This window comes from Hydra vulgaris, chromosome 09 (assembly GCF_038396675.1).
Source record: "Hydra vulgaris chromosome 09, alternate assembly HydraT2T_AEP".
In the NCBI taxonomy this organism is placed as follows: Eukaryota; Metazoa; Cnidaria; class Hydrozoa; order Anthoathecata; family Hydridae; genus Hydra; species Hydra vulgaris.
In genome coordinates this window covers 30,314,244-30,458,422 of record NC_088928.1, presented here as the reverse complement: position 1 = coordinate 30,458,422, position 144,179 = coordinate 30,314,244, and the positions used below count along the sequence as shown (strand labels likewise).

Genomic DNA, 144,179 nt, shown 5'->3' with positions numbered 1-144,179 from the left:
ACAAATAAAATAATAAATTTTAGTTTAATGCTTTACTATGATAATTTGACTGGGCCATAAGAATCATTATTAGGACGGTACCAAAATAGTATTCAAACGCCTTGATTAACCAGCCTCTAGTGTGAAAGTTTTAAGTTATATGTTATTTCTATATTTTTTTTCATCTTGTTTTAGCTGACTAGCTTTATATACACTGAAATATTAGCGCATTAATATTAGCAAACTAGAAATTTAATCAAGTAATTTTAGTTAGACTAAAAAGTTAGTCAACTAATTTTAGTTAGACTAAAACTGACTTTAACTCCCATCCCTAATTATTTTTAAATTGTATAAACATTTATTTTTACCAAAGTATTGCACAAAAAGTTTTTTTTCTTAAAAAAAAAATAACTAGTTAAATATAAATAATAGTTATTTAAAATAATAATAATAGTAACTATTACATTTATAAAAGTTACTATTATTATCTATTATATATATATATATATATATATATATATATATATATATATATATATAATATATATATATATATATATATATATATATATATATATATATATATATATATATATATATATATATATATATATATATATATATATAAGATAATAATAGTAACTTTTAACTATTTCATGCTTGGATTAGTAAGTCAAATTAAAAAAAAAAAAGGTTTTAAACAAGTCTTTGTAAAAATAAAATCAAAAAAAATTAAGCAATTAAATCATTCCATTGCAATTGGAAGATTTAATTTAACTTATAACTTAAAGTAACTTAAAAGAACAATCATTTAAAAGATTTTTAGAAAGACATGAAAAAATAGTTTACAACATTTAAATTTATCATTAAAAATACATGCCCACATAAAATAAATTTAAATATAAAATTTTTTGTTAATTTACACAAAATGCGTATTTTTAAAATAATCATTGTAAATTATTTTTTATTTTATTCAAAGCCTTAATAAAAATATAATAAAAACTTTAGAAAAGATCAGTGAATAAAAGTTATTTATAGCATAACAATTTATTGCATTTAAATTAGAACATCAAAACAGTTGTGGTCAAATTATTAAAAGTAATATTATAAATGTGGTCAGTTACAGTGTGCCATCATACGCCGTTCCTGTCCAAGTCTGATATGTATATATATATATATATATATATATATATATATATATATATATATATATATATATATATATATATATATATACATATATATATATATATATATATATATATATATATATATATATATATATATATATATATATATATATATATATATATATTATATATATATATATATATATATATATATATATATATATATATATATATATCAGGGCTCAAATTAAGTGATCACAAATTGGATATCTAGAAATACTTCCGCCTTTAAATTTTTAGCTTTTTAAAAACCATAAAACTGTTTTGATCACTAAACTCAATAACTGTAATTCAATAAAAAATATTTATGTTTATCTTGAATTATTTTTATTATCATTAAAGATTATGATTTAAACTTTAATATTTTATTTCATTTTATAAAATATCAATTAAAACTAGAAAAATAAAGCACAATTAAGTACAATATAATTATTAAAAACAACCGCTTATCAAAACAGTGTTTCCCAACATGGGGCGTAGGAAATTTCAGGGGGCAATTCGATTGTTCGGGGGCAATGGAAAAAAAAAAGGACTTTTTGAGTCTAAATTTAACCACATAGTCGAATCTCTAGAAAACATCCAATATGAAGTGCATCATGCAAAATTTTTTCGCTGGAATGCATTCGGAAAACTTAGATTTGCTTTGGCAAACTAGGATTTGGAAATCTAATTCGGAAAACTAGGATTTGATTTGGAAAACTAGGATTTGATTCGGAAAACTAGGATTTGATTCAGAAAACTAGAATTATCAGATGCTTGTATTGTTTTGTCAATGTGTGTTATAGTTAATTTGAAATAAAAGTAGTGCTGTGCTTATAAAAGCAGTGCTGTGCTTACTAGAAATAAAAGCAGTTGTTCGAATTTATCGTTGTTTTCAAATTTTGAATACATTTTACAAATAAAAAAGCAATATATAAATATAATTGGAAAGTAAATATAATTGTAAATATATTTAATTAATTATTTAGAATTTAGATACCTCATAGAAAAATAAAGAAATATGTAATGATTGTAACGAAAACAATTCCCTCTGAACAATCATTTCAAATGTTAGCTTAGAATAACGATTAGCAATTGAGGAATAAGCGATTCCCTTTGGAGAATTGCACGAAAACGTATTGCGAAAGTATTCCCTTGAGAGACTAATTCCGCACGAGGAATTCTCACTTAAAAGCCATAGCGCTAAACAGTTGGAATAACAAAAGCAAAAATATTTGGTTTTATTACGTCTACTGAACTATTTGAAAAAGACGTTTACCAAAAACAATTTGAAAAGTTTCATTGGCTTCAAAAATGTGAAGTAACTGATACCACTATACTTAATATTGTCAAGCATCTAAAAAACTTATCAGCTGATTTAAAAGGAAGATTTTCCGATTTGAAAGAAATTAATTTTCCAACTTGGTTGATGCAGCCATTGTTAGTTTATTTATCTCATATTTCAAATATGCTGTACCAAAAAGAATCAGCAGAAATGCAGAATTACAAGTCAGTTAAAACTTTATATAATATAAAAGGATCGATGGCATGGTTTTTTGACGAGACCAAAATTAAATATTCAAGCACAACAGAATGTGCAAGAAAACTATTATTACGGTTTCCTTCTTCATATTTAGCTGAATGCGGATTTAGTACCATAATTATTTGTTACTTAAAAAAGAAATTGTTTGGAAATAACACAATGGGGAGATTTATGCTACTTATGAAAAATTTATAATATTAAAAATTATTCATATGTAACATGGGGCACATTTTAAGTTTTTATGAGCTTTGGTGGGGCATGGCATTAAAAAGGTTGAGAAACACTGGTCTAAAGGAATTCAGCGGTGATCAAATATTTTAAATAAAAGAAATCTTTAAATAAGATATAATTACTTTTATGTCTTATTTAAATCTTAATTAATATTTTCTTATAACTTAAATGCTCGTAACTTTTTTGCAGAAATGTATAAAAAACAAACACAGAGAAGTTTAAAAATATATAAAAACTAATTTAAACTTTTTATAGTTATTTTAAAACAAAACAAAAAAACTAACCTTTTTTTTTTTTTTTTAAAAAACATCTTCGCTTCCATCAAGGTTGCAAGCAACCACTAATTAAAGTTGAAAGTTACTGGAAGAGAAAAGATGAAGATTGCAGAGCAAGATAACGATTGACAGACATCTTAAAGGATTGCAAATTATATGAATCAGGAAAGCAAGATGAAGGAAGCAAATTCCAAAGAACTGATGTTCGAAGAAAAAATCTAGACAAATAAAAGTTTTTGGAGCACTTAGGAACAGTCACAGAAAAAGGATGAGACTTAATTGAATGACGAGTAACACAAGAATGAATTTTATTAGATGGCAAAAGAGACACTAGCTCTTAAAAGCAGTGCTCATTATAGTATTTGTAGAAAAGAGAAAAAGAAGCAACATTATGACGATGTAATAATGGTTGGAGGTTGGCTGCAAGAGCAGATCCAACTATGTTTACAATGCGCTTTTGTACCTTGTCTAAAAAAGGAAAAGGGCATCATTAGAAGATTCGCCCCAGATATGGCAACAGTGTTCCATACAAGGCTAGATTTGAGATTTATAGAGATAGACAATAGAATCCAAAGTAAGAAAGTGTCGAGCTTAATAAAGAGATGCAACCTTAGCAGATGCTAATTTTGCAACAGATTTGATATATGGTTTCCAAGAAAGATCAGAAGTAAGAATTAATCCTAGAAGATGAAGGGTGAATGACTCATCGAGTACATTACCATTCATTAATATAGGAAGATCTAAATTATTGCAATAACGATTGGCTGAATAAAATTGAATTTTATCTGTATTGAAGTTCACCAGCCACTGTGAGCCTCATGCTGTAGCAGAGGTGAGATCCTTTTCAAGCTCAAATGCCCCGTCCAAGCAATCAGAGAGTGTTGGCTTCTTATCATGACAAGAATAAATGGTAGTATCATCAACAAACAATGCCACCTTAGATGTGAGAATATCTGGAAGATCGTTAATGTAAATTAAAAAGACTAAAGGGCCAAGGATAGAACCTTGAGGAACCCCTGAAGTTACAGAATAAGAAGAAGAGTATAAAAGTATAAAAGTCGTCCATCAAGGTAGTATAAAAGTTCATCAAAGTAGTTGATAAGTTGTCCATTAAAATATTATAAAAGTTGTCCATCAAAGTAGTATAAAAGTTGTCCATCAAGGACAACTTTTATACTACGATTGGAAAGGAAGGACTTGATAATCTTAAAGATGTTGCCAGATCGAAACTCATATTGATGGTCAGAAAGTAAATTATTAGATTCAAGATGAGAAACTAAGTGTTAGTTAATTAAAGACTCAAAAACCTTGCTTTTTATAGGAAGAAGACTAATGGGACGGTAGTTAGACAAATCAGATCGCTCTCCAGAATTTTTGAAGATAGGGATAATAGATACCACTTTCCAGCAGGCTGGAAAACAAGACTCTGATAAGCACTTGTTTTCTGATAAGCAATAGTTTTGAAAGTATAGACGACAGCTCCGGAGAATACTTCTGCAAGACAATAACAGGTATGTTGTCCGGGCCACAAGCTGTTGAAGTGTCAAAACAGAAATCACTTTAGATACAGAAGCTGGAGTGATACGAATGTCAAGCAATGATCAACCTGTTTGTTGGCAATATCAGGTAGAACGCAACTAGTGGAATCTAGAGATGATATTGATGAAAAGTTTTTAGCAAACAATTCAGCTTTATCTTTAGGTGAGGTGACAAAGACTGAACCATACAAGAGAGGTGGAATTAAAGATTTTCCCTTATTATTAATACTATTAAAGATTCTCCAGAAGTCACGAGAGCCTAATTTTTGTAATGAGATACAAGATTTCATGACCTGAGAATAGCGGGCTTTGGTGTTAGACAAAACCTTTTTACAATTGTTTCTAGCAGTAATAAACAGACATCTGTTTTCTGGAGAATTGTTTTACTGATAAATGTGGAAGTAACGGTTTTGATTGGCAATCGCAGCAGCACAATGTGAGGAAAACCATGGAGAAGAGTGAGGCTTGACCTGGAATCAGTGAGAAAGAAAAAAAGATTCCATGCTAGCCTGAATCCACGAGGTTATGTAAGAAGCACATTTGTCGACAGGAAGACAAAAGATTTTTACCCAAGGGCCATCACAAAGAAAATCACACAAAAGACTTTTTAAAATACATTTTAAAATAAGTCAGCATTGTAAAATACATTTTTTTTTATTATTATTTTTATTTTTAAATAATTAATTTCTAATTGAAGATATTTAAACTTTTAAATGAATAATTCCTTAACTTTCCTTTGTTAACTTTTTGTGTGTTAACCAACTCCCTTGGAAAGCTATTCCATAGATTGGCTGATCCATTAAATAAAAAGTTTTATACAATATGCTTGCTTAATGATTTCTTTGACATATTTAGAGCAGTGTTTGAGTTTGTTGAAAACTAATTTTTTTGATTGATTTGATTAAAACTATTAAAGAATTTAAAAAGCTGAATTATGTCTTCTTTTTGTCAAGGCAGTCAAGTCGAGAGCTTTTAACTATTGAAGTATTTAAAAAGCTGAATTATGTCTTCTTTTTGTCAAGGCAGTCAAGTCGAGAGCTTTTAGACAATTCTCAAAGTTGATTTTCCTGAGTGATGGTATTAATCGATGTTGAAAATTTAAAAAATGATAACTATAGCATATAAAAATAAATATGTAAAGGCTTAACAGCATAAAAAATAAAGTTTATTAACTAAAAATGAAAAAAAGTGCATTTTTATTAATTTTTTAAGTTTGTTTTTTTTCAATTCAAATTCATTTTTTTCAAAAGTTTTTTATAATATAATTATCATTTCCCTTCATTATGGACCCACATGAATAGACTTTTAGAGAACTTTTTTTTAATAATATTAGGAAATTGCTTGTTATATGTTCAAGGGTCTTGAAAGACCCTTTAAAATATTTTTCAACCCAGTTTTTTACCATACAGAACACATTAAGGGGTTGGCAGCATATATTTTTCAAATATATTGTTTTTTAGTACAACCTAATATATATACATATTCATGTGTGTGTGTGCACTATATAAATAATTCCTACACTATGTAAATAATATGTATTTATTCCTGATAGTCTGCTAAATGTCACTGATTATATCATACTAAAACAACTATAGAGGATTCAGTATTTAGGCATGCTGAAAAGATTTAAAATCATTTTTAAACCTTGACTTGTGGATCAATAAATTTTATTAATTGGTTTGTGATTTTTTAATTAGTAATCATTTAAAGTAAGTATTTTTAATTTTTGATAAATCAATATTTTATTAATATAATAACAAGAGAAAATAATTTTTGCTTCAATAAATGGATTTATCAATGCCCAAACTAATAATTAACGTAATAAACCCGCCTCAAAGATCTATTTTAGTATGAGATCATAAATGACTGTATACATTTGGAGACGAATGCATGATTGTGTTGAGAGAGTAAATGATGGAATCAGGAAGGAGGTAGAAGTAGGAATCAGGAAATAGTAAACATTATAAAGAAAGACAACCTTAATAAAAGCTAACTTTGCAATTGATAATATATATTTGGTTACTTTTAGCGGAAAATAATCTGAGAAGATGCAAAGTAGAGAACTCAGTAAGAGTCATCAAAATAGAAAATTCAACAATATTGTGATAATTGTTAGCAGTAAATAACTCATTTTGCCCCAACCACTGCAAGTGGCTTAAGTTGAAATTTACAAGCTTCGATCTGTCACAGAAGAGAGACCATATATATAAGACCAGCTCTTGTTCTATGTGATCAAAAATTGATGACACTTTTGTCAAGACTGGAGTTAAACTTGAATCATCAGCAAATAAGTGTATTATCAGCAAAAATATATATTCATATATATATATATATATATATATATATATATATATATATATATATATATATATATATATATATATATATATAATGTGTATATATATATATATATATATATATATATATATATATATATAATGTGTATGTATATATATATATATATATATATATATATATATATATATATATATATATATATATATATATATATATATATATATACACATACATATGTTTATAAGTTATTAAAATAACTTACCTCCAGTTCCAAGAACTTTAAGAAGCTCGAAATCTTCTATTGAAACTTTTCCATGACTTGCATCTAACATGGCTTTAGTAAATAAATAAAGACATATGCTTTAAAGTAAAATTTTATTTTTCATTATTGTTATTATTACATATTATTGAGTAATTTTTTGTCGGTTTTCAAAATTAAAAAAAAACACATATTAGATATATAACTAAAATTATACCATTTTTGATTTGATAACGTTGATCTCTTCGCAACATTTCAATTTAATAATAAATAAACTTTAATAATAAACATATGGTTGCAAATGATGAGCTATAAAAGCTATAAAAATAATAGTCTTCATTTACAAACTTTCCGAAAAACTGCAGAGACTTAATCCCGGCAGTATTTACTTCTCAATTTAGATATTTTCATGGAATTTAATTTATCAAAAAAAAAAAATTATTTTTGTCTTTTCAAAAACGCATGCGTTTGCGTTTTTTTTTTAAGATAATAAAACTTGTACCAACTATTTAAACGAAGGTCCACGACAATAAGGGTTATAGGTTTATGTATGATTTAAAAGCGGGGGAAAGACCTATAAAAAAGGTGCACAAAATATTCGAAGTGGATGGTGTAAAGGCTGAGTGGATTAAACTTTCAACTTTCGGTTTTTATTACTATTGTGTTTCTGCATTAATAAGACTATGATTTATTTATAACCAAATGGATGAACCCATCAACAACATAGATTATTGTTAAAACTTATTTATTTCATAATTTTTTTCATTAAATTTCATTTATATTTAATTAAAAAAGCCGTCTTCTGAACAATTTCGATTATTACGGTTAGTCCACTTCGCCTTAACACTATCCAAGTATTCATTGATACTTAACAAAATATGCTTTCACACCATTTCAAATGGATAGTGTGTTTTTACAATATATATATATATATATATATATATATATATATATATATATATATATATATATATATATATATATATATATATATATATATATATATATATATATATATATATATATATATATATATATATATATATATATATATATATATATATATATATATATATATATATATATATATATATATATATATATATATATATATATATATATATATATATATATATATATATATATTGCTGTTGTATGGTTTAGTAATAAAAATACTAAACTCTTGATTGTTGTAAAGTGCTCAATATTTAAGAAAATATATATTTTTTCAAAAACAGAGCGTTTCATAATTAAATATTAGAAAAAACAACTTTTAATGGAACTTAAAGTTTCATGCCAATCGGCAATCATCATCGGCGGTACTTCATGGCTGATGATTGCCGATAGGCATGAAACTTTAAGTTCCATTAAAAGTTGTTTTTTCTAATATTTTATTATATATATATATATATATATATATATATATATATATATATATATATATATATATATATATATATATATATATATATATATATATATATATATAATATATATATATATATACAGCACTGTGAATAAGTTATAAACCACTTACATTTTTTCAAAATATCCCGGAGAATTTTTCTCTAATATTTAAGTTTGTAGTTCTAAACTATAAACTTAATAAAACACATGTATTTTACACAAAATATGGAACAATTACAAACTTTTTAATGTCATGAAAAACTCCTAATATCTACTATGTCCTCCTTTTGCCTCAATCCCAGCCAATTTTCGCCGTGGAATAGATTCATACAAGTTAGTTATAATATCCTGGGGTATGTTGTGCCATTCTCTTTGAAGTACTTCAAAACATTCTTCAGCATTTCGAGGAGCATGTTTGACCTTCTTTCTGTTCAGGTAATCCCAAATATATAATGCTCAATTATATTTAAAACTGGACTCTGGGGAGGCCAGGTCATCAATTCCAGTACTCCTTCCTTTGCCTTTTCATTTAAATAATTTTGTACAGAACCCGATTAAACATTTCCTGAGCCCAATCTTTGTGTTGTTTTGCATATTTAAGTCGTTTTTCTTTATTGCCACACCGTAATAATGGTTTTCGAATTGCAACACACCCTCTTAATCCCGATTTAAGTAAGTGCCATCGAATAAAAGAAGAGCTGACATTTTTCCTAGTTGCTGCGTTAATGTCTTTTGCCAGCTCGGTTGATGCTTTTTTTGTATTTCTTAAAGGTAGGGTTTTTAAATATTTATTGTCATCTTTTTTTAGCTTAGGAGGTCTACCACTTTTCTTTCTATCTTCAAGGGAGCCAGTTTCTCTGATTTCTGTAACAACATTCTTCGAATATCCTGTTTTGGATGTAGTTGTTATAACACATCGTTTTAATAAATAAACAAACGAATCCCTCATGTTTCCTTATCAATTTTGTTTATTTATTCAAAATAATATGTTCTCTCAACTTTTCTTATATATTATTAAACTTAAGTACGCTTTAAAAAAATTACATAGGAAAAAAATTGTAAATACGTCTAATTATACAAGTGGTCTAAAACTTATTTGCAGTACTGTATATATATATATATATATATATATATATATATATATATATATATATATATATATATATATATATATATATATATATATATATATATATACATATATATATATATATATATATATATATATATATATATATATATATATATATATATATATATATATATATATATATATATATATATATATATATATATATATATATATACACTGATGGGCATAGTTAACTAATTTTTTAGTTAACTTTTAGTTAAACTACTTTTTTTTAGTTAAATGCAATAGTTAAACTAAATTTTTTTATTTAAGTTAAACTTTTAGTTTAACTAACTTTTTTCCTAGTTTAGTTGAAAAAGTTTAACTAAATTTTTATTAACTCAATTTTTTATATATCGCCAAATAAATCGTTCTATTTCTATGCACCACTCACCTGACCAAGGACTCCAAGGATTCTGTAATTACTATTTTAATTGTCTGTGTTCTAATCTCTCATTATCTTCCCGATAATGAGAGATTAGAACACAGACAATTATTGGTTTCGTATGTGTTGCCGTTCAACAGCAGTATCGCAACGTCTGGTTCAATGTCAGCTGCATCAAGATCAAGTGCTGATGAAACAACATCAGGGAATGATGATGATGATCTGTATGGCTTTATTAGAAACATACATTCAACATCTGAAGGTTTTGCTCATGATCAAGTTACTCGTTACCTGTCGTCGAAGTCAGATGAAGTTGGCAGTCTGCTAGCATTTCCAATAGTTGCTGAAGCATTCAAAAAAAGCAATTTCACATTACCTAGCTCAGCCTCAGTTGAGCGCTTATTCAGTGCTGCGGCGCAAGTGCTGACATCTCGCAGATGCAAATAGGCTGATGAAACCTTGGACCACTTACTGTTTCTAAGATCGCGTTTGATCAGTAGTGACTGATCAAACGCGATCAGTCACTACTGATCAAACGCTTTTTTTAATTTTTGAAATAAATTGGTTCGTGCGCAAAAAAGTTGAATTTTAGTTAACTATTTCTAATTAGTTTAAGTTAACTACTTTTTATAAAAAGTTTGTAACTAAAAGTTTAACTACTTTTTTTTAGTTCTAGTTAGTAGTTTAGTTAAACTATAATATAAAAGTTTGTGCCCATCACTGTATATATATATATATATATATATATATATATATATATATATATATATATATATATATATATATATATATATATATATATATATATATATATATATATATATATATACAGGTTTGTTCAGTGTCTCTCCTGAACAACATGAGACCCAGGTGCCACCTAAATTTGAGGCCTTGTAATAATGTTACATTGTCAGACTTTTTTTTGTTAGAGGCTTTTATGATGAATTATAATGATCTCATTATCAGAATCTTTACCAAGTTTAAAATCAAAATGTGTAAGAAAATATAAAATTACAATAAATCGTATTATAAAACTGAAAAAAAACATATAAAATTAAATTTCAAAAAATTTAAAAAGATGAGAACAAAGTTTTAAATAATATCAACTAAAAATGTTATAGCAAGAACGAAACTTCTTAATTTATTTTTTAAAACAGGAAAACGAACAGAAGGATCAAAATTGGGCAACAACTATTTTATTTTGAAAGTAAGGTGCGCAATAGATATAAAATTGATTAAATTTGTTCTACTGATGAACGATGATGAAAAAATTTAGACAAATAAAAGAGTATAAAAGAAAGTGCTGAAACGAGAATAAGATCGTTACAATGATGGGGCAGTGGCTCAAGCATGGCGGATAGAATAAGTCCAACTACATTTTGGACTTTGTCAAGAAGAAAAGGAGCATCATTAAAAGCCCAAATATGACGATAGTGTTCCATACAGGGAGGAGTAAGAGATTTGCAAAGGTAAAGAATGGAATAAGGTGTAATAGCAAGCATTCTTTTTAATCGTGGAACGTATTCCGTTCCACGATAAAAAAGAACCATTATTTATTTAACGGTTTACTAGTTAGTGTAAATAAATTAAATATTTCATAATTAATATATATTTTATAATGAATTAAAAGTAAGTCAATTAACTTTATGTAAACGGTTAAAAAAGATCTTCAAATATAGTATTAATACACAATCGGTATTATTTTTTGATCGCCATCAGATCTAGCATGATAAAGAGAATCTTAGCAGATGCTAACATTGCAATCAATTATTCATATGGTTCCCATGGTTCCATGGTTCCCATGTAAGATCAGTAGTAAGAATACCAACATTCCAAAATTTTGAAATGTCAAGAGGCAAAGTCTTTGCCTCACTGCCTCCTCTATTGCACGGTAGAAGCTTTTATTTACAGCAATTAGTAATTAAGCTTTTGAACAAAAAGATCAAAACTGTGTTGATTGTCAGAGGAAAGTTATTTGACTCAAAATAAGATGTTAAAAATTTGATGATTAAAGACTCAAAGACCTTGTTAGTAATAGGGAGAAGACTGGTCTGACGATAGTTTAAGGAGTCAAAGTATTCTCCAGAGTTTATAAAAATTGAAACCACGGATACCATTTTCCAGTAGGCAGGAAAACAATATTGATTAAAGCACTTTTGAAATAGTTTAGATAGAATTAAAGTGAGTTCTGGAGACCGGTTTTGTAAGACTATGACAGGAGTTTAGGAATATACTAAGAAGAACAAAAAGAAACTGAACACAAGCTAGTGTCAGACAAATCAAAGAGTAATTTTAGTGATTAAAATTGTCAGAAGAATGATTAAAAGAATATTTGTAAAAGATAGATTGAAATATGGCTTTTAATGTTTAATATTTTTGGATACTTTGGTCATGTTTTAAGTTGAAAAACTTGATTCAATCAAACATTGAGCATGGCACTCCAAGCAAAGATCAATGCAGTTGCTTCATTCCTGCTAATAAACCCAAAAAACGAAGGGCTTTTTATGTAGCCTTGAAAATGCACACCAAAAGCACTAACAGGGATACTATCCATTTGCAACATAGCGCTGTTAATACTCTGATGTTTTACAGCTGTCGATGGAATCAGCTTCTCTAATAATTTCCTCAGAGTTTTAAAAAGCCGGCTTCAGATCCATTAAACTAAGTTTTAGAATTGTACCCTCATTAAAAGAAAACATGAAGAGTTACAGTGTCACTATTAAGGAGGCACAATCAAAAATCTACAAGTAGACTTAGGAAGATATAGCATTTTATTATTCTTGGCAGGAAACAATGTAACATTTACACCAGTTTAATAGATGAAGGAGGAGTGTAAGGTCAACAGACTTTTTCTGCTTACCCCTAAAATCTTTGACTAGGAGACATCCTACAGACAGGCCTCCTATACCTGCCTTGTTCTCATAAGAAGGTAGAAGGTGGAGTTCTACAAGATGGGTATTTTTATGGAGACACTATCTCTAGTCTACTCACTCAAGAGCCCCAAAGCAGGAGTATTTTAAGTCAGCGTTTATTTCTCCTGATCTTTTCCTAGAAAAGCAAGTCCTACAAGACAACAGGATTTGGAGCAGGTAGTATTAAATTACATTTTAGTGTCATCTTTAAACATTATACTCATCAGGTTAGATGCTCTGTTCAGGTTATTTAATAAGTTAGAAATTAAACAGCTATCAAACCATGTTACAACTTTACTGTTTATACCGTGGTGTTAATTTTTTTGTATTAAAATATTAAGATCAACCGTATCAAATGTTTTTGAAAGGTCAGTAGAAATAATTAATTTGTTTTGAGATTTATCAAACGATTAAGAGATTTTAATTTAAAATTAAATTGAACAACATGCTCAGTTGAATTATCTTTTTTGAAACCGAATTTATTGTAATTAAGATAATTATAAACTTTTTTTTTCTATTTATAATGTAAATATTTTACAAGCGTTACAGTTATAAGCAGTTATAGTCTATAAATAGCTGTATACTTTTAAAATATACACAGTTGTAAAATATACAAACAGAATGTATCAGACTTAGCTAATAATTCTACTTGAGCGGAATTGAAAGCATTTAATTTTTAAAGCAATTCTACTAAAAGTTTTTGGCATTTAAATTAAGAAAGCACTGTAGTTATTTCTTCCTCAACTTGATAAGCTTTGACCGTTACGCAGGTGTTCCAGTGGTTAGAGTTTCGGCTCAGAACCGAAAGGTCCGAGATTTAATGTCGGGTCTTGTCAAATAAGAAACATTGGCAAGGAAGGCGAGGAGTGAACTTCCGAGTTAAATACTCTTCCATAGTGCTCTGTAATAAGCCCGTTTGGACTTCTTGGAGCACCTTAAATACCTCCCGATAAAAAAAGTGTCCACTCCATTTACTAAAAATTAAATACTCAATATTGAATAAAACTTGATGCATGCATTTTCTTGGTTGTGTTATTTTCAGCATCGTTTAATTTGGTATGCATAACTTCAATGGAAATGTTAATTGTTAAGTTAATAAGGTACTTGAAAAAAGTAATTATACCAAAATATATATGATAAAGTGCAGTCATTATTGCACTGCTACTATTCACAAATCGGCTCAAACCGATTTTGTCGTTGCCGGACAGTCATTTTAATCCACTATACCAGCAATTTTGTTCAAAAAAGTTAATCTTTTGTTATACTTTGTAGATATTACAATTTTATCATCATCCTGGTAACAAGCGTTTGCATATGAATCTTTTTCAGTTCAAAAAATTAGTATTGAGTCAGAAAATTAGAATTGAATAATAAATATTGCAACATACGATATTATTACTTCGGATGACCGGAAATTGATTGCTGTTAATGAATCAGATTTGAAGAAAGATTAACGAACAACAAATACATACGTGTAAATAAAAAAAAAGGTGCCAGAGGGTTTTTTTTTAACCCTCCCCATCCCACCTCATAGAAGTAGGAGTAAAAACTTAAATGTTGACTTTTTCTGTCAATAAAATATAAAATATTTCTGTAAAAAAAAAAAGCATATATATGAATATATATATATATGAATATATATATATATATATATATATGAATATATATATATATATGAATATATATATATATATGAATATATATATGTATATGAATATATATATATATACATATATATATATATATATATATATATATATATATATAAATATATATGAATATATTTATATATATTAATATGCATATATATATATATATATATATATATATATATATATATATATATATATATATATATATATATATATATATTTGCTAATCATAAGCACCCTTTAAAAATAAAAAGTGTTCAAAAGACACTAAGTTGTCCGATAAGTTCTTGCCGTTTTTTTAAATTAAAAAATTTGCGATCGAAATGAAATGTTTTAGTAATATTTTGTGTTATTCGAAAGAGAATTTTTCGCTCTACAAGAAAGTCTATTTGGTTTTTTTGTTTTGATTCATTTTTGTTAATTTTCAGAGCATTTAAGTGGAGTGTCAAGTCAACAAAACGAGCATTTTCGACACCACCTTCTTTTTGCGTTTAACCGAGGTGCCAAAGCCACGGAAGATGTTAGAGAGATTTGTGCCGTATCCGGAAAGGGTGCCATAGCTGAAAGAACTGCTCGATATTGGTTTGCAAAGTTTAAAAGTGGCAATTTCGACCTCAAGGATGCATCTCGTTCTGGGCGACCAAGTGAGTTTGATGAAGAGCGTTTGAATCAACTTCTGCACGAAGACGCGCTTCAAACAACCAGAGAATTGGCAGACCGTATACAATCCAATAAATCAACAGTAGCAGAACATCTCCACTCAATGGGAAAGATTCAAAAACTCGGAGCTTGGGTGCCGCATGTATTGAGCAAAATTAATAAAAATCAAGAAATCAAAAATCAAAAAAACGGCAAGAACTTATCGGACAACCCAATAGGAATTGAAAGGTTTCTTATTTGAAATGAAAATTCTTTAAATTTATTAGCTGAATATTTTTAATATCTTTTTATGTACAAATGTAAAACTAACGCATCTTCATTTCATTATCTATATACCTTAAAGGATAAAAGTAAATGCAACTTAAGAAATGATATTTAATTCAACAACCTTTTTTTCAAGCTAATTTTGGAAAGTCAAGTATTTTATTTCGAAGAGCTATTATTTGGAAGAGAATAGTTTTGAAAAACATTGATTTTTCCTTCGATTGGAATTACCCTTTATTCAAAAAAAAAACTAAAAGAAATCATTATATCTATCGAAAACACATTTTTATATTTTTAACGGTTTTTTGTCAAATGAATACTTAATACATACATTATATAACATTTAATCGTATATCGGAATCTCATCTTATGTTTATATGAAAATTGTATTTTAGAAAGTATTTTTAGGTAAACTTAACAAGTTTTATTTAATATATACTTACGAGATTTTGTTCTTGGTATTTGTCTGCTATTTTGTTATTCTCTAAATATTTGGTTATTTCTTGATATTTTTCTTTAATATTTGTTCTAGATATTTTCAATATTTTTTCTTTGCACATTTTCTTATTTTGTTTTTAAAACTTATGTCATGCTAAACAGTTCTTGTTATTATAATATGATTATTTATTAACTTATATTAAAGTTGTAAAACGAAAAATAATATGGAAAAAAAAAAAAATAATAACATTATAAAAATAAATTTAAAACAATATATATATATATATATAATAAATAAAAAAAAAATAACTACGTGAGTGTGGAGATTTATATATATTTATGTATATGTTTGTATGTATACATTTATTTATATATATATACGTATATATCAATGTGTACTTGCATATGTATGTACATGTGTTTTTGTGTACATGTACGTGTACATGTAGTGTACTTGTATCTTTGTATTTATGTATGTGTAGACATGTAAATGTGTGTATTTATGTATGTGTAGACATGTAAATGTGTGTGTATGTTTAGATATGTATATGTGTAGATATCAAAATATCATTAAATTTTCTTAGCACTTCAAAAGCGTTTAAGTATGAACCTATTGATTTACTGCAAAATATATCATTAACGATAGACGATGTTTAACAGAATAATAATCCATCTATTACTACAAATGGCATATCACGTTGTCCGATAACAATTATTATTATCATTATTATTTTTTTGTTCTTTATTATAATGTTTAAGATACAAATACAAATATACAAGAGAGAAAATTACAAGTGAAGTTATCGTAACAATAAATAAATAAAAATAAAGAAAGAAAGCGGATACTCAAAGAAGACCATTAGGTCTTATCACAGAGAACCGCTGATGAAGAACTTGAAACTTAAAATTTATACAAAGTATAAAAGTCGTTATACACGTTTAATTAATTAAATCGTTAAGATTAAAAAATCCTTTTACAACTAGAAATTATAAATAAACAAAAAATGTACAAGTATTTGATTTAATAAATAAAAAGAAAGCGGACACTCGCAGAAGACCATCAAGTCTTCATCGAGAACCGCTCGTAAATTTAAAAATCTCATAAAAATCAAACCCAAACATACATGGTCAAGTGTATAAAGCCCAAGAAAAATTTAAGTGCGTTCATATAAATATTAAGTTACATAACTGCATAAAAAATAAAAAAGTAAATTATTCAATAAAAAAATGATTTCCTGAAGCTTTTTTTTGAATGAGAGATAACTCCATTCCAAAGAAAAATCAAAATGTTTTAAAACTATTTTATTCCAAAAAGAAGCTCCACGAAATGAAATGCTTGATTTTCCAAAAGTAGTTTGAAAAAATGGTTGACGAATTAAATTATCATTTCTTAAGTCGTATTTATTTTTATCTTTTAAGGTATATAAATTATGGAAAGAAACTGGGTTGGAGTTAGTTTTACATTTGTACATAAAACAAAAAATATTAAAAACATTTAGTTGATATATATCAATTTTCATTTCAAATAAGAGAAGCTTGGCATGAGTAAATTTATCTTTAAAATTAATAAGACGAGCAACATTGATTTGGAAACTACAATTATATATTTAAACACAAATTTTTCATTCAATACTAGGTACAGAAACATTTTTCTTATTTATATATATCCAGAAGTAATGCATCCACCTCAAGGTCGGGTAGAACCATTTAGCAGCATTACTTATAAAAACCTGCAACTGTCCGTCCCATGAGTTTTAATTTAAAAAATACAACTACTTAATCTATACTTACTGTTTCATTTTTTAAATACATTAAAGTGTCCTTATTTGTTGTTTATTCCCTGTTTTAGTTTCATTTTTATAATTTTAATCTTACAAATATTGTTATGGTTATAGAAAGAAAACTTTTTGTTTGTTTTTTGAGCTTTGAGGTTTTGTTCTAACGTTTTTCGCTTTAACGACACCGAACCCAATAAAATCACTTATTCACCTGCTTTTGAGCAATTCCATGACCGTCACAGCGCGACAACCGTCTTTTTTTTTGTCTTAAGCCTTTAATATTTTAATATTAAAATAGATATTAAAATAATTTTTTTTGCTATTTAGTTACCTCATGATAGGTGCTGCAAAAAACAAGAAAAAAAATTTGGGTGGATATATTAGCCTCTCATTCATGAAAGAAAATATAAACGTCACAGCGTGACCAAAATTTTCTCATTATATTTTAGTTTTTAGATCAACACCGCAATTCAACTAACATAGATGAACTGAATTATTAACTTGGCATTAGACAAAAAGTTTTGACATTACTCTTACAAGTTTTATAGCTAAATTACATTTTTTAAGTTAAATTTCAAATTCAAACAAGCGCACCTTTTATTAACTAGTGGTCAGTGTCACAGCGTGATCAGACACATTTGGGTAATTATAAACCAGGTTAATGGGCTGTTTTCAATAAACTTAAGACTTAATAGATAGGTATTAGACAAATATATAATTACATCTTTATAAAAATAGTTCTTACATAGTAATTTTCAGAACATGCCCATACTATACAGTGTCAAATCGCGTCCATATTATATTGCTGTCATATATACAACGTTTTAAAGTTTTTCGGTGATTTTATCTGAAGACGTAAGTTGTTTCACTAAATACTTGGCACTTGAATAAGGTCGCATTTCTATTTTCCAATTATTGTTTTGAATTAGGTCCGCTGCAAATACTCCTGGTTTTGCTGGTGCTTTTGTAAATAACTTATCAATTTTAAATTTTTTCATTTCATTTATAGTATCTTCCATAGAAACAAAACAGACTTTGAAATTAGTCTCCTTTTTAAACGCTTACTGAAAAGATATGGCATCAGTTATTATAAATTTTCTCTAGATTATTTTTTGCGTTGCTATTCTTCTAACGGTCCCACCAATAGCATCTACCGCTCCTTTCCCATGTGAAGCAGAAAAAAAGTTCCAGATTAATTTTAATTCATGCTGTTCTTCCAACCAGGGTATTGCTGATGCAATAAAATAATTTAAAATTGATGACTCGGCTCGTCTGTCTAAATCTGTAGTATTTTAATACCTTATTCAATATGGTTAGATAATAAATTATGAACAAATACAAGAATAGATTCTTCGGAATGGCTTAAATCATCTGAAACTATAACAGCTGATGAGCATGAATTTCGGTACCAAAATACAGCAGTAAACACAGTAAATTACTTCTTGTGCCAATGTGCTGACTGCGCTTCATCTTGCCACAAAGTTGGAAAACTTTCAGTAAAATCCATTTGAAGAACGGCTGTATCTGGATTACTTTGAAGTTGGACCTTATGATCACGATATGTCTTTGATTGTTTCTGTGTAATAAAATAATGCCAAAGAAATGAAGTTAAAGACTTTGAAAAGGTGCTGTAAAGATCATTAACTCTTCCCTTTTTTTCAATTTTTTTAATATATTCTTTTCCATTATTATCTGCAACTTTTTCCGATTGGTACCATGTAATGCATTTATTTTTGTCAATTTCATATAGATTATGAAACTTTGTAGCATCTTTGCATGTTGTACACACATTATTATAACAAATATCTTTTTCACTATCACATACAATTATTTCAATATCACATACTTAGAGGAAATTCATGTGAATACAATCAAAAATTTGAATCAATCTTGTGCCGGGTTTCTAGGATAAGGATTATATTTTGATGTCGTTGACAACAACAAATATTTCTTAACATTGAACTAGACAAAAGCACATGTAGTGGGCGTAAACTAGCAAACTTTGAATTTTCAACTGATTCTTTAGGATAATCACATTTAAAAACAGCATAAGCTTCATTAACATTCATATACAAATGACGTTTTTGTACAGTTGCTTTCTTGTTCTTTAATCTCACCACAATGGTGTCTCTTTTACCAGGTGCTTGACGGGTTATATCATCACGCTGGTAAAAATCAAGAACCAATTTTACAGTTATAGCATCTAATGCATTTTCACTAAGTATTTTTTCTGGGCTAGGGATTTCATTCGTTTTTATTAAAAGTTTTTGTACAACTTTAGCCCTCTTTCTGGGTGATTTTGGTAGTGCTGACTCGGCTCTCTTAACAGCTTTTCCAAGAGTGCTCGCAGATTTGTAGGGAGGTAATGTAGCAGCTACAGATTTTGATTCTGCTATTTTTTGTCTGCTCTTTCTCTTTCATTGCCTTTCTTTTTCACGCTTAGCCTCCAATGGCAAGTCTTCTTTCTTTTCTCCTTTTTGATTCTTTTTCTTTAACTACTTTTTCGCCAAAGTTTTCTAACTGCCTTTCACAATATTTCTTTTAACGTTCAGCATGAGTGGCATGTTAAACCCTTGAAAGATAAAAAAAAAAAGCAACACAGTAGTTGTAAGATGCACGTATTACATCTAAGGCTCAATGGATTTATAACTATCCCTTAGAGAGGCTCTATGACCCAAAAGAGAGCCTCAAGGATAGCTGAGCATTCATCCTCCAAAAGTCTTTGTTGAAAATGTCAAATTAAGTTGACCACACAATAATCTCGGTCATTGAAGTTGATAAAAACTCAATTGTGGTTTCAGTTTAGCAGTTTTAAATTTTGTTAAAAAATTGTAACGCCGTGGCGGATTTTTTTTCCGTTCACCATTGGCAGTATCATTTTAACCGTTTGCGATACGCGTAAAATGCAGATAGAAAAGCGGTTGCCGTAGGTTTTGATGAAGACATAAGCGCTGATTGTGCACGAGGCTAAAAATAAAAACAACATTGAACAGTTAATATCAAGAATCCTATCATATGTGATATAACTTTTTGTTTTCTAAATGTTAAAAACTCTTATTTCTTAATTAGCTTTGAAACAGTTGCAACATGAAATGTCTTCCAATGTTGGTAAAATCTTATTAAGAAGTGTTGATTATGGCATATATTTTATTTATGTTTCATACAACAAGAAACATAAATAAGATTGTTTTCAATTTACATTAACAGTTAAATAGCTTTAAACGGGAACTGCTTTCTTAGGATAAATATTTAACGAGGTTTCCAAAGCAATAACCTATAAATCAATCATTGATGATTGTTTGCTTCTTTAACTATTGCTACTTTTTCAAATCTGATGAGATTCGTTGATTTATCAATAGTGTAGATATGTTTGAAAGATAAACAGTTTAGTCTAAACTGTTTAGAATAATGATAGAACTTTACCGTGCATTTACAACTTTATCACCACAATTTTATAAAATTCAGGAGAGGATAAAGAAAATAAACAATGTTTAAACGCGGTTACAGAAAATATAAACACAAAACAAAAAAAAGAACCAGCAACTTGTATATAAAACAAAGAAGATTCTGCTTTCCTAGAAACATTTAAATTTCACACACATATATACATATATACATATATATATATATATATATATATATATATATATATATATATATATATATATATATATATATATATATTTATATATATATAGGTACGTGGAAAGTTATGACGTTTTTAGTAGCATATTTTAGATATATGGATTTGTTGAAGAAACTGATGCCAAATTATTATTTTTTTTCACTGAAATTTTTATAACTTTGTCAAATCTTATTCAATTGTCTATAACTTGGTACCAAAAGATAGATGTAAGAGTAGGCTACAAGTTTTTATTAGTCTATAGATATAAGGCGTCTCTAGGGGGCCCGGGGATACCTAAAAACCATCATAACCCTGAAAAAATACAAGTTTTCAACATGAAAAAGTGTTTTTCTGATGAAATTAGTTATATTTATACACAAAAATTTGTTACAATTTGCTTCCATTCCATTTATTCCAAATATTAGAGTTGTATCTTCGATTAACGGTTGGGTGTCTTCGTTATGGTCTAACACCCTCACAGTGTAATGTTACATTCTAATAAATATTTAAACTAGAGAACACCCAGATTATATTGTGTGTTAATACGTATAAACTACATTTTCTTACTTTACAGCCTACATGAGTGGTATACAAAAACCAATATGGGTGGGGCAAGTGCCACGCCCAACGCCCTAACTCTTCTCCAACCTAAAAAGAATATATAAAAAAAAACAGATAGGAAAAACGATTTTAAATTGTGTAAATAAAAGAGAAAATTATAATACAAAATTTTTTTACCACATAAGGTAGGGTGGGGCGTGTGCCACGCCCACCACCCTTCTCTAACTAAAAAAATTTTTTCTTCAAGAAAATTGAAGAACGGTTTTAAATTGTGTTTCTTTTAAAAGAGAGAAATTAGTTGAATTTTTTTTTTACCACATTTGTTAGGAGAGGGGCGTGTACCACGATTAACAACCCCCACCCCCTTCTCCAAACCTGAAAAAAACCTAAAAATTGAAAAATGGTGTCAATTTGCTTTTTTTTAAAAAGAATTAGTTTAAAAAATTATTTTACTTTTTTATTTTACATTTATTAATTATTTTACAAAAAACAATTACCCCCCCCCCCCCTAAAAAAAAAAATGCAAAAGGTAAAAGGAACTGTAAACATAAGCCAAACTAGTTTAAGATCAAATAACTGTTATTGAAGTCAAACAAACAGTTATTAGTAAACTAAAATAGAAATAGTAAATAAGTATGCCAATTCTCTTAACATTTGAAAATTAATAATATATTTAACACTGTATTTAATAAGGGACATGAAATGCGCAAAAAAAATCTACTTTGAATACCTATAATATGTATAAATATATATACCAATTTACTAATTTTTATACTACGACTTTTATTCACATTGAAAGTACAAAATATTTAATTGGAACTATTACACTTCAATGCTTTGTTTTTAAATTATTTATTAAATTGAAACAAAATGGAAAACAAACTTGATGTTATTACATATATATTTAAAAAAAAAAGAAGGAATGGTGGCGCCTAATTATTGTGAATTTCACCATTGACCACAAAGCTGCCACCATTCCGTCTTCGCCCACGACCTCCTCTTCTGCTAGAGCTTCCAGCACCCCTCTTAGGAGGATGATAGGCCCAATTAAATTGCACCCTATCTTTTCCTCCTAACTGGACCCATCGCAAATACGCGCGATTTCCAGTTGGTCCAGGGTGCTGGAATCTATATCTTCTAAACTCACCATATGTAAGCTTTAAATGACAATAACTTGTGAATAAACACGGTACTGAATGAAATTATGTAACATTTGATATAAATAATGATTTTTAAAAGTGATTGACTTGATAAATATTTTTAAAAAATAAAAGATTTACCAGTCGTAGCAGGGGATGATGTTATTAAAGATTAATAAAGTTTCAATCAAAAATAAATACTGTAATTGCCAAGAAATGCATACACATATTAAAAAGTAATAATTGTTAAACTTACGACTTGTTACAGATGCAGATGGAACTAAAGTTAAAAAGTTGTAATGAAAAATATTGTAATATTCGAGAAATACATAGACATATTTAATAGTAATAACTGTTTAGCTTACCACTTGTTACAGATGAAGATGGAACTAAAGTTAAAAAGTTGCAATAAAAAATATTGTAATATTCGAGAAATACATAGACATATTAAAAAGTAATAATTGTTAAACTTACCACTTGTCACAGTTGAAGATAGAACTAAAGTTAAAAAATTGTAATTAAAAAAATAAATTTAGCAATTTATGAATCTGAAATTGGTATTAAACCTATTCACAGATTAAAAAGTACTAGCTTTTAAAATTACTAAATGTATACATTTAGCAAGTGTTGAAAAGAGGTAAGATTGAAAAAATATAAACTAAAGTAAAGAATACCTTTTTATTTGGAGTTTTATAATCATTACAAAAAATTATGCTATACAAACTTACCAGTGGTAGGCTGTGTTAATTGGACTAAAGATAACAATAAAATTGTACAATTACACAAAAAAATTTGAAATTTTCAACAGTAAGTTATCAGCAATGAAAATGTAATAATTAAAAAAATTAAGAAAATGTATTTATATACTATTGTAACCACACACACACACACACACACACACACACACACACACACACACACACACACACACACACACACACACACACACACACACACACACACACACACACACACACACACACACACACACACACACACACACACACACACACACACACACACACACACATATATATATGGTTACAATAGTACCACTTTAAGAAAAAATACAATAATCATAATTTAAAAAACTTCATGAATTAATTGGAATTTATTTTTTAAAGAAGTACACAATTCAATGAATGATAAAAAATTGATAATAATAATATATTTTATTATATTTGGAAAACACGAACAAGTTTATTGTTAAGTTAAATCAATTAAGTATACGATTTGTCTTAATAAAATTGTCAACTGATCAGTTAATAATCAAATCAAAATCAACAGTTTAACCTGACAGTGTCAGATTAAATCAAAAAAAAAATTTATGATAAATAAATAAAATCTTAATCTTTTTTTTATGTATCATTTAAAAATAGATTAATGTGTCAGAGATACATGATTTTTTTTTAAATAAAAAGATTATTGAGTCAGTGGACATTATTCTTTTTTCAAATGTTACATAAAAAGAAATAATAAAGTTTTACATTTTAAATAAACATATGCATAATAAATAGTATATATCATTATTGTTTTGATTTAAAAATAGTTAATAATACTTTTATTATGTAAAAAAATATTAAAATTGCTATTCATTAAAGAATCCAGATAACTTTTAGTTAAATTATCCATTTATCTAATCTAATAATGAAAATCAAAACAACACAATATTGCAATTTTTAAAATAAATATTCCCTCTGTCTGCGCCCATATTAGCAAAAAAAAAACAACAACAGAAAAACCGAATTTAGGTACCAAAAGTCCTAAACTAATTACACTATCTGCTACCAATTATTTTTCGCTGATTTTTGCCATATATATATATATATATATATATATATATGTATATATATATATATATATATATATATATATATATATATATATATATATATATATATATATACAGTAAGCAAAAAATTAAATGGTGGCACAAACTTTTTTTTCTTTTTAATTTGTATAAAATGATTAAAAAACGGTTGTTGATTTTTATTTTTTAGGGAAAAAACTATGAATTATTTGAAAATATCATTATATTGAAGCATCCTATTCAAAAATTGTCAATTATAAGTTCATATGATGTATAAAAATCAACTGTACTTCTATTGATCAAATATTTTCTCGCAAAAATAATAATGGCACAAATAAGAAAAATTCCAAACTTTGACAAAAAATTTAGTATAGTATATTTAGACAAAATTAATTATTGCAGACGTTGAGGCAACAATTCCACAAGAGAATTAAATTCTTCTGGTGTGATTTTTTCCTATAATTCGACTGATGCTGCTTTTGATCATTTTGTCTTTTTTAAGCTCGATCTCCAATTTTTCATTCTAGAATGTATCACAAATGCTCAATCGGGTTAAGGTAAGGGACTGGGCAGGCTATTCCGTCACATTAAAATACTTTAAAATATTAAAATACTTTAATGGCATTCATTGTTGATTGATATTATTAAATCAAGTGCAGAAAGATGCAACCATTGATGAAATTATTTCAAATATTCTTACACACATACATATAGTTATATACATACAATATCCTCATACATACACACTGTATGTATATGACTTATATGTTACATACATACTTTATTACAGTATTATACTGTCATACAGTATGTAGTAGTAGTAGTAGTAGTAGATTTTGCTGTGCTGGGAAAGCCAGTGAGTGTGCTGTCATGCACACTTTGACAGCTGTTATGCTTGATTGCTCCTCAACCAGCAATCAAGAACGACTTTAAAATGTTCAAACAATTGTGCTGTTACCACTTCATTTGGAAGCGAGTTCCACAGATTCGCAATTCTGTTGAAAAAGAAGTGTTCTCTTGATGGAAGTCGAGCAAATTCTTTGTAATATTTACAACAGTTACTTCTCAAGTTGTTATTTACAAATGAAAAACTTATGTTGAAATTTATATTTTCAATGCCATGAACAAATTTATATAATTGAATCAAGTCACCTCTTCTTCTTCTTACATTTAAATTGGTTGAGCCTAAAGACACAAGTCGATCCTCATATGTAAGGTTACTTATTGAAGGTACAAGTTTTGTTGCTCTATGTTGCAGTCTTTCAAAAGCATCACAATCTCCTTTCATATACGGAGACCAAACTGGGATAGAAATTTTAATAAAAAATTTAAGTAAATCAATCAACTAATAAATATTCTAAACTTTAATTTATATTAATATTATTATATAAGGTTGTCTAGAAAAGTGTTTATATGTAAATTTTAACTTCAACTTATATCGGTTTTAATTTAATTGCATATTCTGTTTTTATCCTGTTAATTAAAACCACCATTTTTAACTGTTACGACTACAAAATAATCGGCTATTTATTGTCAACGGTAAAAATGATACTGCCAACGACTAATGATACTGCCAAAGGTGTACGGAAAAAAAAATCCGCAACGCCGTGACGTCACGGCGTGACATAAAATTGATTCTGAAAATAGCTTGAGCTAATTATTTTTTTAAACATGTTAGTATTTATTTAGATGTACTAGATAGAGTTCTCATTGCGCTGGAATTTTAAAATCCTAAGTTTTACTGGTTGTCTTAGAAATAGAACTATTGGTACCTTAATTGTCACAGCGTGACATGTCTCAGCGTCACAATAGTGGTAATAATATTTGATTAAAATCAATGGTTTCCTGAATTCGTCTGGCAATTAGTATGTTTTTATCATAAGTAGCAGCGATTTGCCCAGCTAAATACCTGATTTCAATGAGCAAGACAGTTTTTGAACTTGTTATAGGTTCAATTGAACGACGAAGCTCTACTTCTCCTCTTTTTGAAATGGGAGAAGTAGAGCTTTCTACTGATATATAGTATTATGTATATTGGCTTAGTTTAATTTTTCATTTTTTATGAGACGGTCGTGGAATTGCTCTTTTTCAACACATTGTTAGTGAACTCAGTGAAGCGCGCGTCACTAATTTAATGAGTGCATGACCGGACTATTTACCTGGTTTCTAATAATGCATTTGTTGGATTTCCGCAAATATTCAGGTAAGAGCCAAGTAGAGGTAAAAAAATAATAATAATAAATCTGCATGTAGATGAGCACATTAACAAAAAGTGGGTTGAAAAAAAAACCCCTGAAATTAAAAAATCTTTAAAAAAAATCGAAATTTTTATTAGTTTCCGCTATAACACCATACTATATAATTAGTCGATTTGAGCTGACCATAAACAGGAAGATAGAATAAAACAAAGTTTCTATTATTTAATTACCGCCAAAAAATATTTTGTCACAACCATTTTCCTATTCAGTTTTGAAGCTATTTTGACTAGGTTTTGAAGCGATTTTGGGTTAAATATGATTAAAAATACCTCATTCCATAGAAATTATTTGCCTTTAAGCGGATTTATTGCTATCCTATGTGTGAAAACATATTCGCCATTTTTGCAGTGGATCACAATTTAGATATATAGTCCAATTATTGCCAACCGAACAAATAAACCATATGTACATTTTCAATTCATCATATCATGAGAAATGTGACTCTAATTTATATTTTTTTAAATTACTAATTTTATAAGCATTAACAATATAAGAAAATAACTTACTTAAATAATACAGAGATATGTTGTTTTTGCTTTTCTCTTTGAACATAAATTTATTCAAAAATTAATAACTCAAAAAAGTAAGTTGTTTTTGCTTTTTCCAATTTATTCATTTAACAAATGATTTTTTTTCGTATAACTAGCTAATTATAAATGACTAAATGATATTTGAAGTCAGACATTTATGTGTATTATTGAGATATGTTGGTTAACTTATCATTTAAAAAAATATTAAATAAAAATGTATTAAAAAATATATAAACAATGCTTTTAACAATATAAAAATATAGTTTTGAACATACTTTTATTTTCTAAAATCTTTATAGCTTTATATCTTTATAAAGTTTTTATCTTCCATATAGTGCCATTAGATGTTACATAGCTTTATATTTCTTGAAATTATAACATGCAAATTTTGCATCAAATATCTTTACATTTAAATATATGAATATATATATATATATATATATATATATATATATATATATATATATATATATATATATATATATATACATATTTATATATATATATATATATGTGTGTGTATATGTATATATATATTTATGTATATATATAATATATATATATAAAATATATATATATAAAATATATATATATATAATATATAATATATATATATATATATACATATATATATATATATATATATATATATATATATATATATATATATATATATATATATATATATATATGTATATATAATATATACATTTAAATGTAAAGATATTTGATACAAAATTTGCATGTTATATTTACAAGAAGTAGAAAGCTATGTAACATCTAATGGCACTACATGGAATATATATATATATATATATATATATATATATATATATATATATATATATATATATATATATATATGTATGTATATATATATATATATATATATGTATATATATAAATATATATATTTTTTAAAAACTTCTTTTCATGGATTAATTTCTGTTTGTTAAAAATATATTTATTATTACGATATTTCAAGGGAATATAATAAATAATCGTAAAAATAAATATATTGTTAACAAATAGAAATTATTCCTTAAAATGAAGTTTGAAAAATATATATATATATTTATGGAAATAAAATCTATTAGAGATGTCAACATTTAAAATATAATATAATATAATATATATATATATATATATATATATATATATATATATATATATATATATATATATATATATATATATATATATATTTATATATATATATATATATATATATATATATATATATATATATATATTTATTTATATGTTTTTAAATGTAAAGATATTTGATGCAAAAATTTGCATGTTATATTTACAAGAAGTAGAAAGCTATGTAACATCTAATGGCACTACATGGAAAATAAAAACCTTATAAAGTTATAAAGCTATAAAGATTTTGCTTTTAAAGGGTATGCCAAGCAAAATAACAATAAAATATAGTATATACATATATATATATATATATATATATATATATATATATATATATATATATATATATATATATATATATATATATATATATATATATATATATATATATATATATATATATAGAGTCTTCTCCGTTTAGCCAGCGCTTTTGTGCTTAAGTCTTTTCGCGCTTGTCCACACGCCCGCAAATACTTTAGCGAGTGCTTACCAAAAATAATAAAATCGTTTTATTTTAAACTACAACAAAACTTTTTTGTTCATTTGTTCAACTTCTATGAAAAAAAGTTTTATTTTTTACCAGTTCTTTTTTTATTTGAACTAGTATTTATTCAAAGCACTATTTTTGCAATTTTCATTTTTGTTTAAATATCCAGCACAAAAAAGCGCTGACCAGCCGGCGAGCGCTTTTTTGTGCTCTGACATTATATTTAAAACTGTGTTGACTGATATATATATATATATATATATATATATTTATATATAAATATATATATATATATATATATATATATATAAATATATATATATATATATATATATATATATATATATATATATATATCACTCTAAACCACAAAGAATGCCAGGTTTTATATTGTGGTCATCAAACCCTATCCTTACTATATAATAGTTCCATTTTGTTTATATTATCTATAGTATATATATATATATATATACTATAGCATATTTATGTGAGCAAACGCTCACATAAATATGCTATAGTATATATATATATATATATATATATATATATATATATATATATATATATATATATATATATATATATATATATATATATATATATATATTTATATATTTATATATATATATATATATATATATATATATATATATATATGTATAGACAGTAACAGATATATAATGTATATTTTATGTATATAAATACATGTATGCACATTTATTAACATATTAGGTACATTAAAAAATGTAGATGTATCTCTATATATACTTATATATCTCTGGCTTAGTAAAAGAAATAGAAGAGATACTTTTAGTAAAAGAGATTTTTTGATTTTTACTTCTTTTATCAGCCACAGATATAAGTGTGTGTGTACAGATATATACATGTAAAGGATATATAAACATATATACATGATATATTATGCAAGTATATATTTTTATGCATACATAAGAATATATGTATACTCATGTCTGTGTCTACATTTATTTAAGTATTTAAATAGATTTATATAAATTCATATATTAATTATATGTGTATACATGTATTGATATGAATGTACTGTTACATATATATGTTACACATATGCTAATGTAGATGTTATTTATGTATAAAATTAAATAAAAACATTTATGCTTATTTTTTTCAGAGTACAATTTCTTTATTAAAAAATCTAAATAATTTGATGTAGCAGATTAACTACAAACAAAAATTTAACAATATTAAATAAAAATGACTTCCAATCTTATAAATGGGCTGAAGACCCCCTCAGGCTTACCCTTTTGCCCTGTATTGGACCTTAAGCATTTTGTCAAGATTTTAAAAACTTACTTTTCGAAACAGGACAAATACATTTATGTTCAAAAGGTTTTATATGAGTGCCACCACATAACACCTGGCGGTCTCTTTGGTTCACAGTGATATATATACCTATAGTTTTAAAAAATTTAAATATATAATTTATTTATTATGTTTAAAGTCTGTTTTATAATCTAGTTAATCAATATAATTTAATAAAATGGTTCTCTCTTAAATAATTGAATATGAAAAACTCAAGTGAAGAAAATGAACTACTTAATTTGAATGGTATGGTATTTTTACACAATATTTCTAATATTATTTTGATGTTATAATTTTATTTTAAGACAGATACTTGTAATTACATTAGTTACTAAAAAGTATTAAAAAGTATATCTATACTTTTTTTTGTAAAGAAATTCACTTCAAACAAAATTGTAAGCATACATTTTTTAAGTTAAGAATTGTTATAAAAAAATAGTCAACAGAAGGCAAATAAATCTAAATTATGAGGAAAAAATATAAAGCTAGAAGAGAATTCTGATGTTAGTGGAAAAAACTGAGTTTAAAAGTTTTTTTTAGCGTGAAAAAAGTTTAGTAAGAATCACAACATTATAACTGAGATTGTCTGAAAGATAAAGAGTTAGAGAATGGAATCAGGAGTTTTGTAATTATATATATAGTTTCCATGAGAGAACAATAGTGAATGATAATCTCAATAAATATAAAGGAGAGGGCTTTAAAGCATTACCTTTCATCAATTTTTGGGTTCAAATTTGGGTTCAACCCCTGTAAGTCTTAGGCTGTTGCAGAATAAAGATGACATTCAAAATTGGTAGCTGTCTTTTTTTAAAATTTGTATCAAGAATAGAATTTTTAATTGTGTTATCAGAAACAGATCTACTTTTGAGATAAAATTATCAGCAAAATAGTTAGTTACTTTAATACTTGCAGTATTAAAGAGGGATATTTTAATAATTTTAAAAATATTTCTAGATGCATTATATAATTAAGGCCAGAATCAGTAGGGTGTCTAAAAATGGATTAACATGTTTCTCTAGAATGTCAGAAAAGAAGCGGCCATTAAAGATAAGTTTGATAAAAAATTTTTTACAAATACTTTTGCTATATTCTTGGGAAAGGTAAGAAGATCAGACCACATGGAGATTTTTGTTATGATTTTTAAAAAGTAAAACTTTGAATTTAAAAATATCCTACACTTGTAGACTTTGATCTAAGAATCAGAATATGTCAGGCAAGGTTGAAAAAAAACTTTTATTTAAAAAAAAAAATGTCTAAATGCTTTTTTTTATTTTATAAAAAGTAACTCTATTTAGCTTTTCAATTATTAATTTGATATTTTACTTAGGTAAATTGTCTTTCATAATAGTAATATAGTTATTTGAAGTTTACAGTGTTAAACAATTGCTTTGCTAAAGCATTTATATGTAGTCTTCTTTTTTTTAATTTATACATTTTATACATACAATGCAATAAATTTGACAAAAAAAAGAAGAAACAAACAAACAAAGAATATTGTTAAATAGCAAGAAAGTTAACATAAGATATAAAAAATTGTAAATTTTATGGGTTAGGAAAGTATGACAATGGGTGAAGACAGGAGAGAATTCCTCAAATTTGGCAGCTAAACTAGGCCCAATTATATTTAGAAGACCTTTTTGGACCTTGTCTAGAAGTGAACGGGTATCATTAGAAAAACCAGCCCTAATATGGCAACAACATTTTATACAGGGACAAATAAAGTATTTCTTAAGGCAACCTTAGCAGATTCTAACTTTGCAATTAATTTTATATTATAGTTTATTTTATATAAAAGTCAATCTGAGAAGGCACAATGTTAAGGAATAAGAGTGTTGCCATTCATTAATATAAGAATATCAACAACACCACAATATTTTTTAGCTTTAAACAACTGGATTTTGTTTGAATTAAAGTTCACCAGTCATTTGAAGCTCCAAGCTGTTTAAATAGTTTAAAGAGTATTGAACAGATTTCAGGAAAACACCTTTGTAAGATAATGACAGAAATGTTGTCTGGACCACAAGCTGTTAAAGAGTTTAAGACAAAAATAATTTTAATGGCAGAAGCCGAAGCGATTTAGATATCTAATAACGGATTAACTTTTTTTTTCCTTTTAACAAGAAGAGTATGGTCATTAGATTTAAAAGATGAGTTATAGGAAAAGATCTAAGCAAATAGTTTAGCCTTATCCTTATCCTTAGCCTTGGGAGAGGTAATAAAATCAGACCCATGTTTAAGAGATATTGTGTTAGACTTGCCTTTGTTGACATACTTACACAGGAGAATTTGTTATTTTAGCTACTTATATATTAATTTTTCAGGAATATTTCCAAAAGTTACAAAGCTATAATTGTCAACTAAAATAAACTTATTAAACTCAAATTCAGAAAAATACACTATCAACAATTTTTAATGACAAGTTTTTAATGACCATATAGTCATTAAAAACTTACTTAGAGATTATTAGAGGCTTTGCGATAAGACTATTTTTGGCTTCTTCTTGCTCCTGTTATTTTTATATTTTACAAAAGATAAGTAATTATTTGTAACATCAAATTTAGAAAAAAAAATTATAAAAATTAAAAATTAGCCACTGCATTAAAGAATGTCTTTATGTTATAAAAAAACAATCAATGACCAAATAAACTTTAAAATTGGTTTGATAATATTATTTGAAAAATACGAATGATCTTGTAGACTAAAGTCACTTATAAAAACTCAATTTTCTTCGCTATTGTTCAACAATAAAGTCCGTTATTCTTCAACAACGAAGTCTGCCTCATTTGACTATAGTAAGTGACCAGGGCCCCGGCCCTGGCTAAAAATGAGACTTTTTTCAAACTAGGCTAAACTATAAGATTTAGCAGGGGTTGATAGCCGGAGCTAGAGCAAAGTTTAAAATACTTTACATATTATCATTTTATGCTTATATTTACTTTTTATTAAATACTGGTATATATTTATATATTTTCAAACTCTAACTTACTTCCAACAAGATTGTAAGCAACTATTAAAATATGAGTTACTTTAAAATAGAGAAGAAGTAAAAAAACTACAAAATGGTTAACTGAAGACTTAAAAAGTTGTAGGTTATATATAAAAGAAAAACCTGAAGATGGCTAATAGATATAAGATTTTTTTGATGTGAAAGGAAAAAAACTGGATTAATATAAGCTTTTATAGCATGAAGGGACAAATACAGTAAAAGTATGCAGCTTATTGAATAAGAAACAAGCAAGAATGAGTTTTGGTTTATGGTAATAGAGATGACAGCTCGTTTGAGCATTGACCATGATTGTATTTATAGAAAAAGAAAGAAATACAACCTTACAACAATGGGAGAGTGGCTCAAGCTTGGCAGATAAAGCAGGTCTAATTTATTATTATTTTCTTTTTATGTTAATTCACCTCCCAAAGCTGAAAATGCCACTACAGATGAGGAGTGTACTCAATTGTGGTTATAACCCTCTCCCAACTATATAACTCCGAAATACGAACCTTAAAAACCAAGGCCGCTGCACAGAGAAACAAGTTGAGCACAGGGACATGGTGGGGATCGAACTCTGTACCTCTCGCTTATTACACAAGCGCTCTACTACTACACCATGACTGCATTACATTCACAATGTGCTTTTAGACTTTGTCTGAGAGTAAGAAGGTTGTTATTCATCAATATGGGAATACCAACATTGTTGCAATATTTTTTTGCAGTAAATAAATGAGTTTTGTTGTCTAACAAAAATTTCAGATCTTGAGTCAAGAATTTAAATCCATGGAACCACTTATTTATAACTTTTTAAAAATTAAATATTAAATATTATATAATACGATTAAATGTTAAACTTACTTTAGTTAATGACATTGCTGAAGACTAACCAAAAGTCTCTAGAACCCAACATCTGATATAAATACAAGATTTAGTAAACTGAGAATAACAAAGCCTAACATCAGACTGGACCTTTTTAAATTGGCTTCTTGGAATAATAAAAGGACATTTGTTCTTAAGAGAGATGTTTTTGTAAGAAAGATCAAATAAATGATCAATAAAGCAACTGCTCAAGATGGTTAAATATGGAGTAGAATGAGGTTTGACTTAAAATTGAAGAGTAGGAATAAAAGCTTCCAAACTTTTAGTCCAGAAGGATAAAAGCTTTTGAGATACGCTTTATGCATACATATTATGGGCATTAACATATTTGTTAGCTATTTATTTAGATGCTAGCATACAATACCCTCTCATATTTATATAAACTTTAGTATTTATATGGTGTAGTATTTGCCAAAAGAGAAGAAGATGATGATGATGATGATGATGATGATGATGATGATGATGATGATGATGATGATGATGGTGATGATGATGATGATGATGATGATGATGATGTGATGATGATGATGTGATGATGATGATGATGATGATGGTGATGATGATGATGATGATGATGATGATGATGATGATGATGATGATGATGATGATGATGATTATGATGGTGATGTTGATGATGGTGATGATGATGATGATGATGATGATGATGATGATGATGATGATGATGATGATGATGATGATGATGGTGATGATGATGATGATGATGATGATGATGATGATGATGATGATGATGATGATTATGATGGTGATGTTGATGATGGCGATGATGATGATGATGTGATGATGATGATGATGATGATGATGATGATGATGATGATGATGATGATGATGATGATGATGATGATGATGATGATGATGATGGTAATGATGATTATGATGATCATGTTGATCATAATGATGTTTATATATACATATATATACAAAATATAAAATGGATTTTGAATAAAAAAATTCTTCTTTAGGATGTATAAGTGTTTATGCAGCCCCGGTCACAAACCCTGGTTGTTTACTATTTGATTTTTTATTCACTGAACTTTTGAATGAGGAACAGAATTTGATTTTCAGACAAACTTAAAACTTAATTAAAGATAATATTTTAAATCCCCTAAATTGGGGAGGTTGTTCAAAATTTATATGGTCATAGTTTTTGAACATCAAGAGATTATTGCATGCCATTAGAGACTTTTTAATGAACTTAAATTTAGTGTAAAATGTTAAAAAAATGTATATATAAATGTTATAAACTCATTGCACTCACGCTAATAGCATTTTAGGGGTTTATTATTAACAAACTCTGATTATTGCAATATTTTTGCAAAGCTTTTATTTTACATAAACATGATCATATTAATGTTTGGAGCTTACTCCAAACAATAATATGATCATGTGTCGTTACATAAAAGTTAAATTCTCAAACAAAAACAAAAATCTTGCTACAGGCCAGATTTTAAACATGTGCTTGGAATTCGGTTGTTTAAATATTGTGATTTGCATTTTTGTTAATTTTTTTACTTTAAATTTTTGAAAATTTAAAGTAAAAAAATTTTACTTTTACTATTTTAACTTTAATTTTTTTTTTTTTAAAGTAATCTTGATGTACATCAGTTATTTAAAAGCGTGAAAATTTATTTTTTAATTTGTTTTAAAAGACTGGTTTATTGTTCTTGCTCTGGAAATGGCTCTGCATTTTGCAATTTTATTCGAAGTTTTGTATTTTGGCTTTTTTTGTTCAGCACGATTGTTGTTAAAAACCAATCTGAACAAAATGAAAGTTATTTCTGGAAATGACTAACTGAAATAATTGTTGTCTGGAATAAACTAATTGAAATTAGTTCATTTCTGACAACAATTTTATGAATAGCTATTAATAAATAAACAACAACAAAAAAATTAGTCTTCATTTGGGTTAGAGTGGTTGTAAACAGTGACCACGCTGAGTAAAAGAAGTGAAAAGCAGCAGCATAGCTAAAAAAAAAAGTTGTAAGGCCCCTTTGCCCAAGAAATAAATTTAACATGCATGTTCATCGGGACTACACAAATGCTCTCAGAGTTCTAACAAGTCTGAAAGTAAAATAATTAAAAAATTAAATTAAAAAAAAAAGATTCAAAAAAGTTGAGTTCCCTGGTTGTCTCTGAAAACTATTTTATTATGTACGCTTATCAAATTTAGTCTGGAAGGTTTTGTTTTTTTTTAAACATCTTTGCTTCCAACAAGGCTGCAAGCAGCCACTAATTAAAGTTGAAAGTTATTGAAAGAGAAAAGAAGAATATTGTAGAGCAAGATAACGATTGACGGATGACTTAAAGGATTGCAAATTATATGAATCAGGAAAGCATGTTGAAGGAATTCCAAAGAGCTGATGTTCGAGGAAAAAAACTAGATGAATAAGCATTTTTGGAGCACTTATGAACAGTCACAGAAAAAGGATGAGACTTAATTGAATGACGAGTAACACGAGAATGAATTTTAGTAGATGGCACAAGAGACGCTAGCTCTTTAGAGCAGTGCCCATTATAGTATTTGTAGAAAAGAGAAAGAGGACCATCATTACGACTATGTGATAATGGTTGGAGGTTGGCTGCAAGAGCAGGTCCAACTATGTTTACAATGCGTTTTTTCATCTTGTTTAAAAAAGAAATGGCATCATTAGAAGATCCGCCCCAGATATGGCAAGAATTTTCCATACAAGGCTGGATTTGAGATTTATAGAGATAGAGAATAGAGTTCAAAGTAAGAAAGTGTCAAGCTCGATAAAGAGATGCAACCTTAGCAGATGCTAATTTTGCAACAGATTTGATATATGGTTTCCAAGAAAGGTTGGAAGTAAGAGTTAATCCTAGAAAATGAAGAGTAGATGACTCATCGAGTACATCACCATTTATAAATATAGGAAGATCTAAACTACTGTGATAACGATTGGCTGAAAAAAATTGTCTTATCTGTATTGAAGTTCACCAGCCACTGTGAGCCCCATGCTTTAGCAGAGGTGAGATCCTTTTCAAGCTCAGATGCCCCCTCCAAGCAATCAGAGAGTGTTGGTTTCTTATCACGACAAGATTAAATGGTAGTATCATCAGCAAACAATGCCACCTTAGATGTGAGAGTATCTGGAAGACCGTTAATATAAATTAAAAAGAGTATAGGGCCAAGGATAGAACCTTGAGGAACCCCTGAAGTTACATAATAAGAAGAAGAGTGCTGTCCACGGAGGATAACTTTTATACTACGATTGGAAAGAAAGGATTCAATAATCTTTAAGATGTTGCCAGATACACCATAAGAAGAAGGCTCATGGAGAAGACCAGCATGCCAAACTTTATCAAAAGCTTTTGATATGTCAAGAGTGATGGCCTTAATCTCTCCACCTTTATCTAATGCACAATAAAACCTATCAGTTATTACTGTTAGCAAATCAGCTGTAGAATGAGAAGATTGAAATCCATATTGATGATCAGAAAGTAAGTTATTAGATTCAAGATGAGAAATTAAGTGTTTGTTAATTAAAGATTCAAAAACCTTGCTTTTTATAGGAAGAAGACTAATGGGACGATAGTTAGACAAATCATATCGCTCTCCAGAATTTTTGAAAATAGGGATAACAGATGCCGCTTTCCAGCAGGCTGGACCCAAGACTCTGATAAGCACTTGTTGAATAGTTTTTAAAAGTATAGATGACAGCTCTGGAGAACACTTCTGCAAGACATTGAAGGTATGTTTCCGAGCCACAATTTGTAGAAGAGTCTAGGCAGGAAATCACTTTAGATACGGAAGCTGGAGTTATACGAATGTCAAGCAATAGATTAACCTGTTTGTTGGCAATATCAGGTAAAATGCAACTAGTGGAATCAAGAGATGATATTGATGAAAATTTTTTAGCAAAGAATTCGGCTTTGTCTTAAGGTGAGGTGATAAAGTCTGAACCATACAAGAGAGGTGAAATTAAAGATTTGCCCTTATTAATACTGTTAATGATTCTCCAGAAGTCACAAGAGCCTAATTTTTGAGATGAGATACGAGATTTCATGACCTGAGAATAGCGGGTTTTGGCGTTAGACAAAACCTTTTTACAATGGTTTCTAGCAGTAATAAACAGACGTTTATTTTCTCGAGAATTGTTTTGCTGATAAATATGGAAGTAATGGTTTTGATTGGCAATCGCAGCAGCACAATTTGTATAAAACCATGGAGGAGAGTGAGGCTTGACCTAGAATCGTCGAGAGGGAACAAAAGATTCCATGCCAGCCTGAATCCACTTGTTATGTAAGATGTGCATTTGTCGTCAGGGAGACAAAAGATTTCTACCCAAGGGCCATCACGAAGAAATTCACGGAAAGAATCCCAGTCAGCTTTACTGTAGTTGTAAGAGGTACGATAATAGGGGGAATCAGGTGATGAAGAAGAATGAGATATTAGTTTTAGAGAGATCAAACTGTGATCAGAAGCTCCTTAGGGTGAATGTGGAGAAACTGAGCACTGACTAGGATCAGAAACAAGACATAAGTCGAGTAGAGAAGGTAAATGATTCGGGTTGTCAAGAAAGCGAGTTGGAAAGTTGACTATTTGACTTAGGGATTGTGATAAGACTCAACAGAAGAAAAGTTACTTCGAAGACGACGAATATATATATATATATATATATATATATATATATATATATATATATATATATATATATATATATCTGCATATATTTTTCAAAAATGTTGTATTTTGGATACCCTAATATATATATATATATATATATATATATATATATATATATATATATATATATATATATATATATATTTATATATATATATATATATATACAGTTATTATTTTTAAATGTTTGGTTTGCATTTTTAGATTAATAAAATGGGTAAAATATCTTTAATGAAGAGACAAAAAGTTATTGTGCTTCATGAAGAAGGTTAGTCGCGTTGCCAAATTTCGTCCAAAACAGGATATTCAAAGACTGCTGTTGCAGAAATCATTAAAAAATTTAGAGAAACTGGCTCCTTTGAAAATAGAAAGAAAAGTGGCAGACCTCCTAAGCTAACAAAAGATGACAATAAATATTTAAAACCCTATCTTTAAGAAATACAAAAAAAGCATCAACCGAGCTGGCAAAAGATACAGCAACAGCAGACACAGAAACTGGGGAAAATGTCAGCTCTTCTTTTATTCGACGGAACCTACTTAAATCAGGATTAAGAGGGTGTGTTGCAATTCGAAAACCATTATTATTACGGTGTGGCAATAATGAAAAACGACTTAAATATCCAAAACAACACAAAAATTGGGCCCAGGAAATGTTTAATCGGGTTCTGTTCAGCGAAATTCGAAGTTTTTGGAACAAAAAGATGCCAATATGTTCAAAGAAGAATTGGAGAAGCCTATCAGCCTGAGTGTTTAAACCCTACCATTGAACATGGAGGAGGCTCTATACAAGTTTGAGGCTGTTTATCTTCATCTGGAGTAGGTAATTTGATTAAAATAGAGGGGATACTCATCGAGGAACGTTATGTAGATATCCGAAGGCACCATGCTGTATCCGCCAAAATTAAACTAAAAAGTCATAATTTTATTCTGCAGCAAGACAATGACCCAAAACATTGTTCCTGAGTGGCAAAAAATTATTTAAATAAAAAGGCAGAGGAAGGAGTACTGGAATTGATGACTTGGCCTCCCCAGACTCCAGTTTTAAATAAAATTGAGCATATTTGGGATTACCTGGACAGAAAGAAGGTCGAATATGTTATCTGAAATGCTGAAGAATGTTTTGAAGTACTTCAAAGAGAATGGCACAACATACACCAGAATTTTATAACTAATTTTTATGAATCTATTCCCCGGCAAATATATCAGCTGTGATTAAGGCGAAAGGAGGACATAGTAGATATTAGGAGTTTTTTATGAAGTTTGACATTAAAAAATTTGTAATTGTTCCATATTTCGTGTGAATTACATGCATTTTGATAAGTTTATAATATAGAGCTACAAACTTAATATATAGATATATCAGGCCTTGTTACGAGATTTCGCTGCGTAGCGAAAACGCGTAATGCATTTCTAAGTAACTCAACTTAGCAAATATATTTTGCATCGTTAGAAGTTATATTGCGTCACTAGCGTCTTTTCCTGAAAAGACGCTTGTACCGCATTGTAATTAAAGTTATTTTATTAACGCATTAAAAATAATACAAACAGTTTGTTTTTTTCTCACTATAACAAAAGTTACAAATAAAATCTAAGTTCTTATTTAAAAAATAATTTTTATCATTTTTTTCGAAAAGGACCTAAATTTTATTTTGAAAAAAATATTTTTTTTATAAAACGTCACTTAATATTTGTTTATTATCTTGTAATTTTACAGTTGGTTTTTGGTTATTTTATCAACGTTTAATAAATTTTTTCTTATCTTTATTGTGAACTCTTTTTAGTAATGTTTTTAAACATTTAAAAACAACTAAAGAGTTTTATCAGTTACCAATAACATATTCGTGATCATAATTTATTTTCATAAATTAAACAAACATCATTAAAACTTTACGTTATTGAATTGACAATAAACTTTAAAATAAAATATCTTATTAATAAAATATTTACATCAAAATAACTTTTGCATTTTTTAAACTATTATGAAAAAAAAATTTATATATTTAAAAAGAATTTATATATTTAATTCCTTAAGATTGTCTGCAAGCATATCATCTTCGCTGTCTACGTCATCAGTATCGTTTATCTGCTAATATGTTTGTGACAATACTAAAAGTTCTCTCGACTTCCGAATTCGAGCCGGATATAGACATAATAAGAGAAACTAATAGACATATATTGGGAAACTCTTTAATTTTACGTTTAAAAATTACCTTCCATAAACTTCTTACCAGATGAGACTCGTACTCAGTGTGACTAAAAGTTTAAGTTTTTTCCATTCTCGTAAAGACGCATCTCTTTGAAAACCAGCATTTATTAATGGGACTTCGAAATGGTCACTAATAAACTTGATTTGCTCCAATCCCGAGTCTTTGTCTTCAGCTATCCAATGTATTGGATCAATAAATTTCATACTTCTGTAAATGGAAAATTCACGAGAGTAATCTTGAAATCTATTTGAAAGTAACTCATGAAGTTTAGGAAAAATCGCTCTTTTAATTTCATGCATTTTTTGAATTGTTTTTCTTGATCTAAACTATTCATCTCCATTGCTACATTAATGTAAGAACGATTTTTGGGGTGTTTTCGCTTATCACCAGCTCTTTGAAAGGAACCTTCAATTTCTTTTGATCAGTGACCAAATAGCGAATTACAAAGCTGTCATAAAATTCATCTTCTTCCCCAATTGATTTTATTTTATTGTCTATTTCTATTAAAGTTCGTTGGATAGTAGTCGGAATTTCGTGAGGTAATAACTCATTTTTTTCGAAAATTTTTGAAGCTGGGACAATAACGTCCAAACAGTCTAAATATAAACCTACTTGAACAAGAAATGATTGACATTTAAATAATTTTAAGAAAACCTTTTACTTTTCCGACTGCTTTGCCATTTGTGGGTCACTTGCATAATTTTCATATGCTGAAAGAAAGGCTGGCCATGTCTCGAGAAGACTAGAAAGGGCTCTTCTCCTGTGCCCGACAAATCTTGTACCAGATATTTTCGGTAAAATGTAAAAAGTTATTCCTATAGCCTTTGCCGCAGCCTCGACTTCACTTTTTAATTTTCCGGAATTTCTTAGTAGGTAATAGTTTGACAAATAAAATTCTTCGATCTTTATAAATTCCGTTACATCTTTAAAAGTGTCTTTTATTGCCAATTCAATTCTGTGGTGTATGCAATGTATTTTCAATAACCATTTGCAAGATTTTTCTAGCTGTGTTAGGGCACCATTCTTTACACCAAAGTTAACGTTTGCACCGTCAGCTGTGGCAGAAACTAGTTTTTTATTATAATCTTCAGTAGATATTTTAAAAAATGAATTATCCGACTCAAAGACACTGTTAATACCAGCAGTTACTGAGTTTGAGTTGCTTCCACCAAATTGTGACATTTCCAACAACTCGGTAACCATATATATCAGGATTCCGTTGCGCTCCATACGGACTAAAACAAGTACTTTTTCTTTTCCAGTTTTTCGGGCTTGACTTCTGTCGCTAAGTATTGAGAAGAAGTTGTAATTTTCGAGAATTTTAAAGCATTTCTCACGCACAGTATTGGCGCAACACTTGATAAGTTCTCTGCCAGTGAATCCTGTTTCTTTACGCTTTATGAAGTTTGATCCTGTGATGCATGCACAATCAACCTGAAGATATAATAAAATACTATTGTAAAATGTTAATACTTTTATATAATAAATTAGGAACTACGAATAAAGCTTAAACTTATTTGAACTTGGTTTGCATATTTAAAAAATTAACATTTATTTGCTAAAAAAAAATATAACAAGAAACTAAAACTTATGAGAACAGAAAAATGCGCATGAGGCATATTTGGATGGCAAGCCATTTCATAAGCTATTTTTACCAAGTTTTTGTAAGAATTATTTGTAGATTTTTCTTTCTCTGTCAATATTGTTAGACACGAACTAGTGTTGAGTTTGTCGGTTTCCACCATATAGAAATAGTAGATACAATTTCTTAAAAGGACATAAATGAGTCGTAAAAAAATTATCATAATTGTTTTGAATATATGAAAATAATGAGGAATTCCATGGAAAGTAGAAAGTTTGATGACCTTGTTTTAAAGAGGCTTCATTGACGTAGTAAATAATTATTTCGTATTTAAAATTGAAAATAATTTTTATTTATAAAAAGTGAACTAATTCAAATTTTTAACATCTTTGTTTAAAATTAGAGTTTAAAATATAAAATGAATATAAAGTCTGACTATTAACCTGTTGCTCTTTGTCGTTTGCTTTTGCTTTTTTGTTTTCATTTAGGTCTTATTCGAAAATCGGATTGCACTTCTGTGGACATCACTTTGTAAATGTCGAGAAACGCCATCTTTTTTAATGTAGCATGTCCCATTTATGTATCGTAATGCGGTTGTTCTTATTGCTCCTTTGGCATTGGCCAGGATATTCTCTTGATGAAGAACACATACTTTACAAAAGACTTACAACATATATAATTCCATTCTCTACAGTAGTTTCTGTACATAAAACTTCGGAAAGATTCCATTTTTTAAAAGTTTTCAAAGTGACCCTGTTTTTATTCAAAATTTTATCCATTTGATTATGTATTTAAAAAAAGTATAGAATGGTTAAATGATTTATTGAAATCCTTAGTAAATATAAACCCTTTATAAAGAAAATTAATGTCGTAAGAAAATGAAAATAACTAACATTAGTTCGAAGTTTATTTTGTTTTATTATAAACACGATTCCGTTTTCTTTTTTTAAAAAGCAATTCTAGCCTAGAAACGTATTTAATGCGCATTATATGATAGGCAGCCTTACTAAGTGTAATAACTGCTGTACTTTAAATTATAAATAAATAGTCACATATGTCTTTAATTTTTTCCTGAATGGGGAAATAAATTTTTTTTCTTCCGATAGTTATTTATTAACATTTTAGTTGTTTACATCCTAATTTCATCGTAATTACAGAGAAAACATTTTTATAAATAGGATAATATTGATTATGCTAAATATTAGCGTTTTTTCTAAAGTATTTGTTTTAAATATTCTTTTGTAAACCCTTCTCTAAATATCATTGATAATAGTTAATTTTAGTTAAAATACTCGAGTAACAGAATCTGGCCTAGGGAAAGTACCTCCTCCCCTGCCCAACCACCACATTTTTTTTAGAGGCCCTTTTTTTTCAAGAAATTGACGATTTTTTTTCATGTAAGGGAGTGTGTCTAGGCGATTCTTCCTAACCCACTTCGAAAACCGCGTCGTCCGCCTTTACCCGTATATAAGTTTTAAGTTATCTCACGCCGTTTTGGCTTTAAATTATAAGAAATAAATAGATCTTTTTTTTCTTTCTCTCTAATAGTAGTACAAGTTTTAATTATTTATATAATATAATTATAGTTTCAAACTACTTTACAGTTTTAATCAGTGCTAAAACAAAGCAAAAAATCTACTGAAAATTTTTTTTAAAGAACTTGACTAGTAAGTATTCGTCTACTGATCATAAACTAGTTCATCATTTCTAATCGACATTCTTTCTAAGATCAATCTAAAAAATCAATGATAATGAAAACGTATGCAAAAAAGAAACTTCGGCACTAAAAAATCATTTACTTCTAAAATTGGTAAATATTCAAAAAAAAAATTTGAACAACTAAATTCTCTAACATATCATTAACGACAGGTCCAGCCAGGGGCGATTTTTGGAATAAAATGAGAAGAGTGAATCCTTCAAAAGTGACGAATGTCTCAAAAAAAAATTTAAGTGTTAGTCGAATGTTATCTCCACTCTTTTTATATGGGAGGGAGGAGAGAGGCAACAAACACAATACAACTCGTGAAATTGCACCTGGGTCTCAAAAATTCATGATGAGGAAATATTTGATTAAACAGCTCATCATTAGTACTTTCTTAAAGGGATGAAGAAAAAAATAATTGTTTTATAGCTATAAATAAATAAACAAAAATCGTTACATTTAAAATGAACATTACTTGTTGAAATGAAAATATATAAACTTATGAAATACGAAACTTAAAATTAAATATGGTGAAATGTTTAAACTTTAGATACTTTATTTTCTTTAACTAATTTTTAACAACAACAAAAAAATTATTTGACAAACTCTGTCTGTAAAAAAAAAACTATTAGTTAACGATTGCGGTTAAATGCTTTTACTTACGACTTTATTTCTTGTGAATAAAACGATATCAAAATACGTCACATAAACGATATCAAAAGATAATTAAAAATATTCTAAAAGATATAAGTTTTTGCGTAGCGCAAAACTGCTGAACGCGTAGGCAAATCGCCTTTTCGCAAGCAAAATGCGAGCTGCGTAACGCTTCTTAACAAGGCCTGATATATATATTTATATATATATATATATATATATATATATATATATATATATATATATATATATATATATATATATATGTATATATATATTTATATATATATATTTATATATATATATATATTTATATATATATATATATATTTATATATATATATATATATATATAATTATATACACACACACAACCCCTGCTAGCTTTTCTATATATATATAATTATAAATATAAAAATAAAAACAGCAACATGAAAAGTTGTTTAAATTCTAAATAAAATAATTAAATATAAATTAAATATAAAATAATTTTATATTTTAATTTGGTTTTTTATTGCACAGAAAGTGTTTTTGATAAAATACACCTCAAAACAAAAATAATAGATTTACACATATTTAATAAGTAAACTGTCATAAAAATTATTTAAACATTTGAGTTATCTAATATAAAAGCAAACTTTTAAATACATTCAAGGTTTAATAATATGTTTGTTCAACTTGTTATTTTAGTTTACACACACTTACATAACTCTTGCTAGTTTGTCAGAAATAAAAGTTTTTCATAATCTGTTGGCATAAAAAAAAAGAAAGCAAGACCAGAATAAGATTATTTTTTTATTAAAAGATTGCCTGCCTAAGTCAAAATCATGAGTTGATGTATATACACTCCTTGTATGTTTTGCCATGATAGGTCAAATAATCTGCATTGGCTTAATCGGCCATTTTTTGCACAATCGGAATTGGTTCAACATTTGCCTTATTTTATTAATTTACCGATTTTCCAATCTATGGTGTTTTAATATTTTTTATCCTGCATAATGATAATTAAATAATAAATAAACTAAAATTTATGCATTACTATGAATTTTTTTGATAAATTTTTTTTTGACTTTGTTTACAGGCAATATTGTTTATTTTTAAGATAATGTTTACAAGCTTTAATTTAACTGAATGTACTTATACTTTTACTTCAATAATGTTGTTTTTAGAATAATTTTATTTTGTGTTGTTCTATTGTTATTCTTAAAAGTAACCTATTTAAGCATTGTTATCTATGTGTTCAAGTATAGCCTACTATATTTATATGTTTTATTTTTTTATTTCAATTTACCTGCCCAAGGCCACAAAAACCATTGCAATTGAGGAGGCTGCTTTAGTTTTGGTTACAACCCTCTCAAATTTATAACTCTGAAACACAAACCTCTACAAACAAGGCTGCTGCGCGGAGAAACAAGTTGAGTGCAGTACTACCAGGGACATGGTGGGGACTGAACATAACAAAATAAAATTATTCTAAAAACAACTTAGTTATCTAAAAATAATTTAGATATCTAAACAACATATGGATGTTGTTTAGACATCTAAATTACTAATAAATTAGTTAAGAATTTTAAGTAAATTGCTTATGATAGTACCATTTTTTTTTTAAATTGAATTAAAAAACGTTCCTCTAAAATTGTATTAAATTTTTTGAAAGTTTTCTTTTCATAGTAAAAATAACTAAAAAATGTGTATTTTTTTTAACTGAGTTTTTCTAATATCTTTTAAAATAATGGTTTGGGTCTGATTTGGGTCCAAGTATTTGTTTACTATTGTTTTATATTTTCAAAATTTTAATACTTAGTAAATTCATCAGTATTGGCATCGGTATCTGCCTTTTCCCATCCAATTGCATTGGCTAAAAAAGTGCTATCGGTACACCACTAGTGTTTACACTCCTCACATGCTGCTTTGTCAATCCCTAAATCGATAAAACAAAAGCAAAAAGCAATAAAAAAAAACAAATTGAATTGAATAACAAAAGTATAAAACATTTAACAAATAAAAATAAACACATTCTGCATTAAAAAAAAAAATTAAAGTCAGTTTAAGTTTGCTATTCCTTCCGTACTCTCAAAGCCAACAATTTATAGAAGTATATATATATGTATATATATATATATATATATATATATATATATATATATATATATATATATATATATATATATATATATATATATATATATATATATATAACTTAAAGTTTCATGCCTATTGGCAATCATCAGCCATTAAGTACCATTTATTAAGTTTACAAAAAAATTAATATTAAATTTTTTAAAAAATTAAAATTAAATTATTAAGTCCCATTAGATTAGTTTATAATTTACTTGTCTTTTAATGACCCTTAACAGCAATAACCGCTTTAAATATTCTTGTACTTAATGACTTATCCAATTTATAGTCAATTTTATGCCACTAACTAATAAGTTTTTTCCACGTCTTATACATCATTAGACATTAGTTTTTTGACATTACTTTTAATTCCTTCGTAAAGATTAGACAGAAGAGAGATCATGTGGTTGTGTAATTATTGATGATTTTTTAGAAAATGTTTTAAACTCTTCAAGTGTTCTTAAATGAGGTTCTTCTGATCGATTTTAACCTAAAAGCACTTTTCTATTATGGCGTCTCTTTTGTAAATAATCTGTGTCTGGTAGCATTAATTTAGGATATCTGCTTTGAAGCAAAGTATTGTAGAATGTTTAAATAATAGTAAGGATATCTGCTTTGAAACAAAGTTTTGAAGAATGTTTAATTTATAATAAGGACCTGCCTTGTTCTTTTTAACTTGCATTTGTCACCATTTTATTTAATTGTTCAATATTTGCTGTTCTAGTTTGTATATAAAAAATTTTAAAGCCTAAACCTCATCAAAACTTTATTTTGTCTAAAAATAATTGTTTTCAAAGATATTTGTGTTATTTTGAATTTTAGTATGTTATAAGTTTTAATGTTGTAAAGTTTCAAAAAAATTATATACCTTGTTCTTTAAACAAACTAAATGTTATTTTACCAACAAATAAAATTGTTTATATTATTTTTTTTAGCAAAACAAGAATCAGATCATCTTTTGGGCAATGATGTTGATGTCACCAGTGATAGTTTAGCTGTAGTGGATATTACAAAGTCTGATGAAGAAAAAGATTTATTGCTTCAAAAAAATCCTGCACATTTTACAAAACATTTAAAAAATACCTTAATCAATAAAGCAAAAATAAACCGTGCAAATTTAAGTTTGAAAATTGAATCTGGTGTTTATCGACAAAGTGCTGGTAGTAGTTTTAGTCCTAGCACACCTGGGCAGTGTACTCCAAAGCGTAAAAAATTTTTTTTTTTTTTTTTGTTAAAAAATTTAGTTTTGTTAATTTATTTATTTTTAAATTTGTTCAATGTGTTTTAGCAAAAAATAAATTTCTTTTCAGCAATACATGTGGTAGTATTTTTGAAAGAAGGTACAGATTATAAACTTTATCTTGAGAAAGGAAAATTAACTACTGCTGGTGAAATTAAAACAATGATGATAGAAAAATTGAAAATTCCTGATAATGCTAAACATTTTTTTGCTATTTGGTTAATATCTCAACATCTTGGTAGGTTTTAATTTAATATCTTGGTAGGGTTTTAATTTATTTTTAATTAACTTACATGTTTTTATGTTTAAATAATATTTACTTAATTTATTGGATGTATTTATTTTAATGAAGTAATCTATTTCACATAATCATTTATTGCTTAAACTGGAATTTGTATGCTTTTTTGTATCAACACATGGGGAATTTGTATGCATATTTGTATCAACACGTGGATTTTGTATGCATATTTGTATCAAAACATGGGGATTTTGTAAACATATTTGCATCAACACATGGGGCTATTGTATGTTTTTTTGTGTTTCAAGTGTGCATTTTCAATCATCAAAAAAACAATGAAAAAACTTTGTTGGTATTGTTGCCATAAATCTTTTTTATATGTTGACATACCTGTCCAAAATATTTTTTCATATGTTGATCAAGAGTATACACTCAGACTTTTGGTAGGGCTACTGAAGTTAACCAATTGATTAATTTTGGTCGCTGGCCGACTTTTTGAGTTGCTCATCGCTATTTTTGATAAAAATGTTTGCATTTAGTGGGTTTTTCGCAATAGTAAATAAAACTATTGTTTTGTAATTAACTTTAATTTTAAACTTCGCTAAAAATTATTTAAACTTATTTAACAAAAAGTTAATGACAGAATCTAAATTCAGTATTTGAAAAAGATTATATTTCCTTATAATTTATTTCTTAAAACTTAACATAATCTTTTGTTTGTTTATCACAATTTATTTATTTTAATTTTTATGTATTTAATGTAGTATTTTTAATAAAGATTACAAAGAAATTATAAATAGATTTTATCAATTACAAAAATATATTTGTAAGCGTAATTTATTTTCTTTAACGTATTACATCAAAAGAACTTTACACGATATTGAATTAATAAGAAACAAAAAATACATTAGTGAAAAAAATTCTCTTAAACAAAGGAAAATGTTTTTAATTTTTCTTAAACAAAAGAGAAAAGTTTTTAATTTCTTTTCCCTTATGATAATCTATGATAATCTATGATGGAGAGACTTGTAATTTATGGAATGAATTAGTTAGCAGATGATTAGAAAAAAATTGCAAAACTTTATTGCATTCATTAGAAACTAAATTTTACATTCAACTATTTCACATTTCTTCAAAACTTTAAAAATTTAAATTTTTAAAATAAGATTTAATTTAAAGTATTTAATTTAAAAAAAAAAAAAAATAATAAGTCTATTAAAATTAATTTTCGTTTTTTTATAAAACAATTTGTTTCCCTAAATAATTCTTAGTTGCGGTTAAATCTCTAACAACCTAATTTTTTAAATATTCTAAAAAAAAAGTTTTTTTTAGCAAATTTAATTCTTTATTTATCTCTAAATTACTTTATCTCTAAATCCTTAAATTAAATGTTTAAAAAAATTATAATAAAATACTATTTTTGTTTAAGCGATAAAACTTTTTAGTTTTTATTTAAGAAGTATTTTATTAAATACATTTAAATGCTCGTACAGATTTCTTATGTTCTATTTAGTAATAGAAAATGCAGAAAACAAACTTTGACACAGTGACTTTTGACACAGTGACTTTTGACACAGTGACTTTTAACACAGTGACTTTTGACACAGTGACTTTTGACACAGTGACTTTTGACACAGTGACTTTTGACACAGTGACTTTTGACACAGTGACTTTTGACACAGTGACTTTTGACACAGTGACTTTTGACACAGTGACAATCGTCACGGTTTCGGGCACCTTAATTACATCAAAGTTATATTTTTAGTCACCCTTCACAAAATTCAGTTGTCTGGTACTGTTGGGTGAGTGTGCACCTCTGGTTGATACTACCTACTACATCCCAAATTTATTTTTAATATGAAGTTACTATCTAACCCATTCTAAATTAATTCTTCATATGTTGGTACTACCTACCCCTCCCAAATTAATTTTTTATATGTTGATACCCAAATTAATTAGTTGATGTTCATACACTTATATATTACTAAGTTTCAGTCATTGAAATTTTTTACTAGGGTAAGTATAAAACATCATGATATCACACTAAAATAGTGATAGGTTATTTGAAATGGGATCCATGTTTAAAATAACTTTTCTATACAACTTGATCATGTTTTTATATAGTAAGTGTTTTAAGATTTTTCAGCAAAATAAAGCTATATAAAACTACAGAAAATAAACCAGCAATATTCAAAGAAAACTATACAAAATAGGAAATCCAAAAAAAACAATTTTCAAAAAATTGAAAATTAAAAAAAGAAAAATTTTGTCAAAAAAAAAATATACCTAAATATTTTACTGTTTTTATTTTCTTTTTTTCAAGGGCGTTTGTTATTTACCACTGCCAAAATTAATACAAGTCAAAGACAAAAGTAGATAAAAATAAAACGAAAACAAAAACGTTTTTTGATATACTTTATTCATGACTTTTGTCAGTCAGTATATTAAGGAAATACTTTGTTTTTTTAATTTTTAGGCTAAACTTTACTGTTTTTATCAATGCGCACAGGAAAGTGAGAAAAATAATTACTATTTGTTTGTAAAAATTTATTTTTTATTTTTTAACAAGTTTTTCATGTAAAATAATGAAAAGTCAATAATATTAATGTTCAAATATAAAATATTTGGTTATTTTCTCTACCCCCATTGAAATAGTCTGCACTATTTCTTTGATTCTTTAAATTGTGCTTTTAAACCTGATAGTTTATTTTCTGATGAACTATTGTTATTGATTGAACTATTGTTATTGTGTTATTGTTATTGATGATGCTCCAAAAGCTTGTGGGCTAGTGCATTGTTAATTTACTTTTTTAATGAAATTTTTACGAGTCTATTTAAAACTTTTTAAAAATTCTTTAAATACATTTTTTTCAAACAGAGTGATTGTTATGTTTATAATCTCTAGTATTAACTTTCTAATATAAAATATCTCTATATTAACGTTAGAAAGGAAGTATTTTCAGACAGGCATCAACTTTGATAAATATATTTATAAAAGAAACTATGCTATTCATTTATTTAATTTTTGCTATTCATTTATTTATTTATTGCAACGTAATAATAGGGGAGCTTTGAAGAGAAAAAATATAATAAATATAATTTAATATATAATAATTCAGTATATAATATAATATATAATAGTATAATAAACGTGTAAAGTTGTTGTAAAATTGTTATAAGTTATGTTTTTTTCCTTTAATTGTTGTCATCCAAGAACCAAGGGGTTGTATGTCCACATTTTGTTTTGTTTTTCTGTTTATTTTCAATAAATATTCAACAATCAATAGGGTATGTCTCCAATAAATCTTGTCTTAAGAAGTCTTTAAAAAATATTTAAAAAATTAGTCTGACATTTTAGCAGAAAGTCTTTGCAAACTAAACTTTAAAACTTGATTTTCTTAGAAATACAAAAAAATGGACATACGGCCTCTGGTTCTCAGCTGGCGTATCAAATTCAGTAGCTAAAAATAACAACCAAACTAAAAAAATTACAAAAGTTGTATAAAAACTTTTATAAAAAATTTTTTTTTTTTAGTTATTAAATTTTTCTAAAAATTTTGTTATAACTTTGTTTCCTTGTTTTAGTATTTGTTTTTTTTTCTCAGTAGACAAATTTAGTTTTTTACCCCAAATTATTGAACACTTTTAAAAGTTAAAAGAGGCGAAGTGCCGCGGTCAGTGTATCTAAATATTTTGTTTTAAATGTGAGTGGACAAATTGTGTAACCGCACACACTTCCTGGAAAGGCTTGATTATGTAAAAATAGATATCCTGAAATGGTTCAGCTGTTTGTTCATATCTGGATTTTTCTTATTATAATTATCACTACAATTATTGTTAGCATGTGGATGTTTGTATGTTTGGGAGTTTTGTTTCTCCTGTAGTGTTCAATCAATCATTCGTATTTTGAGGTGGCAAGAAGTTTAACCACTACAAAACACTGATAATTATAATAATGACTTTTTTAATATTGGATTCTGCTTCCAATGAATTTGAGCTTAAAGTTAAGGAAAGTTTGTTTATTGAAGAAAAATCCAGATATGAACAAACAATTAAACCATTTTAAGATATCTCTTTTCACATAAGTTACCATTGTATAAGTTGTTAACTTTTTGTAAAATAATTCAATATCTTTTTTATTGCATTTTTTGCTATTGCCTATTTTGTCGTATATATATATATATATATATATATATATATATATATATATATATATATATATATATATATATATACATATATATATATACATATATATATATATATATATATATATATTGGGTGTCCTAAAAAACAACATTTTTGAAAAATATATGCTGCCACCCCCTCAATGTAGACTATATGATAAAAAAACATAGGATTTAAAAATTTTTTGAGTAATAAATATATTCAGAGGTCCTCAAAACCCTTGATCATTTAATAAGTTCCTAATATTATCAGATAAAAGTGTATAATATTGGGTCTCAAATAAAGCATAATCGTATAAAAATTTCAAAAATGATATTATATTATAAAAAACTTCATTGAATAAAAAATTGTAAAAAAAACTTGATAACATGCACTTTTTTCTTTTTTAATTAATGAACTTCATTTTTATGCTGTCAAGTCTAACATATTTTTATATAATATAGTTATTATTTTTAAAAGTTTGATATAATTTTGCTTCATTTGAGACCCAACATGATACACATTTGAAGAATTTTTTTTTGATAAACGTATATATATATATATATATATATATATATATATATATATATATATATACATATATATATATATATATATATATATATATATATATATATATATATATATATGCACACATACATACATATATATATATATATATAATATATATATATATATATATATATGCACACATACATACATATATATATATATATATATATATATATATATATATATATATATATATATATATATATATATATATATATATATATATATATACATACACATATATATACATACATATATATATTTATATATATATATTTTTGCTGGATTATAGGCATCGGTATCATGAGCATGTAATATAATTACAAAATTGTAATTACATATTGTCCATTGTCTAGATTATTACACCATACTTCGGAGAACATTGATGTTTTTGTACCTCCAAGGCTTCACAGACTTTTCTATCAAATTTTTTTGCCTCTACTTTGAGTGTTTTTGCTTTTTCCCATTTCCCATTCAATTTCCTCATTGCAATTTACTTTATGCATAGCTAATGCAGATTGGTTTAACTTGCCTACAATCAAACATTTCTGGTGTTGTTGAACGGTTATTCATATTCAAAATTTTGATTCGCTAACATACATTTTGGAGCATTTGCACTTAATTGGTTCCTTGTTGGCTGTACTATGGTAATTTTGATTTATTTCTAGATGTTAATGGCATTTTTAAGTTGACATTTGATTTAAAAACAGTTCTGTAACCAGCTTTTCTAAACATTTTTCTAAGCCTGGTATCCATGATTTTCTAAGCCTGGGAAATTGGTATCCATGATTTTCTAAGCCTGGGAGATTGGTATTCATGATAAAGAAATTGTAGGAAAGATATTAGAGTTTTGGTCATCCTTTCTGTTCCTTTTTTTGTATGTTTTAATACTTATACCCCAATAAGCATTTTAGGCATATTGAATATAAATGTTTTTGAGGGTTTACATACATCATGTGAAAGCATAGTGGTACTGGTGGTTGCAGGGCTTGTGATGAAGAAAATCGCCAAGCGTGTTATATCACGCTCGTAAAATTATAATATGTTGTCATCGAGCGCAATTATGCGCGCTCAGGGTCAGTGCCGCGAGAGTGATCTTGAAATTTGAAAATTGCAGAAGACTGTGTTTATAAAAAGCTTTCTATTTGTTATATGACTTTCATTTGTCAGTGTTTAAAGTAGTATCTACAACAGCATATTTATACTACTTCAACAATGTAGTTTTTTATACTTCTCAACTTCTAGTTTTTTATTTGCGCCAGATTGCCATTTTTTTTAAACTCTTAAAGGTAAAAAAAATGCAACTAAACAAAAATGCAAGTGCTTAATAAGTTCTTATAATAGTATTGAAGAATAAATTTGTGGCTAAAATTTTTTGCTTTCATTGTTTTCATATGTATTTAAAATGCTCTTAACTTAATATTTATGATGAACGGTTTTTATATTTCTTGATATTTTTTTAATAATTAATTTTTTTTGTAAGTTAATTAATAATTATTAAATATATATATTTTTATAATTTCTTATTCAAATAACGTCTTTTTTTATCGTCAAAAAATTAATAGATTATAACACAAGAATAATTTGAAATTATTCTTCAAAACTATTAGTTGTAAGTTAAATAACAGATTTTCCCCTCAACTGTTGTCAGCGGTATATATTTTATAAGTTTTAACTGCGTCATTAAAAAAAGAATTTTGTGGAAAAAAAGAATGCTGTAACATTGCCCAAAAAAAGATTATTTTAATTAAGTTTTTTTATGTTAACTTTTAAATTTTTTTCTCTTTCATTTACATTTTTTTTAACTTTATCATTTTTGAAATAATTCAGCATTTAACAGCAGATTTTATGGCTAAAAAGAATTTTTTTTTCATTTTTTTGTAAAAATGGGGCTATTGTAATTTATACTTTCTAAAGTCAAAAAGAAGCATTTTCATTTCTTTTATTCTTGTAGAGCTGCAGTTAAAAGATCGTCACATCCCTTTCTTGCTTCGTAAACAGTGGCATGACTTATTGATTTCGTTTTCTTACTGTGAAGAACAAGAGGCTATTCTAGGTGATTGTTTTTTAGAAGTTCAGAAAGAAGAAAACTGTTTTTTGCAATCATGTTCTTTTTTTTTTTTTTGAATAAATTAATTTTTATTACTTTATAATTAACATATTTTCAGATGAACCTGTTTTGGTTTTTCAAAGAAGTTCTTTTCTTAATGAAAAAGATGAAGAAAAGGTTGAGATTTTCTCAATGGAAACCACTTTTTTTGTTTATTTTTTTTTTAAATTTGCTTAGTTTTATTATTATTTTAAATTTCAATTTATATTAATTTCAAAATTTTGTTTACATTACAGGTTTCCGATGATGTGGTGACAAAAAGATTATTTGAAGAGGTTTGTGATATTTCAATCTTTTAAAACTCTATTTAAACTAGATTTTTGATATTTCAATCTTTTAAAACTCTATTTAAACTAGGTTTTTGATATTTTAATCTTTTAAAACTTTATGTTTAATTTTTTTTCTTCAACAAAAAATATTATAACATCTTTTTCAACTTATAAATAACTTCTTTCTTTTTTTTCAACAACCAACTTGTTCAATTTTTTTTTTCAACAACAAATCTTTAATAACAAAAAATACAAACTAATACAGTAATACTACTACTAATAGATTAATTATTATGACAAGTAAGATAAATTATATTAAATTTTTAATTTACAAAGATTTTGTGTATATCATCTTTGCTGTCCTTGGTATTGCTGCTTGTTTGTGTTGCTTGTTGTTCTTGAATTTTTAATATTTTAATTTTTTCAGAACAGCCAGTGTCAAGTTTTCTATGTTTCTTCATGTATTTAAAAAATTATTGCTCAATAATATAAAGATAGCTTAATTACAAATTCTTCAAAATATGTTTAAAAGCCATAAGAATTACATAATGGCGTAAGTGTTCATTATGTAATTCTTATGATGCATTAGCAACAAAAGCTTAATGAAAAAGTTAAAAAAAATAATAATAATAAAGAACTTTAGTTAATGCATGCAGTTTAACTTATGTTACACAAATTTAAACTAAGCATTTCAGGGTTGGCATTAAAAAATCCACCCAAAAAAATCCAGTTAAAAAAACCAAAAAAAACCCGGGTTTTTTTGGGTTTTTTTAAAATAATATCTTATTTAAAGGATTCTTTTTGCTTGGTTTATTTCTATGATTTATTTATTTCAGAAAACATTTAAACATAATTATGACTAATTAAAAGGTAATTATTATTGAAAAGAGGATATGGATATGATCAGAATATAGTATTTAATAAGAATCAAAATTTTTAAAAGACATGATTTTTTTGAAATATTTCTGAAAAAATAGTCTTAGTATTTTTTACAATATACTTTCAGTGATCTCAGTGGTTTTCATCAACCATATCAAAGTCAGGCCTGTGTTCTATCTTAAAAATTACTCAAGAAACTTTTATTCAAACAGTATTATTATTTGTGTAGCATTAAGTATATTTAACTTGCATATTTCGATGCAATGTGTATTTTTCAGAAAAAAATCTTTATAAGAATGCCATTCGGAAGTGGAAGGAAGAAAGGATGGGAGTGGAAGGAGGTCAGTGAGATAGAAGGGGACAAAAATAGTGTTCAGTGTGACCATTGTTCAGAGAAGATTAGTGGAAAAAATTAAAGAGTTCGCATTCATTTGGAGAAATTGAAAGAGTTTGTATTCATTTGGAGAAGTGTAAAGAGAGAAAGAAGGACACTGATGAACAAGAACCAAGACCTGGAAGCTCAATGAGCAATATTAGCCTCTTGTCAAATGAGTCAGATACTTCAATTTCCGAAGGATCTATTATGTCCAGCTCCACACCTGCAAAAAGGTTTAAAAGTAGTAACTTAAATAACTTTGTAGTTAGAACATCAAATGATCAGAAAGATGCCATAGACAAGCAAGTTGCCCTGTTTTTTTTTAGCTCTAACATGTCTTTTAATTCAGTGGAAAATTGTGAGTTTCAGAAACTTTGCTCTCTTCTTCGTCCTGGGTATGTCCCACCAAGTATGTCCCACCCAAGAAAGAAACTGGGTGGAGATCTATTAAATGAATTCTATGATGATCTGTCAGCTGGGATAAAGAACGAACTGGAAACCAAAAACACGTTGGTAATTTGTCAAGATGGATGGTCTAGTATTCAGAATGACCCAATATAAAAATTGCTCACTCATTTTATGATGGAAAAAAGAGTTATCTGTACAACATAGTTGACATAAAAAATGATTATAATAAGTTTGTATTTGCTGTTTGCACTGACAATGAAGCTAAGATGAAGAAAATGAAAGAGCTGATCAAACAAGAGTATCCTGATATGTTAACATATGGCTGTAATGCACACTATATGAATTTGCTACAGAAAGACATTTGCAATTCTTTTTCAACAATTCTAAAACAGGTTGTGGAAGTTCAGAAATATTTTAGAAATGTGCATATGGCCCATGGTTTGTTAAAGGAAAAAAGTGGATGTATGCCTCAGCTGCCAAATGAAACACGCTGGAACTCTCAAGTTGCCTGCATTGAGACATACCAGAAAAATTATAACTTCTATGTGGAGATCTATGGAGAGAAGATGGAAGATTTTCCAGCCAATATTGGAAGAATAATTGAGAATATAGCCATTAAATGTGAGGCAAGTCGTCTTCTTAGTCAAATGAAAAAATTGGGGATTGACAAGATGCAGAGTGATTCTTGTCATCTCTCTGACGCAGTTCATATCTGGTATTCATTGATAAAGGATGAAGAGCTATCCATATACTATGATGCAATAAAGAAGAGATTTCAAGATGCTGTACAACCCTTTCATATTTTGGCCTATATAACTGACCATCGCTATGTAGATGATTACAAAAGCTTCATTGATAATGATAATGAAAACAGTGCAGAACAATGGTTAGAGGACAGGAACCCTGATTTCTTGGGTTTACTGTACAAGTTTAACTTGAAGGACAGGGAGGTGTTCCCCAAGCAAATGTTCTCAGAATCACTAAAGGTTATCTCTCCATCAGAATGGTGGAACATCATGAAAGGAAAGGTTACTAGATCTCAAATCAGGGATAAAGAGGTTTCTGCCAATTTCTGCAGCTTTTTAGCTTCTCTACACTCCTGTCCTGCTAGCTTAGCCTCAATTGAGAGATGGTTTTCAACCTTTGGATTTGTCTGATCGAAGATCAGGAATCGTCTTGGTGCAGATAAGGCAATGAAACTTGTGAATATTTACAAATCATTTCACAATAACAGGAGTTCCTGTGATGATACTGAATCTGATCAATGTTTAAAGATAGTTTGAATGCAAAATAGGTATTATGTCTTTCATTTTCTAAGCAAAAAAAGCTATTTTTAAAAAAACCCAAAAAAAACCAGTGGGCTGGGTCTTTTTAAAAAAACCTGGGTTTTTTCCAACCCTGAAGCATTTAACTAAGCATTGTTATTCAAAATGTAAAAACATAAGATTTAATGTTCTTTCGCATATATCATTAAAAAATTTTAATGATATATTAAAAAAGGTTTTTAACTAAATTTTAGAAAAAACAAAACTTTATCATGTTTTTGTTAACTTACATTACATGAAAACTGCAAAAGCTCTTTTGTTATCTTGAAATATATATGTTTTATAAAGTATAAAATCTGACTAACAACAAATTGAACATGTTAGCTCCATTTTGACACTAAATTAATTCGAGTCATGCATATAAATTCATGGTTAAAATAACATTTTACAAAGACACTTTTTTAATCATGCGACAATGAGCAAAACTGTAACTTTCAGAAGCATAAAAATGACTTATATATAATAAATTAATTTTAATACTAAAGGTATGTCTTAAACTTTCATGTGTCTGCATCAATATCACCGCACAACACATATTTTGCTTCTTGAACACTGTTAGATGTTTCTTAAAGATTTTTGGGTGCTGATCATAAATATCACATCAAGATTTACGTATCATGTACCGTTTAAGAGAAATCTTCAATTTTATCTAAGTTTTTGCTTAAATTTATATCCAAACATCTCACTCCAGTTAGTGACTTGTCAGCAACAGTTTGTGCAGCTAGTGTTTGTGTTTGTGTGTGTGTGTGTGTGTGTGTGTGTGTGTGTGCATCATTATAGTAAAGTACAGTGTCTGTATCAATATAACAGTAAGTAAATTTAATGCTATAGCCATTTTTCTGTCTGGCGATATGTCTTGTCAATGTTGTAACAGCCACGATACATTCTGCTATATCTGTGGCAAATATACACTTACGTCTCAGAGACGTTCTATAACTGCTCTTGTGAAGAAAGCTTATTATCTGTATTTTGGCTGCAAAATTGGTGACCAAGACAAGGAATGGGCGCCTCACATTTGCTGTACAACATGCAGTGTCAATCTAAGAGCCTGGCTCAGAGGCACTCATAAGAGTATGCCGTTTGCTGTTCTGATGATCTGGCGAGAACAAAAAGACCATGTGATGGACTGTTATTTTTGTTTGACTAATATATCTGGTTTCTCTTCTAAAAACAAGAAGTCAATTGAATATCCTAATTTGCCTTCAGCAAGGAGACCTGTGCCACATGATGACAGTCTCCCAATTCCAAAACCACCAGAGGATTGGACCTTAGATGAACCAGATGAAGAAACTCTAGTGCAGGTAACTGACAGTGACATTGACCCAGATTTTGAACCTTGCTCATCAGGTGATTCATATCTAATAACACAGTCAGAATTGAATGATTTGGTTAGAGATTTGGGTCTGTCAAAAGCAAAAGCTGAGTTGCTGGGTTCCAGGTTGCAGGGATGGTGTGTGCTGTCACCAGGTACGAAAATTTCTATGTTCAGAAGCCGGCACCATGATATCACCAAATTTTTGCTCAAGTCGACAGTCTCTGTTTCTGTTGTAACATTGACATTTGGATTATTCTAGGCCTTGGGTTGTGATCACAATCCAGAAGAGTGACGTCTCTTCATTGATTCGTCAATGCTAAGCCTGATTGCTGTTCTACTACACAATGGCAACGTTTATCCGTCAGTACCTGTTGGCTACGAGATACACATGAAAGAAACATATGAGAATATGGAACTGTTGCTCAAGCACATCAAGTATAGCAGTTACAACTGGAATATCTGTGGAGATCTGAAAGTCTTTGCTCTGTTACTGGGACTGCAGCTTGGCTATACCAAGTACTGTTGTTTCATCTGTGAATGGGACAGCTGTGCTAAAGAGTCACATTATTGTCGACAGAGCAAAAAGTTAGTTCCAGGACAGAAAAATGTTGCACACGAACCACTTGTCGAGCCAGCAAAGATATTTTTGCCTCCTCTACACATAAAACTTGGACTCATGAAGAATTTTGTGAAAGCACTGAACAAGGAAGGTGAAGGTTTCTGCTATTTAAGACAGATGTTTCCAAGAATAAGTGATGTGAAGATCAAAGAAGGCATTTTTGTTGGTCCCCAGATCAGACATGTTATGAGTGACAAGCAGTTTGAAGAGCTGTTAGTTGGCCAGGTTGTTGACAATTTCCTGGGCAATTACAGAGCGCCAAACTACATTGAAGTTGTAGACAAACTTATCCGCTCATACCAGAAAATGAAGTGCAACATGTCACTCAAGGTTCATTTCCTTCACTCGCACTTGGACTTCTTCCCCGTGAATTTCGGTGCTGTCAGTGATAAACACGGTGAGCAGTTTCACCAGGACATTGCTACAATGGAGAAATGATACCAGGGCAACTAGAATCCATCAATGCTTGCTGACTACTGTTGGACACTGGAACATGATGTACCAGTAGTTGAATACAAAAGAAAATCAGGAGCAAAACATTTTTAATTCTTTTGAACTAATGGCTCATGCGGAACATAAGCGTGATTAGATAGGTAAACATATAAATGTCTATTTCTTAGAGTTCCTATGTGATGCAGTAAAACAAAAACTATATTTGTGCATACCCTATAGGCACCTGTCACAATCACCTAAAACTTTTCAGGAAGCAAGACTTTCATAAAAATTTGTTGTGCAGTGTATTCACTTGTTTAAAATTTGACTACTTTTACATTTTCCACCGTGGAATTGCCCATATATATTAGGGTGCTTTGGAAAATTTTAAGTCAAAATTTTTCAGCTCCCTGGATATTTTCCCATTCCTTTCAGCATCAAATACAAGGAAAAGCATACTTCAGAATTTAGAAACAACTCTAAGCCTTGCCAACACAAAGAAAATGTTTCTCATATTATTTAACATTGAAAATGCTACGAAAAAATTGTAACATTGAAAATATAACAAAAAAAAATTATTCAAAATTAAGACTGTTGATATCTAAATTTAAACAATGAAAATAATGAAAATAGTGATATTACAAGGTTTAATTGTGCTAAATTAGTATTGATGCCTTTAAGGGAAAAAATAGTTAGTAATTTTAAATGTTTCCCAGGGTTTGTTTTTTAAAATCCAGTACTTTGTGTCTGTATTTTAATAGTTTGTAACAAATATTGTTTCTGTATTTCATCTTTAGTTAAAGTGTTTGCAAAGTCTGTGATAAGTTTCATGGCCTTTTCGGCAAGATCATTAACAACTTTGGTATGATGAATAAACATAAATACTTGAAAATCGCTACTTGTTTCCCTCTGTGCTGGCGGCAAATGTAACCAGGCAGTTTTAATTCCGAGCAGGTTGAACAGGAGCCATGACTTCTTGCCATTCAATTGTACTAATTTTGTGGATAAAATCAACTGTGGAAAAACTGGTACTCCTTTTTCCAGTGGCTATTTGTTTTTTTACCACTTTTGGCACCAAATTTGCAAAAAAAAAAGAAAAAGTTAAAAAAAATTAGTTGCTTCACCAACCACTTGGTCAATTTTCTTGAACATGTGTAGATCATGCCACAACTAGAGATTATTTGATGGTGCATTGGCTGGAGAAGAGGTGACTAGTCACGCCTTTATGTAGAAGAGTGTGTTAAACATGTAAATACAATGTAGTTTCTCCATTTTATCTTGATCATAATTAAGAATTTTTTGCTGAAGTCAACATTTAATCTTCAAATGTTAACAATTTTGTCTTTCTGCTATTTAATACGACGATCAGTGGTATGTTAAATTTTGAATTTTGAGCGATTTCCGATAGTTTCCCAAGATTTCTTAAATTCTTTAAACTCAGGACTGTCAGGACTGGATGTTGGACCAAAAATCTTTTGCATAGGCAGAACATAAAATTCTTTCCACTAAATGAAACTGAAAGCAAAATAGAAAAGCTTCTTGTCTAGCATCGATTCCAATTGTACACATGCACCATTTTTCCAACCAGAATTTGATGCTGTAGTATCAAAAACTAGTTCAACAATTGACTGTTCTACCTTCCACCCAACTGGGTGTGAAGGTAGAGCAGTCAATTGTTTTTTTAGCTGCTGTTCTGTTGCTTGTTTTTGATTAAGTCACACACTTCAAATCAGCGCCACCCTCTGAAATTATAGCTGCCATGAAAGCTGTTCTTTTACCAGCTTATAAATTTAAACGATCTGCCATTGTTGAAATTTTTTCACTTTTGAATGGATTGTGCGGAAGAGCCAGTTTAATTACTCCTTTTTTACCAGATTGGATGTTTTTTGGTTTCATAGCAGATTTAGTTAGGTTTTCAAAATCTTCATCTTCAGAATTGTCTGAGCTGCATGTAACACTAGAGTCATCTGCAGATTGCAAGTCTACTTCAGGACTTAAAGTTTCAGGTTTTGTGCTCGTTGTTACTGAAAGATTTTGTTTTCTTTTTTCCATTAACCATTCTTTTTGTCAATTCAATTTTCTCTCTGTATTTTCTGTGTAGTTTTTCTTTTGTATGCTCGGTCTTCTGATCCCAAAATAACTCGCTTCTGATCTCTAATTGCTGTTAGAAATATCTTCTTTTTAAATCCATCATAGGTAATTTAAAGTATGGCTGGGTTTGCTAAGTATGGGTCAGGGATAAATTTTTTATGCTGGTTTCAGTAAAAAATATTTAATATTTTCATTTTTCGTTTTTTTATTTATGTTTTTAATTAATTAAACGCATTTAAAATAAAATAAAAACTAAACAACTTTTTTTTAATACAAAAAATTTCAAGAAGTGCTTAAAATGTTCATAATTAAATACAATTTAAGGTGATATAAATATCTAATTATTTAATATCTTTTTGTAACTTTATAAATAAAGTTCAACCAGCTTTTCTACCAACCTAAGTAGAATGTCAGCTTCATTCTTGTTACAAATTTTCATGCATATCAGCACAATTTACAATCATTAGTTCAACTTATCACTTTTCCTAATAAGCATGAGCGCAGACTTGTATATGTTTTGTCTATTATTTTCATAAAAATATAACGAGCAAATTTTCAATTTACTCTCATTTAATTCTAAACTATATAAATATTTTGTCAACAAAAAAATGGTATACATTAGTAATGTTATCAAAGAATAAATTAAGTTTGAAGCGGAATCACGCAGGGAACAGAAAAATACAATTTTTAATTACTAAATAAACTTTAATACTAGATCAAATTCCTCAGAGAGTTCATCAGTTTTCAGCAGTATATATATGCAATAAATTTAATTTCTTGCAATTAATTTTTATAGCAAACTACTCATGATTTAGTATTAAGATTTTCCTTTCAAGATTTTTATTATTCTTTCCACTTGAGGTTTAATATATAATAATTAATAACTGTCAGATACTAAACAAGAATTACTGTTGGATACTAAATAAACTAAAGCTATAAATATATATAAAGAAACTAAAAATATTGTTGGATACTAAACTAACTAAATGTATTGTTGTAAACAAACTAAAAATATTGTTTAACTTGTTATGTTTGTTTTTTTATAAATTTAATTACGTTATAGTAACACAAACATTTTAAAACGTAAATATACATTTTATATATAAAAGATATATTTTTAAGATTGTTATGGATTAGTTCAGGGCAGTTATATTAGAAATGATAACTATGTTGTCTTATTAATCGAAGTATAAAAGTTCATCCTTTATAATACATAAATTTTGTTTTGTCAAATCTTTAACATTTTTTCAAGGCTCGTCATAATATATTGAATGCAAGATATCCAATTCCAGTATCTGATGCAGAAATGTTGGGTGGAATATTAGCGCGCATCGATGAAGGACCATATGATGAAAGCGTTCATAAGCCAGGCTATTTTAAGTATACTTTTCCTTTTTTTAAAAATCCTAATTTTTACTTATTGAAGTTGATTTTTACTTATTTTTATTCATTTTTACTTATTTTTATTCATTTTAACAATGAAGTAGAGTAAAAGCGGGTAGAAATGAAATAAAGAATATGGGATAAATAAAGGAATGAAAGAATATGGGATAAATAAAGGAATGAAAGAATATGGGATAAATAAAGGAATGAAAGAATATGGGATAAATAAAGGAATGAAAGAATATGGGATAAATAAAGGAATGAAAGAATATGGGATAAATAAAGGAATGAAAGAATATGGGATAAATAAAGGAATGAAAGAATATGGGATAAATAAAGGAATGAAAGAATATGGGATAAATAAAGGAATGAAATATTTATGTTTATCCTTTTGCACCAACTTATTTATTGAATAAAAATTTTGTTAATATTTTTTGATCATGTTGTAGATAATCATTTAATCTGAATAAGATGATATAAAATTTTAATACAAAATAAATATTTTTTTTTTAACAGTCAAAATTTTAATCGCTTAATTTTTTTTTTTTTTTAAACTCTTTAAAGTGAAATTAGCTGGCATCGAGCTTAAAACATATACTTGTATAATGTATAACTTTATACGCCGGTCTTTTTTTCAAAATTAAATTTGCTATTTCCTGTAAAAATTTATCAGTTAAAAACAAAAATGGTGAACTGTGTGGTTGAATGAAATACCCCAGTTATTTGATTGGTAAATAGGGCTTTTATTAGTTAATTATGTCTAAACTGACCAATGAATCTTTATTAATTCCTCGTTCAACTATCAAATTGATTATTATCAAATATATTCTAATATAAAATATGCATCAAAAAAACTTGCATGCAAAAAAATACACTGAAGACCAAGTTGCGCTACCACTGGCAAAAATAAAAGGTGGCAAACTTTGACTCAACCAAGCTGCTAATTCATTTAGCATACCAGAAGCTCTATATAGGCATGTCAATGGCAGTGGTTCAAACACAAAATTGCAGTATCATTTTGAATTAACTCTGGTAGATACACTCATCAAATTATCTGATTTAGGCTTTGGTAAAACTTACAATGATGTCATCACTTTAATTACTGACTATTTGCATCACCAAGGTCAATCTTATCTGTTTTCCAACGATACACCAAGGAAAGATTGGTACAAGCTTTTCATAAACCAATGGAGTCATAAGTTAAGTATCAGAGCTGTTGGCAATATTTTATCACTCAGAGGCACTTCTTGCAAGAAATAATATCAAAGTATTTCTACAGACTGCAAAGAGAGTTCTTGCCATGTTGGTATTTATTAGCATGTCAGAAGAGTTTGGCGCAAATTACTTCAACAGTTTTATGCAAAGACAAAGTTCAGCAACTTGTCAAAAGTTTTAGTGAATTGCAAGTTTTTAGCTTTGGTGAAGTTTTTAGATGCAAATCACTGAATTTCAAAATACAAAATAGTTTCTGCTTAACATCAAGAAAATCGATTAATTTAAATTACAATTTGAAAATGTGTTTAAAATACTTTTATTTCAACCTGAGCTTTTGTCATCTCAACAACCAAAATCTATGCTAGTGCCACCACCACCACTAGCTACACCATCTCAGCCACTGCCTTCTGAATTTACCTTAACAACATCTAACATCAGCATACAGTCAACTTTCCTGCATCCAACCTTTAATATAACTCCAGTTATTTAAAAGGAAATTAAGAAAGAGGTTAAAAAATAAATACAATCAGCCCAATCATTTGCCGCAGCTTTGCAGCAAATTTTTTGCACCCAAAATGTTGACACAAAAAAGCAAAAAAATGCCAAAATGCAATAAGGTTTGTCTCAGAAAATATGAAATATTCAAAAATTGAAAGATGCTGACAGCAAAAAAGCAGTATAGCAAGCTAGGAAACAACATAAGCTTGACTTTGACAATGAGCAGCAGATAAATCAATCAACAACAGCGACTCCAACAACAACAACAACAGCAGCAAACCAAGTCAAGTGTAAAAAGCAAACTAAGTCAAATGTAAAAGTCATAATGTTTTGAGCTTCAGCAACTCAAAATAGTGAATGGCATCAGTGCAAAAATTCAAAATTTAAAGTTTTGCTTTGTCAAACATTTTTGACTAAAATAAAAAAGTTAGTTTTTTTTGGTATGCATTTAATATTTTGTTTAATTCAAAAAAATTTAGCCCAAACTATTTCATTTGACCCGCTTTTAATCTATAACTTATAATATTATTATAATATAAGTTGCCAATCAATTTTTTTTTTGCAACATTATAACTTACAATATTTAATCAAACAATTTGCAAAATTTTGGTTTTTAGAAGAAAAAAAATATAAAAATTTTGTTGCTTGATCAAAAATTTAAATTCCTATTAAAAAGCTTAATGTAAAATATCTCTGTGTAAAAATAAGTTTTTTTATGTTTTCAGAAATTTACTATCAAAGTATTTGCCTCAATATGCATTTGGTACTAATAAAATTATCCAGTACTTTCATGTTTCTGCTGAGCACCGTCTTTTTGCCCAATATAAAGAAGTTAGTGATAGATGTCAGGAAACATGTGAAAGAACATTTTTGAACTATTGTCGCAGTTTACCATTTTATGGGTGAGACATTTGTCTTGAAGACATTTTTCTGTGTTGCAACAATTTTAATTATTTACATGAAAAAATGATCAGTAGAGGTTGTAGTAGATTTCCAGTTTGTAGATACACACACAAATATATATATATATATATATATATATATATATATATATATATATATATATATATATATATATATATATATATATATATATATATATATATATATATATATATAAAAATTAGTAGGTTCATCAGGAAAAATGTCTAAACATCAAAAAGTTCAAATTATAGAAAAATTATTTCACAGGAAGTTGGGAATTGTTATAAATCCTGTGAAATAATTGTTAAATAATTGTTATATAATCCTGTGAAATAAATTTTCTATAATTTGAGCTTTTTGATGTTTAGACATTTTTCCTGATGAACCTACTGATGGAGAAACATGCTGTTGAAGAAAAAAAAATAGATAAGTGTTTTTACTAATTTAGTATTGCTCTGTTTTTTAAGAACATTGAGCACTCTATTTGTATAATACACACATATATTTATCAACCCTTGGAATTAGGAAAAATGAGTTCAGCAATAATTTGCTGACTTTTAGAGGTCACCAAAAAAAATTTGATAAAAAGATCTTACCATAAATCATAGAAACAAGGTCAGCAATTTTTTGCCGACTTTTTGCCAAACACTTTTAGGTCGGCATTGCCGAATGCCGACCCTAATTCTGAGGACTGATATATATATATATATATATATATATATATATATATATATATATATATATATATATATATATATATATATATATATATATATATATATATATATATATATATATATATATATATATATATATATATACTGGGCCTATTCTAGGAAAAAAATTGGGCGGCGGTGCCCCTAACCCCCATTCCACATAATATTATTTTAATCAAAAAAAAAAATTTAATTTTGATTATAAAAATATATTTAAGTAAATTAAAGTTAATGCTTATGTTAAACTCAACTGTCTATTTTATTTAAAAATATAACTAAATATTGTTTAATATTTAAAATTTAAATATTAAGTTAAATAATAAATAAGAAAGTTAAATCGCAGCGATTATTTTTTAATAAATGATATATACAGCAATTATTTAAATAAACGATGTTTGGATAAATAATCTTTGCTTTCACAACAAAGTTGTTGATAAAATAATAAACTTTTAATAAATAGCGTAAATAAATTAACGTAATTTTTTAATAACGCAAATAAATTAACGTAATTTTTTTATTTGTTACTAGCTAATTTTTTTAAAATAAAAAATGATTTGTAGTTGCAAATGCACAATTAAAAATTTAAAAATTAACCATTTAAAAATTCAAAAATTTAACATATTTTCATTCAATAATGCAAATGTCGAGAAAAGAAAGAATTTTGATAATATCAAACATTTTGAAAAATGTAATATTAAATTTAATTATTTGATATTAAAAAAAACATTCCCTTAGTAATAATAAAAACAAAATTAAATAATATTTAACTTGTTTTGCAGTAAATAATATTATTGCAGTAATTTAAAAAAGTTAATGTCTTTAAAATATAAAAAGATTTTTATGACGTCAAGTTCACATTAGGCTATTGCGTTAAGCATTTTTTAAATTTAAAACAAGGTCTGATATATATATATATATATATATATATATATATATATATATATATATATATATATATATATATATTATATATATATATATATATATATATATATATATATATATATAAATTAGTAAAAAACACTTATCTAACTTTTTCTTCTACTTGAAGTTTAACAATTGCTGGATCATCAGGAAGAGTATGAACTCTTCCTGAAGATCCAGCAATGGTTAAACATCAAATAGAAGAATAAGTTAGATAAGCGTTTTTTACTAATTTATTATTGCTCTGTTTTTTAAGAACATTGAGCACTCTATTTGTAAAATACACTAACATAATTTACATATATATATATATATATATATATATATATATATATATATATATATATATATATATATATATATATATATATATATATATATATATATATATATATGTATATATATATATATATATATATATATATATATATATATATATATATATATATATATATATATATATATATATATATATGTATATATATATTTTTTTATATATATATACATATATATATATATATATATATATATATATATATATATATATATATATATATATATATATATATATATATATATATATATATATATATATATATATATATATATATAAAATCTGTATTATAGCCTGCTGCCACAAAGGAATGCTGCTACATTGACTGAGAGTTTAGAATGGGGTTTTCCTTCTTTTTCTGAAAAAGCTGTGTAGAATAAATCAAGCAGAAAAAGTTAACTTTATTTAAAAGTAGTTTAGTTAACATTTTAAATCAGCTAAAATTTGGTTATTCGCGGTTTAGATTTGTAAGTTTTAAGAATGTATACATTTAAAATCAGATTATCAATTTAAATGTATACATTTAAAATCAGATACTTTATGTATGTTAAACTTGTTGTAACTATCAAAATATTGCTGTATCAACAGTTTTCTCCAAATGGTCATTCACACAAAGTTAAAAATGCTATTAGCATATTTTTTAAACACTCAGTACAAATATTGAGTATGCTAGTACTGTGGTGAAAATAAAAGCCTTTTTTTTATCCTTTCTTCTGTTAAATGGCTAAGCATAACAAAACATTAACATTCAGCTTAACATAACATTAAATTCATCTACCAAAGGTGCTAAGCTTATTAGATCTTTTTCAGTATTAGCATATTTTTCTACCTCTTTATTGATGTCTAACTTGGCTTTTTTACATCTTTAAAATAGTCAGCCAGATTTACTTCAATGTTTTTTTGTTTTTGTTTTTTTGTTATTCACCTCCTCAAGGCCGAGAAGGCCACTACAGATGAGGAGGCTACTTAATAGTGGTTATAACCGTCTCTCAACTCTATAACTTCGAAACACGAACCTCGACAAACAAGGCCGCTGCACGGAGAAACAAGTTAAGCGCGGTACTACCAGCGGCGTGGTGGGGATCAAACTCGGAACCTCTCGCTTATGAAGCGAGCGCTTTACCACTACACCACTTCCGCATTGATCTAAAATCAACAGCACACTGCTTGATCTAAAATCGCACACCGCATTGATCTTAATTCAACACATTGATCTAAAATCAACAGCACACCGCTTGATCTAAAATCACACATCGCATTGATCAGCACACCGCATTGATCTAAAATCAACCACCACATCACTTATGAAGCGAGCGCTTTACCACTACACCACTTCCGTATAGATCTAAAATCAACAGCTGCTTCAGTTTGAATGACACTTGTTACTTTCTGCATTATACTGTAGATTTCCCTAATTCTGAACAGCTTTAGTTCACTTATTGTTACATTGTTTATTTTTTTGGGATTTTTAAAAGGAAACTTATTAATAAATTGGAAAACAAGGGTAATAAGAATATAAAAAAATATTTTTAAAATATGTATTGATACCATGAAGTTATTTAATTTTAAGTAAAACACTTTTTAAAACCCTAAAAAACCAATAATATAAAACCAACTTAAAAAAGGCAAATTGATTTGCATACTGTTCATTGTAGAATTGATGGTGATTATTTATCTGAAGAAAAAAAAGTCAAAAATTAGCAATACTTTGTAAGATATTTAAAAAACAGTACTTTTCTGCATAATTTAAATATTTCCTAAATTCCGAACAGATTTTGAAATGCATTTTATTTTTTGTAAAAGTTGATGTTTTTACATGCAAGTAATTAACAACGATTTAAAAAAACTAAAAAATGCTTTTAACTTTTTTAATGAATTTTTAAATGTCTTGTTTATCTTAACGTTTGTTTATAAAAAAATGTCAAAAATTAAAAAAAAATGAAGATCACGAAAGAAAAATTAAACTTTGTATTAAGGCTATCAATAATAAGATGTCATATTCAGAAGCCACTTTTTGGTATAACATTCCTAAAACAACTATTTTTTGCAGATTAAAAGGAATAAATAAAGCTGGTGTTGTTGGTAGACCAAGAGCAATAAGCAAAGTAACAGAGGCTTATAGTTGAACTTGTACAGTTTATGAGTGAGTATTGCTCAAAAAACTAGATAGCATAGAAAATGCCTTTAAACAAGCATCTTTTGATATTAATAAATTAGTGCTATGTGTGCTTAGAGATAGATTAAAGCCTCTTTTCGATAGTAAAGAAAAGGGAACAATAATTAAAAAATGTCAGTCTCAGAAATATAACGAAACAACAAAAATGTCTACTAGTCAGATTGTTGAGTGTCTTCCTGTTGTCAGCTGTAATCCCTACCATATCAATCATCTTTGTATTTTCTGCAGAAGCCTTTGGAATGAAGCTACAAGCAGCAAATAGGTTGTATGTGAAAAGTGTTCTAACTGGTCGTGTATTCCTTGTATTATCAATTATAATGAAACAATTGAATTGGCATGCAAGGAGTGTAAATAACTTTTATTAGTTTTAATTTTTGTAGCCTGATGTTTTAGAACATTATTTTTTGAATATTACAACTTTTTCATTAAAATTTTTTAAAAATTATCAAATCTGTACAGTACAGCAAGGGTTGCTACCTCCAAATGAATTAGTATTCATTTGGAGATGGCAACCATAGTTGTACTGTACAGATTTTATAATTTACAGATAATAGACTAATACAGATATATTTGTCTGCAATACTATTTAATAAAAAAAAAAAACTAACTGTGATACTATTTAATGACAAAGAATAATGGCGTGGTTATAATAATGGAGGGTTATAATAATGGAGGGTTATAAAATAATAATTTTCAGGGAGCAAAATGAAGGGGTTACTAAACAATGTTTCAGTTCTTGAATTACTGGCATTTAAAAATACAACTGTGTAAGAGATAAAAAAAAACTGCATTGCTAAATGGTAAGAAAGCACTACATATCCCTATTTGATTAATGGGGGAGCATTTACTAAGGCTGCAACCAACCTGATACTAATAACTGAGACTTCTGCTGGTTAACAGTGGTTAACTGACAGAAACAGACATTGACAGAAAAGGTTTCTTTTTTTAGCAGGATATAATAAATAGATAATGCACACTCTGTACTAACACAATGCCCTTACATTACACCCTTACATTAAAATATACCTTTACGTTAAAATATAAAACTAATTTTAAATTTTAGAAATCTTTTAACTTAACTCTAAGCTACATGTCTATGCTAGTATAAATTATTTACTATTTTAAATTAAATGCTATTTTTTAGGATTTAATATGTCCGTTTGGAATTGAAAACAGATGTTCCTAATTCGGAACTGTAGTCACATTGGGTGACTGTGACTGCATACCACTATATATATATATATATATATATATATATATATATATATATATATATATATATATATATATATATATATATATATATATATATATATATATATATATATATATATATATATATATATATATATATATATTATTTTTATGAATTTAAATAAAATTGCTTTGTTGCTCATTCACTTTGAACTATTATTTAAAAGTTGTTGAAGTTAACAACTTTTTCAGCTGATTTTTACTTAAAAAGAACAAATTAGTTTGATTTTTGTAAACTTGTTTTGTTGTTTTGTTGCTCACTTTGAGTTTTTTCATAATTATTTTTTCATAGTCATACTTCGATATACTTTTAAAAATATATATTTTAATTAAAGATTTAGTTATTTAATAAATTCAAATGTTTAATACACACATTTATGTTATGTACAGTTAGTTCTTTTATACTATTTATATTTTTAAATCATTATTAAATACTGTTTAACAATAAACGCTAAACAGTAAGTTTAAGCATTCTTTGAATTTATTTAAAAGAGCAAATTTAGTTTAAAAACTGAAACGAAATAAAATTTTTTTAGAAAAGCGATAATAGCAAAGCTGATAATGATAGACTATAAAAAATATGTATTTGTAAAACAAGTGCTTAAAGCAAGTGAGAAGTTAAGTTATTCATGCCAAAGTGTGCTTATCTAAAATGAGAAGAGCAAATATTATCAATAGTTTTTAATAATTATTTTGGTTTGCAAAAATATTTTATAGTTAACCCACAGCATTATATTCAAAAATGTCCAACTCCACTGCGAGTCAGACAAACAGTCTGACTCGCAGTGGAGTGCTGCTACATCGACTGGGGGTTTGGGATGGGGCAGCAATCTTTTTATTTAATATTCTTCGTTTTCTTCTTTTTTTTAAAAGCCATGTCGATTTAGATAAGCAAAAAAAGTGAGCAAATGCTCACATAAATATATATATATATATATATATATATATATATATATATATATATATATATATATATATATATATATATATATATATATGTTTGTATCTGTGTGTGTGTGTGTATATATGTGTGTGTGTGTATATATGTATATATATATATATATATATATATATATATATATATATATATATATATATATAAACACACACACACACACACATATACACACACATCGGTCAATCAATCCTCTCATAGAAATGTAAAGGAATAAATTTTGACAAATTTCTAGAGTTAGGCACTTTAAAAATAACAAAGACATAAATTATCATTCTGATAGACTGTTCAAAGATTGTCCTCAGTGAGGACAATCGTATTTTAGAGTTTACAATGCTGGAATAATAATAAAGTGCGGTGTACTCATACAAATGTTAGCAGAAAGCGATACAGGATTTAATTGCAATTTTAAAATTTATGTGATTCAAGGATTGCGATTGATTGAAACTATACACACAATAGTTTCTCCAATTACTGACCTGAATTATGCACTGACTTATGCAAACTTATGCTTAGATGTTTATCAGTGCCTAAAATGAAAATTTTGAAAAGAGGTGAGGCAATCTTTTTACAAAAAATAACACATTCTTACAAGTTTGGAAATCCAAAATATCAGTTAGCCTCATATCATATTAAAGCATCTTGCACAAAACTGTAAAGTGGACAAAATGCTTATCCTTGTATGGGATAAATTGTGCACTTTTTAATTCATACGTCAAATACAGTTCCACAAAGATGAAAAAATTAAATATAAATTTTTTTTACATGATATCCCATTGGAATGAGTAAACCAGCATGGAAAATTAGAAGTCAAAGGCGAGCGGCCGATTTGACCAACTAACACATGGATTTGAAAGTCAATTTTTTTGAACAGTCAAATTTTTTGTATTTTTCTTTGATATATTTTCATCTTAATAACAGTTCTTCATAAATGATACTTTAAAGGGTAAACAGGTTCCATCTGTTGACCAGCCTCGCACCCCTTCTTCATCTATTAGGCTGGCACAGATGTATGTTTAATAGATTGTTTCCAGTTTAGGATGTTGAATGCTGGATCTTCTTGACTCATGAATGCATGAGTTTTGCTTGTGTCTCTGTTTTTATGATTAGGCAACTCATTCTATTATCTCCTAATGAAGGTACAGCTCTAAAACTCAGTTTTATGTTTCTAGGGCTGGCTGGTAGTTAGGTTTCCTGAACTCTAGGGTAGCTCTCAGAGAGGCTGATTCCATCAATAGCTGAAAAAATCAAGGTATTAACAATACTATGTTGTGCATGGATGGTGTCCCTGTTCGTACTTTGGTATGCATTGTCCAGGCCACATTTTGAGCCCTTTGTTATGGCTTAGGGTTTATTAATAGTAATGAGACAATTGCTTAGACTATTAAATAGTGCACTGAGTACTATCTATGCTTTGAGTGAAGTTCTTTGACAAATTTAAAAATTGGCTAAAGTACTAAAAACTATAAAACACAAAAAACCATCATCACCAAGTTCTCTAAACCTACCATTCACTAATATCACAAATATTAGTGAATGATAGGTCTTCAAAGTAACTTTTCTTCTGTTGAGTCTTACCTCTTGCTTCACCAGACCTACTTGCTCTTTGTGAGACTAATTTTAGTTCAGCTGTCTCATCTTGTGATCTTGGTGTTGATGGTTACCTTCGTTTAATTCATAAAAACTCTTATAGTCACATGCTTGACCTGGGCATTTACATTCATTAGAATTCACCCATTTTTTGGGAAACTAGGTTTGAATCCACAGACTATTCTTTTATGTGCTTTTATTTAGCACCACTTCACTCTATCTCCTTTCTCTTTGTTCTATATCGTTCTCCTTCATCTCAAGACTGCTTTCTTTTCGATGTTGTTTCTAATCAACTTGACCAAGCCCTCTATCTTTATCCATCAGCCAATATCATTGTTGTTGGTGACTTTAATGCTTATCACACTGAATGGCTTGACTCTAGCGTCAGTGACTCTGCAGATGTTAAGGCCCACAACTGTTGCGTTTCTCAATCGCCAACTCAAAAAGTCAACTTTCTAACTCATTTTCCGGTCAACCCAAATCATTTACCTTTTCTACTCAACTTATGTCGTGTTTCTGATCCTAGTCAGTGCTTAGTTTCTCCACATTCACCCTTAGGTGCTTCTGATCACAGTTTGATCTATCTAAAACTATTATCTCGTTCTTCTACATTATCAGAATCCCCCTATCATCTTACCTCTTACAACTACCTTAAAGCTGACTGGGACTCTTTCCGTTATTTTCTTCGTGATGGCCCTTGGGTAGAAATCTTTCGTCTTCCTGTCAACAAATGTGCTTCTTACATAACTTTGTGGATTCAGGCTGGCATGGAACCTTTTATTCCCTCTTGACAGTTCCAGGTCAAGCCTCACTCTTCCCATGGTTTTCCTCACATTGTGCTGCTGCAGTTTCCAATCGAAACTGTTACTTCCATATCTATCAGCAAAACAATTCTTCAGAAAACAGATGTTTGTTTACTATTGCTAGAAATCATTATAAAAAAGTTTTGTCTAATGCCAAAGCCCGCTATTCTCAGATAATGAAATCTTGTATTTCATCACAAAAATAAGGCTCACATGACTTCTGGAGAATCTTTGACAGTATTAATAATAAGAGCAAATTGGTTATTCCACCTCTCTTGTATGGTTCAGACATTGTCACCTCAAAGACAAAGCTGAGTTGTTTGCTAAAAGATTTTCATCAATATCATCTCTTGATTCCACTAGTTGCATACTACCTGATATAGCCGTCAAACAGGTTGATCCATTGCTTGACATTCGTATCACTCCAGCTTCTGTATCTAAAGTGATTTCCTGTTTAGACACTTCTACAGCTTGTGGCCCAGACAACATACCTGTTATTGTCTTGCAGAAGTATTCTCCAGAGCTGTCGTCTATACTTTCAAAACTATTCAACAAGTGCTTATCAGAGTCTTGTTGTCCAGCCTGCTGGAAAGTGGCATCTATTATCCCTATCTTTAAAAATTCTGGAGAGCGATCTGATATGTCTAATTACTGTCCCATTAATCTTCTCCTGTTCATCAGCAAGGTTTTAGAGTTTTAAATTAACAAACACTTGACCTCTCATCTTGGATCTAATAACTTACTTTCTTATCATCAATTTGGATTTCGATCTTCTCATTTTACAGTTAATTTGCTAACAGTAATAACTGTTAGGTTTTATCATGCATTAGACAGATGTAAACAGGTTAAGGCTATCGCTCTTGGCATTTCAAAAGCTTTTGATAAAGTTTGGCATGCTGGTCTTCTCCATAAGCTTTCTTCTTACGGTGTGTCAGGTAGCATCTTTAAGATTATTGAATCCTTCCTTTCCAATCTTAGTATTTAAGTTGTCTTCAATGGACAGCACTCTTTTTCATATCCTGTCACTTCAGGGGTTTCTCAAGGTTCTCTCCTTGGTCCTACGCTTTTTATAATTTACGTTAACGATCTTCTGGATATTCTTACATCTAAAGTGGCATTGTTCGCTGAATATACTACCATTTATTCTTGTCATGATAAAAAGCCAACACTCTCTGATTGCTTGGAGGAGGCATTTGAGCTTGAAAATGGATTTCACTTCTGCTACAGCATGGGACTCAGTGGCTGGTGAACTTATATTCAGATAAAACTCAATTTTTTCTACCTTTTATCTTCTAGGATTAACTCTTACTTCTGATTTGTCTTGGAAACCATATATTAAATCCATTACAAAATTAGCATCTGCTAAGGTTGCATCTCTTTATCGAGCTCGACACTCTCTTACTCCGGATTCTATTCTTTATCTCTATAAATCTCAAATCTGTTGTTGTATGGAATACTGTTGCCATATCTGGGGTAGATCTTCTAATGATGCTCTTTCTCTTTTAGACAAGATGCAAAAACGCATTGTAAACATAGTTAAACCTGCTCTTGCAGCCAACCTCCAAGCATTATCACATCATCTCAAATGTTGCTTCCCTTTCCCTTTTCTTCAAAAACTGTAATAGGCACTGCTCTGAAGAGCATGCATCTCTTGAATTATCTACTAAAATTCATTCTCGTATTACTTGTCATTTAATTAAGTCTCATCCTTTCTCTGTGACTGTTCCTGTAAGTGCTCCAAAAACTCTTGTTCGTCTAGTTTTTTTCCTCGAACATCATTTCTTTAGAACTCATGTCCTTCATCTTGCTTTCCTAATTATATAATTTGCAATCTTTTAAGTTGTCTGTCAATTGCTATTTTGCTCTGCAAACTTTATCTTTTCTCTTTCAGTAACTTTCAACTCTAATAGTGGTTGCTTGCTGAAAGCAAAGATGGTCTTGTTGGAAGCAAAGATGTTGAAAAAAAATATATATATTATACACAAAAAATTAACTGAATTTTTTAAAATTAACGGATGTGTATTCTTTTTAAAATAATAATTTTAAATAAAATTAAAGCAATTCTAAAATTTAAATTAGCAAATAACTAATTTTCAAATAATGCTTCCCGCTAATGTTATAATTCAAAATAACTTTGGCATGCACAGATTATTTATTCAATTAAAAAAAGGAAATTTGATAACATAAGTATTTTAATTAAAAAGTTTTTTTTAATATCAAAAGAAGTTTTATTTTTATATTTATGTTATATAAAAATATTTTTAAATAATTTAAATTTAGTTAGAAAATTTAAATTTAAAAGCATATATGAAATGCTACTGAAAAATGAAAGTGTTGTTTGTCCTTTTTTATTCACCTCCTAAGATGGATTGATGTTTTATAATTCTATTACAATTCAATGGTAGAAAGAAAAAAAATGTGCTAACGTGCAATTGATAATTTTAAATTAACTTCGAGATAAAAAAAGATGAAATAAAAGCTATAAAATAAAATTAGGAAGAGAAAATTTTCAGAATAGAAAATGATCTTAGTTAAATACAAATATTTATAATAATAATTTTATATTTCCAATTTTAGTAAGTAGAGATATAAAATAATTTTTTATCTCATTGCTCATTAAAATCATTTTAAAAAAACTGCTAATGTTAATTAGTTATTATTAAAGTTATTAACAAGTGAGCAAGCTTTGCTCTAGAATGTAGCTGATTGATTAAAAAATCTTTCTTTTATCTAATCAATGACACTCCAATTGTTTTAAAAAAACCAGTTAAATAAAAATAACTTTATCAGGTAAAAGCATATATATATATATATATATATATATATATATATATATATATATATATATATATATATATATATATATATATATATATATATATATATAGAGAGAGAGAGAGAGAGAGAGGAGAGAGAGAGAGAGAGAGAGGAGAGAGAGGAGGAGAGAGAGAGAGAGAGAGAGAGAGAGAGAGAGAGAGAGAAAGAAAGATATATATATATATATATATATATATTTGTGTATGTATAGATATATAGATATATATATATATATAGATATATATATATATATAGATATATATAGATATATATAGATATATATAGATATATATAGATATATATAGATATATATATATATATATATATATATATATATATATATATATATATATATATATATATATATATATATAGAGAGAGAGAGAGAGAGAGAGAGAGAGAGAGATATGCAGTAGCGTGCAAAATTTAGAAATGCTAACAGTTTTTATCATAACTTTTTAAAGACTCAAATGAAAAATTCACTAATTGTGCTTTATATTATTTCAATTCAAAGTAAATATAAAAAAAATTAAATTAAGTATAGTTTTTTAATTAAAATTTAATTGTTTTTTGACTCCACAAAGGTTTAGAAACTGTATCATCCCCAGCAATTAAATTAATGTATCATCCCCAGCAATTAAATCATTTTTTTGTAAATAAAAGCAAAGTTAAAAGCCAAAATATTTGTGAAATTCACCTTTTTTAAGCGCCGATACAACTAAATGTCAATTAAATAATTAAATAAAATAAAAATAGCCTCTGTCCTGTTAAAAAACCACTGATATCTGCAAGAAATTTCAAAATAAAATTTGCAATAAATCTTCTTAGTTGGACAGTTAATGACTGGTCAAAAGTCCATTTCTCTGATGAATCAAAGTTTATACTATTTAGTAGTGGCGGATTCAGGCATGTCAGACGTCTAATTGAAGACAGAAATCCAATCAAATCATTCCAAAATATTGGCAAAACATTACCTGCTGCTAGACATGCTTAAAGAAATGTTATGGTTTGGGGGTGTTGTAGCTGTTACAATGAGTGTCCCATTCATCGCATAGGAGGTATTATAGACCAGAAAGTTTATTTAAACATTATGAAGAATGTTATGCTGCCACATTCAAATTATAAAATGACTTGCAAATAGATCTTACAAAAAGATTCCAAGCTTTGTGTGAGATCTAATAAAGAATATCAACAAAAACCTTGCTTTGATTTAAAAATCTTGGTATAATTGGATTTGATTCCTTGTCTCTGTAATGCTGTTTTAAAGGCAAATTAATATGCCATTAAATACTATCTTATTTAAACAATTTTATTGAAAAATTTTATTTTTGTAAGTTTTAATTAATTTCAACTTTTTTTAAATAAATATTAATCAAAGTTCAGTTGTTTCAAAACTTTTGCATGAAAGCTTTTTAAATTTTACAAATTTTTTGGTTTATATTTTGAAATGAAATTAAGTAAAGCACATTTGGTAAAATTTTCAGCTTATTTGAGAAAGTTTGTAGAAAGTAATGCATTAAAAACTGAAAAAAGTTTGCGTTTCTAAAATTTTGCGACTGTATATTGATTTACTTTAAATAGAATAAAAATATCTTTAAAACCAATAAAAAATACGCAAATATCAAAACATTATATTTTTAATGAACACAATTAAATTTCATTTTAAAATAATAATTGTTCTTAAGTAATATGAAATAGTAATTTCATTTTGAAAGCATAAATTAGCAATAACTCCGAAACACAAACCTTGACAAACAAGGCCACTGTGCAAAGAAGCAAGTTGAGCGCGGTACTACCAGGGACATGGTGGGGATCGAACTTGGAACCACTTTTTTGTAAAATATATTCACAAAACTCTTAGTTTTTCAATTATTTATTGAAATTTCTTTTTTAGTATCTAATTAGTTACTAACTACTTTTTTATTTTAAATAAATTTCTCTTTAGATGTGCATTCTTTAAAGGATTAATTAGTATGGACGATAAGACTTTATGGAGGAGTCCTGAAAAAAATATAAAAATTGGAATAAATCGACTTGGTTTAAGCTTGTTTAAGTCATCTAAAGATGTAAGTAACATAAATTTAAATTTGTTGATTCAGAAATTAGAAATTTATATTAAATATTTAATGCAATAAAAAGTTTATAAAATTTTAATGAAGTAGTGATGACACCAGGCACTACTATGCTGACAACTTAAAGACATTGTTTCCATTATTTGTTCTTTTTCCATCTATGTGATCTTTAAAGGCATTTACAGAGACTGTAGGCTGCATTTGATAGAATTCCATTCAATGCATTTACCAGGTGGTTAGTGAAGAAATGCTTCCTCTCTTTGCAATTTTTGACTTCTTGCTTAGTTAATCATCAGTTGTACCCTCATAGGCAGTATTTCAATATTGATGGGGCATACACCTGTGGTACAGCAAATTTTATTTTTTTCGATATCATGAACAATTTTAAATTGCTGAATTAAATCACCTCAATGTTTTATTTCTTCAAGGTTTGTGAGTAAGGATTAGAGATGTGTCGGAAACAGTTTGTGTCGAGTCCCTAATTATGGGTACTTGGAAGAAAAAACTGTGTCCTAGTTCGTGTACCTGGCACTGATTCCATATTGAAATGGTGGAATAAAAGCTTGAGAAATCCCTTGCGTTGAATTATTTTTTTCACAAAATAACACTGATTAATTTGCACTAATTAAGTTTGCCTAAATATATCAAGTTTGTTAATATTAAGTAATAAATAATAGGTTGTTAATATTTGGAATAAAGGGTCGTCCATAAAGTATGTATGCTTTTATTTTGACCTTCCCCCTCCCCCACATTTTGGTATACACTTTTTCAAGTACCCTCCGCCTTCCTAAAAGTACCTACGCTTTTAACCAACCTATAAAAGTACCTAAGCTTTTAACCAACCTATAAAAGTACCTAAGCTTTTAACTAACCTATCCAACATTTTATGACCCCTGCCCCCCATCTCGTATACACCATTTGCAGACTCCCCGTCCTGCATCCGAGCTTACTTACTTTATGGACGATCCCTAACTTGCCGTCTTACGTTGTTAAGACCCTAAATCATCAAGAGAGCTTTAAAATTTAAATTAACTCTATCAACTTAAAAAAATACTGCTCTAGCTTACTAATTTTCGTTTTATAATTGCGGTATTATATAATTTATATTCTTTTGTAATTTTTTGCTAAATAATTGCTTATATATATTATTATAAGCTAAGGAGCGACAGAGAATTGCAAAAAAAAAAAAAAAGAGTAGACCTTCTTGACTGTAGTGTAAATAAAATGAAAATAAAATTTTTCAAGTGAGACACGCTTATATTGAGTAAGTAGGGCTTTGTGGTTATTGACTCCATAACACTCTTAGTCATATCAAGAAGTTTGGTTGAAGTTAAAACTAAAAGCAATCCTGTTAATAATATTTTGACACAATTCAAAGTACCACTTAAAAATATAGTTACAGCTGTTGCTGTAAATTACCTTAGGTTATTTACAGCAACAGCTGTAATGTTTATTAAAAAGTTCTTTTAAGGTACCAGGTGCCAGATACCCTGCACATCACTATCAAGGATACGAAGCCTCTCCTTGTATGACTTATGCTTTATTTTTGTGTTTTTGTTGCTCTTTGTTGAAAACACTCTAGCATACATATATCTCGTTGTACAATAAATGTAAAACTTGTTGTATCAGTTTATGGTGAAAAAATTTTTTTTTTGAGAAATATAAAATTTTTCATTTAAAAAAAAACAAAAACTGGGAAATAGCAATTAACTAAAAAAGAATTACTTTCAGGGCTCACATATATGCTGAAGAAAGAATTATTCAACTTCCAGAACTTATCTTCATCCCTCACAAACTTTTCATTGATATCATCTCTTGATTCTATTAGTTGTGTTCTACCTGTTATAGCCAACAAACAGGTTGATCCATTGCTCGACATTCGTATCACTCCAACTTCTGTATCTAAAGTGGTTTTCGTCTTAGCCTCTTCTATAGCTTGTGGTCCAAACAATATATCTGTTATAGTCTTGCAGAAGTGTTCTCTGGAGCTGCCGTCTATACTTTCAAAACTATTTAACAAGTGCATATTATTGTTTTGTTTTCTAGCCTGCTGGAAAGCAGCATGTCTTAGTCTTTTTCCTATCATAAACACGGTTTTTGAGTCTTTAATTAACAAACACTTAACCTCTCATCTTGAATCTAATAACTTACTTTCTGATCATCAATTTGGATTTCGATCTTCTCGTTCTACAGTTGATTTGCTAACAGTAATAACTAATAGGTTTTATCATGCATTAGATAGATGTAGACAGGTTAAGGCTATCGCTCTTGACATTTCTAAAGCTTTTGATAAAGTTTGGCATGTTGGTCTTCTCCATAAGCTTTCTTCTTACGGTGTGTCAGGTAGCACCTTTAAGATTATTGAATCCTTTCTTTCCATTCGTAGTATTAAAGTTTCTTTAACAGACAGTACTCTTCTTCATATCCTGTCACTTCAGGGGTTCCTCAAGGTTCTCTCCTTAGTCAACATTTTCTGATTGTTTGGAGGGGGCATTTGAGCTTGAAACAAATCTCACTTCTGCTTCAGCATGGGGCTCACAGTGGCGGGTGAACTCAATTTTTTCAAATTGTAGATGCAATTAACATTTGGAAGGAGTCAACATAAAGATAAGTATTTTTATAGAGACACAATTTCAAGCCTCTCTCTAAAGACACCATCTATAGATTATAGATAATCAAATGCACAAATTAGTCACCACAGGTCAAAAGCTTTCACTCTTGCCTTGAAAATGTAAGACCCTTTACTGGTGTTAAGTGATGTGCTCTGAAGTGATATTTTAGCAAGTGCTGTCCGATGTGCATAGTGGAGTTACCAAATGAAAATATGTATCAGTGTCTGGCATGGTCATTTGGTTTAAAATGCCTTAATCGCATCCAGCGATAGCTAATATATGTTTTGTTGTTGTGATGTATATTAGAAGAAGTTGTGGCTAACCAGTCACAAAGAAAATAATTTATATAGCTTCTGGGACACAAAAATCACATACAGGTGACCCATGGAGCCGTCTCATTAGATAGACATTGAAATGGTGATTTTAAGGACATATTTTAGATTGTGGAGTCCTAAGGTGAGAACATAAAAGTATAGATATCCAGAGGAGTAGTGAGACTCATTTTAAGCAGGCTTGGACAGGAATGGCCTACGATCGCACGCTGTAACTGACCACGCTTATCATATTTTTTCTTTACAATTTGACCACAATGGTTTTGATGTTTTAACAATTTAAATGCTATAAAAAAGGTGTTATGTTATAAATAACTTTTAATCGTTGATCTTTTCTTAAGTTTTTATTCTACGTAAAGGGTTTAAATAAAATAAAAAAGTGTTTATAGTGGTTGTTTACAATAAACGTATTTTGTGTAAATTAACAAATCTTATATTTAAATTTTTTTTATGTACGCATGTTTTAAGATAAATTTGAATTATAATAATTTGTTTAAAACTATTTTTCCACGTGTTTCTAAAAATCTTTTAAAAGATAATTTTCTAATTTACTTTAATTTTAAAAAAGAATTGAATTAAATCTTCCGTTGCAATGGAATGATTTAATTGCTTTGTTTGTTTGTTTTGTTTTTATTTCTACAAAGAATTGTTCAAAACTTTTTTAACTTGACTAACTAATCAGAGCATGAAATGTTTAAAAATAACTATTTTAAATAGACACTGCTTGATTCTAAGGGTTTTAGGTTAAATTTCAAAAGACATGAGGTTTTTCTTCAGATTCTATTAATATGTATATGTAAGAGTTGGAATGTGTTGATAATAAAATCGAAAGCGTTCCTTCTTAGTCCAAAATTGATATTTTTCGAAATCCAGAAAATAGTGCTTAAAAAACATTATTATTATTTTAGCTCTCATTAAAAAATCATAGAAACCCTCATGACCATTATCTTTGTCTTCAAAATGTGGTTAATTTTATATATAATAATACCTTTAATGATTTGATGACTTTACGGCTTACGTGCTACTAGAATTACTATTTTTGGGTCTGTTATATACATTACAGGTTTCAAAGCAAAATAAAATTAATAAAAAACTTTTTTTTTTTAAATTAAACAATAAGACCATATATATTATATAAATAAGTTGAAAAATTTGAATTTATTTAGTTTAATAAGCGAATTTAATTAGTTTAATAAGCGAGAGGTTTGAGTTTGATCCCCACCACGTCCCTGGTAGTACCGGGCTCAACTTGTTTACCGTGTAGCGGCTTGTTTGTCAAGGTTTGTGTTTTGGAGTTATAGAGTTGAGAAAGGCTTATAGCCATAATTAAGTAGCCTCTTCGTCTGTAGTGGCCTTCTCGGAAGAGGGATGGTGTCAATAATAAATTTTCTAGGATCTTCCTCAAGCAAACATGGGTTAATAACATTATTGAATAATTGCATAGTCATATAAGGATATCCTGCATATAGGTACAGATAGTAATCTGAACTTAAGGAGGCAAAAGTTCTCAAGTCACCTAATGAGCTTATTGTACCAGTACAGTAACAACAAGCATGTTTTCCACCATGACTCTATAATAAATTCTTTTATTATTCTAAGATTTAATGCTTTAATAGCTACTTGTAAAAATTAATAAAATTAAGCAAAATCTCTTACTGATGTTCCAAGAAGTACATTTATGAACTTTAAGTCAGAAGCTAAAAAAATTTGAGCTGATTTAGATTAACTAATTTAGTAAGCATTCCAAGATTGTGGTTATTCTCCTTGATGTTACGTACTGAAGCCAGAATTATCACGTTAACTCCTAAGTCTTTCTATTTTGCTCCTCTAACTTTGTTTCATCGAAAATATTCATTATAATCTGAAAATTAATCACAATTGAATAATAATTCTAATTTTATTTCATTTATTTGAGTAATATAAAGTAGGTTAAGTTACTAAACCTTGAGTGAACCCTGTCCTCCATCAATTCAAACTCTAACAATGGCTTTTGTAGGATCTAATCCACGTAGAGAGCAGATTTCTTGAACAAGTCTAGTGAGATCTTCAATGTATACAACATCTTTCAACACTGAGTTTTCAAGTTCATCTTCCTTTCTATTTAAAAAAACAGTTTTTTTGTAACTGTAAAACTTGTCTAGAGCATGAGACCGCTTCATAACCGTAGCAATTGAATTCTTTTCAACACCTAATTGTAAAATGCTATACTGTAAACAATGTGAGATATATTAAATATTATAGATTTTTTGAAGAAAAAAATAATAATGCACTGTCGTTTAAATTATGTTATAAAATATTTAGACACCTAAACGACCAAGATCTTTTCAAAAATCTCTAAGAATATTACGAACAACATTTTCAGGTAGATCATGATTTTTCTTACTATCAAATATTGTAGACACTACTTTTTTTGTTTGGAGCTTTGGTTTTAATACTACAGGTAGGAGTGATCCTCCTAAAATTATAATAAAATATTGCAGAAAGTCATTTTAAATAAATAAGAAAATAAATAAAAATCTACCAGTGGATAATTGTAACGAATTTTCATCCTTAACTAGAAACTTTAAAACAGTTTAGGTTATTTGCTCTGACATCTTTTCATCCTTGGAAAGAATAAAATTCTTAGCATTTTGAACAGCTGATGTTCTCGTGCCTGGGTGCCTAATGCCCTTTCTAACTAATTGAAAACTATCTGTCCAGAATGAATTTAATCTTGCAATGCAGAGATTTTGATTTGACTCAATGGTATAACTTCTTAAGCTAAAAATCTTGTGGCTGCGCTTGTCTAATACCTTACAACAAATTGGACATAAGCATTCATCCTCAGTTGGAGCAACTCTTGCTACTTGTATAAGTAACTCTTCCACCTTCCCTCTTCTATCATTTTTACAGGCTTCCCTTGCTGTGAACGAGATTGTTTGCATTTTTAGTGAAATATTTTAGAAAAAATTTGATAAGTACAATAAAATATTTGTAAAATAACCTTTTTGGCATGAGAGCATTTTTGCAACGACAACAAAGTCCAGTGGGAAATGCATTTATATCAAAACTGAATCCTCCGTGTACATAGTCTTAAACTAGTGTCACCAATGATGGCATACTGCGAAGAAAGTAGTTGTCTGTTTTGTTACAGCAACAAAAACAAACTGAATCTCTGGACTCATGATTTTTTTCTTTAAAAGATGAGCCATTTGATATGTAATATTTATCTATTTTTATTGTTGTTTAAAATAAATGCTAATTAATTAAAAATGTTATAAAGAGTAGTTACAACTTTTACAAAATAAAATTTTTTACAATATTTCTAAACAAGTCGTCAACCGCTTCAAGATTTTTATTAGTGAAACATTTAAAGGTATTGTTATATGTTAAGTTAACCACATTTTGAAGACAAAAAAAAGGGAATGTTACGTGGCTTTTTATGACTTTTGTAATGAAAGTAAGCTTAAATAATAAAATTAATATTGTTTTTTAAGCACTACTTTCTGGATTTCAGAAAATATCAATTTTGGACTAAGAAGGAACGCTTTCGATTTTATTTTCAACACGTTCCAACTCTTACATATACATATTAATAGAATCTGAATCTGTCTTTTGAAATTCAACCTTAAACCCCTAGAATCAAGCAGTGTAGACTATGATATTTTTTTTAACATTTTTTTTTTTTTTTACAACTTTTTGGAAAAAATGTTTATTCAATTTAAAAATAATATACATAGCACTTTTTAGTAATTTGAATAAAATTTGTTCACTCATTAAACAATCATTAGAAGTAATTTGTAAAAGCGTTTTGTGTAACTTTAATAAAACGTTTCGAAAGATAAATTTTTGAGTAATTTATTACGCCATTACAAATGTAAAATAATTAATTTTCGTTTCGAGTTTGAGTTTTTTGAGTTTTATTTTAGTGCTTATATATTTTCTTTTTCGTAAGGAATTGTTTTCTTTTTTCATTATTATGAAAAAAGAAAACAATTCCTTTTATGCATTTCTTTTTTCAGCGCATTTCTAAAATGTTTAAAAATCATTTTAACATCTAAACAGTCGTGGTCAATTTTTCAAAAAATAAAATCATTTGCGTGTTCAGCACGTTAATTGCACTCCATTCCTGTCCAAGCTTGTTAAGTTGAAAAAATATCTTCAAGTGTAAAAACCATGTTGAGAATAGTTTTGCTCTTGCCCCTTCCCTCTTGGTATAGGCTATTTATATATGGTATTCTTTTTTGGAATGATTTATACTTTCATTTTTTTACATTATGTTTTACTACAAAAATATTTTTTAATAAGTTTGTAAAATAAACAGAGAAATAAAAACTGTTTCAGTCGCCCACAGGGTGACTGAAAAAAAACCGAAGGGTACACCACTGTTTAATTATATCATGTATTGTATTTTTTTATTAATGACATTTTATTCAAATCCTTACATGTATTTGTGGTTTTAGGTCACCCCGAGGCAGGAACATCTTCAAAAGTCTCTCTATCATCTTTAAATAGACCAACCCACTTTACTATGTTTTAGTGCTTGGTCACTCTAAATCAATAATACCTTAATACTGATCCATTGGTTATGTTTGTGCTGAAACTCTAAGTAAAGAATAAATTTTCATATATGCTTGATATTTAATTTTAAATTTTTACCTTTTTTTAAATAATAAAACTTAAAAAAATTTCAAACATAAAATAATTTCAATATATTTGTAACTTAATATATTAACATTTAAAAAAACCAAATTTAACTAAACATCTTTGCATATAAACAAAATGTGAACAATTTCCACATCTTTAGCATAAAATCTTTATATATACACCTCAGATAAAGCCAATAAAAATAAGTTTAAAAAAATGTCTTTATCAAATCTTGCTGAAGCTTATGTGTTTTGGGATCTTGACAGCATATCTCACATTCATTGTTTTTTTATCACCCATGATTCTCTCACAATATGAATTCAACTTAGTTTTAAAAGTAGCGAAATATATAAGAATATAATTTAATTTTGCATACTTTAGTTTAATTAAAAACTCAGTAAAGTTATTGCAAGAGGGTCAAAGAAGGTTTGCTTATGTTTTTCATTTTAGTTTAGCATCATATTGGTTGCAGAATGAACTAAGACTTCAAATGGTTAATTCAATTCATTGAAAAATCCAGGCTATGATAATCAGGTCACTCCTCAAAGTTCTTACTGACATAACTTAATCTCCTCATAGAGTTATCAGAGATATTATTTTAATTTAAAGCTGCAACAGAATTGACGCAAGAAAAATAATGTTCCTGAATTAAAAATAAAAACTCTATTCATGTTGATACTAATTATAATCAATCAAACAAATAAGGTTCAAGCTCTTTGTCTTTATGAGCAAATGTGCTTCTGTAACTTCAATCAACCTAAACCACCAATCAGCAGAACACCAAGTCGATAAATATTTAAAGTAACCTTGCTTGGACTCTGCAGATCCACATGAATATAGCAGCAAAAATATCAAGACTTGGTAGAGCTAGCATGTATTGTTTATGTATCATGCCAGTGGTTTCAGCTCCTAATGAAAAGTTGTTTAGTTTATATTTTTAGCCCTGATGCAATCTGTCAAACAATAATACAACCTGTCAGACACTAGCGTAATTTGTCAGGCAGTTGCTTCGAGGAACTTGGTTAGATTCAATTCTTTGTTGGTTAAATTCAAAAAATATAAAATAAATTTTTTTTTATAATTTTATGCTTAGAGTAAAAAAAACTTTTGTATTTAAAAATTTTTTTAAAGTTTTTATTTAAAAAAAATGTGTAAAAAAAATAAAACCAATAAGTTTAAAATATTTAATTTATAAAAATTCAAATAGTATTTGAAAAGCATTTTTGTAACGTAAAATATTTGTGTTTTTATTTGTACTTGTATTTGTAAAACTCAGATTGCATAAATTTGTATTTGAATTTGTATTTAAGAACCTAGTATTTTAATTTAGGAAAGCGTATTTGTATTTGATTAAGTGTATTTAATCTCAACCCTAATCATTTATCCTTATCATTTATAGTGATCCAACTCTGATCATTTATCTAGTGCAAATAAGTGAGGTTTTGAATTTACTAGAAAATCTTCTTCATTATCTATCTTCATCATATTCTTATCTAGCCTATTATCACCTGATTCAATTTTGACTGATCATGTAAAATGTCTCATCAGTATGTGGTGGCACAGGGACAGTAAGTCCTAGACTGATTGCCAATTGGCTTAAGAAAGGTTAAGGTATATATATATATATATATATATATATATATATATATATATATATATATATATATATATATATATATATATATATATATATATATATATATATATACACACAATATATATACATATATGTGTGTGTGTATATATGTATATATATATACATATATATATACGTATACGTGTGTATATATATATGTATATATATACATACATATATATATACATATGTGTGTGTGTGTATATATATATATGTATATTTATATATATATATATATATATATTTAAACAATTTTAAAATGTATTCTACAAAATAGAGTGCTCAATGTTCTTAAAAGAACAGAGCAATTATAAATTAGTAGAAAATCACTTAACGAAAATTTTTTTTCTCATTTTACACTGTGTTTCATTAATAAAGACTCATTAGAAATAAATGATCAAATTAATAAAACTTCAATTTATACCAAAAATTAAATTACAGGAAGTCGCAAATGTCTTAACTACTGTAAATTTTCACATATTTTGTGGAATTTCCAAAGAATTATTATAAAAAGAATTCTTTGGAAATGATAACTTACGTTTTTTTAGATGTATTAGTATGGATTCAAGTCAGCGAAAAAAATTTAACAGTGTATATATTTATATATATATATATATATATATATATATATATATAAATATATATATACATACATATATGTGTGTTTGTGTATATATACATATATATATATATATATATATATATATATATATATATATATATATATATATATATATATATATATATATATATATATATATATATATATATATATATATATATGTATATATATATATGTATATATGTATACATATGTGTGTGTGTATACATATAAATTAAATTTTTTATTTTAGGAGCTCATCATATTTCTACCTTATGATGATATATCTTGGGGTTTACTGGCCAAAGAAGATGAAAATAGTATGGATTCCTTGTGTCTTGAGTTTGATTGCAAAAAACAAACTCAACAAATATTTATTGAATCAAAACAGGTAATGTTGTTTAAAATTTTCATATTACTATTCTTTTTGGTGTGATCTGTGTGTAATCATATGACACTACCCCTCCTCCTTCCTTTTCTGTGTTTTACTATAATTGTAACTTTATGAAAGTATTAAAGTTCAACATTTGCTCAAAATCTTATAAGAATGTCAGTCATATTAGTTACTTAAATTCAGTTTACAAACATTCAATATAATAATTTTTTTAAATAATTTTAATTGCAAATAGCACAGGCAGGCAATCATAAGGTCAACCAGAATCACTTTCCATTTTCTTGTTTGTTATAAGAGTAAGGGTGTCCCAGGTAAGTTATCTGACTGGATATATGAACTACCAAGTATTCTATACTAATATTAATCAATACCAGTATATATATATATATATATATATATATATATATATATATATATATATATATATATATATATATATATATATATATATATATATATATATATATATATATATATACACTATCCAGGCTGGATAAAAAAATTACTGTATCTTTAAACTAGGTTTTTTGTGAATATTAAAATGTTTTACCTAATGCTGCAGTTCAAAAATGAGGTCTAATGCAATCATTTCATAATTGACAAACGAATGAGTTTTTAATATGTTCTTCTTTTTAAGTTATCTAATATTAACTGATTTAATTAATAAGTTAAACTATAAGTTAAACTACACACAAAAAATTGTATTACTCATTCATTTGCATTAAAGAACTAAACATTTTTCTATATTAAGTTTACTTTTCTCATCAATATTTCCATGTTCAGAAAAAAATTTCTCCAAAAATAAAGATGATAGTAATAATAATGGGTACTTTTATCAAGCTAAAAATAATGGACTAGTACTTTTATCATGCTAATAATAATGGGCTAGTACTTTTACCAAGCTAATAATAATAGGCTAGTACTTTTAACAAGCTAATGATAATGGGTACTTTTATCTTCTCATAATTCAAATAATCTAAAACACCATTGTTTTTATCTATAATAAGGTGATTAAAGAAAACATCAATTTTTCGAGATTCAAATAACATATTTTGCAAAGTATACATCTGCAATGTACTATTATTTACATATATTTGTAAAAGTACATATATTTGCAAATTAAATCGGGATTAGTTTATATTTAATAGTTTGATTATCAGGGGATTTTTTTAAGCTCCAATAAAAAATTCTGTTAATATTATTATTACTTTCTTTTACTATTCAAACTTTCTTTTAAATTCTTGATTGTGGCCTCTGGTAAACCTACCCAATACTTCTGATACATGATTCCTATTGATAGTATCATGTTTGTTTATAAGTTTGTGCATTTGGATAAGATTGCTGTTTTCTTTTCTGTTTGATAGAATATGTAAGCTCATTTTCATTAATCTTTGTTCGTTACTCCTTTTGCTCGTGGCTCCCTTTCTTTTGTAGTCAAAATTTAGCTTTTTGTTTATCTTTTTTAATTAAGTTTTTTCTTTAATAAAATATGGGTTCCACATGAAACATATTCCAAGTGCGGCTAAACGAGTGATGTAAATAACAATTTTGTTGATGTTTCATTGGGATAGATAATTGCTTGTTTTAATGTACCCAATTTTTGATTTGCCTTACTTAATATTTTTTCAATGTGGTATTCCCATTTTAAAAAGTCCAAAAAATAAACTCCTAGATCTCTTTCCAATGGTATTACTACTAGTTCATGTTAAATAATATCTGTTTCTGTATATTTATTCATTACAGTAAACCGCTTGGCTAGCATGGACAATATTCTTGCTTTCAACAAAACCAAATCACATAACAAAGTACACCACTTAGCTAGCAAGGACTACTCTCTTGCTTGAAACTAAGCTAAAAAAAGCTAAACATTTGTAAATACAACATAGTTTTTTTAGCATTTATTTAATGACATACCTTGTAATGAATGTTTATCAATTTTAAAAAATAAACTATTAAATAATCTTGTTCTTGAACATACAACATAGAGTTGACTGTGTGAGAAGCAAGGGTTTTTGAGATAAGTACCAACTTTATCAAAATTTTGACTTTGTTTAAAAGTTTGACCTTTTAAAAGAGCATCCTCTTCAAGTTCTTAAAAAAAAATACAAATTACTAAATAGTAATTACTAAAAATACAAACGACTAAACTAGTGTTATTATTAAAATAAATTAAATAAATTACCTGACTTTAAAAGTTACTTTGCTTATTTAAAAATAACATAAGGTTTATCTATTACTATAGAAGTCATCAAATTATTATCTAACATAAAGGTTTTGGATCTTAATTTGGATCTTATTAAGCAGATATTAACAGATTATAATAAAGATAATAAAAATTTAAGATTACCTTATCACGTGGTCAAAAATATAAAGTGGAATATTATAAGACCAAGCATAATAAATCTTCTTTGAAAAACTCTTTATAAAACTCGCACAAATGAGTAACACCAGTAGCATCAGTGTTAAATTAGACATTAATTATAAGCGATTATAAAAAGCAAAGGTCCTAAAATCAATCCTTAAGGTACTTCACAACGAACTAATTCCCATTCTGATCCAAATTCTTTCAAAGCATCTCTCTGTTTTTAATTTGCTAAAAAAGCTTTATACAAAAGCAACAACTTTCCAATGATACCTAATAATTTTAGTTTCAAGAGCAGCCTGGGATGCCAAAATGAATTAAAATGCTTTAGAAAATCTAAAAATGCAACATCAACAAACTTTCCACTGCTTGTTGCTTCTGTTATTATATCTAAAGTCTTAAGTAAATTTTTCACACAGTTGAATCCATTTTGTTCTGGTATTATTTAGTCCTTAACAATACTTTCCACTACCTTACAAACAAGACAGAGGTCAATGAAATTGGGCAGTAGTTTCCTGCATGCTACCTATCCCCATTTTTAAAAATTGGTGTAATGTTTGCTTTTAACCAGCTTGTAGGCAATGTTCCACTTAAAAATAAGTAGTTAAAGGTCATACAGAGTGGTCTAGATAAACTGTCAGTACATTTACTTAAAAACATTGTATGAATTTTATCAATACCTGGAGACTTATGAACATCTAAATTTAATAATCGTTTTTTTATATCTTCCTCATTAAACAATGGGGCTGGACAAATTTTTTCTGTTATTGTTTTACATGTAGGCATAATAGTCAAGCTTTCGTTTATAGATGCAGAATTAAAAAATCTAATTAATTAGTAATTACTTGACTGTCAGTTAATATTTTATTGTCTTCGATTAAAATTGCTTTTTTGCATTATAACAAATTAAAATACTGTTGAATAATGAAATTGGTCTTTAGTTTTTAGCTTACTAATAATATAAACATAAACTTGTTTTGGATTATTTTTCGATTCTGTTGCAATTCTGTTTCCATTCTGTTTTTTAATTGCCTTTACAAGTTTGCTAAAATTCGCGAACTTTTTATACTTTTCTAATTTTTATTTTTTTTACTCATTTAGATGTTTTTATTTTTTTTTTAATCATAAAGCTTTATTTAGGCATTCTTTTATCTTTTTTAAAAGTAAAAAGCTTAAAATATTGAATATAGCTTTTGCCAAATGAGTAATTAAAATAATAGGTGAAAATATAAATTTTCCGATAAATATTGTTTTTAAAAATAATATATCTCAAAAGTTCCGCAGAGTTCCACCCTGAAATGACTTTTTTATCCTAGGGGATGTTATCATGGATAACTGAAAAAAAATCAGCTGCCCCAAATTGCCCGAAATGGATTTATGGGCATAAGTATAAAAAATAAAAATCTGTGTAAAATATTGTTCCTCCACAATGAGGGGGTTGTAAACTGTACGTGGCCATTACTTCTGAACACCAAAAGATTTTTTTATGAAATTTGAAATCTATTGATAAAATTAAATTTTATTTTAAGTTTTGAAATCAATTATGTTTAAAATACTGTCCTCCCTCTCAAAGGGTTTGAGGGGGCTGTTATTTGGGTTCTTCATGTTCCCAAGCTCCAATAACCGTAATATTTTGTAACACATCCTCATTTGACAAAAGTATTATGTGTTTATTAATGTTTGCAACTAGAGCAAAAGTCAAGTTTGGAACACATCAGGCAGTCAAACCCTAAGTAAAAATGCAAAAAAGATTATTTTAGAGTAAGTATTAAGCAAGTAATTATTAATTTTATTGGAGTTAGTGTTAGTTCAACAATGATCAAAAAAGGTGGACAGGTGCCCAGTATAGAAGCATTGAGTGAAGAGGAGAAAATTCTAATTACTGATCATTTATATCTCGTATGCCGAATGAAATGTATACCATTTTAGTCCAGATATTCAATTTATACATAGTTTATATCTAAATTTTGGTTATATTGCTTTATTGAAAATATTTCCAGAAAATTTGGAAATTTTAGAAACATCTGCCAAATTTTATGTTCAGTCAATGGTGAACCACACTTTATCAAGAATTATAAACATATTTAATACAGAGTGTCTAGATTAGGGTTGAGCTTTTATCGAAAATTTACCGGTAAATCGGTAAAATTGTTTTACTGATTTACCGGTAAAATGATGTCGGTAAATTTCGGCAAATATTTTTTTTAATAACGTTGAAGGATGCTTGAAAGTCTTTTAGAATGCTTGAAATGGCTCAACCAATAAATTAAAAATTTAATTAAAAATTTAATTTTCATTTTCCTGTCAACAAAGCTGTTGTTTGTTATGCTTGAAAAGTGATTTTGTTGGTTTAGTTTGGTCTAAACACTTTAAGAAAAACGTTTTTACTTTCTTGTGACTTATTTATCAATCAGTGTATTTTGGAAAACGATATTACATCCACGGTCATTTACAAATAGTTATAAAACTTATATTAAGTAAATACCTTTAAGTTGATATAAAAAAATATTTTTTAACACAAATAATAATAAAAATGATGAACTATGAATTAATTATAATGATAACACTATAATCTTAAAAAATAATATATTGAGTATGATATTTATAAATTTACACTAAATAAAACCAATTAACTAAAATAAACAGAAAGAATTAAATAGTTTTAAATACTTAACATATATAAAAAGTAAAATAAAGAATAAGTACATCCGAGATATAGATACAAAAATTACATTACATTAGATACAAAAAATTATAATAAACAACAACAACAACAACAAAAAAAAATAATAAAGAAAAACTAGACTGAATATAAAAAATAAAAATAATAATAATACTAACAACTATAATCAATACTACTAGAATACAACCGTTACAATAATAATCCAAAAAACTTGAAATAAACACGTCACACTCTAATATAAAATAATTAAAATCTCCAACTAACAGATAAAAATAGATTAGGTGGGTAAAAATGTATAGGAAAAGTCAACAAACGAGAAAATCAGGAACATTAAAACACAATACAAACACACACACACACAAAACAAAACATATCATAATATTAAAAAACATGAAAATAGGGACAAATTCACAGAAAAAATAAAATTACACAACATTTAAACATAGAAATAAATTTTAAAAAGTATATATTTTTGTTACATCTTCGACTTTTCGAATTTATAAAAACGTTCCATATTTTTCTTAACTTTGTTTAGCGTCTACCTTCTTTCTTTTTTTTTCATACATTTTAATTTAAAGATATCTTTTTGTTGTACTTGATTGATATTTTTTTTCTTTTTTTTTCTTTTGGCTTAATTTTGTTAATGCTTTCATTTATTCTTTAATATATATATATTTTTCTTTTTACTTTTAATAGTTTTTGTTTTTTTCTAGATGATTCTTTTTTCTTTCTTTTTCACCGTTACAAAAAAGCGACCGCCATTTTTCGATGTCATTGCAAAGTCTTCATCATTCATATTTATTGTGGTCTTTATCACTAAATTTGATTTGCATTTTGGCAAAATGTCAGACGCTTGGAAACACTACACCTTAAACAAAGGGAAAACAGTTACTTGCAAAATTTGTGGAAATACAAGTCAATACACAAGTTCCACAACTGGAATGTGGTATCACTTAGACAAGAAACATGGAATCAAAAAGGAAACACAGGAAAAAGTGACACCAAAAGCTGCATCACAATCAAAAAGGCCTTTTTTTTTTCAAAAGCAATCATTTGAAGAAGTGATTTCAAGACTTACAGCACTGGATGGATTTAGTTTCAATGCCATTGTTAACAGCTCTTTCATTCGATCTGCAATGTCTGAAAAAGGTTATGATTTCCCAAAAAATCACAAACAAGCAATCCAGTCAGTTAAAAAGTTTGCAACTGGCGTAAGGAATGACCTTAAAAACACTTTCAATTCTTTAGTGACAATGGGAAAACGCTTTTCAATTACACTGGATGAGTACATTTCTTTGAAAATTACATGAATATTAATATTCATCAAAAAAACAATCACTGGAATCTGGGCTTGACTCGAATTTTCGGATCTATGCCTGCTGTAAAAGCTGCAGCTTTGTCACTGAAAAAGTGGCAGAATTTGGGTTGAAACTAGGTCACAGCATTGTCTGCTCAGTTACTGACGGAGCTTCCATGATGGTTATGTTTGGAAAACTGGTTCCAACCGAGCATCAAACTTGTTATACCCACGGAATACACTTGGCCGTTCAAGAAGTGCTGTACGAGAAGCCTTCTCAACAAATCCAACAAAACTCATTTGAAGAAACAAGCGACGACGAAGTCAGCAGTGACGAATCTGAATATGACACCGAAGTCAGTTTTCTTGGTGCCGTCATGGATGAAAACATTCCCATTCCGAAAGTGAAAGTTCACTTGCAATCTGTCATCACAAAAGTCAGAAAAATTGTCAAGTTATTTCGAAAAATGCCCGTCAAAAATGACATCCTTCAAGAAGAAATTAAGAAAGAGCACAGAAAAGAGGTTTCACTTATCCTTGACTGCAGAACAAGATGGAACAGTCTGCTGTCAATGATTCAACAGTTCCTCAAAGTCAAACATTCAATCAGAAAAGTATTGAAGGACATTTTTCCACATTTGATTTGCAGTGATGATGAAGAAGACATTTTATCCAACATTGTTGCTGCTCTTGAACCAGTCAAATTAGCAGCAGAAGCACTTTGCTGACAAAATGCAACTCTTCTTACTGCTTAAGGAATTTTCAAGTTTCTTGTGAACAGGCTGAAACAACAAGATTCAACACTTTGCATTGCAATGAAGAGTGCAATTCTGAGACGTTTTGACAAGAGAAGGCAGAGCAATCTTGTAAGCTTGTACAGATATCTTTCCAATCCAGAATGCTTGTCCGACATTGAAGAGCATAATGTTTTCAATATGCCTCCGAAGTCTGTACTTCAAAAGACCGCCAAAAACTTGCTGTCTAGGCTTTTTCCAACAAATCCAGGTGACCTGGAGTTTATTCAAGAAGTGCATGGCTCAGAAACTCTTGACGAAAATTCACTTTCTCTTGAAGAGGAACTCGAGGAAGCAATTCAGCATCGGCCAAAAAACAGCGACACAATTCAAACGACGAATTCAAGGCCATTTCAAAAGAAATGTTGGTCTATGAAGCAACCGGAAAAAGAACTGCAAACCTTGAACTTTTGTTCAATGCACTAGAAACCATCCCACCAACAAGTGTCGAATCTGAGCGAGCCTTTTCTGCCGCTGGATTATTTGTGACAAAAATTCGATGCAGAATGAGTGACGACTTACTTGATACACTTTGTTTTCTCAAAACTCATTTTTTTATCCAAAAATAAATCTCAAAACTAACATTTATGTGTTTTATTTACTTATTACTGCATTTTATGGTCTTCTGTTTATGCCTTTTTATTTTTTACCGATTTAACCGATTTTATCGGTAAATTTTGATTTTTTTACCATTTTACTGGTAAATTTAAAATTCGGTAAAAGCTCAACCCTAGTCTAGATGGATCGGAAACAACTGGAAAATTCTATATGAAAGCTGGAATGGATGGAGCCTCATCTCAAAGTGTATACAATCAAAGGTTTGATGACACAGATCTTTCAACAGGAGTTGAAAGCAAAAAATCCTTGTTCCAAACTGCAATTGTTCTGTTGAAACTGGAAATAAGGGCCATCACTGTATGGTCAAACTCGATGCCTTCATGCCCTCACTTTTGCAGGCCTCTTCACCTACAATACCAAAAAGAAACAATAGAGCCAACAAGAGCTGAAGAATTAGATGTTAGGAAACAAATAGAAAGTCTTCAAGATTTTGAACTTGAAATCCCCTTCTCTAACCAGAAAGCAAAAGTAAAGATAAAAATTGAGATGACCATGTTGGACGGCAAGGCAGTGAATGCTATAACAGATACAAACTCAACTCAATCTTGCAATGTTTGTTCTGCCAAGCCTAGTGAAATGAACAAGCTGGATATAATTAGAGAAAAAGTTTGCAATAAGCAAGCTATAGCTTTAGGATTATCTACACTGCATTGTTTGATATGAGTTTTTGAATTCATTCTACACTTGGGATATAAAATGGATATTAAAATATACCATTCCCGATCTCCACAAGATAAATTATCTGTAAAATCTTGAAAAAAAGAAATCAAAAGAAAGGTTAGAAAGGTGTTAAGCTTAGTGGTTGATACTCCTAAGTAGGGACTTGGAAATACTAATACAGGGAACACTGCAAGGAGGGGATTTCTAGCAGCAGAATCTTTCTCTGAAATAACAGGAGTTAGTTTAGACATCATTTTAAGACTAAGAAACATATTGAATGCTGTTTGCAGTGGATTCCACCTGAACTTGGATGCTTTTAAAGCATACTGTTATAAAACTTCAGAGCTGATAGTGGAAACCTATCCTTGGTACATTATGCCACCTACACTTCATAAGGTTCTGGAACATGGATTTTTAATTGCTGAGATTTGGATCTTCCCAATAAGGCGTATTCGGAGGAGGCTCAGGAAGCACAAAATAAGGCCATCAGAAATGCAAGACTCGATCGCACATGCAAAATATCTAGAATTAATGTGATGCAGAACCAATTCCATTATTTACTAATAAGAAGCAACCCTGTCATCTCTTCGATTGCTTTCAGGAACCCCAAGATATTTTCTGGTCCTAACCTTGATCCTGACATACAGGACCTCCTCAGAGAAGTTGAATAGTTTTTTTTTTCCTTATAAATGTTATCTTTTTAAATTTAGACTTTTTCATGTAAAAATTCACTTATCAGTATATATAATCAGGGATTACATATTAATGCCTAGTAAATAAGGTAAATATTTTTTACACTTAGAAAATATTTTTAGAATAATTTCTAGAATCTAAAAATTAAAAAAAATTGCATTAAATAATTCAAGGAAAGAAGGGGAAGGAAGAGGGGGTAAGGGAGGGATCTACAACTTGAAAAGTTTTTAATTACCCACTTTTTAAGTTTGTTTTTGAATTGGAAGAATAATTTAATAAAAACGTTTATAACTTTACAAAATTTTGAGTTTTGGCTGCTTTTTGACCATTTCGCTTCACTGTGCAGCGTTAGGAAAAACATTTTCAATTTGATCACTTTTGATAACACTGTAAAGCGCAGCATGACATAGCTGGAGATTAGTTGTGGTCCAGGAAGAGTTTTATTTTTTTGCTGGCACATATGAAACTACTGCAGATCAGCTGCAAAGTTGCTGTCTAGATCCTGCGGGTAAAATTTAATTAATTACATGGTGCATTTAACACAAAAAATGGGAAAAAGAACAGTGAGAACTTGTTGAAAAGACATTGAAACAACAATAGTTGTGACAGCATGTGCTTCCCATCTAGTATCTGAATGTAATTTCAGCACCATTTCATGACTAAGACAATCTAAAAGAATTTTCCAACTGCCTGTTGATGCAGAGAAAAACGTATAGAGCAACTATTCTCGTAACTTTCCTTAATGGAATTATGTATTGACAGTTTACCAAATTATCTTCAAACAAACCAATTTGGTCATTTACATAAATACATACTCTGTTGCCTCACGTTTTCTTGGGGTCTTTACAATAAAGGTTATACCCAGGCATTATTTTTGCAGAAGTATCATTCCACCATGTTTTGATGAAAATTATATCTGGAAAAGTAATTTTAGTTACAATTATAGTTTCATTCAATTTGCTTTTTTCAAAAGATATGGTATTGGAATATAATCATTTCAAGCTGTTTGAGTTGGATTCAGAACTTGTAACTGGCTGCTGTGCATTATCATTTATTTTGGTAGTTAGGGTATTGGTCACAGTTCTTTTAGATATTAGGATGTTGTTGATATTTTTTGCCACTTTATGCTCAAATTTCTTTTTATTTAGTTTTACTATTCTACCATTTCTTATACCATAATAAAATATTGTTCATGTATGAATGTCCATTTAAGGCTTCACACCTTAATTGCTTTGTTAAAATTCTTTCTGCTTAAGTCATGTCAGTATTAAAGTTAATATTTGGTATCTTTTCCCTGAAGAGCTGCTTTTAGCACTTTATTTCTTGCATGCACATTAACAACTTTTGTGACATACTTTGATTGTGATTTTGTAATTTGTTTCACAAACTCTCAAGATTTATATTTTTAATACCTTTTTTTTTTTAAGCTTTTTATAGTTTTAAACTAAACACAATGACAAAATGTTATATATGTTTACTTTTAATAAAATCTAAAATAAACTGTTAATAAAAACTTTATATCAATAGAATATATATATTTTTTGAATGTGTTGGGTAGGCACGTATGATGGATGCAATGATAGAATCATGCGTTAAGTACATGGAAAAACTGAAAATACCTAAAACGTATGTAAAGTTATAATTTTTTTAATTTTTTAATATGCCTAATATAGTATTTTTGGTTTAAAAAATGTTGTTTTTTAATTATTCAAATGACTCATAATTGTAAAGTTGAATTTTAAAACTTTTTTTTTAGTCCTACAAGTCTTGATTACAGCAAATTATCTGATATAAGTAAGCTGTTATTTGTCTAATATTTACTGTTAGAACTATTTATATTTTGTTTTAATATATTTTATTCAATTATGTCTTTTTTTGAAAAAATACTGTTAAATGCAGAATATTATATGTAAAATGATTTTAATTCAACCAGTTTTACAAACACAAAACACTACATTCCATAAAATGCGCACTATTCTTATTCTCACTAGAAGCTCTGTTAAATTTTTATAAAATTTAGTTGTTCTGAAATTCAGTTGTTTTATCTTGAAAAAAAAATTAGTTTACACAAGTTTTTATTAATTTTGTAAGTTTTTCTAAAAAAAATAAGTTTTTTTATTAAAAGTTGCAAAATATAGGTTTTAAAATATGGAATTGCTGTGAGACTCAAATAAAAAAAGTCTGAAGAAATAACAATATATGAAATTAATTATGAAAGGAAACATTTTTCTAAATTATTATTAAAGTAGTTAGTATAAATTAACTTATCATTATTGTACTACTCTCGTTATTCTTCTAATCTCATTATCTAATGTCATAACTTTGATGTACTTCAAAATAATTAATTTTTAATAAACCTTGAATTAGTTTTTAATAAACCTTGAATTAATTTTTGATAATTACTAAATGTTAATCAATAATCAAAAATATTTTTATAACAGAATTAAAAAAAAAAGATTTTTTATTCTTTCACATTTTATTTTTCTGTTTGCATGTCAGGATTATCATGATCACTTATCAGCATTTGTAAAATCTCAGAGTACAATGACAATGACATGTTGCAAAGTTAAGTGCATTGTTGAAGCCACAAAAGAAGCCCTTTGTTTCAACTTTTGGTTAATTACCAGAACTGAGGCAACTGCATAGCCCATTGCCTAGGGCGCCTTATACACTCTATGGTTTCTATGTCAACTTTTTTATTAAAAACATGAATGAAGTACCATAAAAATATTTAAAAAATATATATATCATTTCCACGAAATTGTTTTAAACTTCTTTCACAAGTATTGGTAGTTTTTTAAGTAACTTTTCATCAGTTGAATGTTTGCAAAAATCACCAGATGTATTTTATTTACCTATTTGTCGTGAAATCTGATTTGAATTCTCAGACTATTCTTTTATATGTTTTTGCACTGCACCTCCTCGCTCAATTACCTTCTCATTAGCACCTCCTCACTCAAATACCTCATTAGCACCTCCTCACTCAAATACCTCATTAGCACCTCCTTACTCAATTACCTTCACATTAGCACCTCCTCACTCAATTACCTTCTCATTAGCACCTCCTCACTCAAATACCTCATTAGCACCTCCTCACTCGATTAACTTCTCATTAGCACCTCCTTACTCATTTACCTTCTCATTAGCACCTCCTCACTCAATTAACTTTCTATTTGTCTTTTGTTTTTCTTGTTCTTCCTAAGACTGAACTTATTTTTATTTCTGATTGACTCTTGTTATCCTCTCCAATAACAAGGCAGGGGGGGGGGGGTAAGACTCTTGTTATATCAAAGCCTTTCAATAAAATCTGACATGCTATTAACTTGTTTCATATGCTGTTTTAGAGAAAGTTCTTTCTAACAGCAGTATTAAGGTTGCCCTTGATGGACACTTCTCTCTTATGTAACAGTTTGGGCTTGTTGTGGCTTAAGAATTTTAACACAAAGTTGTTTATTGCTAAAAATTGTTGTAATATTACTTATATTGATGAATGGCAACACTCATACGAAGTTCTTTACTTTAAGTCATTTTGAGTTATCATTTACTGCTGACCTTTTATAAAACCATTATATGATCCATTGTAAAATTAGCAACTGCTAAGGTTGCCTCTCTTTATTATACTTGTCATTTTGCTAAATATCTTTTATTAGCCAATTATTACTACTGTCATATTTGGTTCTTCTAATCAGGTCTTCTCATAAGAAGAACCAAATATGACTTAGCAGCTAGGATCCAATAGCAAAATATTTAGACAATGTCTAAAAATTTTGTTGTTGGACTCTTGGTGCTAAGCTTGAGGCTATGTCCCAATGTTGTAAAGTTGCGTCTCATTCTCTTTTCTACCACTACTGTTATGTTTGCTGCTTAAATAAGCTATTGTCACCTGCTCCATCAACCAAAATTAAATCTCGTCATTTATCCAAGTTGCATCTTTTTACTGTAACCATTTCATCATACTCAAAAAAGTTTTATCTAGTTGTTTTTTTCATCAGTAGGTTTTCTCAAAAAGATTTTCTGTTTGTTAAAAAATAAGATATATTCAAAAAAATTAGTTATTTCATGATTATATCTATTTTAATGACCTCGTGCTGATTAATAACCTCTAGGCAAAACTTCCTTGGTTAAAATTACTTTTTCAATTTTATTTATTATCTTTTACATTTGTATTAAATCACCTTAAGCTCATCTTACAACTAAAGTAGTGATGCCCACTTATCTTTTCTCATAACATAATTTTAGTCGCGATATCAATCTTGTAGCATGATGCTGAACCTTTTCTAAAATATTAATTTTATTCTTAAGAAGACCACACAGCAGATTTAACAGTCTAACAAAAGTTGTGTATATAATTTTTAGTAATTTACGGTTGAAACCTAGAAACGTATTGTTTTACATACCCAGACTTTATTTTTTTGCACATAGAGTATTTGGTTTTTACATTTTAATCAGAGCTAAATATTACACCAAGGAAGTGATATTTAAAGGTATATTATATAGTGCATAATTAAACACTTCTCAAAATTAAACTTTAACAACCATTCATTGGATCATTAGCCGTGTTGATGTTTTAAAAGAAGATTATTTACATTTAGGAAATTCACAACTAAATCTTGCAAAACCCCTTCTAAAATCTTGCAGGGAACAATGAAGTGTGTGAAATCAAACCATAATTAATAATTTACTTCTTTTTTTAAATTGGGGACTAGTAATGGCTTGACTTCTTGGTATTTAAATGTTTTAATCTGGTTAGAATATCTTTAAAGAGGTTATATTAAAAATTAATTTTTTATTGCTTCTTGAGTCATGCAAATTAACGTTATTTTCTTAAACATTTTGAAACTTGTTGTTAAGTAAATTGTTATTGATTGATTTTTAATTATACAACTGTTTGAAAATTAATTTACAAGACATAATTTATGAAAATAATTTTGAATGAAAATTTAAAATTGATCATTACAGGTTTCAATAAAAGAAATTTAAACAAAGTTTTGATATTTGAGTGAGGCATTATTAAATCATGGGAAATGAATATTATATTACATCATGGGAAATTCACATTGAGTATTCAAGTTGGCTTTATATTTGCTTATTTATATTTGCTTTATACAGAGGTTCAGTAATCTTTAAAGTTGCGTCACTTGCATCACATGTGATGCTATTTTGTGTGTTAAATTTGATTTAAGAAAATTTATTTCTAAACGTTGAAGATATCAAATATGTTGCCACAAAACTGCTAAAATGTGAAGTTAAAAGGAATTTGATTGTTATCAGCAGATTGTGCTGCATCATTCATAGCGTAGTTATATATTTCGACAACAAACGATTATTAATGATGGAAAAAGTAATGGAGAGATTAAAGTTTTTGAATTTATATGAATCAAAAGAAAGTATTTTTACTAGCTATCAATTTTTTGAAATTTTCTTATAAGGGCTTTTGTGCTAATTTTATAAATGTTCAACACTTTTGAAAAAAATTGTCATTAACAGTTTTTCATCAGCAATAGAAACATTTTTTTTAAGCAATTCTTTTTTTGTTTAACTATTAAAAAAAGCAAGTTAGCTTTTTGAGAACGTATTATCACAGATTATAAACTAGAAAAAAATCAAACAATAAGAAATTGTCACCAAATACACCAATAACAAATCAATTGCGTGTCGAATATTTAAACGATTTAATTAAAGCAGTCTTTTAAAAACTATGTTCTATAGGGGGTAAGACCATGCAAGATTTTTGACTGACAAAAAATTATTCAACGCATCAAAAAGAATTCTTTTGGCAGTGCTAACAATACATTAGAAAACTGAAATATTCAGTGTGCAAAAGTTTGCAGATGGTCAAAACTTCAGGGCTTCTGAGCTTCAGAGCAGCAAAAAACCTTTTATCTCTCCAAAGAACAAAAAAACTAAAACTGAATTTGCAAATTAACACTGGGATATTAATAATGTGGTCCTAAATATGGTGCTAAAGTTTAAGAAAATTACCAAAGAATTACAATATTTAAAGCAGCTAAATCAAAAAAATCAATTTATCTATTTTTACAAAAATGTGAGAAATTAAGTTAATTCTAAAATCAGTACAAATTATTTTAAATTTTTAATCCAGATATCATCATCTCTTGAAAAAAGGTTTCCTGGTGTGATAAATAATTTAAATTTATTTCTCAGAAATATTTGTGAATTGTTTACTTTTCTGTTGATATCCCTAGTCAAAAAGTCCTATAGGATCCTATAAGAATTTGTGACAAAAAAATTTTTAGATTTGAACTCCATTAAATTAAAACATAAGTTAAAAAGTGTTTATAGTTATCAAGGTTTTGTCTTCTTTTTTTTTTTCTTTTTTTTTTTTTTTGTTCTAAAATCCTATAGGATTTTTTGGCTAGATATTATCTAATAAATTTTTGGGTTTATTAATCAGTATTGAGGATTATTGACATCGTGATCTTTTATGGTAATGCTGGAATGCTGTTTTTATTGCTAGACATAGAACACACCATTCATTTTAAATATTAAAAAAAAATTTCATCAATTTTTATAAAGAACTAAATGTCAAATCAAGGCTTTTTTAGCAAACCTAACATGTTTTGTGTATTTAAATTTCTAATATGCTTTTCCTCTATATTTAACAATATAAAAGACAGTACCAGGAGGTTGTTGATGTTCGTACTTGATAAAAGTTTCATCAATTGTCATACAACTTTATAAAGCGGTTTTTTTTTTTTTTTTTTTTTTTTTTTTTGAGTTTTGGAACCGTTGGGCTCTTTTTATGATTTAAAAAGAATTTTTACAACAAAACTTTGAATTTCTTTTTCCATTTTTTTTTTTTTTTTTTTTTTTTTTTTGTGAAAGACTTGGGTTGATCTTGCTTTCGAGTTCTTAACACGAGGGGCGTGGGGATTTTAGTCCAGATCTAATAAACGGGGGAATTTTAATAAAAGAAGGTGTGTGAATTTTTTTGTGTTACTATATAATTATTTTTTATAAAAAAATTCAGTTTATAAATCCTAATTAATATTTTTTACAAAACACGCCTAAAAGAATTATTTTATAATTTTTAAACCGATTTTCACTGATTTTTATTTTTATTTTTTTAGTTTTGTTTATTAATTATCACTAAATTAATAAAGGAGGGGGAGGGGGAATTTTCAAAAAATTAATAAACTTTTATTAAGGACTCGAAACTAAACGGTTAACCAGCTTATATCTTGAAAACCCTCTTTGCAAGATATAAACTCTTTTATATGAGGTGCTGAGTGGCCTGACCCTCAATTTTTCTAATATGCAGTTTATGGTCTCATTGTGAGATTTGAAACATAGTTTCCTGTGCCAAAGTGGTCTAACTCACACTGCTCTCTATTTCAGTATTCTATGCTTAAACCACTTGATTGTTAACTATTTTTAATGACTTAATAAATTTTCAAATGCGATTTTCTTAAAAAGAGCCGTATCGGGGTTAGGCCACTCTGGCCTCAACGCCTCCTAAATATATATATATATATATATATTTATATATATATATATATATATATATATATATATATATATATATATATATATATATATATATATATATATATATATATATATATATATATATATATATATATGTATATATATATATATGTATATATATATATATGTATATGTATATATATATGTATATATATATATATATGTATATATATATATATATATATATATATGTATATATATATATATATATATATATATATATATATATATATATATATATATATATATAAATTAATTTATTTATATATATACACTTATTTAAATTTATATAAAACATTTTTTTATTGAGTTAACTTTTTAAAATGAAATTTTTTATAAGTATGTCAAATTATACTGCAGTTATGAAAAACAAAAATTTAGTAGTGATTACTCGAAATTTTATTAAAAGAATCCAAATAATTCAAAAGTAATTGGACTAGCTAAATACTTCTTTAAAAACAATATTGACACAACAAATTTTATTAATTTATTGTTACTTAGTTCTTAAAATTATAAATGTATAAAATTCTTATTTGAAAAATATAAAAAAATTAAACCTATAATAATTAAAAATTAATTGCTTTTTTTTGTTTCCAGGACTACTTAAATAACTTCTTTTTTTTTCGTTTTTAGGATTGCTTAAATAACTTTTTTCTTCGTTTCTAGGACTGCTTAAATAACTTTTTTTGTAAATTGAATAAGTCAAACCTTTTATTTAGGTTTTTCTTTGGAGAAAAAAACTCAATTTTCGTTAAGCCGACCTTTCAAAATTTAGAGATTATATCGACATTGATATTGACATTAGAACTAGCGTAATGCGATTGAAGAAATATATTTTATTTTTTTTACTTTTTTTTGTAAATATCAAATCAAGTAACAAATATGTAAATATTGATTTGCCTATTATATTCTCCATTTTTAGTTTATTTTTGACAGAATATACGGTTATATTTTGGTCGTTCTAAAAATTCTACGCGTTTGTTATATTTTAGTTTGTATATATTTTATTATAATAGTATATAATTTCTATTATAATAGAAATATAATATAAATAATTGTTTGGATAAATTTCTTTAAAACAATTTTGTTTCCCCTTTTCTTAATTTTATAAATCTGAAATACGAACTTTGGTAATTAAAGGAAAGCAGAAAAAAGTTAAAGCGTATTACTATTGGAGACTTGGTGTTGTGCGAACGAAATGTTACGCATTCAAAAAAAATATTTTAAAACCTGATAAAATTGAATAAGGTGCAATAAACTGATCCCATAATTAGTATTACCAATAATTGAACTCACTTTCAAGCTCCGCATGTAACTTTCAAACTCCGCATGGTTTTCAACTGTTTTAAGAATCTTTATGGAAATCAAATTGTGATGTTACTAAATATATCTACGTCATCAGATTTTTTTTTTTAGTTTTCGATTTTTAAGTTTAATAATCTTTTTAAGGGCTCTTGTTAGACTTAAGAAAAATTAGTCCATAAATTTTTTAATAATTATTAACTAATATCAGACGTTTTTAATGTATTTTCGAGTAATTTCGAGTTTTTTAAAAAACCGGAAAGTAATAGTAAAAATAATAAAATGAGAAACTTATATTATATTATATAACTTATATGAATAAATAATACAAAACATATTCTACTCAATCAAATAAATTACAACAATTCAAATATAATGTAAAAAGCAACTCGAAATTAAAATTACTCGAAATCTCAATAAAAATCGATTATTTTTATATTAAAAAAAAACCTTTTTGTAAATTTCTGTAAATAATGTAAAATTCCGTAAATAAAACAATCAATGGTCAAAAGTTAATAGCAAAAAACATCATCATCATTAATGTCTGGAGGTTTCAGTAAACCTAGTGTTTCTTTTGGAATCTTGTTTAGTTTTTTTTTATGCAATACTTGTTTACTGGAGATAACAGGATCAGAATTCAATAAAAAAAAGTTAAAGATATCAGCATTTGTGTCCTTTTGACTACATTTTCTAGAGTAATTCTCTCTATACCTTTTAAAGTCTTTGTTGCAAGCCTCTTGTTCTTCCTCAGTCAGTTGTCCTAATGGCAACAATGCAGATGATATAATTTCAGGACCATGTATAAAGTATTTATGCAATGTAGGGGGCATGCTGTACCATGGATACTTTTCAACAAAGTATCTTGTTGTGTCAAGAGCAAATAATCTAAATTTATTTACATCATTATCATATCCACTCGCCACTGCTATCATAATTGTATGCATTTTTTTAATCAAAACTATATCTATATTTGTTATAGCAGCTGAAATTTCTGCCTTGGCAAAGAAGCGTCTAGCTGTATTTAATAATAATTTTTCCACCAGAAACAAGACGAAGAGGGACGATGCATGTTAGAAAAGTAGCTGAATCACTGGCTTTGGAATCACAAAATGCTTGTTTATAGGAACTATGGCCTGAAGAGCCATCAAACCCCCATTTTGAAATTAATTGAAGCTGATTATATTCTTCATTCTGGAGAGTCCTAATAGCAGGCTCCACAGCTAAAATTAAGCGCTGTATTGCGTGGTTCAGTAAAGATTGCAAAGAAACCAAAGCATAGGTTTCTGTTACATGAATATCGATAGGATAACATAATTTCTTGGCTGCTTGAACTTTTTTGTATGAGGGAAACCTTTCAGGTACAATTTTCCCTAAAACATCATATTGATATCTAGATAGTTTTGCTTCCATCAAAACACTTAAAGCATCTTCACGTGACATTTGTTTTTGTGGTTATTAAGTATTTTCTTATATGCTTCTTTATATTTATTTGCAGGTTTGGGACTTTCTGTAGCTTCTTTTTATAGTTTTGATGCATGTAACATTCCTTCAGTTCTTAAACTTATCTGAGTAGCACAAGTCAAAACAGATAGAGAATGAGTCTCGCTTAAAACTTTTAATTTTCTTCGGATCGTTCGTTCACAAAAATTTGAATTATTATATTTCTTTTTGTTGCTGCAAGTTTTTTTTTTTTTTTTTGTTTTTTTTTTGTTATTCACCTCATCTGTAGTGGCCGAAAAGGCTACTACAGATGAGGAGGCTACTTAATAGTGGTTATAACCCTCAACTCTATAACTCCGAAACACGAACCTTGAGGAACAAGGCCGCTGCGCGGAGAAACAAGTTTCGCTCACTGTATGCTGATTTAAACAAATGGAACTGTTTAGCCAAAACTTATTGTGTTTTTGAAAAACTTCATATATCCTGTGTGATTTTATCCAACGAGATTTATACTGTGACATAAATAAAGAGAGTGACTGACTTAACGCATTTAAATGTTTTTCTTCGCATTCTGTAAGATTTTTAATTTTTTCATTCAAAAAATGAAATTGTTCGTTTATTATAATAAACCTCTCATAATTTTAATGAATTTCTCATAATAGCCACAAGTTTACTTCTTTTAAAAAACATAATGTTATTACTCTAAACCGAAATCACATAAAAAAAGTTTTAAGATGAACCTAAAAAACAATTACCAAAGCATGCTCAAAAATGCAATGAAAAAAAACGTCATTAATTTGATGCGTTAATGACCTGGTTTCGTTACCTGGTTTCTACTGATGTAAATGACACAAAATTCCACAAAAAACGCTCAAAATGTGCACACAAAAAAAAGTTTGACAATCTATAATCATGAGCCATTCCATAAAAAAAAAATCTCAGGTGTATCTAGGTGAATACCTAAACAAAAAGTGCATTGTTTAAAAAAATTACATAAAAATGAAATATTTAAAACGCTATTTTTGTAATATATAGTGCAAGCAATTAAATAATATTTTATTATTACCAAAAGATAGCTACAAGCCTAAAATTAAAGAATACCTCAAAAAAAATTCATAACTTTTAACAAACTTGTAAGCACTATATAAAAAAGGTGGTACTTTTAACTCGCGCAAGCGAGTCATTTTTTAGACAAAAAAATGTCTAAAATATGGGTTCCACAGGGTTAAAGTTCAGTCCAAACCTAAAAAAATAACGTGGATAAGATGGACCAGAGACTCGTTTATGCATTACTACTTAAAAAATTTCATAACGCCTTATTTCATTTTCGTCAACTGTCCAATTTTGAAGCAATTTTGCCCCACTGTGCGACGCGAAGCACTTCAATCACTTTGGCATGCTATACCATCTTTTAACAGTTTTATAAACAAAAGACATGTTACACTTTATTAAAACATAAAGCATATAAAAGCTATAAATCAAAATTAAGGTATATTGCCACAATGAAATTTACAAGTAAATCTGTAAATTTTGATATAATTTTAAATAACTTACCTAACTTGAAGTTTACATGTTAGATATTTGCTTAGACTTTCGATCACATAGACAAAATACAAATCATTACGGATTGCGGTTTCAAAAAAATGTCTAATGACTTTGTAAAATAAAAAACATTTACACATTATATTTATAACCAAATTAACAAAATATAACAATTTCCAATAGTTTTTAATTGTATGTCTATTGAACAAAAACGTCATTTCGTCGGGGGTAGTACTAATCCGCGTAACTAGCATTGGCTACTATATTTGGATATTAATAATTTTAACAACAAATATCTATTGTTGACATTAAAAAAAACATGAATATTCAAAGAGTAGTATTCGAATACTACTCTTTATACTAAAATAAAACAAAAATCTGTTGAAATAAGAAAAATTTTATATTTTAAACTTTTCCAGTAAAAAAAAATGTACTGTAGATACGCGATATTATCCAATGCTAGTTACGCGGTTTTGCACCATCCCCGACGATTTGATTAATCTAAAAAAATTAACCGCATTAAAAAAAGGAAAAAATACATCACCTGTGTTCAGTGCCGGATTAACCCTTAAGAAAAATAAGGCACTTGCCTTAAGGCCAGCAAAAAATCCGGGCCACTAAAAATTTATACATAAATTTATATTTATGTCTTATCTTTATTGATGAAATTATTATAATTATTCCAATTATTATACACATTTTGTTCATATATCAATTTTACGATGTCAAAAATTGTAACTAATTCATTCTTATAAGTGATAATTTTTTTCTTCTAAAATATCGATTTAAAATATTTCTAATAAAATATTCAAAAAAGACTGTGTTTTTTTATATTTTTGAAATTTGATAACATTTGTTTTAAACAGTGGAACTCTTTCGTAAACAATAACAAAGCGTAGTAATAAAATTAATGGTTTTAGCAAAGGAGTATACTTTTTGATATAACTATTGTTATAAAATTGTAATCCTTTAAATTTATTAGTAGGTTTAAAGAAGAAAAAATCATCACATTTACTGCAGAAAGAACTGGGTATAGCTTTTTTGTTCAACATGCCATGTTTTAAATGTTTCTATCAAAACATATTTGTCACATATTTTATTTATTGTTAATATTAATATAACAAAGCTCATTAATATAATATGGATTAGATCCATGTATCTCAACTATACTGAGTGACTTTCATCATATATTATTATCTATACATATATGTAGGATTTTTTATCATATATTTATAAAACAATATGTTTAATCATTATTATATCACATATCCATTTTACATATTCTAATTAATATTATTTTAATTTATAAATTAGTTCTTGCTATAACATAGAAAACATATATACACTATACATGTAGAACTTCAGTTCTGTGACCTAGGGGTATAAGAAGCAGATCATTAATAAGTCAAACAATCAATCCCAGTGAGTAATTTGCATGAATTTTTGAACACCATGCTCCTGAAATAAACAAAAAAGAATGAACACCATGCTCCTGAAATAAACTTGAAAAGAATTAAAGATGCAAAACGATCAACAATGGCTCAGCAGCGTCTTTCTGTACATTCACTTCTGTGCATTGAAAGTGATTTGCTCAACAAGGTTCACTTCAAAGAACTAATTGACAAATTTGCAGTTATAAAAGCGCGAAAATTTTAAATTATGTAGTTTTTACCTAATAAATATTCTTTTTTAATTTTACTTTTCTACTTTTTGTGGAAAAGTCCGTATTATCTGTATTTTCAGGCCACTTATTAAAATGTGCCTTAGGGCCAACAAAGCCTTAATCCGGCACTGCATGTGTTAACTGAAAATCTATTTATTTATACATGGTAACAAAACAAAATAAATATAACAAAAATTATCAATTTACCTGTTGCTGATGTTTTTTGTAGAGAATTGTTAAAAATAGTCAAAATCTGAAAGAAAAGACCTTTATTGCAAAGACACAAAATAACAAAAACGTAAAAGCTATCAGTGCAAACAAATTTTGTAATTTGATTAAAATATAAAATTATTCCTTGATTGCGACAAACTAATTACTTTTTAAACTATTAGCTTATGATCAACATAGTAAATTTTAAAATATTAAAGTTTACTAAGTTAAGATCATAATTTAAAGTAAACTTATGATAGTTGGTAGAGTACAAAAATAGAAAATGCAAAAAAAATCTCTTGAATTAGAAACGAAATCAAAAAAAGCAAAGCAAAAGCAATGTAAATTTTTAAAGAAATTTAAAAGATTCTTTAAAAATAAATTTAGTTTTATAGAATCTAACCAGAATGTCACTGCCAGACAATAACACTTATTTAATTAGATTCATATAAAACACAATTGAATATAACACTGATGAAATAATCAGCAACATATGCCCTTCTTATTATAATTCCGATATTTCAAATCTTCCTGCTGATATAGATATTAATGAGTTCTCTATTTTACACCTAAATATCAGGAGGTTTCAAAAAAAATTTTGATAAATTTAAAGATTTTTTATATAGTGTTGAAATTAGTTTTAAAATTATTTGTCTCGCAGAGACCTGGTGTCGAGATAAACAAGTTGAAAAAGATTCAAATTTTCAACTACAAAACTATAAAGTTATTCATCAAGTCAGAAATTCTGAGACAATAGGTGGAGGAGTATGTATTTTTATCCACAACTCTTTAAATTTTAAACCGCTAACCGAATTTAGTGCAATTAGTAATGATTGCGAATCATTAACGATCGAAGTTATAAATAAAATCACTAAAAATATCATTGTACATGTTGTGTACAGACCGCCATCTAGCAATAACAAATTTTTTGAAAAACATTTTGAAAATTTAATCAAAAACAAGAATTTATGTGACAAACGTGTCTTTTTTTTTGATGGGGATTTTAATTATAATGCGCTTGATTACGACACAACTAGAAATATAAAAAATTTCAAAATGGGTTCATTCCAACAATAAATAAACCAACACGAATTACTAGGAATAGCGCAACCTCAATTGATCAAATAATAATTAATGAATATACAAAAAATAAAATAAAAACTGGAATAATAATATCTGATATATCGGATCATTTCCCAATATTTATAATCGCGCATAAAGTTGTCGAACACACCCCTCAAAAAAAAATTATTATTACAAATCGAATATATAATGACATTTCTATGGAACTTTTTAATAATTCTCTATTTTCTGAAAACTGGGATGAAATTCTACAAATTCAAACCACAAATACTGCTTATAACAGTTTCCTTCCAATATTCAAAAAACACTATGATAAAGCTTTCCCGGTGGTAACAAAAATTATTAAAACTTATAAAACATTTATAAACCCTTGGATTACACCAGGAATAATAAAATCATAAAAAAAACAAAAACGATTGTATGAAGCGTTTCTGAAAAAAAGAACTTATGAAAATGAATTAAGGTATAAAAAATATAGAGGTCACTTTGAATCAATTATAAAGCTTTCAAAGAAGTTATGCTATTCAAATAAAATAATAAAATTTAAAGGCGATACTCAAAAAACGTGGCAAGTCATCAAAGAAGTAAATGAAAAAAAAACACTTAAGCTAAATGGTCTTCCAAAAAAACTAAACTATCATCATCAAGATATTACAAAAGAATCTATAATTGCTAAAACATTTAATGAGGTGTTTGTCAATGCAGGTTTAAATTTAGCATCAAAATTAAAACACAGTGAGTTTAACAAGGAGAAATACTTGACTCCTAGCAATTCAATTATGGAAAATGCTGAGTTAACTGAAAAAGAATTATTAGATGCTGTGAGTTCATTAAAATTAAACAAAGCACAAGGATTTAATAATGTTAGTAGTAATGTTGTAATTAAATGTATTTTCTATATTAAAAAAGTTTTTTTGCATATATTTAATCTTTCGTTTAAACAAGGAATCTTTCCAAAAAAACTTAAAATTGCAAAGGTAATACCAGTTTTTAAATCTGGAGATGATACTAATATTTCTAACTATAGACCTATTTCCATTCTTCCATGCTCTCGAAAATACTAGAACGCATTATGTATAACAAATTATACTCATTTTTAGAAAAAAATAATATTCTTTATAAAAAACAATTTGGCTTCAAAACAGGGCACTCTACTGATCATGCAATTCTTCATCTCATTCAGATTATTTTTCAAGGTTTTGACAAAAACAAGTTCACTTTAAGTGTTTTCATAGATCTAAGTAAGGCGTTCAACACTGTTGATCATAGTATTTTAATTAAAAAATTAGAAAACTACGGAATCAAAAATATAAATATAGCTGCTTTAAAAGCTACTTATCTAATAGAAAACAATATATTTCATTCGGGAATGAAAAAACTAACAATATGTCAATTACTTGCGGCGTTCCTCAAGGATCTATATTAGGACCACTTTTATTTTTAATCTATATTAATGATTTAAGCAAAGCTTCTAATATTCTAGATTCTATTTTATTTGCTGATGACACAAATTTATTTTATTCTCACAGTGATATAACAACATTATTTAAAACGGTCAACATTAAACTTCTAAAACTAACCGAATGGTTAAATATGAATAAACTTAACTAATAATTTAACTAAAAATAGTTATACTATTTTTCATCGCCTCCATAAAAAAGATAAAATCCCTCTTGCACTTCCAAAACTTATTATTGGTGAATACATCGTAAAAAGAGAATGTTCAATGAAATTTCTAGGTGCAATTCTAGATGAAAACATAAATTGGAAAGACCACATAAACATGATTGAAAATAAAATTTCTAAAAATATTGGATTACTCTATAAAGCAAAACCATACTTAGATCAATCATGTTCGAAATATATATATTACTCACTTATTCATTCCTATCTGAATTATGCAAACATTGCCTGGTGCAGCACCAATAAGACAAAGACAAAAAAGCTATTCAGCAAACAAAAACATGCAATTAGATTATTATCAAATGCACACCGCTTCTTACATTCTGGACCATTGTTCAACAATCTACAAATATCAAACTTGTACCAAATAAATATATATCATCTGCTAATTTTTATGTATAAAACTAATAATAATACAATACCAAATATCTTCAAACCATTATTTAATAAAATTCAACACAAGTACATGACTAAATATTCAAGTAACAACTTTGTACAACTATATATGAGCCAACCAAGTTCTCAATAACTATTAGAGGACCTAATGTATGGAATAAGATAATTAGTAATGATATTAAAACACTTACAACTCTTGAACAGTTTAAACAAGAGCTAAAACTATTACTTTTAAATAATGAAAAAACAGAGAATTTTTTTTAAATCTATCTATAAAAATGTTATATTTGAAAATTATCTATTAGTGCATGCTTTGTTTGTCTGGAAAGGTCTAAAGTCTTTAATTATATACATTATATTCAATTATATTATGAATAAGTATGTATGTGTATGTGTGTGTATTTACGCATATAAGTATATATATATATATATATATATATATATATATATATATATATATATATATATATATATATATATATATATATATATATATATATATATATATACACTATATATAGTGTCGTCTGATTATAAATTAACCTTTATGTTTTCATTTTTCATGTTTTCTTTTTTTGCTGTTGGTTTTGGTTTTCTTGAATGATTTATTAAAATTTTACTTTAATGAATAACTTTGAAATTTGAATATACATAGCATTGCATGACCGTAAGTTAATCTTCGTGTTATTGAGAATAAACTACTTCTTTAACTTTTATTAAAAACAACTTTGAAAGACTTTAACTATTTTGCATTTTATATAAACTTCTTTGAAACATTTTGCTTTTTTCGCTCATTTTTAATTTTTATTTTTAGTTACAACGTATTTATATAAATGTCTAGAAAAAAAAGGGACTTGGTGATAAGGCAAATCTGTCTTCTTCTCGTCCTTGCCATTTTTATATATATTATAAAACACGGAACTTGTAAATATTTGTACGGCTAAATGAAAGGAAAAAAAAAAACACACTAAATGAACATAAAATTATTTAAAACCAATAAAAATAAAGAACAACTTACTTGTATTTAAACTAATTTTTATAAATAAAAGTATGTTCAATACTTACATCATTTATGATAATAAAAGATTCAATGATATTTCAGAAACTTATCAAACTTATTAAAGTCTCGTGCATTATCAGTCAAAAGCGTCCAAGTTGATTCTTTCAATATTATACTGAGTATTATACTATTTTGATGGTTATCTAAATTCTGTCATTGTTGCGCACTCGGTTTAGAATATTTAACAGGGGCGTGGTAAAATAGCTTTAATTTCCCTATTACCTAAATATTAGATATTTTTAACTTTTTATTATTTTTAAAAATTATAAATTTAATAAAATAGTTTATTTAAAAAAAAAAATTAAAATTTTATTTATGTTCTTAAAAAAAATATATATTTCAAATATTTCCCCTTACTGTTTTAAAAAAGTCAAGGTCGCCGCGTGGCAAGTTCAAACCATAAGCACGCTTTTTTTTTTAAATTTTTGTTATTTAAAATGCAAAATAAAACAACTTTCTTTCTTTCAAAACAAACTTCTTTCATCAAAAGTGTTTTATTTTGTATTTGAGAAAAATCGAAAAAGATTAAATTAAAAAAAAAAATGACGAATCAAACAACGGCCTCCGTATTACAAACCAGGCGTGCTATCCACCCTGCTACGCAGGCATATTGTCTAACGACAGTTTAAGACTATATAACAAATAAAAACTAAAATTATATAAAATTAAGTGCTATAGATAGAAAATAGGGATATAGAAACCTTAAGGAGATTTTGCCTCATTGCAATTTTCAAGAGAAAGTAAAACTTAAAGAGAAACTGTAAAACTTGATATCTGTTTTAGTATGTTTTTAACGTTACAAAATTCGAAGTTTACCTAAGTTAGATATTTGCAAACACTTTCGTTGACTTTTTTTTTTAAAAAAAAGTGCTGTAACACTTACTCGCTATTGCCACGGTTGCAATGGCCGCCGAGAGTACAGTGTCAAACACTTTCGATTGAGCATTGACATGTTCCTTATTATATTATAATATGATTATTAGTTTAAAAAGAAGTTATACTAATGCGAGTGTTAGATTAAAACTTAATCTTCAAATATACCATTATTACACAGTAATGATAGACAGTGGTATTCTTAATTGGGATCAGATTTAATTTGAATTGACTCGAATTATAACTCAAGGTAACATTAAACTTGCGTTAAGAAAGTTTAATTTTCATTGTTTAATAGTTTTTATTTAATTATGTTATTTGCAAGCATTGTTATTGATGCATTTTTAATAAACTTAAAGCAATTTTATTTATAAAGTTCAACTTTGAGCTAATAAGCAGAGTTGTTTATCATTGGCCTTGCCAATTAAATCATAATAATATTTATTATTATCATCATTATTATTGTTATAATTATTGTTATTATTATCATCATTGTTGTTATTATTTATACTAATCAGGAGCGGATCCAGGCTGTAGCAAATGTAGCAATGTAGCAGTTGCTACAGTCAGCTAAGTTTTTTTTTTCTCTTTTTATTTTTTACATACATTTTTTTTCATGCAAAAGAGAAAGATAATTTAAATAAGATACGGAGGTTATAACCCAGCGGGCACAGACGTTAATCAGACGTCTTACGGACGTCTTAACTTGGTCGCGACGTCTTAGACCAATTTAGAACGTCCTAAAGACATCTGGTAAAGACGTTTTTATTAGAACGTCCTAGTGATGGCATTAAGATGTTATCAGGACTTCTATATTTAAACATCCTATTGACGCTCCTAAGACAGACTTTAGACGTCCTAATTACCTTAGAAATAAGTTGTCTTAAATAAGTTTACAGGACGTATTCAAAAAAGTTTTTAGTAAATTTATATATTAACTCAGTGCATATGTTATGCGCTTGCTCGGTTAATTAAAATGTCTGCTAGTAAAGGTTGATTATTTTTATATTATTAATTTTGGTTGGTTATTTATCGTTTAAAAATATTTTCCAATTTTCTATATTCTATTCTCTATAATCTATACAATTTTTTAATAAAAGAAAATTGAGTTTAGTTATTTAGTGTAAATAAGTTGCCAGTATAGTGAAGGAATCTTGATAAAAGATCGTTTCGCTTTGTATTTTATGGAATAGTCATGATATCTTGTGTGTCTGTGTTATATAATATAATATAGTATAACATATATATATATATATATATATATATATATATATATATATATATATATATATATATATATATATATATATATATATATATTCTATTAAATACTGAAAATTGTAATTGCAAGCAAAAAATTGACTGCCCTATGAATGGCAAATGTTTATCAAAAAATATTATTTACAAATGCATTGTTTCAATATATTGGCTTACCGAGCAAATAGAATAAAACGTTATGCCAACCACAAACAATCATTTAAACATAAAAAATACTCAAAAGAGACTATGCTGTCAAAATTTATTTGGCAGCATATATTTATATATATATATATATATATATATATATATATATATATATATATATATATATATATATATATATATATATATATATATATATATATATATATATATATGCATGAGACCAGCCAGAGACGGCTGAAAAGACGTCTCTAGAACGTCTGGAAAAAACGTCTCTAGAACATCCTAAAAAGACGTCTTTAGGACGTCTGGAATAGACATCCCCAAGCCTATCATTTAAGACCAACTAAGGACGACTTATAAATGAAGAGTGAGACGTCTTATGGACGTCTTTAGGACGTCAGAATGCCCGCTGAGAAGTATTCACAATGCGGCGCTTCAAAAATTAATTTAAAATCGTAACTGAGCCAAGTTGACTATGTTACGGAAATATTTCATTCGGAAAGTAAAATCTTTGACTAAAAAACCCATGCTTTTAACGGGCTTTGTCTTATATACATAAATTTTTGAAAGAATGTCAAACATTTTGCAGCGTATCAACTTAAATTGAACTGGGAGTTAAATAAAATGACAAATCGACTGTTGCAACTGTAGTAAATGTCAATTTGTTATGTTTTGAAACAACTCTATACATACCCTTGACGATTTTATTATACTTTTCAGCTATTTAGCTGTTTATCTTTTTATTAACAAGGAGGTCTTACGTAGTGACTAAAAGTCATCAAACAAGAACCTGTAGCAAAATAAAAAATTGTGTAGCTAAGACAAAAATTCTGTTAAATAATCACTTTCCGTTTTTAAAACTTTTTTTAATGAAGTGGATAGCAATCGTTAAATGAAAAGGTTTCATAATTATAAAAACTAAATTAAATAGCACATTTCAATCGCCTAGCAACACTTTATTATATGATCTGATTAGCACCAAAAATTTAAAAAGGTTAAACTAAAATAACATTTTGCACAATTTTCCTCGCAGATAGGTTTTTAGTTTGTTCTAAAATTGCAAGGAACTTTCTACTACTTTTTTTTTGTACTTCAAAAATTTCTACTAGGATCTATTATTCTCTGTGACAAGGTGTATGTTACAAAAATGATATTGTATCAGGAAGTTGCTGTTTTTGGAAAGCCAATGACATAAACTCTCTTTCTAAAAATGTTTTAGATGTTATGGTAGCTTTTAATACAAGTTATATGTTTGATAGTCCTAATTTCTTTTGAAAATGATGTGATCAAATTCATTAAACTTTGGAATCAGTAAGAAGATCAAATAGCAAAGCAAAGGCAATTATATGTGATAAAAATCTAACTTTAACATTTAATGAAAAACCCTGGTTAACTACAGATGAAACTCTTAGGTTGTTTGACCACGTTATCACAAACATACAAATTAATAGACTCAGAAAGTAAAAAGTGTGGGCGTTTATTTTAGGTTCAATAATAATCAAAAAGCTTCCTCAGAGATCTAAATGGTAAACAAAGAAAGTTTGTTTTGGATTTTTGCGATACAGCATTATGCACGAAATAGACATAAAATATCAACACATGTCACAAGGCATTTCACAAATTATACACGTGAAGAAATAGCTAAAACGTTATTTAGAAAAGCACATTTGTTACACATATGTTATGTTAGAAAAATTTGTTACAGAACTACATGAATCAAAACTTAGAAATTTAAGAAAAGTATTTTTTTAAACTTTAATTCAATGTTCAAAATCATTCAAAATAGGTGGATTAAAAAGTGCTTTTGACAATACTGTTCAAAGGATTTTCTTCAATTTGGTTAAAGATAAAGTTTTTTAGACTTCCATATTTAATACTTTTATGCTTTAATGCATTACTTAATTGAAATTGAGTGTTATCATCACAATATACCTTCCTATTATACTTTATAAAAAGTCAGTGAAAACTTTGTACACCAAAATCAAACTATGTTGTTTTAAACAAAGAATGACCATATTATGTTTGTCTTGTTAGGTTGACATTTTTTCATTGACACTTTTGTTTTTATTATTTACTGAGATTTAATAATTTTAATATACCTGAAATTTGCTGTTCTGGGATTTTAAAAGCATTCCTTATTTTTATAAAGCAATATATTTTTATTGAAACGTTTACTTTAGTTCTATTTTTTATTATTTTCATTATTTGACAAAAAGTTTATTGTAATGAAGTAATGAAGTCTATTAAAAATATGAAAATATTTATAAATTGTTTTTATAAATTTATATAAATTGTTAGAGTGTCTATTTTAATTTTCAGACATTTTATAAAGTAAACCATTAAATAAGGCATTAAGAGTTTTAAAACAAATTTTAGTTAAATAACAAAATTGAATTTTAAACAAACATAGATTAAATTTGTCGTTTTCATTTATTACCCTCCAATTTTTTTGCAGACCAAAACGTTTTAAAAATCACAAATATTTTGTTGATTTAAATATATAGACAAATTTATTTGATAATGTTTTGTGTATTATTTGGCATAAATACATTGACTGGCAATAGGAATACCAAGAAGTAAATATAAATACATCGACTGAGGATAAGAGTTCAGTCAGGTTTTTATTCATGATTAAAAGTCATAAAAGACAAATAAACTATCGTTAAAAAGTATTCAGTTTAACTAAATGGTTTTAACGTCGCATAAATCAAGTAACGTTATTCCGCTCTAAACGGACAGTAGAAAAAACAGCACTAGGGGACCTCATGTATCACTGTAAGCTACTGTACATCCAAGGCTGGCGCGAATGGTGTGTGATCCCCTTCCCTCAATGAATTTTATTTCATTATGTCTGCAAATTTAGCTCTTTTAGACTAGCAAATCGGCATACGCAGACCGTATAGTACTGTCGGCAAATGTGAAAAGCGAGGATTTATTTTTGTTAGACAAAAAAAAAAATTTATTATTTTTACTACAGTCAAAAAAAATCTGGATCCGCCCCTGCATTTGAAATAATAAGAAATTATCTGAATGAATATCAAGCAATGCTACAAAAAATAGCTGATTTTCTTATTGAACCAAATGTTTATTGGTGTGAGACAAAATTTGTTTTGGAATTTTATGTTTTAAAAACGTGACAACAAGTAAAATGACTCCACATCATTTTAGACCAAAAACAAAAATAGAAAAACTTAATTACGCTAAAAGTAGCCGAAATGAAATATGCTTGCCAAATGCTAATATATTAATACTTGGCATATAAGATAAAAGTTGAAGATAAAATTACCAACAAGGCAAAATTAATATTTTTGAAAACATTGAAAAACTGTTCCTTATGAAATATCAAGATACAAAAAGATTTTAATTTTTAAGATGAGTTTCTTTTTTTTTTAAACAATTTCTCAATAATAAAACAAATAACTTTGTAAATAATTATTTTCAAAAGTATGTTTGTAAATAATTTTTTTCAAATGTATTAAAAATTAACTACCAAGTTATGGTAGATAAAAAATATCACAAAAGTTTTTAATATCAAAACAAAGTTTAATGATCTGATTATCAAATATTCATAATGGTATTCTTGAACAATATTAATGATCTAATAAGTAAGCGGTGTTTTATTTTTATGTCACCTCAAAACTTTTTAATATAGCTTATATTAAGTCTTGATGATCGCGTGATTTAACTTATTTAATTTTGATTTTATCAAGCATTCTGGATCTTTTTTGGAAACGAAAAATTTATTGGACGCGAAAAAGACGTTCAAAAGACGTAATAATAATAATAAATGAAACTTTTGTTTCATTTATTTGTTAGAAACTTTTATTTGTTTTAACAGCTGTTACTATCAAGTAATTTCTATTTTGTAAACTATTTTTAATCGTTAAAATCTTGTTGTGATAATAACTTACTGCTATTATTATATTATATCTATAAAATATAAGTTATGAATGGATGAGAAAACTTAAATTGTTTTTTGACGTTGATATCAGGGGGTGTAAAAAAATCAACTTTTCTAGGCTTTAAAGGTCTTTTGTTTTAAAGCAAAAAACACCAAATATACAAAAAAATTGGCCTTATAAAATCTAATTTTCTTTAAAAATGTCCATGTTACTACCGCTATTATATTATACAATTTAATATTCTTCAGAAAAATGGTCAAATAATTTAACCAAAAACAATTTTGAGTTTTACGGTTTTTTTAAAAAAGCTAAAAAACCTACTTTTCTCACCCCTGGTTGAAATTATATATATTTTATAATAAAATACAAATAATTTAGCCTCTTAAATTTTAATTTAACTTTAATTCACTGCCCTCTCAACCCCCCCTCCCCCAATTTTTATAAGACTACAATGCAAGACTGTATTGCGCAAATAAACGCGTTTTTGCAATAAAATATTTAATGATTTATTGCAGACCAGATATTTACCGGAAATATCTCGATTGTTTAAACTAATAACCGACTGACGGCAGTTTTCTGAAAAGCACCTTAACAACGCTGAAAAGCTCACTTCTTAAATGTGACTTTTTTTAATTAAATCTCAAGTGACAAATAAATCTTCAACTATAAATTTTTTTTATTGATAAAAATTTTTCAATGAAATTATTATTTAATTGATTGTTTTTTAATTGTTATTATTGATTCCTTTTCGTTTTTTAATAAAGTGTTGTTTAAATTACACTAATATTTGCGTATTTATTCACCCCGAATGCCAGTAGAATGGAATAAATTTTTTTAATCAAATAAATTTTCATAAAATACTTAAAAAATATATATATTTGATTTTTATATATTTAAATTACAGCTCAACCCAGTTGGCACGGGGCGTAAAAAAGACGCCCTTTGGACGTTCAATTAGCGTCCGTCCGTCGTATTTAAATTCTAAACGTCTTTTGAACGTCTTTTTCGCGTCCAATAAATTTTTCGTTTCCAAAAAAGATCCAGAATGCTTGATAAAATCAAAATTAAATAAGTTATATCACGCGATCATCAAGACTTAATTTTTTTTTAATAAAAACGCATTTTTAACACAAATGTAAAAGCAACTTTCAAATGTAAAAGATCTTTTAAATGTAAAAGGAGTTTCTTATAACTGTTTGCGAGCGTGGTTTGGTTTTTAATCTTTGGGTTCGTGGTTGTCAACTTGTTTTCGTGACGGCACTTAGATATAATTTCTGTTTTTTTATTTAACAATTTTTGCGTACCTTTGTATGATATTATGCAAAGTTTTTCATGAAGGCAAAGCCTTCATGAAAAACTTTGAAGGGGATACTATACATTTATAATGAAGGGGATACTATACATTTATAAATAACATTAGAGGCTCTACATTTTCCTATTATAGGGCAGTTTTCTTTCTTTATGCAATTGTAGGGTGGGTATTCTTTTGGTCTTTCTGAACTAATTTTCTTATTGTGACTTTTTATTATACTTTCGATATTTTTGGTTCAGCTGTAACTCAATTTGATGGTGTTTCGATTGAATAATTTACTTAGGGGGTGGGATGTTGGAAAGTGTTTGTCGATGAAGTTTAGGAAGATATGTCCGACATTGGTAGAAACGCTTTTACTGTACGGGGGATTAAACCATATTATATTTCTTTTTCTTGTCTTTTTTTCTCTTTTTTGGGGGTTATACTTTAAATTAAAATTAGTGAAGCTATTTCTTCTTAATTCATCTTCGTATTCTGGTTTAGATAAATTAGATGTTTTTTTATTTGAGGAATTTTATGATAATCTGTTGTTGATAGAGATGGGGATTTGCTTTATTATTTGCGGAGGGTGGATGGAATCAGAGTGGATGTAACGTAGATATTAATTTGGTTTTTTGAAAGGTTGGTAGGAGCTTTTTTCTAAGTTAAAGGATACATCTAAGAAGTTGACTGCGGGTAGGTTTGTTTGGATCTCTATTTTAAAACCGATTATTTTTATAGCTCTAATTATGTTTTTTCATATTCTATCAATTTGTGATCCAGTTTTTTTACGAAATACCATCAGACCATCGTCACGATATAGTCCAACGTCTTCTTTATTTATTATTTTAGATAGTGAGCCTAATATATATAGGCCAACCAGTTCACAAACTTCTCCACCGTCAAAACAACCCATTGTGACATCAAAGCAGTCGTGTGCTAAGTTTTTCTTCCGTGTTTCGTTTTTAAAAAATAGCAAGGTCTTTCTGCAATGTTTAATGACTCTGATATTCTCTTTGTTAATACTTGTGTGTTTTTTTGCAAACAGTACTGCATTACTTAGTATTTCAAATGTAATAGTGGAGTAAAAATCGACAATGTCAAATTGAATAAAAACACAATGTTGTTTATCTGGTATATTTTTAAACCATTTGATTGCATCAGTGGTTATTTCCATTGGTTTAAGCTTAATATAGTTCTTATTTTTTTATTTATAGTATCAAGATATTTTTTGTTTATGTACTCAACGCCGTTAATGCATGTACTGGAAAATACATGAATTTTGCGTTTTTGTAAAAAGGTTTTGTTTCACTGCATTTTTTTAGCCTGAATAATTTTTATTTTACTCCTAGCGCTTTAGTTTGTCTAAAATCAAACAAAGTTAAATTTTTTTTAAATTACTTAAGTTTAGATATAAAATTTTGCTTTATAGTTGATGAGCCATATTTTGGTATAAAATGGTACTACTCTCAATGAAGATAAAACATTAAATTGAGAAAACAACTTTTTCAAACAAGTTTTAAGTTATATGTTTAATTTCTAACCAGTCATATGTCTGCAAACATATTAAAGGTCGAAAAAAATTAGTTATTTCAAGTTTAAAATCTGTTTTTTCCATTTTATATGAAAGTTTTTATTAATATGAGTGCGAAGAACACACACATTGACATACGACTAGTTAGACTTTTAAAGTTAAACCTTTTAAGGTTTATTTAAAAGTCTAAGCTCAAAATTTAAACATTACTGTGATGTGAACCAACCCTATTTTATAATGCCATAAAACTATGCAACTAAAATTCCGGTCTTTAAATTACCATAGATTAATATATATATTTTATTTGAATATATATATATTTTTTATTTTTTTTGTAGAAAATATGTATACATATTTTCTTACTCCATTGCAAAAGACATGTTAAGTTTTAAACAATATATATAAATATTGTTTAAACTTAACATATCGTCCCCTCAGTATTATCTTGTTCTATCTACAAATTTTTTTTTTTGCAAAAACCAATTTTTATTGTTTAAAAAAGTATAATGTATTATTTCCACTTATCAATAAATTATTACCTTCTCTGCTTCGTCAAGATTTATTCAATTTGACTTTGTTCTAATTACAATTTTACGTATTTTGTTAGTTTTATCTTATTCTATTTCACTTTTTTAAAACATTTTAGTATTATAATGTTCTAATGCCCAAATCTGCAAATCAATGTTGTAGCGCAAGTCACGTGACTTTTTATTTTGATATTTTCAAAATGTCTTCAAGTAAGTTTATTGGTTTAGTTACAAAAGAAACAGTTGACTTTGAATTACTTAATACCGACTCGTAAGTAGTTTCTATTACTATGGTAATTTTATAATTTGAAAATAAAAAGGAAAATTTTATTTTTCCTATAATTGGATTCCATTTTATGTTCTTTTAACGATAAAATAGTCAACTATTATATCGTGCATTATCAACTCTTATATAAATATCGTGCATTAAAGGGTTAAAATAACTTAAGACTAGCTCTCATACACAGTACTAGTAGTTAACTAACTATAAATCTATATGTATAACTATATATATATAACTATATGCATAACTATATATATTGTGCCTTTAAATAACTATATATATATTGTGCAAAGTCTTTAAGTAAGACTAAATTCTTTATATTATTTATTTCCTAACTGTAAAAAAATAACTTATATTACCCTGCTAATTACGATGCTTATGAAATTCCAATTGTCATTAATTTTTGATTTTTTTTTAATATTATATTGTTTTTAAATGTAGCTAAAGTTTATACTTTTTATTTCTACAGTGTCGATTCAAGTTTCCACAATAAGCTACTACATACGGATTTAGAAATAGTTGTGCCAATAGAGCAACTCTCGACAAAAAAAAAAGTTGGACGTAAAAGAACCAGAAATCTAGATAGCTGGAAATGCAATGTCAATAAAAAAAGGCGTCAAGCTGGCCAGGAGTATAAAAGCAGGAATAAAGTGATAAGAAGAAATAGAGAGATCAATAATGAGAAGGACTGTACTAACTGTAAATTTAAATGCCACATTTATTTTCCGCAAGAGCAACGGGAGTTACTATTTAACAAATTTTGGGGACTCAATGATGACCTCAAAGCACACTTTTATAGTGAAAATACAACACGTATTGTGAAAAAAACTAAACGAACACTTGCAATTTCATCGAGGCGGCAATACTTATTTGCCTACTTTTTTCACCTGGCAGGGATTCCCATCAGAGTTTGCAAACCTTTCTTTTTAAACACTCTTGACATAAGCCTACAAAGAATTTCATATTTTTATAAACATTTCCAAACAGATACAAACACGCCTACCCCAAGAAAACAAGGTAAACATACAAAAAAGAAAATTCCTGACGCGGTCAGAGATGGCGTTAGGAAACACATATATAGTATTCCGGTTATAGACTCGCACTATTGCCGTGCTAATACTAATAGAAAATACATTGAGTCTGAATTGTCTATTAGTCGACTGTATGAGCTTTACCAAGACTTTTGTCAGCAAAAACGGTTTCAACCGGCTAAAAAGCACTTATACTCTGAAATTTTTTTAACTGAGTTCAATATTTCTTTCCAGCAAAGAAAAAAAGATAGGTGTGATAAGTATGAAATTTTTAAAATCAAAAGTGCTGAAGGTATTTTAAGTGATTGTGAACGGGCTCAGCATCTAAGTCATATTGAACAAAAAGAAGATGCACGCGAAGAGCGCAAAAAAGACAGACAGTCAGGACATCCTGTTCTCTGTTTTGATTTACAAAATGTTTTAACAGTTCCCAAGGCTGAGATATCCAACTTTATTTATCTTAGGAAGCTGTCTGTTTATAACATGACAGCATATCTTTCTTTAGATAAATATGTTTATTGTTGTATCTGGTCTGAAAGCCAATCTGGCAGAGCCGGAAATGATTTGGCATTTACAATCCTACGAATTTTAGAATCTGTGCTTACCACCCATCCACAACTTAAGAACCTCATTTTATGGTCAGATTCTTGCGTTCCGCAAAATAGAAACAGTATTATGAGCACGGCAATAAAGCATTTTTTAAATGCTCATCCTGATGTTGAATCTATCACTCAAAAGTTTTCTGCAAGCGGACATGGCTGTGTTCAAGAGGTTGATGCGGTTCATAGCAGCATTGACCAAAAATTAAAAAAAACTGAGGTATACAGTCCACTGGGTCTGATCAGAATACTAAAGTCTGTTAGGCGACAGAAACCTTTCAATATCCTGCAGATGAAAGATGTTGATTTTTTAAATATTCAAGCTGGAGCTAAAAGCTATAACTTTACCAAAGTGCCCTTTACTCAAGTAAAGCAATTAAAATACTATTCCAATCATCCTTTTACTGTTTCATTTAAAACAAAACATGCAGACGGCTTCACCTCAGTTTTTGCAGGTGCCCAATCATTAAGAAAAAAGAAATCTACAGCATATCCCATTACTGCACCAAAACTGTCAATTCAGACCAAAAAAAGCCACTTACTTTCAAAAGAAAAGAATGAAGATATTAAAAAAATGATGCCCTACATGCCTGAGATTGATAGAAATTATATGGCAACTCTTTGTGTTTAGTAATTCATGTGCATCTCCCATGTACTTTTCTTAATATTTTTATGTCTTAATTAATTGTTTCATGAAAAAAAAAAATGTTTTACTTGAACACAACCAAATAATGTCTAAAACAGGGGTGGATCCAGGTCGTTGTACTAGGGGGAGGGGGTTATATGACCAAAAAAAATGATTTTTTCAGCTAAAACCACTGTTTTATTTGATCATTTTTCTAACTAAGTTCAATAATTCTTTCCGGCAAAGAAAAAACGATAGGTGTAATTAGTGTAAATTTTTTAAAATCAAAAGTGCTGAAGGTACTTTAAATGATTGTGAACGGGCTCAGCATCTAAGTCATATTGAACAAAAATAAGATGCACGCGAATATAAGAAGCACGTAAAAAATGCTTATAAATTAGTTTACTAATAAATATATTAAATGTGTATATAACTTTTTTTTGCCAAAAATTCAAATGTTGCAAAATAATATTTTGTATTTTTATTTTTTTTTTAATTTCTATCAATAATATTTTGAAGATTGATAATTCTTAAGATGGGAGGAGGGGGGGAGGGGGGAGGGGGATACTCCCATCTTTGTATCCGTCCTTGGTAAGAAATACATTCAAAACATTCACCAAATAAGACATTTGTGCATGTTTGGACAAACTATAATTAAAAAAACCCAAAGAAATTGACATAGAACATTATACAATTTTTGTATTTTGTAAAGTTTGTCAGTAATTTGTTCTATCTCAAAAGTCAAAAATCATTTTTTTAAACACTAAATACACAATAATTTTCTAAAAATGGTTTATAAGGGTATTATATATTGACCTTGACAATTTTATAATAACAAAATTTGGTGCAAAGTTTATTTTGAACATTTTTAGGGCTTTTGAAAATTCAAATGCCTTTTTTTCAAAACCATAGTTTAGCGACATAGAACAAGATAATACTGAGGGGACGATATCTTTTAAAACTTAACGTTTATTGTTTATAAACAAATGTTGCAGACCGGAAAAAAAATATGTTTGTTATCACCGAGAACAAACAAGACAAAAAAGTTTGAGACCTTGCATTAACGGCGTTGAGTAACCAAGTTCACTTTTGGCAGGGCTCAATAGACGGCAGGGTTTATTGCTTTGGAATGAGTCTTTGTGGTCTTTTAGTGTAATAAAAGCTTCAGACTTTGCGATTATTTTTATTCGCCTGCTTAAGTTGAGCGTGTTTGCTATACTTTTAGCTTCGAGGTTAATTGAGTTTTCGAGTTTTTGTGGAGCTTTTTAATACGCTTTTGTGATGTTTTCGTTAAGAAGTTTAGTGTGTTCCTGAGTGGAAATTTGATAAATACTATTTGTTTTGTCTGCGAATAATAAAACGTTCGGGTTGCTTTTTATATTCAATATGTCTCTTTTTAGTTTGTTGTGAAATTCTCTGTGTACTTTTTTAAACTTTATAAAGTTTATTAAATTGAGTAAATCGTTTTCAAAATTTTCTAATTCTTTGCACTAGGGTGGCGTGTTATTCGTTTTGAACCCAAACGTTTTATTTGTTAATGACTGGTTTTCTTTTCTTTGATTTAATTAAAAAAATGTTTTCCAGCGGATTCGCTTGATGAAGTTTTCTGTTTTTTCTATCAGCTACAGTTTATAACTGGTTTTGTCTGGTATTGGTATATTTTTTAACGAGTAGTTAAAATTAATTTTCTCCATGGTGTGGAATCTATGCAGTAGAGTGCTCAACTAATTAGCGTAAGGCGCGATGTAAATAAGTTTAATTTTGCTGTGAGCAATATAATTGCTGTGAGCAATATAATTGATTTTTTGACGAGATTAAATAAAAATAACTACATCATTTTTACTACTAAAAGTTTCATGCGTTTAGCAATCATCAGGTAAAAAATTGTTTTTTTCGTTAAAAAATATACTCAATAAACATCGTGGCGTTCAAAAACAATTATAAAACTATAACTATTTCCGAGCGTGGTTTGGTTTTTTAGTCTTTGGGTTCGTGGTTGTCAAGTAGGAACTTGTTTTCGTGACGGCATTTAGATATAATTTCTGTTTTTTTATTTAATAATTTTTGCGTACCTTTGTATGATATTATGCAAAGTTTTTCATGAAGGCAAAGCAAGCATTTTTTTGTTACGTTGCTGTAGGCGGGGTTCTTGTTTGACAACCACGAGCCCAAAGATTAAAAAACCAAACCATGCTAGCAAATAGTCATAGTTTTAATTGTTTTTGAACGCCACGATGTTTATTGAGTATATATTTTAACGAAAAAAACAATGTATTTTCTACGCATGAAACTTTTAGTAGTAAGAATCATGTAGTCATTTTTATTTAATCTCGTCAAAAAATCAACTATATACTACTATGATCAAAAAGTAAGGTGAATTTTTTTATAAAATGAAAAATCTTTATTATTCTTCCAAATCTGTATCGTCCCACTCAAAATAATCCCCCCCAGCCCCAATGCACTTTTGCCAACGTTTTTTCCAGTCTTCGAAGCATGCCGAAAAGTCCTCGGTAGGGATAGCCTTCAATGCGCGTGCCAATTCACGTTGGATCTCTTCAATGGACTCAAAACGATTTCCCCGGAGTGGTCTCTTGAGCTTTGGGAACAGCCAGAAGTCACACGGTGCTAAGTCGGGCGAATACGGTGGTTGTGGAGCAACATGGGTAGAGTTTTTGGCGAAAAACTCACGAAGAACCAGTGCTGTGTGCGAAGGCGCATTATCGTGGTGCAAAATCCAAGAGTTATTGGCCCATAATTCCGGTCTCTTTTTGCGAATAGCTTCACGCAAACGTCGCATAACGCTTAAATAATATTCCTTGTTGACAGTTTGGCCAGTTGGAAGGAATTCGTAGTGCACGACACCAAAATAATCAAAGAAAACAGTCAACATGACCTTGATTTTTGAGCGACTTTGACGTGGTTTCTTCGGTCTCGGCTCGCCTTTTTCACGGTATTCACTCAATTGGTTGGTTGTTTCAGGGTTGTATGCGTAGACCCAAATCTCATCGCCAGTAATAATTTGTTTGTAGACGTCTTGATAGTCAGAAAGCATTTTAACGTTTTAACGTTTTAACACGTTTTAACGTTTTAACACGTTTTAACGCGACGCTTTTTTTTCAAAGAAATTGAGAAATTTCGGCACCAAACGTGATTTGAGTCTTCTGAGGCCCAAATGATCCTTCAAAATCGCTTGCACCGACCCAAATGATATTCCAACCATTTCAACAAGGTCTCGAATGGTTAACCGACGATTTGCAAGCACCAATTCTTTGATTTTGTTGATGTGGCGATCATCAATCGAAGTCGATGGTCGTCCGGAGCGTTCCAAGTCATCAACACGTTCTCGGCCTTCTTTGAAGTCTTTGTACCACTTGTGAACATTTTTTTGAGACATAGTCTCTTCACCGAAGGCCTTTTGCAACATTCGATACGTTTCAGCAGCAGAAATATCATTCCGCAAACAAAATTTAATAGCACTTCTTTGCTCAACAAAATTAGACATCGTGAAAATCGCCGAATGCACTTTTGGTACTTCAGAAACAAGCGTAAACAAAAAAAAAAATAATTATGAGTTTGACATGTAGTTTGGCGCAAATGTTAATGACATTCCTACCAACTTAAAAATAAAAAAGATTGGACGATTCGAATAAGGCCGGAAGTTTAAATTAAAAATTCACCTTACTTTTTGATCACAGTAGTATATATATATATATATATATATATATATATATATATATATATATATATATATATATATATATATATATATATATATATATATATACATATATATATATATAAAATATAATATATTCAATTACTTAAGAATCGTGGTAATATTGATACAGAAACTGATTATATGATATATTATATATATTTATACTAATTATATATTTGGTGCCTAATATACATATCAAGTATAGTGCCTAATATATATATCAAGTATAATACTTGATATACTATATCAAGAACCAAGTTCCGACTATTTGAAAGATTTAGACATCGCAGAATCTCATGCAGAACCATACTTTTCAAAAGGAAAACCTATTAATTATACAAAGAGTTTATCATGAAATATTACAAAATCAAGGTATGGAACTTCGTGAAGATGCAAGAAAAATTTTAAAAAACACCTAGAGGTATAAATAAGTTATAACTATAAATTTTCCCTGCATCTTCGAGATTAACAGTTTTTAACTGCTCCTGAAAAGTGTGGTGGTAATTACTCTTATTTTGAAATACAGGCAAGTATTAAGAACATTTTTTTTTTGAATTTTAGTATTGATGGTTTTATTTTTTTTTAAATTCTCTAGTAAACAATTGTGGTAGGGTTTCCATTCTCCTCTTTTTTCGTAAGAGAGCGCAGCGCTAAACTAAATAAAATTAAAGTTTTCACAGCATTCTCCTACGGAAAAAAGAGGAGAATGGGAACCCTAAATTGTGACCAATACTAGCTTGCTTTGATTATTTTAATATTTGTATTGCTGGCATTTATTTTAATGAAAATAAGCCTTATTCAGTAACTAAATACCTATTTTTTTCTTTGAGTTAAGACAATAATACAAAATGGTTTTCTATACAAAAAAAAAAAAAAAAAAAAATTTAACTGTCAAGTCTTTTTTTTGTTCGATGTTCCAGCTTGATTGTTTTTAAAATCTCATAATGGTTACAACTTTTGTGAAATGTGTTCCGTTTATGGAACTTATGTTAGTAATTGTGTTTAATAAGGTGTTTAACGAAGTAATTGTGTTTATTAAGGAAATATTCTGCCCACCTATCTCTTATATAAATCAACTGTTACGACTGGCTTAATTTTTTAAATTAAACTCATTTGTTAGTGACTTATCCTACTCTTTTGAAATTTGAATCTATTCCAAAAAAAAATCACACAAAAGAATAAAAACTTTAGTTGTACCAGACGTGTCAAAGTCTGCTTTAAATAATCCTTTAGAAGATAGATGTAATTAATTTTTCTATTTTACTTATCGTTCTTTAAAAATTTCAAAAAAATAATTGTAATTAAAATCAATATTTATACTTATTATTTGATAAAATTATTTTTTAGTTACTTATTCAACTTTAGTAAAGAATGAGAAAAATGTATTTAAAGATGGAAGTGAGTTAATATTTTTTTCTATATGAATGAATTTTTGATAATTTATGGTTTTTAGTTTTAATATTATGTAAAAAAATATATAACACAGCAAAAATTTAAAGAGGAATTTCAGTGGACCCATATAGGCATTTTAGGTGGTTGCAGTTTTGGTCATCATATACTTAATGGACCATTAGTGGCAGCAGCCATAAGTGGATAACATGAATAACCACTATATCACTTGTTAGTTATCTTCTAGGCACTTACGATATTTACTAAGTAAACGATGAGTTAAACTCTATTTAACTGCTCAAAATGCCTATATAGATCCACTGCAAATCCATGACAACAATATTTGCTGAGAAAGTTTCAATATGTAGTCATTTATTTATCGACATATATTTTCAGGATTCTCAATCCTCCTTAAAAACCTTAAATATCCTTGGAAAAAAAATCCTTCTTAAAAGTCCTTAAATAACCTTAAAAAAAAGTTAAAATTTGACTGCTCTCCTTAATTTACTTTTCTATAAATTTTATTCTACTTATTAATTAAAAATTTATTTATCAACATATAAATTTATTTATATATGCATTGGTCAAATACATGTTTGTATTTAGTAATATTATGCTACATTTTTGTATTTCAAAAACTCACATTGCATTTATATGTATTTAGAAATTTATAATTGATGTGTTTGAAGTTTTTGAATTTAATTGCGTTTTAAATAAAAGAAATTTTATTTGATGAAATGTATTTAACCCTAAACTTTATTTTTATTTTTGCCTTCATTTTCAAAAGAATAGAACAATAAATTTGGCTATAGTCTATTTTATGTAATGGTTAATTTAAATAGTTTATTTTATAATTAAATAAACTATTTATGTACTATTTAATCTATTATGTATGTAACTATTTTTTGAGTTAATTTTTATACAATACTTGATGAATTTTTATAAGTAACAGCTTCTTTAATTCAATCAGCTCCTTCAAGATTTGAAAGCCTGTGATTTAAAATTTTGCTCTTCCAAAAAAAAAAGTTAAAGAAAATATATGAAGTCAATAATAAATCTTTAAGTTTTACAAAGATTAATGTAAGTAATATTTTTTCTTTTAATAATTATCTTGGAAGTTATTTTAACTATATAGGTTTCTTTTTCTTTATAAACTTATTTTTTTAATACTCCACAATACTCAAAATAGCTACCTAGTCAGTTCAGCAAGAAAAAAAGAGCAATTAAGATTTCCCTTTCGAAGAATGAATTTAATAAAATTTTAAGTTAGTTGTTTATGTGTATATATATATATATATATATACATATATATATATATATATATATATATATATATATATATATATATATATATACATATATATATATATATATATATATATATATATATATATATATATATATATATATATATATATATATATATATATATACACATATATATACATATATATATATACATATATATATACATATAAATATATACATATATATATATATATATATATATATATATATATATATATATATATATATATAAATATATATATATACACATATATATATATATATATATATATATATACATATATATATGTATATATATATATATATATATATATATATATATATATATATATATATATATATATATATATATATATATATATATATATATATATATATATATATATATATATATATGTATATATATGTATTAGGGTGTCCCTAAAAACAACTTTTTTGAAAAAAATCTGCTCCCACCCCTTAAATGTGTTCTATATAATACGAAAACACTAGGTTTAAATTTTTTTTGAAAAAAACATATTTATAGAGGTCCCCCAAGACCCTTTAATATTTAACGGGTCCCTAATATTTTCAAAAAAAAAGTTTTTCAAAAATAGGTCAACCTGGTACTCAAATGAAGCGCAATTATATAAAAATTTCAAAAATAATATTCATTTTAAAAAATAAATTTGAAGTTTAAACTTATTTATCACAATTATCATGAAAAATTCACTTATTTCATTTTTTGCTAAAAAACAAGATTTTTACGTAGTAAAACCTAAAATAACTATATTATTTTAAAATGAATGTTATTTTTGAAATTTTTATATAATTTCGCTTCATTTGAGTACCAGGTTGACCTATTTTCGAGAAACTTTTTTTTTTTAAATATTAGGGACCCGGTAAATATTAAAGGGTTTTGGGGGACCTCTAAAAATATTTTTTATTCAACAAAATTTTAAACCTAGTGTTTTTGTATTATATAGAACACATTTAAAGGGTGGGAGCAGATTTTTTTCAAAAAAATTGTTTTTAGGGACACCCTAATATGTATATATATATATATACATATATATATACAAAGTTAGATAATAGAAAAATTAAATTGCTATATTGTAACTATGAGTTACCATTGTAACATTTTTTTAAAAAAGGAAGTCTCAATTAAATGTGTTATGTTTTTGTTTATGTAAATGACTTTCATATGACAACAAATATTTTTCACTTTTTAATTCAAGGAAAACAAAGAGTAGGAAAAAAAGGTTCTATAGTTTTGTTGTGCAATCTCTGGCATTCAAATACACGAGTGTCAAATTGGTCTGTAGAATTTCCTGTTCTGCAACTGGAAATATTTTTCTATTATCTAACTTTCTACAGTTATATAAAAAAAATTGGATAAAGCATTAAACATACCACAACTGATGAAAATAGTGAAAGGCCTCTAGTGCTTTTTTATCATTTATATATTTATTTAAAAGAAATAAATCTTTTTTCAAATTTCAAAAATTCAATTATTGTTTTTTTTGCTTGGCATACCTTTTTCCATTATATTGTTTATTATCAATTTTGTAGTTATATATATATATATATATATATATATATATATATATATATATATATATATATATATATATATATATATATATATATATGTATATATACACACACACACACATATATATATATATATATATATATATATATATATATATATATATATATATATATATATATATATATATATACATACATATATATATATATAAACAACTAACTTAAAATTTTATTAAATTCATTCTTCGAAAGGGATATCTTAATTGCTCTTTTTTATTATATATATATAAAATAAATTTTTTTTTCTCTTTTATATATATGTATATGTATATACATATATATATATATATATATATAAGTATATATATGCATATATATATATATATATAATATATATATATATATATATATATATATATATACATACATATATATATATACACATATACATATATATATAAATATATATATATATATATATAAATATATATATATATATAAATATATATATGTATATATATATATATATATATATATATATATATATATATATATATATATATATATATATATATATATATATATATATATACAGTGCTTTTTTTTCTCCTGGAACGCACCGGAACGGCGTTCAGGCACCTTTTTTTTGATATATATAATTTGTTTGCTTTATATAAACATTTTTTTCCTCGTATTATTATATAATGAAAATAGTTCATATTTAAATATTAAACATTCTTTGCAGATTTGAAAACATTACAGCGCTGCGTTTCAAAATTTGCTCAAGAAGAATTTAATTTATTTTCATCTTTTCTTAATAGCGTTCGTTTTTATGACGCCAAGTTCATTGTTTTTCCGATTATAATCGGAAAAACATACAATTTCTTGAAAATGCGTATGGTTGTGAGATTAACAATTATTAATCTCACAACCATTCGCGTTTATAACAAATCTTTTAAGAAATTCTATTGTTTCTGTGCAGTGTTTGTCCGAATATTAATCTCACAACACCTCACGCAACTTAAAAAAGATCTATTTTTAAAACAAAAACTTTACAACAGTATTTGGAACAGTAACTTTTATTGTATCGTTAATGAATTTCCTGTTATTACCGTTTTAAATTCAAAGCTATAACCTAATTTTTATATTTAAATACTGATATAAAAATATCAATTGAACAAAATAACGCAAAACTAATTATGAAAAAAATTACCAGTTTCTTCTCGGTGGATTGCCCTGTTCAGAAAAAAATCAAATTAAATGCAAAAGAAACAGAAGAAATCAAAATTACAACGTCAGATTTACCTTCTGCAGACAATGACACCAATTATAGCTGGCCAAGTTGCTGGACTTTAGAGCGAAAAACAGAGTTTTGTTCCAAAAACGAGTGGCTTTGTTTTTCGACAAAAAAAGCTCGGTTGCACTACCAGCCAAAAAGTGAAAACACTTGGCGTAGAAGCTAAGATGGGAATGAAAATATCTAAAGAATGGTTTAATAATGAAGTTTCTTATTATGGTGAAAATAGAAAGCAACAGTTAAGTTCGTTACGTAAGAAAATATTTGATCACAAAGAATCTGTAGGACATCAAGCTGCATTAAAGATGGTAGAAGAAGCTAAAAAAGAGACTCTGTCAAACAATATTTTAAAATCTTTAACGCGTGAGAAAATTGTAACAGCAAACATTTTTCGAACTGCATATATAAAGTTGCTAAAGGAAATCAGTCTTTTAATAATTTTGAAATGGAAATTGATCTTCAAGAAATTAATGGAGTTGAAATGGGTCGTATTCTTCATTCTACAAACGCATGCATTAATATTGTCAATCATATAGGTAACGAAATGAGGAAAAAAATTAATGCAGAAGTCATAAAGTCAAAGAGTAAGATTTCGATAATTATTGATGAATCAACCACTATAAGCCAAAAATCAACACTGATAGTGTACATTCGGTGCTGTGTAAAAGGCAGCGGAATGAATTTACCAATCAATTTATTTTTGGATTTAGTGGAGCTTGAAAGTGTTACGGCTAAAGGACTATTTGTTGCTTTACTTGAATGTCTTCATTCTTATGGGATGAAAGATGAATATTTGAAAAATTATTTAGTTTCTGTAGCATGTAATGGTGCAGCAGTGATGTTAGGATGCAAAAGTTGCATTTTTAAATTAATCACTGAAAAGTTTCCTTTTGTTATAGTTTGGCATTGTGCAAATCATAGACTGCAACTATCAGTAGGCGATACTATTAGGGAGATCTCAAGTATTAACTGATTCAAATCATTTCTTGATAAGCTTTACGTCGTGTATCATGCTTCCCCTAAAAAATAGCAGAGAGTTACGTTCATGCGCAGAATTACTTAATATTCAGCTGCTGAAAATTGGTCGAATTTTAAATTCACGTTGGGTGTCATATAGTTTCCGTTCAGTTTTTGCAGTATGGGAAAATTACGAAGCGCTTGTGAAATATTTTGAGGAAGCGATGGTTGATCCTACAAGGGACAAAAACGAAAAATCCACTTATGCAGGTTTAAAAAAAAAATTACATCAATAGAGTTTTTAATGGATCTAGGATTAATGTGTGATGCTCTCCAAGAATTATCGGAATTGAGTTTGGACCTACAAGAGCGCAATATTGATCTATACAAAGCAAATCAAAAAATTAAAGCTCTTATTCAAGTATTCGAAGAAAGAAGAAATAATGGTGGTCCCTATTACAAATTTGCTTTAGTTTCAGCACAGAAACTCTGTTTTCATGGAGTTTTACTTCACAATAAAAATTCCAAAAACAATTCAGCTATTAATCCTAACGCCTTTTATATAAAACTAAAAGAGTCAATTGAAAAAAAGTTCCTTGCTGACAAAGATGTTGAATTAGCTCAGTGGGCTCGCATCTTAGATCAAAATCATTGGCCTGATAACATAAACAACCAAGTGACATTTGGAGAAACTGAAATCAGAAATCTGTCGTTAAGACTACAGTTAAATGAAAGAGAGATGATTCGTGGATTCCGTGAATACCTGGCAGAAAAAACATCCTGAAAATTTAGTTCATTTGGTACACGCTCTACATACTATTCCCATTTCCTCAAGTGAATGCGAACGAGTGAATGCGAACGAGTGAATGCGAACGAGGGTTTTCACAGATGAATCTGATCATCACATCATCAAGGGCTTCATTAATGGCAAAAACAGTTTCAACGTTGTTATTCATTAAATTAGTGGGACCACCGCTAACAAGCTTCGATCCTTCAAAGTACGTTGATTTGTAGTTACTTAGCGGAAGGCATTCAGCAGTAGACACTAAGAGCAAGGAAAGGAGACGAGAGAATATGTCCAACGAAAATTTGCAAAAACTATGGGATTTGTTATAAAAGTTTATAGTTTTGTAAATTTTGCATCTTATATACAGTGACTGATCCTTCCCCCACTCACCACCTATCCAAAAAAAAACATCTGTCATTATTTAAAAAAAAGCTTCTTTTATTGGAAAACGGTTTCTTATATTTGTTCCCGTCTTAATGGGTATGATGTACGGGGGAGCCTACAAACAGCTATACATATAAAAATTATTTTTATTACTAATTTCTGCCTCATTTTTAAAATATAATGAAAAATACAGGTGAGTTCCGGCACCTTTTTTTTTTTTTTAGAAAAAAAGCACTGTATATATATATATATATATATACATATATATATATATATATATATATATATATATATATATACACACACACACAAATACATATATACTACAATAGAATATCTTTAATTTTTATCTTTTAATTAACTAACATAAAGGCTCATTTAATTACTTAATTAAAGAATAATGAAATGTAAAAAACTTTTAAAGTTGAAAATAGTTTTGATCTTTACTAGTGTGATTCTATCGCTGAGTTTCTTGAATGTGATCAATAACTTTTCAATAAAAATGTTGCAAAATAAGTGATACATTTTTATTATGATTGAATGTTTAGTTTTTTTTATAAGGGTAAATTATTATCATAAGTTACATAACAAATTTTGATCTGTAGTTATACATGTTGCACACTTTACACATACACAATATTATCGAATTGATCAAAACAATAATGAATTATCCTATGCCCAATATTACACTAAACTGCTTCATATCACTTATACTAGTACATATACTTCATATACTTATACAAATTACACTAAACTGCTTCATATCACTAATACTAGTGTTATCTTTTGAATTTAGAAATAGAAGTTATTAAATATTAATGGCTCATCATGCAGTGCAGTTGAGAAGGGTATGCTTTCAAAGTAAGTATAATTTTTCTATAAAAAGAACATTTTTAATACCATCATTTTATGTGTGTGTGTGCGTGTATGAGTTTGTGTGTATTAAATATACATATATATATATATATATATATATATATATATATATATATATATATATATATATATATATATATATATATATATATATATATATATATATATATATACACTGGCGAGTTTTTAACTTGTTTAGACGTATGGCAAGGAGCATTGTCATGTTGAAATTTAATTTCATCCTCTTCTAATTCTTCCAGTGTGGGCAGCAAAGATTTTTGTAAAATACTAATGTATTCTTTGGAATTTATTCGTAATCCATCTTGGACTCTATGCAATCTGCCCACACCTTTGGCAGAAAAACAACCCCAAACCATAATTCCAAGATTACTCTTTACCGTTTGGTGAATACAATCTGGATTTAATTGTTCGTTCTTACGTCTAATGCACATCTGTGGACGATCTGAATGCAAACAATATCGTGATTCATCTGACCATAATATTTTTGTCCAGTCTGTGTTTTTATTATATTTTACCCAAGCTAACCTTGCCTTTTTATGGCGTGCTGTAAGACAATTTCGAGGCGTCTTAAAGATCAGGGGTTCAAAATACACCCATGTAAAAAAGTACCTCTTCTTACAGCACGCCATAAAAAGGCAAGGTTAGCTTGGGACAATGCTCCTTGCCATACGTCTAAACAAGTTAAAAAATGGCTCAAGGATAACAATATCTTCCTTTTTGAAAATTGGCCTGCCCAGAGTCCAGACCTTAATCCCATTGAAAATTTGTGGGACTATATGGATAAAGAGGTCTATAAAAATAATATTTCATCTTTGGATGATCTTTGGGCAGCCATAAAACAAGTTTGGGTTACGATACCTGACCGTTTGATAGCAAATTTAATTGAGTCGATGCCGCGTCGATTAAATGAAGTGATGAAAAATGGTGATGGCCACACAAAATATTAATTTTTTTTTTCAAAATGAGTCGTATATATGTGTATGTATATGTATTTAACATAAGCGATATGTTATATTTTATGTATTATATTTTTAATTGATTAATAATACATAATTTACTGAAAAATTGTACTGTTCACTTTTTTTTGCTCGCCAGTGTATATATATATATATATATATATATATATATATATATATATATATATATATATATATATATATATATATATATATATATATATATACACTGAGGCATATTCGTTTAGACGCATCAATTTTTTTCTCTCTATCTTAATTTTTTTCTATGTATTGTCAACTGATATGCATGCAAGTTATTATCAAAATAATTGTTGTGTTGTGGGCTAATAAAA

The 144,179-nt window shown here is 27.6% G+C and overlaps 5 protein-coding genes and 1 long non-coding RNA gene across 7 annotated transcripts in view; 3 read left to right on the top strand and 3 right to left on the bottom strand.

Moving 5' to 3' along the window:
* LOC100213368 (ribosomal protein S6 kinase alpha-5) overlaps positions 1-7,780 on the bottom strand; it is an 83,226-nt gene extending 75,446 nt beyond the window's left edge. Inside the window, exons 1-2 of the mRNA XM_065805287.1 lie at positions 7,510-7,780; positions 7,296-7,367 (exon numbers count right to left, since the gene is read on the bottom strand). Of these exons, the coding sequence (XP_065661359.1) occupies positions 7,296-7,367; positions 7,510-7,546 (109 nt within the window). The 5' untranslated portion in view covers positions 7,547-7,780. The remainder of the gene's footprint in view (positions 1-7,295; positions 7,368-7,509) is intronic.
* A 14,092-nt stretch (positions 7,781-21,872) lies between these two features.
* LOC136084700 (uncharacterized) lies at positions 21,873-24,487 on the bottom strand. Its single transcript, XR_010640775.1, has 5 exons — positions 23,974-24,487; positions 23,720-23,743; positions 23,611-23,634; positions 23,502-23,525; positions 21,873-22,193 (listed from the first exon to the last, which is right to left on the bottom strand). It is a non-coding gene; the product is annotated as an uncharacterized LOC136084700 (long non-coding RNA).
* A 6,465-nt stretch (positions 24,488-30,952) lies between these two features.
* On the top strand, positions 30,953-109,031 carry LOC100206907 (FERM domain-containing protein 8). 2 transcript variants are annotated; one of them, XM_065805285.1, is made up of 13 exons: positions 30,953-31,063; positions 48,547-48,816; positions 48,922-49,089; positions 55,784-55,885; positions 55,998-56,056; positions 56,176-56,214; positions 64,906-65,033; positions 67,475-67,651; positions 81,188-81,308; positions 91,375-91,512; positions 102,181-102,248; positions 102,379-102,416; positions 108,851-109,031. In XM_065805285.1, the coding sequence occupies exons 1-13, from the start codon at positions 31,021-31,023 to the stop codon at positions 108,904-108,906; spliced, it is 1,407 nt and encodes a 468-aa protein (XP_065661357.1). In that variant the 5' UTR covers positions 30,953-31,020; the 3' UTR covers positions 108,907-109,031. The 2 variants fall into 2 exon arrangements, with proteins under 2 accessions (XP_065661357.1, XP_065661358.1); XM_065805286.1 differs by lacking the exon at positions 67,475-67,651.
* Positions 109,032-113,951: 4,920 nt separating this feature from the next.
* Positions 113,952-116,435, top strand: LOC136085397 (uncharacterized). The gene is made up of 2 exons (XM_065806701.1): positions 113,952-113,997; positions 115,921-116,435. The coding sequence occupies exons 1-2, from the start codon at positions 113,952-113,954 to the stop codon at positions 116,433-116,435; spliced, it is 561 nt and encodes a 186-aa protein (XP_065662773.1).
* A 17,262-nt stretch (positions 116,436-133,697) lies between these two features.
* LOC136085396 (protein GVQW3-like) lies at positions 133,698-134,102 on the bottom strand. Its single transcript, XM_065806700.1, has one exon. The coding sequence runs from the start codon at positions 134,100-134,102 to the stop codon at positions 133,698-133,700; it is 405 nt and encodes a 134-aa protein (XP_065662772.1).
* A 5,910-nt stretch (positions 134,103-140,012) lies between these two features.
* On the top strand, positions 140,013-140,818 carry LOC136085395 (E3 SUMO-protein ligase KIAA1586-like). The gene is made up of 2 exons (XM_065806699.1): positions 140,013-140,208; positions 140,256-140,818. Exons 1-2 carry the CDS (start codon positions 140,013-140,015, stop codon positions 140,816-140,818), a joined length of 759 nt encoding a protein of 252 aa, XP_065662771.1.
* The last annotated feature ends 3,361 nt before the right edge of the window (positions 140,819-144,179 follow it).

Bases quoted from the DNA above. Each gene is read 5' to 3' on its own strand.
- LOC100206907 (XM_065805285.1), top strand. From the start codon at position 31,021: ATGAAAAACTCAAGTGAAGAAAATGAACTACTTAATTTGAATG. The intron at 56,215-64,905 runs GTTTGTGATATT...CATTTTTTCAAG, and splicing joins CAAAAAGATTATTTGAAGAG to GCTCGTCATAATATATTGAA. The intron at 65,034-67,474 runs GTATACTTTTCC...TTATGTTTTCAG, and splicing joins CATAAGCCAGGCTATTTTAA to AAATTTACTATCAAAGTATT.
- LOC136085397 (XM_065806701.1), top strand. From the start codon at position 113,952: ATGGCTCAGCAGCGTCTTTCTGTACATTCACTTCTGTGCATTGAAA. The intron at 113,998-115,920 runs GTGATTTGCTCA...TAAAATTTAAAG, and splicing joins TTCACTTCTGTGCATTGAAA to GCGATACTCAAAAAACGTGG.
- LOC136085396 (XM_065806700.1), bottom strand. From the start codon at position 134,102: ATGTCTAATTTTGTTGAGCAAAGAAGTGCTATTAAATTTTGTTTGCGG.
- LOC136085395 (XM_065806699.1), top strand. From the start codon at position 140,013: ATGGGAATGAAAATATCTAAAGAATGGTTTAATAATGAAGTTTCTTAT. The intron at 140,209-140,255 runs GTGAGAAAATTG...GCATATATAAAG, and splicing joins TATTTTAAAATCTTTAACGC to TTGCTAAAGGAAATCAGTCT.